Genomic DNA, 144,179 nt, shown 5'->3' on the forward strand with positions numbered 1-144,179 from the left:
GTGTATGTATTTTGTGATTCTGTCTATGACACACCTGGAGACCCCTTCCCCCTTTCATATCAACACATACACACACACACGCGCATGGGGGCGATCAGTCTGAAATAACAGAACAGACAAGGGAGCCATAACATACCGTGCACTGCTCACATGCTTACTACTCTGTGGACTCTGTTTTTCCCCTGCGTGCATGTTGCTAGAAGGTTCAAGGTAAAAAGAGAAGAAGAAAAAAACTACGATAAAGGTGTCAATCGTAGGCGTGGCATTCCAGCTGGAATTACCTGCTTTCACACACACAGAATCCAAGAGCCTTGCCAATATCCTCACACATGTCTCATGCACACAAGTATGCACACACACACATACACACCAACACACACAAAAACACACAAACATATGTGAGTGCACATGCCCACAGACACACATGCACATGCAGACACACACTCCCCAGCAGGTGACTAGTTCATAGTCTTCGAAAACAAGTAACAGAGGCACCTATCCAACCTACCAGATCAGGAATGTCACATCAGATCAGACCCATAGGTCGGCACACAATTGGCCCAGCTTTGTCCGGGTTAGAGGAGGGTTTGGCCGGGATAGGCCGTCATTGTAAATAAGAATTTGTTCTTAAAACTTCTACAGGATTGGTAGGTCCCCTGCGGGACAGTTGAGCTAACGTAGGCTAATGCGATTAGCATGAGGTTGTAAGTAACAAGAACATATCCCAGGACATAGACATATCTGACATTGACAGAAAGCTTAAATTCTTGTTAATCTAACTGCACTGTCCAATTTACAGTAGCTATTACAGTGAAAGAATACCATATAATCCCCCCCCAAAAAAATTCATACAACATAGCTCAGTATTTGCATTATTTATTTCATACAGTCATTATTGCTCATCTTTATCAAGGTTGCCAATAATTATGTACCTGACTGCATGGTATTTAGATTATACACTCCCCTCCGTATGTATTTGGACAGTGAAGCTGAAACATTTCATTTGGATCTATACTCCAGCATTTGGGATTTCAGATCAAATGTTTCATATGATGCGACAGTACAGAATGTCACCTTTTATTTGAGGCTATTTTCAGACATATCTGTTTTACCGTTTAGAATCAAATCAAATCAAATGTTATTTGTCACATACACATGGTTAGCAGATGTTAATGCGAGGGTAGCGAAATGCTTGTGCTTCCAGTTCCGACAATGCAGTGATAACCAACAAGTAATCTAACTAACAATTCCAAAACTACTGTCTTATACACAGTGTAAGGGGATAAAGAATATGTACATAAGGATATATGAATGAGTGATGGTACAGGGCAGCATACAGTAGATGGTATCGAGTACAGTATATACATATGAGATGAGTATGTAGACAAAGTGGCATAGTTAAAGTGGCTAGTGATACATGTATTACATAAGGATGCAGTCGATGATATAGAGTACAGTATATACGTATGCATATGATATGAATAATGTAGGGTAAGTAACATTATATAAGGCAGCATTGTTTAAAGTGGCTAGTGATATATTTACATCATTTCCCATCAATTCCCATTATTAAAGTGGCTGGAGTTGGGTCAGTGTCAATGACAGTGTGTTGGCAGCAGCCACTCAATGTTAGTGGTGGCTGTTTAACAGTCTGATGGCCTTGAGATAGAAGCTGTTTTTCAGTCTCTCGGTCCCAGCTTTGATGCACCTGTACTGACCTCGCCTTCTGGATGATAGCGGGGTGAACAGGCAGTGGCTCGGGTGGTTGATGTCCTTGATGATCTTTATGGCCTTCCTGTAACATCGGGTGGTGTAGGTGTCCTGGAGGGCAGGTAGTTTGCCCCCGGTGATGCATTGTGCAGACCTCACTACCCTCTGGAGAGCCTTACGGTGAGGGCGGAGCAGTTGCCGTACCAGGCGGTGATACAGCCCGCCAGGATGCTCTCGATTGTGCATCTATAGAAGTTTGTGAGTGCTTTTGGTGACAAGCCGAATTTCTTCAGCCTCCTGAGGTTGAAGAGGCGCTGCTGCGCCTTCTTCACGACGCTGTCAGTGTGAGTGGACCAATTCAGTTTATCTGTGATGTGTATGCCGAGGAACTTAAAACTTGCTACCCTCTCCACTACTGTTCCATCGATGTGGATAGGGGGGTGTTCCCTCTGCTGTTTCCTGAAGTCCACAATCATCTCCTTAGTTTTGTTGACGTTGAGTGTGAGGTTATTTTCCTGACACCACACTCCGAGTGCCCTCACCTCCTCCCTGTAGGCCGTCTCGTCGTTGTTGGTAATCAAGCCTACCACTGTTGTGTCATCCGCAAACTTGATGATTGAGTTGGAGGCGTGCGTGGCCACGCAGTCGTGGGTGAACAGGGAGTACAGGAGAGGGCTCAGAACGCACCCTTGTGGGGCCCCCGTGTTGAGGATCAGCGGGGAGGAGATGTTGTTGCCTACCCTCACCACCTGGGGGCGGCCCGTCAGGAAGTCCAGTACCCAGTTGCACAGGGCGGGGTCGAGACCCAGGGTATCGAGCTTGATGACGAGCTTGGAGGGTACTATGGTGTTGAATGCCGAGCTGTAGCCGATGAACAGCATTCTCACATAGGTATTCCTCTTGTCCAGGTGGGTTAGGGCAGTGTGCAGTGTGGTTGAGATTGCGTCGTCTGTGGACCTATTTGGGCGGTAAGCAAATTGGAGTGGGTCTAGGGTGTCAGGTAGGGTGGAGGTGATATGGTCCTTGACTAGTCTCTCAAAGCACTTCATGATGACGGAAGTGAGTGCTACGGGGCGGTAGAAATGTTTAGAAATGTTAAGGTGGTTATGTAACTCTAATTGTGTTTAATGACCAGACGACCCTACCGGGGAAACAAACACAGGCGTGGGCGTTTAGATTCCTACATCCGTCTGCCTCACAGTGTTGAGTGGTGTGTGTGTGTGTGTGTGTGTGTGTGTGTGTGTGTGTGTGTGTGTGTGTGTGTGTGTGTGTGTGTGTGTGTGTGTGTGTGTGTGTGTGTGTGTGTGTGTGTGTGTGTGTGTGTGTGTGTGTGTGTGTGTGTGTGTGTGTGTGTGTGTGTGTGTGTGTGTGTGTGTATTTTGTGATTCTGTCTATGACACACCTGGAGACCCCTTCCCCCTTTCATATCAACACATACACACACACGCGCATGGGGGCGATCAGTCTGAAAAAACAGAACAGACAAGGGAGCCATAACATACCGTGCACTGCTCACATGCTTACTACTCTGTGGACTCTGTTTTTCCCCTGCGTGCATGTTGCTAGAAGGTTCAAGGTAAAAAGAGAAGAAGAAAAAGACTATGATAAAGGTGTCAATCGTAGGCGTGGCATTCCAGCTGGAATTACCTGCTTTCACACACACAGAATCCAAGAGCCTTGCCAATATCCTCACACATGTCTCATGCACACAAGTATGCACACACACACTTACACACCAACACACACAAACACACACAAACATATGTGAGTGCACATGCCCACAGACACACATGCACATGCAGACACACACTCCCCAGCAGGTGACTAGTTCATAGTCTTTGAAAACAAGTAACAGAGGCACCTATCCAACCTACCAGATCAGGAATGTCACATCAGATCAGACCCATAGGTCGGCACACAATTGGCCCAGCTTTGTCCGGGTTAGAGGAGGGTTTGGCCGGGATAGGCCGTCATTGTAAATAAGAATTTGTTCTTAAAACTTCTTCAGGATTGGTAGGTCCCCTGCGGGACAGTTGAGCTAACGTAGGCTAATGCGATTAGCATGAGGTTGTAAGTAACAACAACATATCCCAGGACATAGACATATCTGACATTGGCAGAAAGCTTAAATTCTTGTTAATCTAACTGCACTGTCCAATTTACAGTAGCTATTACAGTGAAAGAATACCATATAATTCCCCCCCCCAAAAAAATTCATACAACATAGCTCAGTATTTGCATTATTTATTTCATACAGTCATTATTGCTCATCTTTATCAAGGTTGCCAATAATTATGTACCTGACTGCATGGTATTTAGATTATACACTCCCCTCCGTATGTATTTGGACAGTGAAGCTGAAACATTTCATTTGGATCTATACTCCAGCATTTGGGATTTCAGATCAAATGTTTCATATGAGGCGACAGTACAGAATGTCACCTTTTATTTGAGGCTATTTTCATACATATCTGTTTTACCGTTTAGAAATGAAAGCACTTTATGTATCTAGTTCCCCCATTTTAAGATCTCATAAGTATTTGAACAAATTCACTTATAGTGTATTATTAAAGTAGTTCAAAGTTGAGTATTTGATACCACATTCCTAGCTAGCGATGACTACATCAAGCTTGTGACTCTACAAACTTCTTGGATGCATTTGCAGTTTGTTTTGGTTGTGTTTTGGGTTATGGTGTGAAATTAATGGTTTTTATTGTACAAAAGAATAGAATATTTGCCTAAACGCTTGTACAGTCATGTGGATACTACCATGACTACAGACAATCATGAATTCATGCTAACCAGTCACCATTACCATTAACAGGGGAAGTTAGCATAATTCTTTGGGGGGTGTATGATATTTATGCCTCTGTGTGCGGATGTGTGTGACTCTTTATACAACGGGTGGTTTGGAATTTCCATTGTTGGAGTCTATCCTGCCCATGAAATACTAGACCATATACACATGACCACATTCATAAAAAGTGCCATCGTTTACATCGTTACCGAGCAACGCACTATTACTACTACTACAACTACTTTTACAGATCCACTGTCTCATCTTTTTTAATGCTGGTAACCCGTTGTATAGAAACAATAATACACTCTGCTTCCCCTCGTGGCAATGACCACATCATAGCCATGATAAAAATGCCATAACACATGGCCTCTCATGTATCATTGCTTGAGTAACTTTTCCAATCATCATCATTATTCATGAGGATCCACTCAAGATGATCTGTTATCATGGTAGTATCCACACTAAATGTAGAAGTGTTCAGAAACAAGTTATATTCTTATTTACAATAAAAGTGACTCCAAAATGACACAATACATTATTAACCATTCATTTCTAAATGGTGAAATATATGTATGAAATGACCCTCAAATGAAAAATGACATTCTGTACTGTCGACTCATATAAAGGATCTCAAATCCAAAATGCTGGAGTATATAGCCAAATGAAAGGTTTTAGCTTCACTGTCCAAATAAATACTTAGGGGAGTGCAGCTTATAGTGACTGTTGTTGGGCATAGTACTACGAGAATGCATTAGAATAAATATGACTTGTTACACAAAACTTTGCGGAGAGCCATTTGAACGTAAACTTTTTTTTAAATCAAAATGCATTTTGGCAGAAATGCCTTCTGGAAATTATGAACTTTCATGTGCCTTCATAACAAACTTGTATGCCATCTGTAAATACGAATAAAAGTGTTAAGTTATGAGCCTAGTTGGTTTAGCCACGGAAAAAGTCAGAAACCTTCCCGCTAGCCATGAATGGCTGAAATAATGAGTGGGCTGGACATTCCGATAGATGAGTTCGGATTGGTCTGCCATAAAGCACACTTCTGTCTATAACATTAGCTGATCAGTAGGTATAAGTAATCCTTTCCAACTTGGATTTTTTGAAAGAAATCACGTAGAAGAACTGCATGTGTTGCTCTCCACTTTCTGCAGGACCAAGTTTTGAAATCAGTGAAATTAGAGTATGATAGCTAAGGAGATGGAGAAGATTCTGGCTGGTGATTACAAATATGCAGATGGAGTCGAAAAGAAAACACACAGGCCCCCCCTTGGGTAGTGCCGTGGCGGAGATCTTTGTGGGCTATACTCGGCCTTGTCTCGGGATGGTAAGTTGGTGGTTGAAGATATCCCTCTAGTGGTGTGGGGGCTGTGCTTTGGCAAAGTGGGTGGGGTTATATCCTTCCTGTTTGGCCCTGTCCGGGGGTGTTCTCGGATGGGGCCACAGTGTCTCCTGACCCCTCCTGTCTCAGCCTCCAGTATTTATGCTGCAGTAGTTTATGTGTCGGGGGCTAGGGTCAGTTTGTTATATCTGGAGTACTTCTCCTGTCCTATTCGGTGTCCTGTGTGAATTTAAGTGTGCTCTCTCTAATTCTCTCTTTCTCTCTTTCTTTCTCTCTCTCGGAGGACCTGTGCCCTAGGACCATGCCTCAGGACTACCTGACATGATGACTCCTTGCTGTCCCCAGTCCACCTGGCCGTGCTGCTGCTCCAGTTTCAACTGTTCTGCCTTATTATTATTTGACCATGCTGGTCATTTATGAACATTTGAACATCTTGGCCATGTTCTGTTATAATCTCCACCCGGGCACAGCCAGATGAGGACTGGCCACCCCACATAGCCTGGTTCTAGGTTTCTTCCTAGGTTTTGGCCTTTCTAGGGAGTTTTTCCTAGCCATTGTGCTTCTACACCTGCATTGCTTGCTGTTTGGGGTTTTAGGCTGGGTTTCTGTACAGCACTTTGAGATATTAGCTGATGTACGAAGGGCTATATAAATACATTTTATTTTATTTGATTTAGAAGGCAGTTGTTTAAAACACCTGTCTCTGGATTACATATTCAAACTAAGTCAACCATGGCATCCAGGACAGAGGGTGAAGCGTCCATCCATGTACATGGAGAAGATGGTCTAGCTAGCTACAATTTCAAATATTACACGTTTCTAATTTTGTCAGAAAGTCGTTTTCATTTCAAGTTAAAGTGTACTGTTAGCTGGCACTCAAAAGCTGCAGAGTTAAGATCCCAACAAACAAGAGTTGGGTCCCAGCTTTTATAACCTTTGTCTATGGGTGTGTGAGATCATGATGGGAACATAGTGTACAAACAAGTGATAACGCCATTTTTGTTACTGCTTTCTGCTGATAGAATTGTTGCTGCTGCTCAAGCTAGCCTCGGTTCTCTTCATCATCTCCACACAGCTGTGCTCTTGAAAGATCGGAAAAGAACAGGATGGACTCAAAAACTGTGGTCACTCTCAGAGGCTCTTTGTCTTTGGCCACGTGACCAAGTTACTCAAAAACAACAGAGGAAAAATACTGGCTTCTTCTTACATGAGAGAAACAGACCGGGGAAACGTACAAGTTTAAGGCTCATACAGCGCATGTGCATAACAAAGTTTGCCATTTTTTACCACCATAGCTGTTCTCTCATTGGGGCGGCAGCGTAGCCTAGTGGTTAGAGCGTTGGACTAGTAACCGGAAGGTTGCGAGTTCAAACCCCCCCTGAACAGGCAGTTAACCCACTGTTCCCAGGCCGTCATTGAAAATAAGAATATGTTCTTAACTGACTTGCCTGGTTAAATAAAGGTAAAATAAAAAATGGGTGTCTGGAAGCAGCTGCAAGCAAGTCAACATTAGCCAGTTAGCTTGGGTGCTTGACTGCTGTTGTTAGAACAGTCGAATCAACCCTTCTACTTGGCTTGAGCATCCAGTGTGTGCTCTGAAAGCACCGAGAGCGAAACGCTCTGAATTTACAAACGGACAATCTGACAACGCCCTGAGTTTACGAATGCCCAGAAAACACTCTGACACTCCAGACTGAATTTACGAAGACACCCGTAGTAAAACCAGCCTTTGAAATCTTTGGTTGTTTTGTACATGGCATCACATGTGAATCCTTACAGAGATGGGTGGGGCTAAAGCTTAAGAGGGTGTGAGCGATGCTGAATGGGTGTAGACAAAGAAGAACTCTCCAGTATGTGTACCAAAACATTCAAGGGTCATTTTCTCAGAAGTGATTTTACAAGTTTATCAACTTTCAAAGCAGAATGACTTTCCCGTTGTTCCTTAACTGTAGTATATGATATACCATTTTCTATCTCTGAGTCTCTACTTTAATCCATTGTAAAAAACACAATTTCAAATTTCGCTACATAAGACAAAATCGAGTTGGTCTGTCACAGATGTTAGGGGCGGCAGGTAGTCTGGCGGGAGGCCTGGCGGACTGGAGCGTTGGACCAGTAACCGAAAGGTTGCTGGATTGAATCCCTGAGCTGACAAGGTAAACATATGTTGTTCTGAGTAAGGCAGTTAACCCTCTGTTTAGAGGGGTTGAGTTAAATTCAGAGGAAACATTTCAGTTTAAGGCATTCAGTTGTACAACTGACTGTGTATCCACCTTTCCTAATAGTTGCAGAGATTTAAATAGTTGAAGGGATGGGAATTCCTTTGAACAAACTCAGAGGAGGGTGTGAGTGAAGTTGCAGTTCACTTTGGTGCAATTTTCACATGTATGTGGTACATTTTCACAACCCTAAGCACAAAAATCTAAACAGATCATCAAAATGGCTCATGTTTCAGAACTCTAAACACATTTTCAATTGACTGAGTACAAAGTCACTTGTTCACTGCACCAAGTTACTCTTTCAATGTGGATGCATTTTCAATCTAAGTATCTAATGCAATATTCACTTGACTTTTTATATGATTTTCTTGTAATGTGTTAACAATAAAATGATGTAGTGCCTAGTTAATGTATAGAGCTACATAACTGCTGAACACTGTCAATTTCTATATTTTTACCTCATAAATGTATACATTTGACATACCTTTATGTTGGTTAAACAAAATGCTATATGGATGTGGCTTCAAATACTACATCATCATTCTACATCAACCAGTGTTCTTCAATAGAACAAAGTGGAAAGTGTCACTCTACCATTTGGAATAGTGTAGTGTAAAATGCACTGCTGAAATACCTGGGTTCTGTATAACAATATTCCACTCATTATCTGAATATCATTGATACACCGTTAGTTGATGCATTTCAAGGAGAAGGGTAATAGTGACAGTTGGCAAGTCACATAAAATAGGTGATCTTAATCAATGTTTCATGCAAAGGTTCATGAAATTGTAAGAGTGACACATTTTTCTACATGCTCACAATCTGCCATTGGATTTTTTTTAAATGAATTGTGCACTTCAAGTTTTATTGAAACACTGTATGGAAAATGATAAAACTCTCTCTATAGGGTAAATCTCTCACAGGTCAAAAGTCATGATGCTAACAGTTGTGTGGCTGGCTATTGGACAGGACCTGCTGATAGAACACCCATAGGTCAAGGCCATCTCTCTCTTACACACACACACATTCCATATCAAAGTGAAGTTGCGCGTGGTTGAGCGTTATCGCTCTTGTTCATGGAGAAGGAGAGTAGGAATGTTGTGCAAGGTATAAAAACAGTGGTGGGAGCCCTGCAACAGCACAGCTTCACAGCAGCTGCCACACACAGCACCCTGCCCTACTGGAAACATATATGCCTGGACTACATCGCACAAAGGTAGGACACACACTGCACTACTCATCCTTCTCATCTTCCTTTCTGTCTAAATGGAGGCAACATTTTCTGTCGTGCAGAAGGGCACAGATCTGTGTAAAAAAAAAAGGAAAGTTGGACATGCTAATACTTCATCCTACGTAGATAGTGTTATATAAGGATAATGTTAAATAGTAACGTTATAAAGAAATAAACAATGGCCACTCTTTAAGGTGAGGTACTGATGACAGAACAGAACAAAATGTTGGTTATAATATAAATCTCACTGCAAATGAGAAGACTGTGTGACTTTCATTCATGCCTCTGAGCCTTTGATTACATCATTTATTTCAAGTAGAATATTAATATGATAAAAGAAATGGAAAGCTTCAGAGCAAATGCACTGAAGCATGCGTGTTTTGGTCCTTAGAACTTCCTCAGAATGCATTCGAAGAGCAGTGTGAATGCAACGTTTTATTGGTTGCCCACGTTGTCAAGGGACACCTGTGTTTGACTCAATGTGTGCATTCAAGAAGAAGTTGCATTCTTCACACTGCTCTTCACACTGCTCTTCACACTGCTCTTCACACTGCTCTTCACACTGCTCTTCACACTGCTCTTCACACTGCTCTTCACACTGCTCTTCACACTGCTCTTCAACTGCTCTTCAGCAGTAGAGTTGCACCTCTTTCTTCTGTTTAGTTCACTGAGATTTATTCTTCTAAAGGGCACACTGTAAAAAGTGTTTTCAGCCAACTTTTTAAAAATCAAGGCAACCACCTACAATACAATTTCTAGTTCACTTAACTTTGGGGGACAGAAAAGTTCTGCCAACATGCATTCTTAAGTTGTCTCAACAGTTGAGTAAACTGGAAATCATATTGCAGCTGGTTAACTTGATCTTTTTACAACGTTTTATTTCAAGTCCTCACAATTTAAAACTATTTTATTTAAAAACTATTTTAACTCCATGAACTCAAACCCAGGTCCAGCGACTGTCCCCTCAGTCATTACGCCAAGAGATACGAAGTTGGATTACCTATAAAATAGCTGTTTGCTCAATTATGGAAATAATTATGTTTTTGACAGATGGCTGTTAAAAATAATTGGTTGAAAGCAGACAGTGGGTTCTTACACATTTGCTCTGACTAACCACACACCAGATAAACAGGTAAAACAAACTCACTAATGGTTTGAACAAATCCACTTCACTTTTTGATATATCTGGGTTAATGCATCATATTTCAGCCTCTAAAATAAATGTTTAAGTTGTAAACTGGTTCCTGACATGTAAATTGATAAAAAAAAAGTTAAATACATCATGCAGAAAAGCACACATGGTAATATATTAATGAGGCACGTATTTAAGCCGACACAGTATTTTACGTTGCTGATCTCAGCAAACTGAACTCTCTTGTGTGATCAACTCAGCTATTTGTGTTGTTGTGGCAAACTTTCAGTTCAGTTTCACTATTTCAGTTCACTCAACATTGTTTTATTCATTAGGTTTGTGGAGTATTCCACACCAGCTCAACAACTTCCCATTTTGAAGTACAGACAACTTAGATATTTAAGCTGAATTGACTTTTTACATGTTGAATTTGTTTTAGAGTGCAGCACCTACACCAATTAGTGGTGTACACTAGTATTATATAATAATATTTTTTAACATGACTTATCTTCTGTAGGATATTCCCAAGAATATCTCCAGTTTCTATAGTGCCTTTACGCAAGAACTTGCATCCGCATTCCAGTCAAAGGTAAGCCAGGCCATAGACGGGTCTTTGTGTGTCATAATCATGATGATAACATCAATCGAGAGTTCAAGATCCACTGTGTCCACCTCAGGACATATCATGGTCCAACCACACCAACACATGAAGAGTGTACGAAAACACCTCTTCCCCCTCTGGAGGCTGAACAGATTTGGCCTGGGCCCTCAGATCCTCAAAAAGTTCTACAGCTGCACCATTGAGAGCATCTTGACTGGCTGCATCACCGTGTGGTATGAAAACTGCTCAGCATCCGACTGCAAGGCGATAGAGAGGGTAGTGCGTACGGCCCAGTACATCACTGGGGCCGAACTCCTACCTGTATACCAGGCGGAGTAAGGCCTTAAAAAATGTCAAAGACTCCAACCACCCAAGTCATAGACTCTCTCTGCTATCGCACAGCAAATGGTCATGGAGTGCCAAGTCTGTGACCAAAAAGCACCTGAACAGCTTCTACCCCCAAGCCATAAGTGTGCTGAATGGTTAATCAGATGGCTACGCAGACTATTTTCTTGATCTTAACTGTATTACACTGACTCCCTTGCACTGGCTCTATGCACACACACTAGACTATATGCACACACTCACACATACTACACTTTACCTATGCTACTACTCTGTTCATTATATCCTGATTGCCTCGTCACTTTACCCCAACCCACATGCAATGTTCCCTATAAGCTGTATGTGTGTGAGGGTTCGCAGTAGCCTGAGACTGCCGAGCAGCTCCCAAGGACTGCCATGCAGAGCGTAGAGAATTATCAGCCTACTGAGAGAAGCACAGGATTGATCTTCTTCTTTTTTCTTGTTAGTTAACACTATCAACATTTCCCTTTACTGTGGCAATTGTGAGAGAATCAAGGCAATATTAGCCACTTTCAATACATGCAAGATATTTATTTGTAGAGATAGATAGAGATCCGAGACAGGATTGTGTCGATGCACAGATCTGGGGAAGGGTACCAAAAACATTTCTGCAGCGTTGAAGGTCCCCAAGAATACAGTGGCTTCCGTCATTCTTAAATGAATGAAGTTTGGAATGTCCAAACTCTGACGGCAAACTGAGCAATCGGGAGAGAAGGGCCTTGGTCAGGGAGGTGACCAAGAACCCTATGGTCACTTTGACAGAGCTCCAGAATTCCTCTGTGGAGATGGGAGAACTTTCCAGAAGGACAACCATCTCTGCAGCACTCCACCAATAAGACCTTTATGGTAGACTGGCCAGACGGAGCCACTCCTCAGTAAAAGGCACATGAAAGCCTGCTTGGAGGTTGCCAAAAGGCCCCTAAAGGATTCTGAGCAACACGATTCTCTGGTCTGATAAAACCAAGATTGAACTCTTTGGCCTGAATGCCAAGTCTGGAGGAAACCTGGCATCATCCCTATGGTGAAGCACGGTGATGGCAGCATCATGCTGTGGGGATGATTTTCAGTGGCAGGGACTGGGAGACTAGTCGGGATTGAGGGAAAGATGAACGGGGCAAAGTACAGAGAGATCCTTGACGAAAACCTGCTCCAGAGCGCTCAGGACCTGAGTAGGGTGAAGGTTTCCCTTCCAACAGGACAACAACCCTAAGCACACAATCGAACATGTCTGGAAAAACCTGAAAGTAGCTGTGCTGTGACGCTCCCCATCAAACATGACAGAGCTTGAGAGGATCTGCAGAGAAGAGTGGGATAAACTCCCCAAATACAGGTGTGCCAAGTTTGTAGCAACATGACTTGAGTCTGTAATCGCTGCCAAAGGTGCTTCAACAAAGTACTGAGTATAAGTTCTGAAAACTTATGTAAATGTGATATTTCCGTTTTTTATTGTTAATACATTTGCAAAAATGTCTAAAAACCTGACATTTACATACACTTAAAATCAAATCAAATCAAACAAGACATTTGTGGAGTGGTTGAAAAACGAGTTTAAATGACTCCAATCTAAGTGTAAATCAAATCAAATCAAAATTTGATTTACACTTAGGTTGGAGTCATTTAAACTCGTTTTTTAACCACTCCACAAATGTCTTGTTAACAAACTATAGTTTTGTCAAGTCGGTTAGGACATCTACTTTGTGCATGTAGTAATATTTCCAACAATTGTTTATAGACAGATTATTTCACCTATAATTCACTGTATCACAATTCCTGTGGTTCAGAAGTTTACATACACCTAAGTTGACTGTGCCCTTAAACAGCTTGGAAAATTCCAGAAAAACATGTAATGGCTTTAGAAGATTCTGCTAATTGACATCATTTGAGTCAATTGGAGGTGTACCTGTGGATGTATTTCACGGCCTACCTTTGATTGACATCATGGGAAAATCAAAAGAAATCAGCCAAGACCTCAGAAAAAATGACCTCCACAAGTCTGGTTCATCCTTGGGAGCAATTTCCAAATGCCTGAAGGTACTGCGTTCATCTGTACAAACAATAGTAAGCAAGTATAAATACCATGGGACCCCGCAGCCGTCATACCACTCAGGAAGGAGAAGCATTCTGTCTCCTAGAGATGAACGTACTTTTGTGCAAAAAGTGCAAATCAATCCCAGAACAACAGAAAAGGACCTTGTGAAGATGCTGGAGGAAACAGGTACAAAAGTATCTATATCCACAGTTAAACGAGTCCTATATCGACATTACCTGAAAGTCCGTCCAGCAAGGAAGAAGCCACTGCTCCTTGCTGGACAGCATCTCAAGACATCAGTCAGGAAGTTAAAGCTTGGTCGCAAATGGATCTTCCAAATGGACAATGAAGCATACTTCCAAAGTTGTGGCAAAATGGCTTAAGGACAACAAAGTCAAGGTATTGGAGTGGCCATCACAAAGCCCTGACCTCACTCTCATAGACAATTTGTGGCCAGAACTGAAAAGGCGTGCGAGCAAGGAGGCCTACAAACCTGACTCAGTTTGCACCAGCTCTGTCAGGAGGAATGGGCCAAAATTCACCCAACTTATTGTGGGAAGCTTGTGGAAGGCTACCCAAAATATTTGACCCAAGTTCATTAGTATTTGGTAGCATTGCCTTTAAATTGTTTGAGTGTATGTGAACTTCTGATCCACTGGGAATATGATGAAAGAAATAAAAGATGAAGTAAATCATTCTCTCTACTATTATTCTGACATTTCACGTTCTTAAAATAAAGTGGTTATCCTAACTGACCTAAGACAGGGAATTTTTGATAGAATTAAATGTCAGGAATTGTAAAAAACTAAGGTTAAATGTTTTTGGCTCAGGTGTATGTAAACATCTGACTTCAACTGTAGATAGATGAGGAACAAAAACAATTTAATCCATTTTAGAATAAGGCTGTAACGTAACAAAATGTATAAAAAGTAAAGGGGTCTGAATACGTTCCGAATGCTCTGTATATGACCATTGCCATGTATGGATGATCTGTGCCATTTAATTCAATCTGGACTGTGTTTACAGCTGTGGTCCTGAGTAGATGTGTTTGTTTTGGGATCAAAGCAAGAGCTGAATGTAGCCACTTATGCACATTTTGTTCATATCCTTTGCTAGTTGGTGAGTTATTAGCCCAGTTATAGATCATTTGTAGTCAGCAATAGGGGAGTGATTGCTTCCTACAAAAGTATAGCATGTGTACCTTTCTAGACATCTTTTTTTTAAAGCAATTCGGCTAAAGAGCTTTTTTTTGTCTTAAAGGGGCAGTGTTGTATTTTGAGACAGGCTTGAATAAGCTAAGTAGCCAATAGGCAGAGGGTAGCATAATTTGTCTGATTCTCTGTAACAATGGTATGGGAAGAATAATACTTTTTTTGCATCAAACAACACAATAACATTTTCAGTCACCTCCTTGTCTGAGTGAAAAGATGATAAACAGGTTAATATCAAGCCCTGCATGTGTTGTTTCAAATGTCTCATTTAATGTAGCCATACATTTAACACCACACATTGGCTGCTACTGTAGGCTGAATGATAGAACAGCTATTTTCATGTTTCTCCATTTGTTTTCATGGTAGGCCCCTTTGGTTGGCCTACATTATGATAAAATAGAAATTTGCTCATTGTGGAAAATAAATGAGAGAGAACATGTACAGCCAGTTTGCTGTTCTGTGAAGGGAGAAGTACACAGCGTTGTACAAGATCTTCAGTTTCCTGGCAATTTCTCGCATGGAATAGCCTTCATTTCTCAGAAGAAGAATAGACTAACGAGTTTCAGAAGAAAGTTCTTTGTTTTTGGCCATTTTGAGCCTGTAATCGAACCCACAAATGCTGATGCTCCAGATACTCAACTAGTCTAAAGAAGTACAGTTTTATTGCTTCTTTAAATCAGCACAACAGTTTTCAGCTGTGCTAACATAATTGCAAAAGGGTTTTCTAATGATCAATTATCTTTATAAAATGATAAACTTGGATTAGCTAACACAACGTGCCATTGGAACACAGGAGTGATGGTTGCTGATAATGAGCCTATGTAGATATTCCATTAAAAATCATCCGTTTCCACCTGCAATAGTCATTTACAACATTAACAATGTCTACACTGATCTGATCAATTTGACGTTATTTTAATGGACAAAAAAATGTGCTTTTCTTTCATAACAAGGACATTCCTAAGGGACCTCAAACTATTGAACGGTAGTGTACATACTGTATTACCTGTATTACCTCAAGTACTTGGTATCCCGGCACATTGACTCAGTACTGGTACTTTTTGTATACTGCCTCCTTATTGTTTTACTATTTCCTTTTTTTATTCAGCAAATATTTGTCTTCCTTTTATCTCTGCACTGTTGAGAATGGGCTCATGAGTATGTATATCACTGTAGTATTTTTCCATTATTTCACTAGGCAAGTCAGTCAAGAACTAATTCTTATTTTCAGTGACGGCCTAGGAACAGTGGGTTAACTGCCTTGTTCAGTGGCAGAACGACAGACTTTGTACCTTATCAGCTCTGTATTCGATCTTGCAACCTTTGCGGTTACTAGGTCAACCATTGCGGTTACTAGGTCATCCTTTGCGGTTACTAGGTCAACCTTTGCGGTTACTAGGTCAACCTTTGCGGTTACTAGGTCAACCTTTTCGGTTACTAGGTCAACGCCCTAACCACTAGGCTACACCGCCGACCTGTAAAGTCTGTAAAGTCTGTAAAGTGTTGTTATTAGGTGCAAATACAATTTGATTTGATTCGATTTGATTCACTTTGTGTGTGGTTTTTTAAGACATCACCATGCTGCTCAGAGGGTTGTTTTTAAGAGATTATGCACAAAGCACTAACTAAAACAAAATAATAGTAGCTATACCTACTAAAATGTTGATGAAGGAAAGGAATGACAGAACAAGATAAAATAACAGGGTACACCATTATCAATAGAAATAACTGTACATACACTGAACAAAAATGTAAACGCAACTTGTAAAGTGTTGGTCCCATGCTTCAAGAGCTGAAATAAAAGATCTCAGAAATGTTCGGTACGCACAAGAAGCTTATTTATCAAAAATGTTGTGCACAAATGTGTTTACATTTGTAGGGGGAAACTCATTCTGATTGGCTGAGCCTGGCTCCCCAGCGGGAGCCAGGCTGCACCCCTACCCAGTCATGTGGAATCCATAGATTAGGGCCTAATTAGTTTATTTCAATTGACTGATTTCCTTTTATGAATTGTAACTCAGCAAAATCTTTGAAATTGTTGCATGTTGCGTTTATATGTATTGTTCAGTATAATATTTGTACAATTTAACAATGTTGAACGTTTTCTCTGTTGTGTCGAAGTAGTTGACACATGTATAGACTTGGCTCTTTGTCTGGGTCCAGCTTTACAGCAAGTATAACTCTCTGTTCTTCTCCTCCACGCAGCAAGTGCAGCAGCCACTGATGGCCAACCCAGATCCAGAGATGTCAGGGGGCGGGGAGCAGAAGGCGGCTCAGGGGGAAAACACTGAGGCTGGGAAGTCTGCAGTCCACACCTGCCAACAGAAGGCCAAGGCCTGGCTGCTACTGTTACTGTCCTACATCTCAGGAGACATGGAGGTGTTTGCAGAGTGGATGAAAAGTAACTATGGATTATATTTTAACATAGCACTTCTCCAAATAGGCTAAGTTTATCTTATATACAGTCAGTCAAAAACATTGACAAATCATTGAATAAAAACTTAATATATACCTTGAGGTAGTGAATTCAACAGAATGCCTCTCCAGCAAAGAAAATACACACTATGTCCAATGGCAATGTCCATGAGCAGAGAAAACATGTCCAGACCGTCCCAAGCCCAGGATGGTCCCAAAAAGGACTGTGACAACATCGAAAAAGAAAGACATTCATCATAATCTTTAGACAATGCAGCAAAGTATACAATTACAGCTCTGTTGAAATCTCTCTACAAATTGACAGCCTGTATAGGACCTGTGTTGGGGACTGTATGTACATGTATGTGTGTGATAATACAGAAACCTGCATACAATGACCAGATTATCTATAGCTTTGTGTGCAAAGAAACATATACCATATTTTTTTTATGAACATGACTCTCTCTTTCTCCCTCACCCGCTGCCCATCTCCATTCTCCCCCTCCAGAACAGTTCTTCCTACTCCAGCTGCTAGACTGGGTTCTCCGTGGTGCTGCCCAGGTCATGTTTGTCAACAATCCTCTGAGTGGCCTAGTGATCTTTGCTGGGCTGATCCTGCAGAACCGCTGGTGGGCTCTCAACGGCTTCGTGGGCACACTCTTCGCCACCATCTCTGCCCTCATACTGCAACAGAGCAGGTGTGTGTGTGTGTGTGTGTGTGTGTGTGTGTGTGTGTGTGTGTGTGTGTGTGTGTGTGTGTGTGTGTGTGTGTGTGTGTGTGTGTGTGTGTGTGTGTGTGTGTGTGTGTGTGTGTGTGTGTGTGTGTGTGTGTGTGTGTGTGTGTGTGTGTGTGTGTCTGAGCGTGCGTGCACGTGAGTGATGTAATCTCTGACTGTGTGTGTGTCTGTCTCTCTTTTAGGGGTGCGATTGCAGCGGGGCTGTATGGTTACAATGGGATCTTGGTGGGACTGCTGATGGCCGTGTTCTCTAACGCTGGAGACTGGTACTGGTGGCTCCTGCTGCCCAACATCGTCATGTCTATGACCTGGTGAGTTAGATTGTGCCACCAGATACCCATCAGATGAGCTGATAACCACCATCTCATGGGGTTTTGCACGTGAATCAAACATGTGAATAATGTCATCTTTTCAGTACCAGGAAAAGATGGATATCTGGCCCATTAAGATCGGAATCACATCATGACGTCAAACTGACCCACTTTTTTGCCTCTATTATTTCTAGCTTTATTCATGTCTGCCTCTATCACATCATCGGGTCAAAAGGACATTCCTGACTTTCTTTCTACCTTGTCTAACCCACTTTCACTAATGTCAGTTATTATGGTCCTGTCTTACTGGCACATATCGAGCCAGTATCTGCAGTGCAGTAATAGACTTGTGACAATCACCATTTCTCAGAACGGACAGGGAAATAACTTTCCCCTACATGGTAAAAACCAGATTTGACCTCAACTGTGACTTGTGACTACTGGAGAGATTAGAGGTTATTATGTATCATTGTGGTTGAGCAGCATACATGAACCTCCTCTCCTCCAGCCCTATAGTGTCCAGTGCGTTGGCGTCCATTAACAGTCGTTGGGACCTGCCAGTGTTCACTCTTCCCTTCAACATCCTGGTATGTCTCCACATGGTGGCTACTGGCCACTACAACCACCACTTCCCCCAAGTCCTCATCCAGCCGCGCACAGAACTAGCCAACATCACCTGGGCTGAGGTCAACGTAGCTAAGGTAATAAAAAAAGCAGGATGTTGTGTGTGAATAAACAAAGCATGTATGTGTTTCTGCGTGTTGTGTGGTTCAGGTGTATTCTAGAAACTTCCAGGCTGAGTCATTCAGTAGCTCTAGGAATCCCATCTATCTGGAATGGCCACATGCAAGAAATAGTTCACATACATACTGAGAATTTTATTTGACTTCATTAGGCAAGTCAGTTAAGGTCAGATTCTTCTTTTCAATGACAGCCTAGGAACAGTGGGTTAACTGCCTTGTTCAGGGGCAGAACAACAGATTTGTATCTTGTCAGCTCAGGGATTTGAACTTGCAACCTTTCGGTTCCTAGTCCAACGCTCTAACCACTAGGCTACGCTGCTGATGTAGGTGAGAGGTTTTGTCCGACTCTGAGAACTTTTCAAAATTACAAAAAATATGGATACATTCTTGTGCGTGGGTTGAGGGTTTCAACCATCATACTATTTTTGTCCATTTCTGATTTATATGTGAGTCAGGTGTGTTTGTGTCACTCAGATCATCTGTGGTATGGTGCCTGTGGGTTTTGATGACGTGATTGCCCCTGGCCACACACGCATGCACACACACACGCGCGAGTCTGATCACCTCTCTGTCTCTCTCCTCAGCTGTTCACAGCAGTGCCAGTAGGTATAGGCCAGGTGTATGGGTGTGATAACCCCTGGACAGGAGGAATCTTCATGGTCGCTCTCTTCATTTCCTCTCCCATCACCTGTGCTCACGCTACCATTGGATCCGCAGTCGGCATGGTCTCAGGTAGACACACACACGTACATAACCACCAGACTACACACAACACGAGTGTTCCAGATTAGGTAGTTGAAGTGGACAGTATCGTACAGCTGAGTGAATTCCAGTGTGGGCTCTTTTCCTGAAGGTCTGGCCCTGGCAGCTCCATTTGAGGCGATCTACTTTGGTCTGTGGGGGTATAACTGTGTTCTAGCTTGCATCGCTATTGGAGGGATGTTCTACGCTCTCACCTGGCAGGTACACCTGCTGGCAATCACCTGTGGTGAGTTCACACTGTAATGCCAACTGGGGACCTCTTTTCTCTGTGTCACATGACTGGTTAAAGGCCTTAACGGTTTGGATGGGTGGTACTGTAGCAATATGACTGAATTTGACTGCCTTTTCTTCACCAGCTTTCTTCTGTGCATATCTGGGCTCAGCCATCGCTAATGTCATGTCCACAGTAAGTACAATGTTATGAGAATATGACAGTCATGCTGTTATCTATACAGTAGCCTAATTTCATTCACACAATGTGGGGCACATAAACACATTTCGAAAACACACTAAGACCGCATTCAACTAACTATATAAGGCTAAGAGCAAACAAGAAAATGCTCATTCAGTGGTGGCGCTCTAAGTGGCCAGGGATTGTAATGCAGGAAAACATAAATCTGTTTTACCTCATTTCTACCAGCATGTAACATGTGCAACCAGATGGAAAAAAAACTCTACACCACCTTTACTTCTACACAGAGACTCATACAAAGCTCTCCCTCGCCCTCCATTTGACAAATCTGACCATAATCTGAAATGACTACCAACCTGTGGCACTCACATCTGTAGCAATGAAATGCTTTGAAAGGCTTGTCATGGCTCACATCAACACCATCATCCCAGAATCCCACTCCAATTCACATACCACCCAATAGATCCACAGATGACGCAATCTCTATTGCACTCCACACTGCCCTTTCCCACCTGGACAAATGGAACACCTACGTGAAAATGCTATTCATTGACTACAGCTCAGCATTCAACACCATAGTGCCCTTGAAACTCATTACTAAGCTAAGGACCCTGGGACTAAACACCTCCGTCTGCAACTGGATCCTGGACTTCCTGACGGGCCGCCCCCATGTGGTAAAGGTAGGCAACAATACATCTGCCACGCTAATCCTCAACACGGGGGCCCCTCAGGGGTGCGTGCTTAGTCTCCTCCTATACTCCCTGTTCACCCACAACTGTGTAGCCAAGCAAAGCTCCAACACCATCAGTAAGGTTGCCGACGACACAACTGTGGTAGGTCTGATCATCAACTACGATGAGACAGCCTATAGGGAGGAGGTCAGAGACCTGACAGTGTGGTGCCAGGACAACAAACTCTCCCTCAACATGATCAAGACAAAGGAGATGATTTTGGACTACAGGAAAAGGAAGGCCATTCACATCAACAGGGCTGTAGTGGAGCAGGTCGAGAGCTTCAAGTTCTTTGGTGTCCACATAACCAACATGGTCCAACACACTAAGACAGGTGTGAAGAGGGCACGACAATGTCTATTCCCCCTCAGGAGACAGAAAATATTTGGCATGGGTCCTCAGATCTTCAAAAAGTTCTACAGCTGCACCATCGAGAGCATCGTGACTGGTTGAATAGCCATCTGGTATGGCAACTGCTCGATATCCAACTGTAAGGCACTACAGAGGGTCGTACATTTGGCCCAATAATTTGGCCCAATAATGTATTAACTCTTGTAAGTAAGCGGTTCACGGCAAGGTCTACACCAGTTGTATTCAGCGCATGTGACAAATAAAAATTGAAATCTCTGAAATCTGACTCTCTCTCGCTCCCTCTCTCTCTTTGTTCAGTTTGGCCTGCCAGCCTGCACCTGGCCCTTCTGTCTCTCCGCCCTCACCTTCCTTCTGTTTACCACGGAAACCAACACCATATTCAAGCTGCCGCTGGCTAACGTGGCCTACCCAGAGAGGAACCTGCGCTTCTTCTGGAAGCTCCGAAAGAAGGAGAAGCTGGAGAGAGAGGAGAAGGAAAGAGATGAGGAAAAGTGGAGGGAAAAGGAGCAGGAGCTGCTAGGTAACGATAAAGAGGTGCTGAGGATGGAGAGAATGGATGGCAAAGGGAAGGGCGATGGGATGGAAGGCAAGGAGATTAATAAAATGATGATTCAGGAGGAAGAGATGATGGAGGTGGCCTTGGGTGAAGTGAGCAGCATGGCAGAAAATGTCTGAGCTCATCAACAGACTCCAGATGTTTTACTATGTACTATGATGAAGGACAGATGGGTGTGTGTGTTGGTAGACGGTATCTGAAGTGTTCGTTTTAGCGTTATACATACTGTATGTAACTTATCTTATTGTTTATTACTTCTGAAAAATGCCCAAAGCTCAGGTAACTAGCCCTCAGGTAACTAGCCCTCAGGTAACTAGCCCTCAGGTAACTAGCCCTCAGGTAACTAGCACTCAGGTAGGGCTACAGTAGGTCATTCCGGTGTATGGTATTATATCTAACTTTGCTATACAGTGGATATTACCACAGTTATGTACTTTCATACTTACTTGGTTTGAGTTCGAATAAAATTATATTTTTCTAACAAAAGCTCAGGGTAGTTGCTCTTTGAAAATGCCACCATCATATGTATCTTCGAGTAGTCACGGGACACACACACATACCAATCCTCATACACACAGTGACACAAACCACCCTCAGACATACACTACCCATATAGTGGTATGCACTGTAAGAATGTATGAAGCCCATTGGCACACATACAAATGGCTTGACCTCACAGACCCTTATAATGGTATCAGGTAGCACATTCTCAACATGCCATTACATAATGCATAATTACTGTAGTTAATGTACTAGAAGATTATTATTGAATGGTCAATTGGATAAGAGCTAGGGTGCAGCAGGGAAGTTGCAGTTCACCAAATACTCTTAATTTAATAATAGGCCCCTTTTTTCTCAATTTCGGCCTGAATTACGTTCCCAAAGTAAACTGCCTGTTGTTGCTCAGGCCCTGAAGCCAGGATATGCATATAATTGGTACCATTGGAAAGAAAACACTTTGCAATTTGAAGAAATTCCGAAGAAAAACCAACCAGAATTGTTTTTTTTGAGAGCCCATGCTCTTACAATGGAAAATAATAGGGGCATCTGAATTCTAACTCCCAGGGTGTAATTCCTATGGCTTCCACAGGGTGTCAGCAGTCTATGTTCAAGGTTTCAGGCTTGTAACTTCCAAAACGAATAAGAAATAGTACAGGGACACAGTCTTGGAAATTTGTGTATGCGTGAACACGATGAATACAGAATGCACCTGCTAAGATCGGTTTCCTATTGAACATACTTCTTTCTGTAAGACATATTATAGTTTGTTTACATTTGAGTGTATCTGAGGAGTAAATAGAAACATATTTTGACTTGTTGAAACAAAGTTTAGGGGTAGATTTTCAGATTCCTTTCTCTGCATGTTGAACGAGTGGATTACTCAAATCGATGGCGCCAACTAAACTGACTTTTTGGGATATAAAGAAGGATTTTATCTAAAAAAACGACACCACATGTTATAGCTGGGACCCTTTGGATGACAAGATATTTCAGAGGAAGATTTTCAAAAAGTAAGTGAATATTTCATCGCTATTCTGAATTTATTAAACCTGTGCCGGTGGTAAAATATTTTGATGTGGGGCGCCGTCCTCAAACAATCACATGGCATGCTTTTGCTGTAATGGCTACTGTAAATCGGACAGTGCAGTTATATTAACAAAAATGTAAGCTTTCAACCAATATAAGACACTTGTATGTACCTAAATGTTTAATATCCATAATACATTTTTATGATTATTTATTTGAATTGCATGCCCTCCAGTTTCACTGGAAGTTGTCGCGCTAGCTGGACGCCTAGCCCTAAGAAGTTGGGTACATAACATGTAGGGCTAAGGTAGCCTAGCAGATAAGAGCGTTGAGCCAGTAACCAAAAGGCCACTGGTTTGAATTCCGAGCCTGCAAGGTGGAAAAATCTTCCTTTCTGCTCGAGCAAGATATCAATTAAGGCAGTCCCCCGCAGCTCTCTGATTGAAAGGGGTTGGGTTGAGACACATTTCGGTTGAATGCATTCAGTTGTGTATGAAAATGTCATGTTTTAAAATTTGGTGACCCAACACTGGTGGAAAATTCCTGACCTGTAAGCATTCTTCCAGTGCTATCAAGGGTGGCTGATCATCTGACTGATCATCTCAATCAGGGCGACTCCATATATCAAATGCAATTTGGATTCAGAACTAACCATTCTACCGAAACAGCCAATTGCCATTTTCTGGAGTGTATTAAATCTAAACTGGATATAAGTGGTGAAGTCGGCGATGTCTTTTTGGATGGCATTTGATACTGTGAATCACGAGGTCCTGTTATCCAAACTATCCTCCCTTCATGTGTCCACGGAAGCCATTCGTTGGATGTATTCCTATCTGAATAATAGAAGCCAAAGGCTTTGTCTGGGGGACACTCAGTCAGACTCTATTTACTATAACATTGGGGTCCCACAAGGGTCAATATTAGGCCCCCTTCTGTTTACTATCTATATAAACAATTTCCCACTTGCTTGCCCACATACACTCAAAAAACAAACAAGCAAACAAGTTAACTGAAGCTATGATACAGGTTTCTAAATGGATGACTGATTCTTGCCTGCATTTAAATATTGACAAGACTGTTTGTATGTACTTCTTAAGAAAACCATTCATTCTTCCCAAAGAGCTGTTCTAGTCATTAGGGAGAATCTGAAACTTGTCTATCTTCTGGTATCTCTGCGTCATTTTGGACTCCATGTCACGTTCTGACCTTGGTTCTTTTGTTATGTCTTTGTTTTAGTATGGTCAGGGCGTGAGTTGGGTGGGTTGTCTATGTTTGTTTTTCTATGAGTTGGTATTTCTGTGATTGGCCTGGTATGGTTCTCAATCAGAGGCAGCTGTCAATCGTTGTCCCTGATTGAGAACCATACTTAGGCAGCCTGTTTTCACCCTTGATTTGTGGGTGATGATATTTTCTGTTCAGTGTGGATTGCACCTGACGGAACTGTTTCGGTTGTGCTTTTTGTTTGATAGTGTTCAGTTGAAATAAATAACATGAACAAGAACCACGCTGCTCTTTGGTCCTCACCTTCTTCCACCGACAGCCGTTACACTCCAACTTGACATTTAAGAAACGAGTAAAGAAGGCGGTTATTAACAGGTTCAAGTTCAGATTATCCAACTTGAGGTTTATAAGACCTTATCTTCCCCTGCAGGCCGCCAAACTATATATGCATGCTAGATCTCACATCTGAGATATTGCCTCACATGCTGGTCACAAGCAAGAGCTACTATTCTGAAACCAATTGAATAAAACTCTACAAACACTTACGATTTCTGATAATAAATCAAACCATTACCACCATTGTCATATCTTTCACAAACATAATTTATTCAATCTGGACAGCTTTAAGCAGTATGTAGATGCACGTCTTTTCTTTCAGATCCTGCATGGCCTTGCCCCTCCACCTCTACAATATTTTGACATATCATGCTCAAGGAAAGCACCTCCAGGATAACAACGGCAGTAACTGCTTTGTCCATTTGACACAGTAAACTCGGTCAATCGGCCTTCTCAAATCAAATCAAATCACATTTATTTGTCACATACACATGGTTAGCCGATGTTAATGCGAGTGTAGCGAAATGCTTGTGCTTCTAGTTCCGACATTGCAGTAATAACCAACGAGTAATCTAAACTAACAATTCCAAAACTACTACCTTATACACACAAGTGTAAAGGGATAAAGAATATGTACATAAAGATATATGAATGAGTGACGGTACAGAACGGCATAGGCAAGATGCAGTAGATGGTATCGAGTACAGTATATACATATGAGATGAGTAATGTAGGCTATGTAAACAAAGTGACATAATTTAAAGTGGCTAGTGATACATGTATTACATAAAGATGCAGTAGATGATATAGGGTACAGTATATACATATACATATGAGATGTGTAATGTAGGGTATGTAAACATTATATTAAGTAGCATTGTTTAAAGTGGCTATTCCCATTATTAAAGTGGCTGGAGTTGAGTCAGTGTGTTGGCAGCAGCCACTCAATGTTAGTGGTGGCTGTTTAACAGTCTGATGGCCTTCAGATAGAAGCTGTTTTTCAGTCTCTCGGTCCCTGATTTGATGCACCTGTACTGACCTCGCCTTCTGGATGATAGCGGGGTGAACAGGCAGTGGCTCGGGTGGTTGTTGTCCTTGATGATCTTTATGGCCTTCCTGTGACATCGGGTGGTGTAGGTGTCCTGGAGGGCAGGTAGTTTGCACCCTGTGATGCGTTGTGCAGACCTCACTACCCTCTGGAGAGCCTTACGGTTGTGGGCGGAGCAGTTTCCGTACCAGGTTGGTGATACAGCTCGACAGGATGCTCTCGATTGTGCATCTGTAGAAGTTTGTGAATGCTTTTGGTGACAAGCCAAATTTCTTCAGCCTCCTGAGGTAGAAGAGGCGCTGCTGCTGCGCCTTCTTCACGATGCTGTCTGTGTGGGTGGACCAATTAAGTTTGTCCGTGATGTGTACGCCGAGGAACTTAAAACTTACTACTCTCTCCACTACTGTCCCATCGATGTGGACAGGGGGGTGCTCCCTCTGCTGTTTCCTGAAGTCCACAATCATTTCCTTTGTTTTGTTGACGTTGAGTGTGAGGTTATTTTCCTGACACCACACTCCAAGGGCCCTCACCTCCTCACTGTAGGCCGTCTCGTCGTTGTTGGTAATCAAGCCTACTACTGTGGTGTCGTCCGCAAACTTGATGATTGAGTTGGGGGCATGCATGGCCACGCAGTCATGGGTGAACAGGGAGTACAGGAGAGGGCTCAGAACGCACCCTTGTGGGGCTCCAGTGTTGAGGATCAGTGGGGTCGGGTCAGCGGGGTGCAAATGAGCTTTTGGCTATCCCAGGCACATTTACACATTTACATTTACATGGATGTTGCATTATTGTAATATTGATGTTGATTAATGTTCACTCTTCCTATAAATAAATACAGTATCTTCGGACGGTATTCAGACCCCTTGACCTTTTCCACTTTTGTTGTGCTACAGCCTTATTCTAAAATTGATTAAATAAAAATCCTCAGCAATCTACACACAATACCACATAATGACAAAGCGAAAAACAGGTTTTTAGAAATGTTTAAAAGAAAAAGCAGAAATATTCAGAACCTTTGCAATGAGATGTTTCTACAACTTAATTGGAGTACACCTGTGGTAAATTCCTTTGATTGGACATGATTTGGAAAGGCACACACCTGTCTATATAGAGGATATATAAGGTCCCACAGTTGACAGTGCATGTCAGAGCAAAAACCAAAGCCTGAGGTTCAAGGAATTGTCCGTAGCGCTCGGAGACAGGATTGTGTCGAGGCATAGATCTGGGGACTGGTACAAAAATATTTCTGCAGCATTGAAGGTCCCCAAGAACACAGTGACCTCCATCATTCTTAAATGGAAGAAGTTTGAAACCACCAAGAATCCTCCTAGAGCTGGCCTGCCCGGCCAAACTGACCAATCGGGGGAGAAGGGCATTGGTCAGAGAGTTGACCAAGAACCCAATGGTCACTCCGACAGAGCTCTAGAGTTTCTCTGTGGAGATGGGAGAACCTTCCAGAAGGACAACCATCTCTGCAGCACTCCACCAATCAGGCCTTTATGGTAGAGTGGCCAGAAGGAAGCCACTCTTCAGTAAAAGGCACATGACAGCTCGCTTGGAGTTTGCCAGAAGGTACCTAAAGACTCTCAGACCATGAGAAACAAGATTATCTGGTCTGATGAAACCAAGATGAAACTCTTTGGCCTGAATGCCAAGCATCACATCTGGAGGAAACCTGGCACCAACCCTACGGTGAAGCATGGTGGTGGTAGCATCATACTGTGGGGGTGTTTTTCAGCGGCAGGGACTGGGAGACTAGTCAGGATCGAGGCAAAGATGAACGGAGCAAAGTAGAGAGAGATCCTTGATGAAAACCTGCTCCAGAGTGCTCAGGACCTCAGACTGTGGCGAAGGTTCACCTTCTAACAGGATAACGACCCTAAGCACACAGCCAAGACAATGCAGGTGTGACTTCGGGACAAATCTCTCTGGCCCAGCCAGAGCTTGGATTTGAACCCGATTTAAGCATCTTTGGAGAGACCTGAAAATAGCTGTGCAGCAACGCTCCCAAACCTGACAGATCTTGAGAGGATCTGCAGAGAAGAATGGTAGAACCTACCCATATACAGGTGTGCCAAGCTAGTAGCGTCATACCAAAAATACACAAGGATGTAATCGCTGCTAAAGGTGCATCAACAAAGTACTGAGTAAAGGATCTGAATACTTATGTAAATGTGATGTTTTTACATTTTTGCTAATTTATTACAAATAACATGTTTCTAGATGTGTATAGATTGAGGGGGAAAAATACTATTTAAATACATTTGAGTATGGCTGTAACCTAATTAAATGTGGAAAAACTCAAGGGGTCTGAATAACTTCCAAAGGCACTGTAAACACAAATGTCTGTCGTTACATGTAACTAATTCAATGAAATCTAAATGCCACCCATTTATATCATTACAAATACAATTATGTAGTTACCATGTACAGCCGAGTAATGCTACTTTGGGGCCAACTTTAAGTAGTGTTTTACTTCCTGTGGATATACACAGAACCCCCTTTGTCCCCAGAACGACCTGAATTATTTGGGGCATGGAAACGTTATTCAACTGGTATTAGGGGGCCTAACGTGTGCCAGGAAAACAATCCCCACACTGTTGACACCAGGCAGGATGGGGCCATAGACTCATACTGCTTATGTCAAATGCTGACTCTGCCATCAGCATGACGCAAAAGGAACCGGGATTCGTTGGACCAGGCAATGTTTTTCCACTTAATTGCCTAGTGTTGGCGATCGTGTGCCAACTGGAGCTGCTTGTTCTTAGCTGATGGGAGTGGAACCCGCCGCGGTGTCCTCCTGCAATAGCCCATCCGTGACAAGGATCGATGAGTTGTGCGTTCCGAGATGCCGTTTTGCGCAGTTATTTTCCTGTTTGTGGCCTGCCTGTTAGCTTCCACAATTCTTGCCATTCTCCTTCGACCTCTTATCGAGCCGTTTTCACCCACAACTGCCGCTGACTGGATGTTTTGTTTTTGTCGCACCATTCTCAGAAAACCCTAGACACTATCGTGTGTGAAAAGGAGGCTGGCCGTTTCTGTGACACCAATGATAATACCACGCTCAAAGCCGCGTAGACTGGGCAAAACGAATAGCATAACGCTCAAATGAGCAGTAACAATGCCTCAGTGCCTCAATGCCTGCTTTATATAGCAACCCACTGCTCTGTAGGAGCGAACCATTTTCGTGATACGGGGTGGTGAATTATTTTCTACACAGCCCCATGTCCAGTGTATGACAGGAACTGATTGAGTTTCAGTACATGTGCCGGTTTTAGCTACCCAGCTCATTTTCAACTGCAGCCCCTGGGAAGGTTATTAAAAACAATGAGTAGTGAGCACACGCAGAGCAACATAGGACAAGCAACACGTGTCATGCTGACAGCAATAGCACAAAACCAACAGTGTTTCCACATCTCACAAACTACACACAAAATTGAAATACACAGCTAGGGATTATGTTCAAGTCGGATTGGCCTTTAGCCATGTCTTCATGCATTTTGTGAAGGTACGATAGGTGGTGCAGTTGTGTATGTCTGGAGTACAAAACATGACAGAAATTATCTTAAAGATTGTGTTTTCGTGGTGGGGAAAAGGAATGATAAGAGACATGATCTATGGTGTATTAAAATGGGCCCTCCACCACACAAATATGACGAGCAAGACTGAAGACAGTGAGACGTCACTGGGAGAGGGGTGAAAGAGCAGCCTCTGGTGGTCTAGTTGTGTAATTAAGCATACAGTCCTAACAACTCTGTAGTCTACATTACATTCCTAACTGTATCACATTTGGATAAATCCCAAGCTAACACTTGACCCGCTGAACACAAAATACAGAGCAATGAAAGTCCAGAAAACAATTTTATTCATGTATATATATTTTTTCATGGCATGAAGAGCCTTACATTTTTCACCATCATTCAACCCCAGTGCAAAAAAAGTTTTAAATGATGAGCAACAACCTCAAGGTGAGCTTGGCATAGGAATACACTAACATAGCATCATGCCACCTCCATCTGGGTCTTCATACACTTCACCTAAACCGTCTGTCATAAGGCATTATAACACTGTCGTAAGACTGACATAGAAAACAAGCAGTCATTATGTAGGCTTTGGCTAATTAACTTGATATAAAATCTAACAAACCTAAATAATAGTTTGAGTTATGGTAGTGGAAAAGGCCATTTTCATGAGATTGCATCAGCTGTAATGATGACTGGTTATATAACATGCCATCTTTGTGGCAGTGTTAGGTAGGCTTTATGCCAGTAGGTTGAGTGAAGAGTTAACAGTTACTAACACATCTCCCTGAGCTCTGAGGTACAGTACAGGCTGTTTTCTGGTGAGTGAGTGAATGATTAACATCTAAAAATCAACAATATCATTCACAATTCTGTACCAAAGCTACCATATTTGATTTCATAGTGCTATCAATTGGCTCATTCATCCCCCCTCTCCCCTGTAACTATTCCTCAGGTCCCTGCTGTAAATGAGAACGTGTTCTCAGTCAACTTACCTGGTGAAATATGGGTTAAATAAAAAATAAATATCATAACCACCAATATGACCTGGTTTTTCCAATGTTTTCAACATGACATAATATTCAGAGTGAGACAGGGAAGTGAATCCTCCTTCAGAAATGAGCCAGTACCAACAAGAGACATACAGACATCTGAGGCTTTAGATTAGAAGAGGAGCTAGCTAGACACTCAGTCATTGGTCATGCTGTTTTGTAATAGAAGAGTTCCTTCGGGACATTCAGTGGTTGACCAGTGCTGCTGTAGCAGAGAGGAGGTAGCATGAAGATGCCCCTAAACACAGATCCAGGGTCTTCATTGGCTTTGGTGGTGGTAACTGGCCCTAGATCTGTTCCTACAGGGAACTCTAACAGAGCCAGCCGGGAGGCTGAAACAATTACGTCAACAACAAGGCTACCATACAGAACTGAATACCATAAACCTCACACACAGCGAGACAACGTAACCTAGCCCTGACTGAGCCAGGCTAACCAATCACAGAACTTAAACTGGTGAAATTACTTTCTGATTATCCACACTTTGTTGGACTACAGACACGGCATAGAAAACGACTCTATCCAGCTCTACAGACAACACTGTCGGGTCCCTCACTGTCAAGTCCTTTAATGGAAAAGACAGAGACATAATCAGGCGACCCTGTATATTAACCACAACATTCACCCTGCCATTTTCCAACATGAGGCATTGAAGTGAGCCAACATTATAAATCAGTATACGTCATTGTTTAGTAAAAACAAAACCATTTGATCGGGACTCTTATGTCTACGTGGTATCACACTGTACACACTATATACACACACACACACACACAACAGAAACCAAACTTAAAACAACATGTGAGAGATCTGCTCACACAAAATAGGACAAGCAAAAAGCAAGGTAGAGATAGGAGTAATAATAATAATTACATCTTTACAAGCATTGTGAGTGAAATATTCTGTACACAGATCGCCTCATATGCAAAGGAAAAGTAGAAAAGCGGTTTTGGGACCAGATCAACAATGGACTAATGAAATAAATACCAAAAGATCAATCTTGGGTGGAGTTTTCCTTTAACTGTCAAAATGTAACAAATAGAGTTACATCAACAGAAGAAGTGCTCACAGGGAGTGCTGGGGGGGGAGATGCTTCAAGATTCATCAAACAACGTTTCAGCAACGTTCCCACTATCCAACCAATACTTCTTGAGGTCTAAATAAAACACCTAGTGGTGGAAATGTGGCACAGTAGAACTTTGGGAGCATCTAAACAGTGAGAAGGTATTTTCATGTTCCTTCACCATGTTACTGGTAGCCGTACATGTTCTGGCTGAAGCCTGGGTAGTATTGTGTATCAGCTCTGTAGCCCAACTCTGGCCTTCAGACATTCTCCCATCTCCCCCACTGTTCACAGTCAGTAGGACAGTCATGAGGAGGTTGGTGTCAGGGCAAGGGCCTGAGAGAGCAGTTAGTCACTGCACCATGAGTTTCACAGGTGACCCATACTGATGACACGTGGCCAGCGTTGATGACACACAGCATGTTCTCTTCCTGTATTCCCTTTCCTTATTTCTCAGGTGGCTGCTACACATACACTATGTGGTGGCGGAAGGGGCGAGTTACCTCCATACAATGTGAAGTACGTCGAGTTTGAAAGAGAGACGGGCTGCTGTATCCAGGCATGGTGTCGTGGTGAAAGCTGTAGGGGAAGTTTGCTCGACAGCATAGAGAGGAATTTGAGTTCACCCTGAGCTAAATAAACTCAAAGGACAAGCCTAAAAATAACACCATGTTCCCTATACAGTAAAGTGCACTACTTCTGATCATTGCGAAAAGTAGGGATGGGCCTTTTAAATTACTTTACTATTCAAGTAATATATCATGATACTTTTTCGGATATCCGGATATTGACTGCCGACCAATCAGAATGAGGAAAATGCACATGGCAGAGGTAAACAGCAGACATGCTGCTTTCCTCCAGGAGGTTGGCTAACAGCAAGTCTGATTTTCACCAAGATGGAACCGATTCTGTCACAAAAAGGTTTTCTGGCGAGTGTTTTTCAATGATCTGTCAGGTATTGTGAAAACTCAGTAAGATGAGTCCCTGTAAATCGCTATTTGAAATGGGAAAATTAGCATGCCGATGTCAGGGCAGCCTGGAGGCCTAAAATGTGCAGCAGTAGCGCAACACACCGTTATAAAAACTAGCTACTTTCAAAATGTTGTTTTATTAAATTAAGAATTTCATATGTCATGGTATAGGTAACTGCCAACACAAAGGAAACACTTGAGTAAATGAGGGATTCAAAGTATATTAAAAAGCAGGTGTGGTTCCTGGGTTAATTAAGCATTTAACATCCCATCATGCTTAGGGTCATGTATAAAAATGCCCAGTTGCACATTATTTTGGCTACCATGGCTAAAAGAGATCTGTTACTGTGAAAGAGGGGTGTCAAAGGAGCATAGGGGGTTTAAAGAGTGTGGGTGGGTGGATCAGTCACCCGTTCTTGAACACTTATGGGAGATTCTGGAGCGTTGCATGAGGAGTGTTTTCCACCACCATCAACAAAACCCCAAATTATAGAATTTCTCACAGACGAATGGTGTCGCTTCCCTCCAATAGAGTTCCAGACACTTGTATAATCTACGCCAAAGCGCATTGAAGCCGTTCTGGCGTCCCAACGCCCTATTAAGACACTATGTTGGTGTGTACTTTATTTTGGCAGTTATTTATCCTTGTAGGTAAAAATGTATAAAAAAAAAGTATAATTGTCCTCCCCGATCTGTCTTTACACCCAATATTTCAGATAGCACTGGTCCGATTGATGAAACTTGGGTGAATAATGCGTATTGCCATAGAGATACGGCATTTACAAAATTACAGTTATGGCCAGTTGGTGGCGCTATAACAAGATTGAAAATGCAAACTATGAAAGGTCACGCCCCTCACCCGTTTGACCTAATGTCATGACATTCGGTACAGAGGTTCCTCTCCTCACAAAGACAATAAGACCCGCCATGATGGATTTTCTGCCATTTAGATTTCTGCATAATTTGTGGGGGACAACATGTTTACTGTTGCCTTGCTTAGTTTAGACAAAGCTTTTTCCATTGAAAAAAAAAAAAAAGCTTCTAATTTTGATTCTTCCAAAAATGAACACTCAAGTCTGTCCGTATATATCCGGATATTCGATTAACTGTGCCCACCCCTAGCAAAAAGTAGTTTTAAAAAGTAGGAACAATAAGGGGAATATGAGGTCCCCAGAGCGGGTTGTCGGGGTCTACAGTTGCCCAGCGGCCATGTTAGAGCCAGTCTCTAAGTGTTGCGAGGTTCCTGTCCATCCAGTGCTGGTTCAGTCTGATGGTCTCTAAAGCCTCCTGGACGCTACGCATCCGAGAGCCCCTTTCCTTCAGACTGGAGAAGAAACCCTGGACCTACACAGACAAGAGTTGACATGAGAGAAGAGGACTCTACGCATCTGATACACAGACATGATATAGTCAGCATGGTTCTGAGGTGTCAGCTCACTTCCTCCAGGTGTGTCTGAGTAGAGAACTGGGAGGTGGTGGACTTGACGATGCTCTGGATGGAATAGGACCCCACTGGAAACCTACAAACACACACACACACACACACAGCCAATTAAAAACAGGCCATATTTTCACATCATGCAATCAAAACAGGGCCATAGATTCTAATTGGGAAACTGTATTGTTTATGTGTCCATTTCTGTATGTTGACGGTGTTAGTATGTAAATGTATAATTGATCTTCTTCTTTAGGGGCACTCACTTATCTATGATCCTGTCCCAGCTCTCTTTGACAAAGTCCCAGACGAACAAGTGGCCAGCGAAGCCGTCGCTCACAGTGCTGATGACCAGTGGCAGCTCCTGGGTGTGGATAATCCCTCCCTCGAGCACCGTACTCAGAATCCTGAAGGAGGATGTGTTTAGAGTGTTGCAGAGACACACACCACAGGCCGCTACAAAACATATCTGGGAACAGCTTAATTACAACTGTGACTCTCCGCACAACCTCTGGGTAGAGGTTAAGTTGGCCAGTTAATTGTCTGTATATTGATTGATTAAGTACCATGGACTAGAAGGCCTTCACTGGTCCAAAAAGCTGGACCCGTTCTGAAATGGACCTGGGGAATTCCAGTCCAGACCCAATATATATGTATATATGAATATATTTTTTTAAATATACAGACCCGTTCCCGAACGGACCAGAGGACAACTAGATCGGTTCCGTTTAGACCTCGTCGGATCATGACCCAACCCGAGTGAGGGAAGCAGCAGAAAAATCCAATTTTAAGCTACTTTACTAACCCAGAGCTGATTAAGCACATTGGCGAGGAGGGAGAGAGAGGTGACGATCTAGCAGGGGCCGTGCTGTGCGGGTGACACAGGGTACAGGGAGGGAGAGAGAGGTGACGATCTAGCAGGGGCCGTGCTGTGCGGGTGACACAGGGTACAGGGAGGGAGAGAGAGGTGACGATCTAGCAGGGGCCGTGCTGTGCGGGTGACACAGGGTACAGGGAGGGAGAGAGAGGTGATGATCTAGCAGGGGCCGTGCTGTGACACAGGGTGACACAGGGGGCCGTACAGGGAGGGAGGGAGGGAGAGGTGACGATCTAGCAGGGGCCGTGCTGTGCGGGTGACACAGGGTACAGGGAGGGAGAGAGAGGTGACGATCTAGCAGGGGCCGTGCTGTGCGGGTGACACAGGGTACAGGGAGGGAGAGAGAGGTGACGATCTAGCAGGGGCCGTGCTGTGCGGGTGACACAGGGTACAGGGAGGGAGAGAGAGGTGACGATCTAGCAGGGGCCGTGCTGTGCGGGTGACACAGGGTACAGGGAGGGAGAGAGAGGTGACGATCTAGCAGGGGCCGTGCTGTGCGGGTGACACAGGGTACAGGGAGGGAGAGAGAGGTGACGATCTAGCAGGGGCCGTGCTGTGCGGGTGACACAGGGTACAGGGAGGGAGAGAGAGGTGACGATCTAGCAGGGGCCGTGCTGTGCGGGTGACACAGGGTACAGGGAGGGAGAGAGAGACCGCAACCAAACAAGCCGACTCGCACTATAGTAGACTAAAAGCTGCCATACTGTAGCTAAGTTATTTATCATCCAATATGATTACATAGTACCCGTCTTGACTGCATCAAACCAGGAGAACCTGGTTATAACTACCCATCTAGGCTAATTGAAGCTACATGCGCTTTCTCATCCTACAGTTACAAACAACTCCATTCAGAATATAAAGTAGCAGCCTACCTGTTGGCTCTTGATTGTTGTAGCTCATCCTTCTCCTTTAACTTTCCATTCCATCATTGATAAGATATCTCCTAACCTTTTCCCCATACGGAGACTATGACTGTAGCCTATTGATCCGTGAAGACCTCTACCATGTACCCCCCACCCACCCACCCACCCACCCGCGGTCTCCCTCACCATACGATGCGTCGTGGGTCCTGTGTGGAAGCGAGGGCCTGCAGTATCTTGCGTTTCTCCGAGTCGTAAGTGGTGAGTCTGTAGGTGTCCAGCAGAGACAGCCAACCAGAGTCAGACTGGGCTGCTACAGAAAACACCACTCGCTGAAGATCACCTGGGATGCTGGAAGAGACAACACATCACTACATTACCACAAGATCACTATAGAACAGGTCACTATAGAACACATCACTAGCTTTACTCATTTCTGATGAAGACAATGGCAGCCAAAATATCTAATAGTACATTTTTTTTAACAAGCAAGCCTGTCTTCATTGTTTATATCCATAAAGGGGCAATATACGATAAATACATATGTTTTGGACCTTTTACATTCATGATATATAGCCATTGATTCTTGAAGAATATTATAAATGCCTCATGAGCTTAGTTCAACTGTTGCACCCCATCAGAACCCAAAATATAATCTTGTTTTACTACATCGTTTGAACAATTTTCATTCAGTCCATGTATGTACCGATCGGTTTGGTTGGAGTTGGTCCACTGTTCGTAGAGGGCCGTGGCCTGGTCAGTACAGTTCTGCCGTCCAAGACTACATGCCACCTCTAGAAGGGCTGACCTCCGCTCCTGACTGGAGACGCTCTCCTCCACTCCCCAGTCCTGACTGTCCATCAGAGGGCCAAAATGACCCAAGATGTACGCCTTACACACATTACAAAGAGAACGTTAGCACAGTCAGTTTGTCCCAAATGGTGGGACTAGGCCCCCGAACAAGGTACCTGACAATCTAGTGTGTACCTTCATGCGGGCCACCAGTCTTAGCTCCGGTCTCTTGTCCAGTAGTCTGTAGACAGAGCTGAGCTGTGATAGGGCCTCTGTCAGAGGAGCAGTCTCAGTCTCATTGGTAGTATAGTCCAACAGGCTGAGAACCTGACGGAAGGACACACGACCCAGCCTGATGAGCGGGAGAGAAAGAAATGAATAGATATGAATCAATTTAGTCTATTTGTGTCCATTGTCTGTTCAGTTGAGCATCCAAAACATCTACCATATAGACTTGTTCAGGTACAAGTCCAGGCAGAGTATAAAGAAAGGCCTCCAATTCATCCATTTCTTAACTATTTACCAGGTAGGTTGACTGAGAACACATTTCTTTTTTTACAGCAACGACCACAAGTCTGAAAAAAATGAAATCCAATCCTTCTGAGAGATAACATCTAGCGAGTATTTCCCTCCATTGAGTGGACCATGCCACAGTAGAAACACACACCAATACCCTACTCAACAAATTGGATGCAGTCTATCACAGTGCAATCCCGTTTTGTCACCAAAGCCCCATATACTACCCACCATTGCGACCTGTACGCTCTCGTTGGCTGGCCCTCGCTTCATACTCGTCGCCAAACCCACTGGCTCCATGTCATCTACAAGACCCTGCTAGGTAAAGTCCCCCCTTATCTCAGCTCGCTGGTCACCATAGCATCTCCCACCTGTAGCACACAATCCAGCAGGTATATATCTCTAGTCACCCCCAAAACCAATTCTTTCTTTGGCCGCCTCTCCTTCCAGTTCTCTGCTGCCAATGACTGGAACGAACTACAAAAATCTCTCAAACTGGAAACACTTATCTCCCTCACTAGCTTTAAGCACCAACTGTCAGAGCATCTTACAGATTACTGCACCTGTACATAGCCCACCTATAATTTAGCCCAAACAACTACCTCTTTCCCAACTGTATTTAATTCATTTATTTATTTTGCTCCTTTGCACCCCATTATTTTTATTTCTACTTTGCACATTCTTCCATTGCAAAACTACCATTCCAGTGTTTTACTTGCTATATTGTATTTACTTTGCCACCATGGCCTTTTTGCCTTTACCTCCCTTCTCACCTCATTTGCTCACATTGTATATAGACTTGTTTATACTGTATTATTGACTGTATGTTTGTTTTACTCCATGTGTAACTCTGTCGTTGTATCTGTCGAACTGCTTTGCTTGATCTTGGCCAGGTCGCAATTGTAAATGAGAACTTGTTCTCAACTTGCCTACCTGGTTAAATAAAGGTTGAAAAAAAAAAAACACACTGACCTGGACAGGGAGAAGATGTTGTGTATGAGCGAAGCGCGGTCGTGGGGTGTGAGTGTGCTGACGTCAGTCTTTAGAGCGTCTATGAGAGCTGCCCAGCCCTCGTCTCCATAGTGAACTATATAGAAGCCCGTGTTCATGTAGTTCAACTTCAGCCACTTAACACTCTCTGACACCTTCAGAGTCGCTAAGAGGAAAAGACAGAACAATGCACTCAGACACATGAACATGCTCTTACCTCAGAGCATACAACCAGCAGGCCAAACATCACTAAGTACTATACAAGCCTGACACATGAACTAGACAATGCGTAACATTAAGTCAAACTAAATGACAGCTACCCAGCTCAATGTACAGAAGTTGAATGTGTTATACCTGTCTTATTCCTCAGAGTGAACATCTGTCTGCAGGAAGGGGCGGAGCTACAGCTGTCATTCACGTATGTCACAGGGATGTGCCACAGGCTGAGGAAAAAAACAACAAAAAACAGGTCGGTTGGTTGGTTGGTTGGTTGTGTGTGTGTGTGTGTGAGAGCATATGTGTGTGCATGCATCTCACCTGGAGGTGTGTGTGGTGTTGTCTGTGGAGAGCAGGAAGTGTTCCTGTGTGAGGGTCACCTCACCACCCTTGCGGCTGACGGTAACCAATGGGAAGCCTTTCTGCAGTGTCCATGTTCTCATCATGTCTGACACACTCTCCTGCTGAGGAAGCACTTGGACCTGGCACATCCAGAAACAATAATCAATGATATATGTCCACTAATTAGGGCTAACACAATTTAATCAACTGGTCGATTGTTTGATCGATAGGCTGTTGGTTGAAGAACATTTTTTAGTCAAGCAGTGGCAAATACAGTATACATACAAGAGTATGTGGACACCACTTCAAATGAGTGGATTTGGCCATTTCAGCCAAACCCATTGATGACAGGTTTATAAAATTGAGCACACGGCCATGCAATCTCCATAGCAAAACATTGGCAGTAGAATGGCCTTACTGAAGAGTTTGGTGACTTTCAATGTGGCACCGTCACAGGATGCCACCTTTCCAACAAGTCAATTCATCAAATGTCTGCCCTGCTAGAGCTGCAACAGTCAACTGTAGTGCTACTGGTCTGTAGTCATTTATGCAGGTTACCTTGGTGTTCTTGGCACAGGGACTATTGCCAGTTGGTCAGCGCATGCTCTGAGTACACGTCCTGGTAATCTGTCTGGCCCTGCGGCCTTGTGAATGTGGACCAGTTTAAAGGTTTTACATCGGCTACGGAGAGCGTGATCACACAGTCATCCAGAACAGCTGGTGCGCTCCTGCATGCTTCAGTTTTGCTTGCCTCGAAGTGTGCATAGAAGTAATTTAGCTAGTCTGGAGGTTTGTCACTGGGCAGCTCACAGCTGTGCTTCCCTTTGTAGTCCGTAATAGTTTGCAAGCCCTGCCACATTCGACAAGCATCAGAGCCGGTGTAGTGGGATTGAGTCTTAGTCCTGTATTGACACTTTGCCAGTTTGATGGTTCGTCGGCAGGTATAGCGGGAATACTTATAAGCGTCTGGGTTAGAGTCCCGCTCCTTGAAAGCGGCAGCTCTAACCTTTAGCTCAGTGCGGATGTTGCCTGTATTCAATGGCTTCTGGTTGGGGTATGTACGTACGGTCACTGTGGACACGACATCATCGATGCACTTATTGATAAAGCCAGTGACTGATGTGGTGTACTCCTCAATGCCATCGGAAGAATCCTGGAACATATTGCAGCCTGTGCTAGCAACACAGTCCTGTAGCTTAGTATTTATACATCTGTATAGTATACATCTGACCACTTCCGCATTGAGTGAGTCACGACTACTTCCTGCTTTAGTTTTTGCTTGTAAGCAGGAATCAGGAGGATATGGTCAGATTTTATACAGTGTCGGAAGTTTGCTAGCACGAGCATCGGGGCCAGACCAAGTTAATAGCTGACAATGTTTCAAGTTACTTGTAGACAGGCCATACGTAGCCAATGTGATTCTTAGATACTTATCAGGATATTTTCTACCTGCGGGCTGCAATGTTTTTATTTGTTGGTTTTATGTTGGGTATTTTTATATATTGGCAATGGCAATAGATGTTACTTTTACATTATATGAAAATTATAACTGGCACGCAGATCAGTAGAAATGGTACGATAACTTAGCACTCCAAACGGAAAAGGTTGCCGACGGCTGGTGTAGCCTATTACCGGCAACTTCAGGAGCGTAACGGTGATTTGTGTCTCTTCATTTTTAAATCACAGTGTTTAAAGCATCAGACAAGCTCAGTAGCCTAGATGCAGTAGATTGTATTCAAACATATGGAAAAATACACGTTTCATCTTTTCCTCGGGTCGACCAATCTTTTGTTGTTGTTGTAAGGGGCAGCCCTACTACTTATATTACTAGTTGTCACATTGAGCCAGAGAGAGCTGGAGAATCATCCCCATCAGTAGTACTAACACAATAGACAAGACATCTCCACACACAATACGCATGCAGGGTGATGGTGTGAAAGGGGGAAGGGTACTACACCAGATTTTGCAGACACAAAATAAGGAACCTGTGAAAATAACTAAAAATCAGGAAACATAGACAGGGTTTCACAGACAGACCACTGCTACCCGTGTGATGCAGTTCCAGAGGTCGTCAGTAACAGTGTTAGATCCTCTGTATTGACGCAGGTACTCGAGGAGACCCTTCCTGAACTGGCCGTCTGGCAGGGTGGAGTTCAACATCAGCAGGAGGGACGCACCCTAGAAACAAACAAACACACACATCACTGCTGTGACCATAGGACTCGATATCATTCACTATACTAATCAATTAAGTTGTAAGTAAAGGCGAATAATGTAATTGAAGTACCTTCTCATAGGTGACCGAGTCAAACATCTCAGACACCTGTTCAGGTGTGTTCACCTGGGCCGACACTGAGACTGGGTGGGAGGAGTTCAGAGAATCTTTGGCCATCGCCTTGAACCGCTCCTCCAGGAACACATTGCCCTGGAGACGGAAGAGAGGTCATTCTACCGCAGCCATCTTAATCTACATTGACCCCTTGCACAGCACTTACACGCACGCGTGACGTGGTACTACTTACTAGGTACAGCTGTGGGAACTCTGTCATTAGAGATGCGTACTGCCAGTAGGTGGCGAAGCCCTCGCTGAGCCACAGGTCATTCCACCAGCGCATCGTCACCAGGTTCCCAAACCACTGACACATGGCGGCATTAGAAGAGTGTTACGGCAGCTTTATAACAGTATCATAAGAGCATTAGACACTGATAAAGCAACTGCATAATAACAGCAGCGCTTCTTAACCAAACGTCAACACAGCAATAAGACTGCCGACGTACACACACACACACGCGTTCCCCATCGCCGCGTAATCGTCTACACACCTGGTGAGCGAGTTCGTGGGCTACGACGTTAGCGATTAGTTGTTTGTCGAGAAGAGAGGACTGGTTTTGTACCAAAAGGCTGGTCTCTCTAAAGGTGATCAGACCCCAGTTCTCCATCGCTCCCGCCAGGAAGTCTGGGATAGCAACCAGGTCTGGGAAGAAAGAAAGGAGCGGAGAGAAGAGAGCGAGATACAGAAACATGGAGGGGTCAATACCAATGTGTATTTTGTATCACATTATTCAAGACACTTTCCCCTCACATTGTTTTTATTCATCTTTTGGCCTTCATTTTTATTGAACCTTTATTTAACTACTACATGTAAAAGGTGTTCATCAGTTGAGCTAATTGTGTGAGGGCAGAGTGTGTGTGTGTGTGTGTGTTTTCTGTCTCTCCTCTCACCCAGTTTCCTCAGAGGGTAGTCGATGTCAAATACGGTATTGTAGAACTGCAGCAACCTGGACGCGGTGTCCAGAGCATATTTTGTGTGTTCCTTCTTCTCTGGCACAGAGTACACAGACACCTGCAACACACACACCATACACATGGAATAAACACAATAGAACCAAAGTTGTGTAGGGGTAGGCACAGAGTAGACAGAGTTGCATTCTAGTGTGTTGCAGGCCATAGGACAGGGACTCTGTACGTACCAGTGTATTGGACACATTTCTAGTGATGCTGGTGAAGTTGGCTACAATGAAGGCCACCAGGTAGGTGCTCATATTAACACTAGTCTGCTCAAACTCATCCTCCAGCATGCCGCTGGGTAACGTAGTCGTCTTAGCCTGGGAAACACAACACAGTTAGATTACATCTATATTTTAGCAAACGCTCTTATCCAGATTGACTTACAGTAGTTAGTGCATAGTTTCATTAACAGATGGTTTACACACTGGCATTCTTCATGTGAAGCGTCTCCAATAATCATTTGATGTAAATATACATTACAAAATGTGTTGACAACTTAAAAATACACAGGTGCACGCAAACTCACACACACACACACACACACACACACACACACACACACACACACACACACACACACACACACACACACACACACACACAGTGTACCTTGGGCATGTTGGACAGAGCGATGTATTCAGGTTCTCTGGTGATCCTGACGAGGAAAGTGGCTTTAAAGGCCGGCTCGTCAAAACAGGGGAAGGCCTTTCTGGCTGCCTGGGGCTCAAACTGGGTGGCAGCTAGGACCCTGAGGGTTGAATAGAATCACTCAGTCACAGAGAGCAAGGACTAGGCTTGAAGTTTACTAAAGGTCAACATACACTCAAGTTTTCACACTTAAAGAATGTATCTCACTGCATTCACACCGAGTTATGTTGTTATTTTTAGGACAAACTTGAGTAAATAGTCTTTAGAGTGTTTTGCATACCTCTTGGCTCCAGTCTTGTCATTGTAGGAGCTGTTATAGAAGCCGTCGTAGGTGTGTGAAAGGATGGCTGTGTAGTCCAATGTTAACACACACACCTGGCCTTCCTTCAGATCCCCTGGGAAGCTGACAGCTATCTGCTGCCATGGTTTATACTCCAACACCTTCACCTCAAAACTCTTACCCTCTCCAACCTGGAAGGGTTACAGTAAAAACAGTATTTAACAAGGTGAAACAATCTAACTAGGTAAAAACATTTAGCTTAATGATGTTTCCCTTGCTAAGTAATACATCATTTATCTCCACAGGGAAAGCAACTCTTACTCTTTTCACATTGCAAGTAAGGAAGTTACATAAGAACAATAACAGTTACGTTTTCAAATAATATTACCATTTCCGATTAAATAGTCAATGTTCGTAGCATTGTTACCTGAAAGGTTGCCTTGATGATATTGATCTCGGAGCTGTGCAAAACGACACGCTTGGTGTTGTGTTGTATAATCATGTTGATGATGGTGCGGCCGGTGAAGGTCATGGAAGTCAGGTTAGGGGTCAGGGAGAGGTCGTAGTTTACAGGTCGTACACTGGCTGGGAGGCGGAGCTCATTCCAAGGAAACAGCTCCCCATTGGTGCTTTTTGGATAGACCAGCTCCATAGGAGTGGAGGAGTTTGCCTTAGGACAGCCAGTCTGGGGAGAGAGGATCAACACGGTGAACACACACACCACCCCGTAGCTGTGGAGGCCGATGCAGTAACCACAAACGCAAGCACGCACACATAAACGCAAGGGGGCACACACAAACGCAAGGAGGCACACACAAACGCAAGGGGGCACACACAAACGCAAGGGGCACACACAAACGCAAGGGGCACACACAAACGCAGGCACACACAAACGCAAGGAGGCACACACAAACGCAAGGAGGCACACACAAACGCAAGGAGGCACACACAAACGCAAGGAGGCACACACAAACGCAAGGAGGCACACACAAACGCAAGGAGGCACACACAAACGCAGGCACGCACACACAAACGCAAGGGGGCACACACAAACGCAAGGGGGCACACACAAACGCAAGGGGGCACACACAAACGCAAGGGGGCACACACAAACGCAAGGGGGCACACATACCTTAGTGAAGGTACAGCCAGGCAGGAAATAGAGAACCATCACCATGGACGTGACCAGTACCAAGATGAACACGCCCACCACCAGCATACGGGCAGAGGGGCGGGAACATGACCTGGCCAAAAAACAACAAATAAAACGATTTAATAATCTATAAATATAATATCCATCTTTAGTATTGCTTCTTTCATTGTTTCTATTTTACTGTAAAGTGCCTGTCATATTTAAATGCACTTTAAACCAAGTTTATTTCGACTTGAAAAGTAACCTGGGTGGAGCCTGTCTGATGTAAGGGGAGGCGCTAGGACTGCGGGTGGAGCTTCTGTTCATGAAGGACATGCCCAGTAGACGGGCTGACGACTCATAGTCCTCCTCCTCATCGTCCAGGTCGTTCTCTCCCAGACCTCGCACCAGCAGACGGGAGCTACGGGGCTCGTACACCACCTCATCTGGGTCCAACGCCGGGAACTCCTGGAGGAGGAGAAAGAAGAGAGAGAAAATAAAAAGGCAAGATATAAAAATCAAACAGTTGGAAGAAAAAAAGGGAATAGTGATGAGGGGAGGGGTTAATGTCAGTGTTGTATAGTATATAATTACCGGGAAGGCTGTAGAGTCTTTGGCCAGGTCCACTACGTCAGGTTCCTCCTCAAACATACTGTTCTCTATCATGTTCCTGGGCAGGGACGCTCGCTCTGGTTACACATACAAGCAAACAAAAGGTTAATATATATATATATATACATATACACATACATACACACACACACACACACACACACACACACAATAAAATGTGCATGTGTGCGTGGAGCTCCCTTTCATTTGATTCTCCCCAGTATCTTCTCAGGAAAACAGAGAAATGGTCAACTATTTCATTCAATAACAACAATTACAACAGTAGTCGAACTGTAAAAAAATGTCCCGTTGTGCCTCTTTGTAAAGGGTCCCATTTTTCTCCTGTAATAAAACCGTGCAGAGGGACTGAGCCCCTATGTGTGTTCTGATTCAGTGGTGGGTGAATGCAGGGTAGGGTGCAAACAAAGCTCTCACACACACCCTGAAGTCCCAGTGCGTGTCAGTGAATAGTGGGTGTTGCGTGTAAGTGAACAGAGAGCCAGTATCATCATAACCGATGACACTATAAAAAAAGCCATCTCATACACCTAGTACGTTCTATTGCGCGTGTTCCATTGTGTGAGAACATGCACGCGTGTTGGTAGGGCCCAGCTGCCTAGACTGAGTGACTAGGAGAAGGCTAACTGAAGCCATCAGAGTTCATCCTATCCCTCCGTGCAGCAGATCTAGTCCTGATTCAGAAGTCCTGTGGTCTGCAGAGTATTCTGCTTCTATTAATAGGCCTTGATATGGAGCTGAATATTTATTTATTTTACCAGGTAAGTTGACTGAAAACACTTACTCATATACAGCAACAACCTGGGAAATAGTTACAGGTGGGAAGGGATCAATGAGCCAATTGGAAACTGGGAATGATTAGGTGGCCACAATGGTTTGAGGGCCAGATTGGGAATTTAGCCAGGACACCGGGGTGAAAACTCCTACGATAAGTGCCATGGGATCTTTAGTGACCACAGAGAGTCAGGACACCCGTTTAACGTCCCATCCGAAAAACAGAACCCTACACAGGGCAAATGTCCCCAATCACTGCCCTGGGGCATTGGGATATTGTTTTTAGACCAGAGGAAAGAGTGCCTCCTACCGGCCCTCCAACACCACTTCCAGCAGCATCTAGTCTCCCATCCAGGACCAACCCTGCTTAGCTTCAGAGGCTAGCCAGCAGTGGGATGCAGGGTGGTGTGCTGCTGGCACATATTTAATAATACCCCGATCAAAATAAGAACCATAGCAAAATTTTAGTCCATGTTAGAACTAGTATTGTGTGTCAAATGAGGCCCATTCTAAAAATGAGTGCAAAATGAGTGCACCTCAAATTGACACAGAAAGGTCTAATGTTATAGCTGAAGCAGCAACGAAACTGAAAGTGTCAGCAGCATCTCACCAGACTCTTCCTGTTTTCAAACAAACAGACACAGATCCACAGACAGTCTACAGACTTATACGTTTACCATATATGACTTAGCTAGGGCCACACAGACCTGAAGTTCAAGGCCATAGTGGTGCTGGGACTAGACTCACCCCAAGCAGAGCCCAGACCAGGTATACTTGGTGCCTCAGGGCAGATAAGGCCAGGCAAGAGGCCTTTCCTCTGGGCTGTGTTAGTGAAAACAACCTGTGTCAGCTGAACAAGGAATAATCTCCTGGCATTTCATTTCCATACTACTGCAGTCTGTGTCCAGGACAAGATTCACCCATCAGTTAGGCTTTCCATGTAGGCCTTTGGCATTCTGAATTGAAGTAGGCTAATGAAATAACATACAGTTGAAGTCAGAAGTTTACATTCACTTAGGTTGGAGTCATTAAAACTTGTTTTCAACCACTCCACAAATGTCTTAACAAACTATAGTTTTGGCAAGTTGGTTGGGACATCTACTTTGTGCATGACACAAGTCATTTTTCCAACAATTGTTTACAGACAGATTATTTAATTTATAATTCACTGTATCACAATTCCAGTGGGTCAGAAGTTCACATACACTAAGTTGACTGTGCCTTTAAACATTTTCTGGAAAATTCCAGATATGATGTCATGGCTTTAGAAGCTTCTGATAGGCTAATTGACATCATTTGGGTCAATTGAAGGTGTACCTGTGGATGTATTTCAAGGCCTACCTTAAAACTCAGTGTCTATGCTTGACATCATGGGAAAATCAAAAGAAATCAGCCAAGACCTCAGATAAAAATTGTAGACCTCAAGTCTGGTTCATCCTTGGGAGCAATTTACAAACGCCTAAAGGTACCACGTTCATCTTTACAAACAATAGTACGCAAGTATAAACTCCATGGGACCACGCAGCCGTCATGCCTCTCAGGAAGGAGACACGTTCTGTCTCCTAGAGATTAACGTACTTTGGTGCAAAAAGTGCAAATCAATCCCAGAAAGACAGAAAAGGACCTTGAAGATGCTGGAGGAAACAGGTACAAAAGTATCTATATCCACAGTAAAATGAGTCCTATATCAACATAACCTGAAAGGCCGCTCAGCAAGGAAGAAGCCACTGCTCCAAATCCACCATAAAAAAAAGCCAGACTACGGTTTGCAACTGCACATGAGAACAAAGATAGTACTTTTTTGGAGAAATGTCCTCTGGTCTGATGAAAAAAATATATAACTGTTTGGTTATAATGACCATTGTTATGTTTGGAGGAAAAAGGGGGAGGCTTGCAAGCCAAAGAACACCATCCCAACCATGAACCACAGGGGTGGCAGTATCATGTTGTGGGGGTGCTTTGCTGCAGGAGGGATTGGTGCACTTCACAAAATAGATGGCTTCATGAGGAGGGAAAATTACATGGATATATTGAAGCAACACCTCAAAACATCAGTCAGGAAGATAAAGCTTGGTCACAAATGGGTCTTCCAAATGGACAATGACCCCAAGCATACTTCCAAAGTTGTGGCAAAATGGCTTAACATTAACAAAGTTAAGGTATTGGAGTGGCCATCACAAAGCCCTGACCTCAATCCTATAGAGAATTTGTGGGCAGAACTGAAAACGTGTGCGAGCAAGGAGGCCTACAAACCTGACTCCGTTACACCAGCTCTGTCAGGAGGAATGGGCCAAAATTCACCCAACTTATTGTGGGAAGCTTGTGGAAGGCTCCCTGAAACATTTGACCCAAGTGAAACAATTTATAGGCAATGCTACCAAATACTAATTGAGTGTATGTAAACTAATGACCCACTGGGAATGTGATTAAATAATTCTCTCTATTATTCTGACATTTCACATTCTTAAAATAAAGTGGTGATCCTAACTGACCTAAGACATGGAATTTTTACTCCGATTAATTGTCAGTTATTGTGAAAAACTGAGTTTAAATGTATATGGCTAAGGTGTATGTAAACTTCGACTTCAACTGTACATGGAACACGTTTCAATTAGGCAAAAGCACTCAGAGAAATATAGCAGTGTCTGTCTATTGAGTAGCAGTGTTTCCATTGACTATTATGGATTGTATTGACCACCAGTATACGTGTCTGTGTGTTCCAATCTGAACAACCAGAAGCCCTTTATTTATTATTTGCGGTAATAAAGCTGTAGAGCCATAAAGCAGACAGCTTCGGCAGAAGGGGTAGTGCTACTGAACCTACAGCAAGAATCTGTGGGTCCTTATCAGATTGAGCACACACCCCACATAAGGAGCCCTATCAAAAGCAAAAGGCTTGACCAAGCAAACAGTTGAGTTAAAAGGACATTTTATGAGTCTTTAGAACATAAACAAACTACTGAACTAATGCAGCCTCCAGTTAAGACTGTAAATAACACTAACACAGCTTGGTCTAGCCTCTAAAACAAGAGGATTTAGCATATTCGAGCAGCAGAAAATGTAAACCAATCCGAGTTGGATTTCCTCACCTTCCTTGGTAGGGCAAAGTGTAGGCCAAGGCTGAACAATAAGAATAATGTCCCAATAAGCACAAAGAGAAGATGGGGTGTCAGTGCAATTGAGTTTTTCAATCCAACAGGTTTGCTCAGATTTTCCCCTCAGATAACAGTAGGAACTTGGCTGCCATAAGATGTACATTCCCTGCTCTTTAGATGGCTAATATGGAGCTAGCTAGCTAGCCTTTAAATGGGTTAGCTAAATAAATCCCTCTGGTGACAAGAGTCAAAAGTCAACCCTGACCTCAGCCCGAATGGAGAATGTGTTTGTGTCCCCAAGTGAATGTCACACTGACATATTGAGAACATAAGACACATTAGCTAAGAGACTCCCGGTTTATTCAGCCGAACCCGAATGTAGTTACAGTACGTACTCAAGGCCAGGCGTCTATCAGATAACACACCCATCATTATAAGTGCATATATTGCTGATTCGTCCGTTAGCCAGGGAGCAGTTTTGGCAATCAAGAGCCTGACATTTGTTGACTTGAAACATTCGGCTATCTAGCGAACCTTACTACAAGCTCAACTGATAGTTACTACAGAGAATGTGTCTGACTAGAAAGTCTAGGTAGCAGTTCGCTGGATACGCAAGCGTCGTCATTCCTTACCACTGTCAAATGGGTCCTCCATGACAAGATATCTGGACGAGCCGAACTGTCCTCACTTCACCAATAACAACACCCCGCTGGAGGACGAGGGAACCACTGCGGACCAAACTCCGCTACCAAAAAGACTGATGCTATCAGTAGCTTGTCAGATCAGGTGACTGTACAGCCGGGCTAAGTGGGCTAGCTAGCTTGGCTGCTAGCTAACTTCTGACACTAGAGAGCGGCCACAACTTTCCTCTCCATGCTTTAACGTTTTTGAATTATAGATACGAGTCACAATCGATGAAGTTAGTAGCTTACGGAATAAAATAATGAATATGGTCAATCGTCCAAACGATGGTCCAAACTGTTCGCCATGCATTTCAATGATAGCGTTCCATTCCCTTTCTCTCCGGGCAGTTATTGACAGATTTCTGTCATGTATTTACCGGAATTCTATTGGTCGGGGCTAAGAGTGGTGGCTCGAAGGTGAAAAAACCAATCCCTACCGCTTGCTGTGAAAACAAACTAGAATTTGGGAAATTCGTGTCAACGATATTTTATTGAACTGGATTTTCCATGTACTTTTTTTGTGATTCCATTATTAAATGTTGTGAACATCCTCTCATCATACACATATCGTTGTTAATTCTCAGGAAAAATCAAAAGTGTGGCTGGAATGGAGTACATGGAATGGTATCAAGCACATGGAAACCATGTGTTTGATGTGTTAAATACCATTCAAATTCCATTCCAGTCATTACTTTTGGCTCTCGAGTTGGTCTAAGCCTTAGACTCTAAGGGATGGCATCTCAGTGCTAGTGGTGTCACTACAGACCCTGGTTCGATCCCGGGCTGTATCACAACCGGCGGTGATCGGGAGTCCCATAGGGCGGAGCACAATTGGCCCAGCATCGGGGTAGGCCGTCAGTAGTTTGTTTATCTGTTCTAAAGGCTCTGTGCAATATTCACACTAGCAACTGCAGGGGACACTCCAGTTGGCCTACATTATGTGAGTCAGTTGAGATTATCCCACAACTCAACCCTATGTGCCTCTTTTTTTATTTTTTTACATTTCGTTTTAACTCACTCAACTGTTTGCTTGGTCAAGCCTGTGCTTGATAGGGCTCCTTATGTGGGGTGTGTGCTCAATCTGATAAGGACCAGCAGGTTCTTGCTGTAGGTTCAGTAGCACTACCCCTTCTGCTGAAGCTGTCTGCTTTATGGCCCTACAGCTTTATTACCGCAAATAAAGGGCTTCTGTCTGTTCAGATTGAAACACACACACTCTGGTGGATAATGCAAAACAATATGAGCCTGTCCTCCCCAATTAAGGTGCCGCCTGTGATTAAAAGACAGTTAGACCTCTGTGTTTGACCCTCCCTGTGGGTCGTCACCCCGCCTATTTCTACAATTTATCTTCTTAAAATGTGATTTTGAACCTAACCCTAACCACACTGCTAACGTTATGCCTAACCCTAACCTTAAATGAAGACCAAAAAGCTCATTTTAGTTTTCATTAATTTTACAATATAGCCCAGCATTTCCCAAACTCGGTCCTCGGGACCCTAAGGGGTGCTCTTTTTGGTTTTTGCAGTAACAGTACACAGCTGATTCAAATGATCAAAGCTTGATAATTTGTTGATTCTTTGAATTAGCTGTGTAGTGCTAGGGGCAAAAAGCTCAATTCTGCACCCCTTGGGGTCCCGAGGACAGAGTTTGGGGGGAGTTATTACACTGGCCTGTCTATCTCTCTCTCTTTCTCTCTCAATCACATGCACCCACACACACACACGCACACACACACTGTTCAGGAGGTCAGGAGTCACATGCAGTAAAATGATGTCCCCATGGCCCACAATCAGCATGTGACTGAGCTTTGGCTACTTATGTCCCTGTCTTTATCAATAGACAGTCAGTCGCCACAGACAGCTATTCAATATAGAGATGGATTCTTGACAGCACTTCAGAAACATTACATGGGTGTGCATCTGTATATGTGCAATAGCTAAGTAGTTCATTATGGGACAAAGGAGCCAAGGGAACAGAATCGTTGTTTGTGTGTGTGTGTGTGTGTGTGTGTGTGTGTGTGTGTGTGTGTGTGTGTGTGTGTGTGTGTGTGTGTGTGTGTGTGTGTGTGTGTGTGTGTGTGTGTGTGTGTGTGTGTGTGTGTGTGTGTGTGTGTGTGTGTGTGTGTGTGTTTTCAGGAAGTGGTTGTTTCAGTACTGTGAGAAAGTTGTACATTGCCATCAAAAAGTTCTCACACCCCATGACGAATAGATTAAAATGAGATTTTGTGTCACTCACCTACACACAATAGCCCATCACATCAAAGTGGAATTATGTTTTTAGAATTTTTTACAAGTTAATAAAAAATTAAAAGCTCAAATGTCTTGAGTATTCAACCCCTTTGTTATGGCAAGCCTAAATACGTTCAGGAGTAAAAACACATTATAAGTCATATTATAAATTGAACTGACTCACTCTGTGTGCAATAGTATTGTTTAACATTAGTTTTTGATGACTACCTCATTTCTGTACCCCACACACACCCCTTTGAGCATGTTGAAGTTATCAATTACACTTTGGATGGTGTATCAATACACCCAGTCACTACATACAGTTGGGCTCCCAAATGGCGCAGCGGTCTAAGGCACTGCATCTCAGTGCTAGAGGCATAACTACAGACCCTGGTTTGATTCCAGGCTGTATCACAGCCGTGATTGGGAGTCCCATAAGGTGGCGCCAGCGTCTTCCAATTGTTCCAGCGTCATCCAGGTTAGGGTTTGGCCAGGGTGGCTGTTATTGTAAATAGAATTTGTTCTTAACTGACTTGCCTAGTTGAATAAAGGTTACAATTTAATTTTATTATTATTAATTCAGTTGACAAAGAGGAAGGAAACCGCTCAGGGATTTCACCATGAGGCCAATGGTGACTTTAAAACAATTACAGAGTTTAATGGCTGTGATAGAAGAAAATTAAAAATGGATCAACATTGTAGTGACTCCATAATACTAACCTAAATGACAGAGTGAAAAGAAGGAAGCTTATACAGAACACAAATATTCCAAAACATGCATCCTGTTTGCAATAAGGCACAAAAGTAAAATTCCCCCAAATTTGGAAAATAAATGTACTTTATGTCCTGAATACAAAGTGTTATGTTTGGGGCCAATCCAACACATCACTGAGTACCACTCTTCATATTTTCAAGAATGGTGGTGGCTGCATCATGTTATAGGCATGCTTGTCATTGGCAAGGACTAGGGAGTTTTTTAAAAATAAAAATTATGGAATAGAGCCAAGCACAGGAAAAATCCTACAGGAAAACCGGGTTCAGTCTGCTTCCACCAGACACTGGGAAACAAAATCACCTTTCAGCAGGACAATAACCTAAAACACAAAGTCAAATATACACTGGAGAAGCTTACCAAGACAACATTGAATGTTCCTGAGTGGCCTAGTTACAGTTTTGACATAAATCATCTTGAAAATCTATGGCAAAACTGGAAAATGTCTGTCTAGCAATGATCAACAACCAACTTGACAGAGCTTGAAGAATAAAAAAAGAATAATGTGCAAATAGCACTGCTGGGTGACTTCAAAAGTCATAGCCAGTCAATCAATAATATAATAGTACTTTTAGTGAAGGTGTTCATCTTTAATTTAGAATCTGTGGAAACTATGAGAATAGAAAAGTTCAGAACTTTTGTGGAACATCACAGCACAGGAAAATATTTGTCAAGTAGAAGTCAAGACTGGATGGTGTTTAGAGACAGATGGGAGGGGTTGACGGTAGCTGAAGGGTAAAATCAAAAATACAAATAGATAACTAATGTAAAATGTACCGTGTCCGTATACCATTTCTGTAAAATGTATATAGTATGTTAAACTGGAAGTAGAAGCCAGAGTATTGTTGTCCCTTAGTTTACTCCAATTAGGGGATGGGAGTTAGGGTTAGGGGAAAATAACAGAAAATATATCAAATAAATAAGCAAAAAATACATGGGGAATAGGAAATTATGCAAATAATTACATTGATAGAACATACAATCTGCAGTATTAAAGCTGATCTACCCCCTAAACATAAAAAATATACAAAAAATGTACAAAGATTTCTAAAAACATGTTTTTACTTTGTCATTATGGGGTATTGTGTGTATTCTGAAAAAACAAACATGTATTTAATCCATTTTTAATTTAGGCTGCAACATAAAATGTGGAATATGTCAAGGGGTATGAATACTATCTGAAGGCACTGTACTTCTCCAACAGCTTTTTCTGTTTATTTCCAGAACAAGTATCAGGTCAGCACCATCCACTTGTTTCCAGGCTATTGCCAAGACAACAGAGGAGAGATTCTGAGGTTCTCATTGCCTCTCTATCCATCCCTCCATCCATGATTCAAGCAATGTGCACGATAGGTCTGTTTTTTGAGTAAACCAACACTCAGAAATTCAGTAAAATGAAAAACATAGATATGTGTACAACATGTTTACACACATACAGTTGAAGTCAGAAGTTTACATACACCTTAGCCAGATACATTTAAACTAAGTTTTTCACAATTCCTGACAGCTAATCCTAGTAAAAAGTCACTGTCTTAGGTCAGTTAGGATCACCACTTTATTTTAAGATTGTGAAATATCAGAATAATAGTAGAGAGAATGATTTATTTAAGCTTTTATTTCTTTCATCACATTCCCACTGGGTCAGAAGTTTACATACACTCAATTAGTATTTTGTAGCATTGCCTTTAAATTGTTGAACTTGGGTCCAACGTTTCGGGTTGCCTTCCACAAGCTTCCAGCAATAAGTTGGGTGAAATTTGGTCCATTCCTCCTGACAGAGCTGGTGTAACGGAGTCAGGTTTGTAGGTCTCCTTGCTCGCACAAGCTTTTTCAGTTCTGCCCACAAATGTTCTATAGGATTGAGGTCAGGGCTTTGTGATGGCCACTCCTATACCTTGACTTTGTTGTCCTTAAGCCATTTTGCCACAACTTTGGAAGTATGCTTGGGGTCATTGTCCATTTGGAAGACCCATTTGTGACCAAGCTTCCTGACTGATGTCTTGAGATGTGTTTCACGGTTGGGATGGTGTTCTTTGGCTTACAAGCCTCCCCCTTTTTACTCCAAACATAACGATGGTCATTATTGCCAAACAGTTATATTTTTGTTTGACCAGACCAGAGGACATTTATCCAAAAAGTACGATCTTTGTCCCCATGTGCAGTTGCAAACCGTAACCTGGCTTTTTTATGGCGGTTTTGGAGCAGTGGCTTCTTCCTTGCTGAGCGGCCTTTCAGGTAATGTCGATATAGGACACATTTTACTATGGATATAGATACTTTTATACCTATTTCCTCCAGCACCTTCACAAGGTCCTTTTCTGTTTTTCTGGGATTGATTTGCACTTTTCGCAAACCAAATTACTCTAATCTCTAGGAGACAGAACGTGTCTCCTTCCTGAGCGGTATGACGGCTGCGTGGTCCCATGGTGTTTATACTTGTGTACTATTGTTTGTACAGATGAACGTAGTACCTTCAGGTGTTTGTAAATTGCTCCCAAGGATGAACCAGACTTGTGGAGGTCTACAATTCATTTTCCGAGGTCTTGGCTGATTTCTTTTGATTTTCCCATGATGTCAAGCAAAGAGACACTGAGTTTGAAGGTAGGCCTTGAAATACATCCACAGGTACACCTCCAATTGACTCAAATTATGTCAATTAGCCTATCAGAAGCTTCTAAAGTCATGACATCATTTTCTGGAATTTTCCAAGCTGTTTAAAGGCACAGTCAACTTAGTCTATGTAAACTTCTGACCCACTGGAATTGTGATACAGTGAATTATAAATTAAATAATCTGTCTGTAAACAATTGTTGGAAAAATTACTTGTGTCATGGGCGAAGTAGATGTCCTAACCGACTTGCCAACACTATAGTTTGTTAACAAGAAATTTGTGAAGTGGTTGAAAAATGAATTTGAATGACTCCAACCTAAGTGTATGTAAACTTCCGACTGCAACTGTATGTTTCCTACTGAATCTTCAGCAGTCCCCTCCCTCTAGTGGCTGTGAGGTTGTAGTGTGTGAGACCAAGCTTCATTCTGTCTCACATACAGAGACTGCTGTTTTTGCCTTTTCAGGCTTCTCCTACATTCACTGTTGACACCTACAAATTGGTTTTCTGTTCGTATTTCATTGGCTCTTACTCTGTGTAATTCCACATGATCTTGGTCTTCTTACTGCTCGTACTCTGTGTAATTCCACATGATCTTGGTCTTCTTACTGCTCTTACTCTGTGTAATTCCACATGATCTTGGTCTTCTTACTGCTCTTACTCTGTGTAATTCCACATGATCTTGGTCTTCTTACTGCTCTTACTCTGTGTAATTCCACATGATCTTGGTCTTCTTACTGCTCTTACTCTGTGTAATTCCACATGATCTTGGTCTTCTTACTGCTCTTACTCTGTGTAATTCCACATGATCTTGGTCTTCTTACTGCTCTTACTCTGTGTAATTCCACATGATCTTGGTCTTCTTACTGCTCTTACTCTGTGTAATTCCACAATTCCACATGATCTTGGTCTTCTTACTGCTCTTCAAAGACTATGACAACACTTCATTATTAAAATATTTCATCAAATTCAACAAAACCAATTCCAAGTCCCTGATGTAAACTGAAAATCATGACCAAATTATATACACACAACTATCCATAAAATAAATGAAATAAAAACAAAGCTCTAATCAAGCATGTTCTACCGCTGTCTCTCTCTCCCTATCCCCATCCCTCTGTCTCTCTCTCTCCCTATCCCCATCCCTCTGTCTCTCTCTCTCCCTATCCCCATCCCTCTGTCTCTCTCTCTCCCTATCCCCCATCCCTCTGTCTCTCTCTCTCTCCCTATCCCCCATCCCTCTGTCTCTCTCTCTCCCTATCCCCCATCCCTCTGTCTCTCTCTCTCTCCCTATCCCCCATCCCTCTGTTTCTCTCTCTCCCTATCCCCCTCCCTCTCTCTCTCCCTATCCCCCATCCCTCTGTCTCTCTCACTCTCTATCCCCCATCCCTCTGTCTCTCTCTCTCTCTCTCTCTCCCTATCCCCCATCCCTCTGTCTCTCTCTCTCCCTATCCCCATCCCTTTGTCTCTCTCTCTCTCCCTATCCCCCATCCCTCTGTCTCTCTCTCTCCCTATCCCCTTCCCTCTCTCTCTCCCTATCCCCCATCCCTCTGTCTCTCTCACTCTCTATCCCCCATCCCTCTGTCTCTCTCTCTCTCCCTATCCCCCATCCCTCTGTCTCTCTCTCTCCCTATACCCATCCCTTTGTCTCTCTCTCTCTCTCCCTATCCACCATCCCTCTGTCTCTCTCTCTCTCCCTATCCCCCATCCCTCTGTCTCTCTCTCTCCCTATCCCCCATCCATCTGTCTCTCTCTCTCCCTATCCCCATCCCTCTGTCTCTCTCTCTCCCTATCCCCCATCCCTCTGTCTCTCTCTCTCCCTATCCCCCATCCCTCTGTCTCTCTCTCTCCCTATCCCCCATCCCCCTCTCTCTCTCTCCCTATCCCCCATCCCTCTGTCTCTCTCTCTCTCCCCCTATCCCCATCCCTCTGTCTCTCTCTCTCTCTCTCTCTCTCTCCCTATCCCCCATCCCCCTGTCTCTCTCTCTCTCCCTATCCCCCATCCCTCTGTCTCTCTCTCTCTCTCCTCTCTCTATCCCCCATCCCTCTGTCTCTCTCTCTCTCCCTATCCCCCATCCCTCTGTCTCTCTCTCTCCCCTATCCCCCATCCCTCTGTCTCTCTCTCTCTCCCCCATATCCCCCATCCCTCTGTCTCTCTCTCTCCCTATCCCCCATCCCTCTGTCTCTCTCTCTCCCTATCCCCCTCCCTCTTTCTCTCCCCATCCCTTTGCCTCTCTCTCTCCCTATCCCCTTCCCTCTCTCTCTCTCCCTATCCCCCATCCCTCTGTCTCTCTCTCTCCCTATCCCCCATCCCTCTGTCTCTCTCTCTCTCCCTATCCCCCATCCCTCTGTCTCTCTCTCTCCCTATCCCCCATCCCTCTGTCTCTCTCTCTCTCTCTCTCTCTCTCTCTCTCTCTCTCTCTCTCTCTCTCTCTCTCTCTCTCTCTCCCCATCCCTTTGTCTCTCTCCCTATCCCCCATCCCTCTGTCTCTCTCTCTCCCTATCCCCCATCCCTCTGTCTCTCTCTCTCTCCCTATCCCCCATCCCTCTGTCTCTCTCTCTCTCCCTATCCCCCATCCCTTTGTCTCTCTCTCTCTCCCTATCCCCATCCCTCTGTCTCTCTCTCTCCCTATCCCCATCCCTCTGTCTCTCTCTCTCTCCCTATCCCCATCCCTCTGTCTCTCTCTCTCCCTATCCCCCATTCCTCTGTCTCTCTCTCTCTCTCTCTCCCTATCCCCCATCCCTCTGTCTCTCTCTCTCCCTATCCCCATCCCTCTGTCTCTCTCTCTCTCTCCCTATCCCCATCCCTCTGTCTCTCTCTCTCTCTCCCTATCCCCCATCCCTTTGTCTCTCTCCCTATCCCCCATCCCTCTGTCTCTCTCTCTCTCCCTATCCCCCATCCCTTTGTCTCTCTCTCTCTCCCTATCCCCATCCCTCTGTCTCTCTCTCTCCCTATCCCCATCCCTCTGTCTCTCTCTCTCTCTCCCTATCCCCATCCCTCTGTCTCTCTCTCTCCCTATCCCCCATTCCTCTGTCTCTCTCTCTCTCTCCATATCCCCCATCCCTCTGTCTCTCTCTCTCTCTCTCCCTATCCCCCATCCCTCTGTCTCTCTCTCTCTCTCCCTATCCCCCATCCCTTTGTCTCTCTCTCTCTCCCTATCCCCATCCCTCTGTCTCTCTCTCTCTCCCTATCCCCCATCCCTTTGTCTCTCTCCCTATCCCCCATCCCTCTGTCTCTCTCTCTCTCCCTATCCCCCATCCCTTTGTCTCTCTCTCTCTCCCTATCCCCATCCCTCTGTCTCTCTCTCTCCCTATCCCCATCCCTCTGTCTCTCTCTCTCTCTCCCTATCCCCATCCCTCTGTCTCTCTCTCTCCCTATCCCCCATTCCTCTGTCTCTCTCTCTCTCTCCATATCCCCCATCCCTCTGTCTCTCTCTCTCTCTCTCCCTATCCCCCATCCCTCTGTCTCTCTCTCTCTCTCCCTATCCCCCATCCCTTTGTCTCTCTCTCTCTCCCTATCCCCATTCCTCTGTCTCTCTCTCTCCCCATCCCCCATTTCTCTGTCTCTCTCTCTCTCCCTATCCCCCATCCCTCTGTCTCTGTCTCTCTCTCTCTCTCTCTCTCTCTCTCTCTCTCTCTCTCTCTCTCTCTCTCTCTCTCTCTCTCTCTCTCCCTATCCCCCATCCCTCTGTCTCTCTCTCTCTCCCTATCCCCCATCCCTCTGTCTCTCTCTCTCTCCCTATCCCCCATCCCTCTGTCTCTCTCTCTCTCCTATCCCCCATCCCTCTGTCTCTCTCTCTCTCCCTATCCCCCATCCCTTTGTCTCTCTCTCTCTCCCTATCCCCATCCCTCTGTCTCTCTCTCTCCCTATCCCCATCCCTCTGTCTCTCTCTCTCTCTCTCTCTCTCTCCCTATCCCCATCCCTCTGTCTCTCTCTCTCCCTATCCCCCATCCCTCTGTCTCTCTCTCTCTCCCTATCCCCATCCCTCTGTCTCTCTCTCTCCCTATCCCCCATCCCTCTCTCTCTCTCTCTCTCTCTCTCTCTCTCTCTCTCTCTCTTCTCTCTCTCTCTCTCTCTCTCTCTCTCTCTCTCTCTCTCTCTCTATCCCCCATCCCTTTGTCTCTCTCTCTCTCTCCCTATCCCCCATCCCTTTGTCTCTCTCTCTCTCTCCCTATCCCCATCCCTCTGTCTCTCTCTCTCACTATCCCCATCCCTCTGTCTCTCTCTCTCTCTCCCTATCCCCATCCCTCTGTCTCTCTCTCTCCCTATCCCCCATCCCTCTGTCTCTCTCTGTCTCTCTCTCTCCCTATCCCCCATCCCTCTGTCTCTCTCTCTCTCTCTCTCCCTATCCCCCCTCCCTCTGCCTCTCTCTTTCTCTTCAGTCTATCTGTTGGTCCAGCCAGCTCCTCAGAGTTCCCAGGTTCCTTTGCAGCCAGAGGATGTTCTTCTGGATGTTATCCATGGCAACCTCAGTCACTCTCAGCTGAGATGCCTGCTCATGGATCGACTCAAAGAATACACGCACCTGGGGAACACACCCACCTGGTAAGCATGGCCGTGGGTTATGGGACACACCCTCTCCCTCGCTCAAACAGAACTTTGCTTCTGACAACAAATGATATTGCCATGGAAAGATCAGTAATCTCACCTCAGTGAGTTCCTCTGTGGAGGAGAACTGGGCTGTGGCACCAATGATGATGTTTCTAATAGAGAACGATCCCAACTGGAACCTGCAGGGTAAAAACAAGAGCAAAACACCACAGGTTGGCAAAAGCCCCCAGGCTATGGGATTGCTGGCCTACTTCTACCTACTTTGTCATCAGTATAAGTCTCTCAGTTAATCCTTCTCCCTTTCCCTCTCTCATTCTCCACCTATTTATCCTCAGTGTTAGTCTCCTTCTCTACCTCTCTCCTCCCTCCATCTATCCTCTCCCTCTCGACCACCTACTTGTCCACCAGGGTGCTCCAGTATTTCTGGACGTAGCTCCAGGCCAGATGATGTCCCCTTGGGTTCCTGGCTACCATGGCGATGAGGGAGTCCAGGTCCTTGGTACGGATCACCTCTCCCTCTAGACCCAGCTCCAACAACCTGGGGTAGAAACACACACACTGAATGTAATGTCAAATATTCAATTGACCGAGTATAGAAGACTGTACACACCTGGTTAGTTTGTTAGTGTCTCGGCTGCTGGCCAGGGCAGAGAGGATCTTGCGTTTGTGCGTCTCTGAGAGGGAGTGGGTGTATGTCTGGAGGAGAGACGCCCAGCCCGCGTCCTCCTGGGCCCCTACTGAATACACTGTCTCTGCCACGTCTGCAGGCAGGCTGGTGGATGGAGAGGCACAGACAGGACATGGTTTACTTCTGCAGTCAGGCAAAGTTTGCACCTTTGATTGGTCATGGATTTCAGGAGGTATATTACTGTCAAAGGGATGTAACCACACTCTCAAATAGCTGACATACAGACAGATAGGCAGGCAGAGAGACATACTTAAGCATGCTGTTGGAGTCCAGCCAGTGTGTGAAGCTGCGCTGGGCCTGCTTCAAACAGGGGAGGTCTCCTAGATGGCAGGCCAGGGAAAGGAGCTCCGACCTCAGTCGCCTCTCAGACACAGAGCCCTTGTCGCTCCACGTCTGACGGTCAATCACATCACGGAAATACCACAGGATGTACGTCTGCGGAAAACACACACAGAGAGGACATCAGACCCGACACAGAGAGGACATCAGACCCGACACAGAGAGGACTGGGTTTAGGCTGGGTTTCTGTACAGCACTTTGAGATATCAGCTGATGTACGAAGGGCTATATAAATACATTTGATTTGGTTTGATTTGATCAGACCACACACAGAGAGGACATCAGACCACACACAGAGTGGACATCAGACCACACACGGAGAGGACATCAGACCACACACGGAGAGGACATCAGACCCCACACATAGAGGACATCAGACCCCACACATAGAGGACATCAGACCACACACATAGAGGACATCAGACCACACACATAGAGGACATCAGACCACACACATAGAGGACATCAGACCACACACACAGAGGACATCTGACCTGACACAGAGAGGACATCCGACCTGACACAGCGAGGACATCAGACCACACACACAGAGAGGACATCAGACCACACACACAGAGGACATCTGACCTGACACAGAGAGGACATCCGACCTGACACAGCGAGGACATCAGACCACACACACAGAGAGGACATCAGACCGCACACAGAGAGGACATCAGACCACACACACAGAGAGGACATCAGACCTGACACAGCGAGGACATCAGACCACACACACAGAGAGGACATCAGACCGCACACAGCGAGGACATCAGACCACACACACAGAGAGGACATCAGACCGCACACAGAGAGGACATCAGACCACACACACAGAGAGGACATCAGACCGCACACGGAGAGGACATCAGACCACACACATAGAGGACATCAGATCGCACAGACAGAGAGGACATCAGACCACACACGGAGAGAACATCAGACCACACACATAGAGGACATCAGACCACACACATAGAGGACATCAGACCACACACAGAGAGGACATCTGACCCGACACATAGAGGACATCCGACCCGACACAGAGAGGACATCAGACCACACACACAGAGAGGACATCAGACCACATACGGAGAGGACATCAGACCACACACAGAGAGGACATCAGACCACACACGGAGAGGACATCAGACCACACACATAGAGGACATCAGACCACACACATAGAGGACATCAGACCACACACAGAGAGGACATCTGACCACACACGGAGAGGACATCAGACCACACACAGAGAGGACATCAGACCACACACGGAGAGGACATCAGACCACACACATAGAGGACATCAGACCACACACAAAGAGGACATCCGACCACACACATAGACGACATCAGACAACACACATAGAGGACATCAGACCACACACGGAGAGGACATCAGACCACACACATAGAGGACATCAGACCACACACGGAGAGGACATCACACCACACACATAGAGGACATCAGACCACACACAGAGAGGACATCAGACCACACACATAAAGGACATCAGACCACACACAGAGGACATCAGACCACACGCATAGAGGACATCAGACCACACACATAGAGGACATCAGACCACACACATAGAGGACATCAGACCACACACATAGAGGACATCAGACCACACACATAGAGGACATCAGACCACACACATAGAGGACATCAGACCACACACATAGAGGACATCAGACCACACACACAGAGGACATCAGACCACACACAGAGGACATCAGACCACTCACAGAGAGGACATCAGACCACACACAGAGGACATCAGATCACACACACAGAGCACATCAGACCACACACACAGAGGACATCAGACCACACACACAGAGGACATCAGACCACACACACAGAGGACATTAGACCACACACATAGAGGACATCAGACCACACACAGAGAGGACATCAGACCACACACATAGAGGACATCAGACCACACACATAGAGGACATCAGACCACACACATAGAGGACATCAGACCACACACATAGAGGACATCAGACCACACACATAGAGGACATCAGACCACACACATAGAGGACATCAGACCACACACACAGAGGACATCAGACCACACACATAGAGGACATCAGACCACACACACAGAGGACATCTGACCTGACACAGAGAGGACATCCGACCTGACACAGCGAGGACATCAGACCACACACACAGAGAGGACATCAGACCACACACACAGAGGACATCTGACCTGACACAGAGAGGACATCCGACCTGACACAGCGAGGACATCAGACCACACACACAGAGAGGACATCAGACCGCACACAGAGAGGACATCAGACCACACACGGAGAGGACATCAGACCACACACATAGAGGACATCAGACCACACATAGAGGACATCAGACCACACACAGAGAGGACATCTGACCACACACGGAGAGGACATCAGACCACACACAGAGAGGACATCAGACCACACACGGAGAGGACATCAGACCACACACATAGAGGACATCAGACCACACATAGAGGACATCAGACCACATACGGAGAGGACATCAGACCACACACAGAGAGGACATCAGACCACACACGGAGAGGACATCAGACCACACACATAGAGGACATCAGACCACACATAGAGGACATCAGACCACACACAGAGAGGACATCTGACCACACACGGAGAGGACATCAGACCACACACAGAGAGGACATCAGACCACACACGGAGAGGACATCAGACCACACACATAGAGGACATCAGACCACACACAAAGAGGACATCCGACCACACACATAGACGACATCAGACAACACACATAGAGGACATCAGACCACACACGGAGAGGACATCAGACCACACACATAGAGGACATCAGACCACACACGGAGAGGACATCAGACCACACACATAGAGGACATCAGACCACACACGGAGAGGACATCACACCACACACATAGAGGACATCAGACCACACACAGAGGACATCAGACCACACACAGAGGACATCAGACCACACACAGAGAGGACATCAGACCACACACATAACAGAGGACATCAGACCACACACAGAGGACATCAGACCACACGAGGACATTAGACCACACACAGGACATCAGACCACACACATAGAGGACATCAGACCACACACATAGAGGACATCAGACCACACACATAGAGGACATCAGACATCAGACCACACACATCAGAGGACATCAGACCACACACATAGAGGACATCAGACCACACACATAGAGGACATCAGACCACACACATAGAGGACATCAGACCACACACACAGAGGACATCCGACCTGACACAGCGAGGACATCAGACCACACACACAGAGAGGACATCAGACCACACACACAGAGGACATCTGACCTGACACAGAGAGGACATCCGACCTGACACAGCGAGGACATCAGACCACACACACAGAGAGGACATCAGACCGCACACAGAGAGGACATCAGACCACACACGGAGAGGACATCAGACCACACACATAGAGGACATCAGACCACACATAGAGGACATCAGACCACACACAGAGAGGACATCTGACCACACACGGAGAGGACATCAGACCACACACAGAGAGGACATCAGACCACACACGGAGAGGACATCAGACCACACACATAGAGGACATCAGACCACACATAGAGGACATCAGACCACACACAAAGAGGACATCCGACCACACACATAGACGACATCAGACAACACACATAGAGGACATCAGACCACACACGGAGAGGACATCAGACCACACACATAGAGGACATCAGACCACACACGGAGAGGACATCAGACCACACACATAGAGGACATCAGACCACACACGCACTCAAACTCTGCAACTGAACCAGAATGTTTTTAGAATTGTTTTATGTGTGTGTGTGTGTGTGTGTGTGTGTGTGTGTGTGTGTGTGTGTGTGTGTGTGTGTGTGTGTGTGTGTGTGTGTGTGTGTGTGTGTGTGTGTGTGTGTGTGTGTGTGTGTGTGTGTGTGCACATGTACAGTGCCTTGCGAAAGTATTCGGCCCCCTTGAACTTTGCGACCGTTTTCCACATTTCAGGCTTCAAACATAAAGATATAAAACTGTATTTTTTGTGAAGAATCAACAACAAGTGGGACACAATCATGAAGTGGAACGACATTTATTGGATATTTCAAACTTTTTTAACAAATCAAAAACTGAAAAATTGGGCGTGAAAAATTATTCAGCCCCTTTACTTTCAGTGCAGCAAACTCTCTCCAGAAGTTCAGTGAGGATCTCTGAATGATCCAATGTTGACCTAAATGACTAATGATGATAATTACAATCCACCTGTGTGTAATCAAGTCTCCATATAAATGCACCTGCACTGTGATAGTCTCAGAGGTCCGTTAAAAGAGCAGAGAGCATCATGAAGAACAAGGAACACACCAGGCAGGTCCGAGATACTGTTGTTTAATTTTTTTATTTTTTATTTTACCTTTATTTAACCAGGCAAGTCAGTTAAGAACATATTCTTATTTTCAATGACAGCCTGGGAACAGTGGGTTAACTGCCTGTTCAGGGGCAGAATGACAGATTTGTACCTTGTCAGCTCAGGGGTTTGAACTCGCAACCTTCCGGTTACTAGTCCAACGCTCTAACCACTAGGCTACGCTGCCGCAATGGAAGGATTATCAGACTACTGCAAATCTACCAAGACCTGGCCGTCCCTCTAAACTTTCAGCTCATACAAGGAGAAGACTGATCAGAGATGCAGCCAAGAGGCCCATGATCACTCTGGATGAACTGCAGAGATCTACAGCTGAGGTGGGAGACTCTGTCCATAGGACAACAATCAGACGTATATTGCACAAATCTGGCCTTTATGGAAGAGTGGCAAGAAGAAAGCCATTTCTTAAAGATATCCATAAAAAGTGGTGTTTAAAGTTTGCCACAAGCCACCTGGGAGACACACCAAACATGTGGAAGAAGGTGCTCTGGTCAGATGAAACCAAATTTGAACTTTTTGGCAACAATGCAAAACGTTATGTTTGGCGTAAAAACAACACAGCTCATCACCCTGAACACACCATCCCCACTGTCAAACTTGGTGGTGGCAGCTTCATGGTTTGGGCCTGCTTTTCTTCAGCAGGGACAGGGAAGATGGTTAAAATTGATGGGAAGATGGATGGAGTCAAATACAGGACCATTCTGGAAGAAAACCTGATGGAGTCTGCAAAAGACCTGAGACTGGGACGGAGATTTGTCTTCCAACAAGACAATGATCCAAAACATAAAGCAAAATCTACAATGGAATGGTTCAAAAATAAACATATCCAGGTGTTAGAATGGCCAAGTCAAAGTCCAGACCTGAATCCAATCGAGAATCTGTGGAAAGAACTGAAAACTGCTGTTCACAAATGCTCTCCATCCAACCTCACTGAGCTCGTGCTGTTTTGCATGGAGGAATGGGAAAAGATTTCAGTCTCTCGATGTGCAAAACTGATAGAGACATACTCCAAGCGACTTACAGCTGTAATCGCAGCAAAAGGTGGCGCTACAAAGTATTAACTTAAGGGGGCTGAATAATTTTGCACACCCAATTTTTCCGTTTTTGATTTGTTAAAAAAGTTTGAAATATCCAGTAAATGTCGTTCCACTTCATGATTGTGTCCCACTTGTTGTTGATTCTTCACAAAAAAATACAGTTTTATATCTTTTGTTTGAAGCCTGAAATGCGGCAAAAGTTTCAAGGGGGCCGAATACTTTCGCAAGGCACTGTATGTGTATGTGTCCTACCCTGAGGTTTTGTGTGACATCAGATATGTCTCTCCTCTCCACTATCCTGTAGAAAGCTTCCAGGTAGCCCAACCCTTCGAGTAAGGGAACGGTGTGACTTTCTGATCGCAGGTAGCCAATAAGGTCCAAGGCTTTATCGAGTGACAACCGACCTGCCCTATCGAAGTAGTATAGAGAGATGACGTCAGAAATAAAAGTCTGTTTGTGTTGTCTATTCACATATATACATATATATATTTTTACCCCCTTTTTCTCCCCAATTTCGTGGTATCCAATTGTTACTGTCTTGTCTCATTGCTACAACTCCCGTACGGGCTCAGGAGAGACGAAGGTCGAAAGCCATGCGTCCTCCGAAACACAACCCAACCAAGCCGCACTGCTTCTTTAACACAGCGCGCATCCAACCCGGAAGCCAGCCGCACCAATGTGCCGGAGGAAACACCGTGCACCTGGCGACCCGTTTAGCGTGCACTGCGCCTGGCCCACCACAGGAGTCGCTGGTGCGCGATGAGACAAACCCTCCCTAACTCGGACGACGCTAGGCCAATTGTGCGTCGCCCCACGGACCTCCCGGTCGCGGCTGGCTGCGACAGAGCCTGGGTGCGAACCCAAAGTCTCTGGTGGCACAGCCCTAGACCACTGCACCACCCGGGAGGCCGTCTATTCATATATTAACACACACGGGTAGGTTTCTTACGTGGTGAGTTGGAAGGCGTTGTGTATTAGGTGTGTTCTGTCCATGAAGGTGAGAGCTGTGTGGTTGTCCTTCAGTAGTTGTATCAAGTCGTCCCAGCCTGAACCATCATAGTGGACCAGGTAATAACCAGCCATGTCCACATTCACCTTCACCCAGCCCACCTCCTCCCCCACCTCCACACTGTCTGAGGAGAGAAGAGACTAGACAATCAATGAATTAGTGAAACCTCACGAGCGAGACCACAACTATCTTCCCTGTGAGTGTGGTCATTAGGTGTCTTACCTGTGAGTGTGGTCATTAGGTGTCTTACCTGTGAGTGTGGTCATTAGGTGTCTTACCTGTGAGTGTGGTCATTAGGTGTCTTACCTGTGAGTGTGGTCATTAGGTGTCTTACCTGTGAGTGTGGTCATTCGGTGTCTTACCTGTGAGTGTGGTCATTAGGTGTCTGTGGATACTTGTTGAGGTGTCAGTCCTGTATGTCAGAGGGATGTGCCACAGGAACCTAACACAGAGAGATCAGCGAGGGGAGGGATGAGGCGCAGGAAGATGACCTCACTGCACATGACAATCACAGAGAATGTGTGTGTGTTTGTGTGTGTGGTGTGTGTGTTTACCCCTGCTGCAGGCTGGGCCATGCTGGATCAGAAGGATGTGCGGTCCTCAGGAACCTCTCCTGTTTCAGCAGGAGATGAGACCCCTGCCTAGTAACCGTTACCAAGGGCACACCTATCTGCAGCGTCCAGGTGTTCATCATGGATGTCAGGTCCAGGTGCTCCCCAGTGTACAGGTACTGACACACACACACACACACACACACACACACACACACACACACACACACACACACACACACACACACACACACACACACACACACACACACACACACACACACACACACACACACACACACACACACACACACACACACACACACACACACACACACACACACACACACACACACACACACGTAAACATCACACACTTAAATCAATGGTGAGACTTGACTGTTGGTATTGTAATGTAATGTACTGCTGTGTAAAGAGAGGTGTGTTTACTGCGTTCTTTGCTGCCTGCCTGCTGCTGTAACAGTGTTCTCCAGAGCTGAACTCCTCCTCTGAACACGTCTGAGAACAACAACACAGCACCTTACATTTATACACTAAATCATCCTACACAGAGGGATCAATTAAGCAATAAGGCACGGGGGGGTGGTTTATCACCAATATACCACGGCCAAGGGCTGTTCTTATGCACGACGCAACGCGGAGTGCCTGGATACAGCCTTTAGCCATGGTATATTGGCCATATATCACAAACCCCCGAGGAGCCTTATTGCTATTATAAACTGGTTATCAACGTAATTAGAGCAGTAAAAATACATGTTTTGTCAAACCCGTGGTATACGGTCTGATATACCACAGCTGTCAGCCAATCAGCATTCAGGGCTGGAACCACCCAGTTTATAATAAAATATATATAATTTGAACGATCTACGCACATTGGCCAGGCTGTCCCACAGGTCCTGGTTGTGAGCGTTGCTGTAGCTGTACCTGCGAAGGTAGCGCACGATTCCACTCTGGAACACTTGGTCAGTCAGGTAGTGTCTGAGCATGTGCAGGACACATGCACCCTGGTGGATAAACACATAAACAGTACAGTACATTAACACTGTGGCCCTGATCCAATACTTTAGACACTCATCCTTACTCCCTCCCTTGAAGCAAAGACAGGGTTGATAAAAGCAATGTGATGGAAAAAAGATGTGCGTGTTTGCATGTGTGCGTTTTTGTCTACCTTGTCGTAGGATACTGTGTCGAACATCTCTTCAATCTGTGTGGGGCTCTCAGCTGCACTGGAGATGGGACGGGAGGAGTTAAGAGAGTCTCGACCAATCGCAGCAAAGCAGGTGTCCACCAGATAATCCTCCTGAGAGATAAAAAGGGCACCTTTTCAACAGGAATATCCCTCAGGGTCATGTGAAACATTCATACTAATCAATAATAATACTGTGAAGTTGGAGTAGGGATGTGTACAACATATGAGTAACAGGATCCTACCACTTTGAGTTTGGGGTATGTGGCGTTGACTGAGATGTACTCCATGTATCTGGCGAAGCCCTCGTTCAGCCAGATGTCATTCCACCACTGCATGGTCACCAGGTTGCCAAACCACTGATAGACAGACAAATGGGCAGGCAGGAGAGGACAGACAATGAGAGATGTCAGAAGAGGAGGACAGACAATGAGAGATGTCAGAAGAGGAGGACAGACAATGAGAGATGTCAGAAGAGGACAGACAATGAGAGATGTCAGAAGAGGAGGACAGACAATGAGAGATGTCAGAAGAGGAGGACAGACAATGAGAGATGTCAGAAGAGGAGGACAGACAATGAGAGATGTCAGAAGAGGAGGACAGACAATGAGAGATGTCAGAAGAGGAGGACAGGCAATGAGAGATGTCAGAGGAAGAGGAGGACAGACAATGAGAGATGTCAGAAGAGGAGGACAGACAATGAGAGATGTCAGAAGAGGAGGACAGACAATGAGAGATGTCAGAAGAGGAGGACAGACAATGAGAGATGTCAGAAGAGGAGGACAGACAATGAGAGATGTCAGAAGAGGAGGACAGGCAATGAGAGATGTCAGAGGAAGAGGAGGACAGACAATGAGAGATGTCAGAAGAGGAGGACAGACAATGAGAGATGTCAGAAGAGGAGGACAGACATCTATCTGTTCCAGTCATTTCATTCAGGTCCATTCACTGTGAGGAGATCTATTTGTCTCCCAGTGAGGATACACTTCCCGAAGAATGCAGAGGGTTATGACATGAAAGTCTAATCCCTCTTCACACTACCAAGGTTCACTTCCTGCCATGACCTGCTACTTCCTGTTCAACACCCTGAACAACTTTCTGTCCGGCTCTCACCTGGTGGGCGAGCTCGTGGGCGATCACCATGGTAACCCAGACCCTATCGGAGCCTGAGGAGGTGGCGGGGTCGTAGAGCAGGCTGGTCTCTCTGAAGGTGATCAGACCCCAGTTCTCCATCGCTCCGGCCTGAAAGTCTGGGATAGCAACCAGGTCTGGAGGGGGGGGGGTAGCAACTTCAATGATTACCTTACTTGTTTCAACAACTGCTATTGAACCCTGGTCATCAGAACCGTTGAGTTACCTTGTTTAGTTAGTGGGTATTTGATATTGATATATTTAGTTACCTTGTTTAGGTAGTAGGTATTTGATGTTGATATATTTAGTTACCTTGTTTAGGTAGTAGGTATTTGATGTTGATATATTTAGTTACCTTGTTTAGGTAGTAGGTATTTGATGTTGATATATTTAGTTACCTTGTTTAGGTAGTAGGTATTTGATGTTGATATATTTAGTTACCTTGTTTAGGTAGTAGGTATTTGATGTTGATATATTTAGTTACCTTGTTTAGGTAGTAGGTATTTGATGTTGATATATTTAGTTACCTTGTTTAGGTAGTGGGATATTTGATTGTTTAGATGGGTATTTGATGTTGATTACCTTGTTTAGGTAGTGGGTATTTGATGTTGATATATTTAGTTACCTTGTTTAGGTAGTGGGTATTTGATGTTGATATATTTAGTTACCTTGTTTAGGTAGTGGGTATTTGATGTTGAAGTATTTAGTTACCTTGTTTAGGTAGTGGGTATTTGATATTGATATATTTAGTTACCTTGTTTAGGTAGTGGGTATTTGATGTTGAAGTATTTAGTTACCTTGTTTAGGTAGTGGGTATTTGATGTTGATATATTTAGTTACCTTGTTTAGGTAGTGGGTATTTGATGTTGAAGTATTTAGTTACCTTGTTTAGGTAGTGGGTATTTGATGTTGAAGTATTTAGTTACCTTGTTTAGGTAGTGGGTATTTGATGTTGATATATTTAGTTACCTTGTTTAGGTAGTGGGTATTTGATGTTGATATATTTAGTTACCTTGTTTAGGTAGTGGGTATTTGATGTTGATATATTTAGTTACCTTGTTTAGGTAGTGGGTATTTGATGTTGATATATTTAGTTACCTTGTTTAGGTAGTGGGTATTTGATGTTGAAGTATTTAGTTACCTTGTTTAGGTAGTGGGTATTTGATATTGATATATTTAGTTACATTGTTTAAGTAGTGGGTATTTGATGTTGAAGTATTTAGTTACCTTGTTTAGGTAGTGGGTATTTGATGTTGATATATTTAGTTACCTTGTTTAGGTAGTGGGTATTTGATATTGATATATTTAGTTACCTTGTTTAGGTAGTGGGTATTTGATGTTGATATATTTAGTTACCTTGTTTAGTTAGTGGGTATTTGATGTTGATATATTTAGTTACCTTGTTTAGGTAGTGGGTATTTGATGTTGATATATTTAGTTACCTTGTTTAGGTAGTGGGTATTTGATGTTGATATATTTAGTTACCTTGTTTAGGTAGTGGGTATTTGATGTTGAAGTATTTAGTTACCTTGTTTAGGTAGTGGGTATTTGATGTTGAAGTATTTCTCATAGAACTCCAGTAGTTTGACTGCAGCCTTCAGAGCATAATGGGTCTGCTGCCATTTCTCAGGAGCAGCATAGACAGATACCTGAAACATGTGACAGTGATGAAATCACACATACCGCCTGTACACACACACGTACACACATTCACACTCACCCCTGTCCCACCTACCTTGACCCCTGAGGCCGTTGTTGCGCTGACAGATCTGAAGTCACACACGATGAAGGCCACCAGGTAGGAGCTCATCCTCACACTCACAGCAAAACGGTCCTCCATTAGACCATCATCCAGGACCACTGTCTGCTCCTAAAGGGGAAACACACACACACATTGTAATGCACACTCACATACTATGATCCACCTGCCACCTGTGTTGCTTTTGTGTGTTAACTCACTACAGGCATGTTGGACAGGGCGGTGTGTGGCCGGCTCCTCCTGATACTGATAGAGTAATTGGCCTTGAAGCTCGGCTCATCAAAACAAGGAAACGCCATCCGTGCACTGGTGGGCTCAAAATGAGTGGAGGCCAGGTTCCTGGAGAGATAGATAGAGGGTGGGCAGAGAGAGAGAGAGTGGAGAGCAGCGAGAAAGAGAGAGAGAGAGAGAGACATTACAAGTTGTTTATCATGTGATGTCTCACAAAAAAACATTTGTTTAGGGAGTGATGCACAACACAGACTTTCTCCCTCCCATGGAGAGAGAGAGGGAGATACACTCACACACGCTCCGTACCGTGTCTCTCCACTGCTGGTTCTGTAGGTGCTCCTGTAGAAGCCATAGAAGCCTTCTCCTAGCTCCGCCCCAAACTCCAGAAATAGGAAGTACTTCTGCCCACCACTGAGCACTCTGGGAGAGAAGATGGCAGTCTGCTCATGGGTAGGATTGTGGAGCACAGGGAGCACCTGAAGACACACATTCAGTAGTAATTAGGCGGACATGTCAGAGAAGACAAAAGTGGGACATTGATACAAACTGAGCATGACGGTTTAGTTCTGAGGGAGTAGCCTACCTTGTCTGACAGGTGAGCCAGGTTCTGGTCCAACATGGTTGCTGTAGTGATACGGAGCCCCTTGCTGTGCAGCACCACCCAGTTGGTATTGTTCTGAACCTGGAGCTCTATCCGGACAGTACCGCTGTAGCTGAGCATGGTGAGGTTAGGGTGGAGCAGGAGATGGTAGTGGAGTGGAACAATGTACCCCGGAAGACGGAGGTGGCTCCAAGGGAATGAGAGGCTTGCTGTACCTAAGGGAGGCTGCTCCTCAGTGGGGTTAGGGGGCTCAGAGGCCTGGGTCGGGCCAGCGGAGGTCTGGGTCACACCAGCCAGAGACAGGAGGGCCAGAACCAAGAACCTGACCATTATGGTGGAAATGTTGTTGGAGGACTACTGTAAGGATAAGGATCCCTCTTGAGAGCATCAAACAGTCTGCAGGCACTCAGTTGGTTTTCAGAATGTAGAGAAACATCAGGGAGGATAGCTGTTAATAATTACACTTCAGGAGGAACGTAGTCTCTCTTTGGTTAGACGGAAATGTATACCCTTACAGCAACAGGCTAGGAGAAATGTCCAGAAGTTATTTCTTGAACCTGAAGACAGAAGAAGGAGCTATGTTATTTTTTCTTACAGTGAATCTATTTCATCTAGGATCTCACACAGTAGTGAAGTGGTAATGTGTTGAATTAATTAGGTCTGATTTTATATAGCCAAGAAGCTGAACAATTTCAATTCCGGTCTGGTCGAGAAAGGCTGCTATCTATTCTATGCAATGATACACACGCTTACAGCCAGGCAGCAAGCCAGTGTGTTACATGTCAAAAAACAACATGGTGAGTGGAAGAGATAGCTGGTTGTAAGTTACCCTAGCTGTCCAGGCAGGCTACAATAGAGAAGGACTGGTTGTTAGTTACCCTAGCTGTCCAGGCAGGCTACAATAGAGAAGGACTGGTTGTAAGTTACCCTAGCTGTCCAGGCAGGCTACAATAGAGAAGGACTGGTTGTAAGTTACGCTAGCTGTCCAGGCAGGCTACAATAGAGAAGGACTGGTTGTTAGTTACCCTAGCTGTCCAGGCAGGCTACAATAGAGAAGGACTGGTTGTAAGTTACCCTAGCTGTCCAGGCAGGCTACAATAGAGAAGGACTGGTTGTTAGTTACCCTAGCTGTCCAGGCAGGCTGCAATAGAGAAGGACTGGTTGTAAGTTACGCTAGCTGTCCAGGCAGGCTACAATAGAGAAGGACTGGTTGTTAGTTACCCTAGCTGTCCAGGCAGGCTACAATAGAGAAGGACTGGTTGTTAGTTACCCTAGCTGTCCAGGCAGGCTACAATAGAGAAGGACTGGTTGTAAGTTACCCTAGCTGTCCAGGCAGGCTACAATAGAGAAGGACTGGTTGTTAGTTACCCTAGCTGTCCAGGCAGGCTACAATAGAGAAGGACTGGTTGTAAGTTACCCTAGCTGTCCAGGCAGGCTACAATAGAGAAGGACTGGTTGTTAGTTACCCTAGCTGTCCAGGCAGGCTACAATAGAGAAGGACTGGTTGTAAGTTACCCTAGCTGTCCAGGCAGGCTACAATAGAGAAGGACTGGTTGTAAGTTACCCTAGCTGTCCAGGCAGGCTACAATAGAGAAGGACTGGTTGTTAGTTACCCTAGCTGTCCAGGCAGGCTACAATAGAGAAGGACTGGTTGTAAGTTACCCTAGCTATCCAGGCAGGCTACAATAGAGAAGGACTGGTTGTTAGTTATCCTAGCTGTCCAGGCAGGCTACAATAGAGAAGGACTGGTTGTAAGTTACCCTAGCTGTGCAGGCAGGCTACAATAGAGAAGGACTGGTTGTTAGTTACCCTAGCTGTCCAGGCAGGCTACAATAGAGAAGGACTGGTTGTAAGTTACCCTAGCTATCCAGGCAGGCTACAATAGAGAAGGACTGGTTGTTAGTTATCCTAGCTGTCCAGGCAGGCTACAATAGAGAAGGGCTGGTTGTAAGTTACCCTAGCTGTGCAGGCAGGCTACAATAGAGAAGGACTGGTTGTAAGTTACCCTAGCTGTCCAGGCAGGCTACAATAAAGAAGGACTGGTTGTAAGTTACCCTAGCTGTCCAGGCAGGCTACAATAGAGAAGGACTGGTTGTAAGTTACCCTAGCTGTGCAGGCAGGCTACAATAGAGAAGGACTGGTTGTAAGTTACCCTAGCTGTCCAGGCAGGCTACAATAGAGAAGGACTGGTTGTAAGTTACCCTAGCTGTCCAGGCAGGCTACAATAGAGAAGGACTGGTTGTTAGTTACCCTAGCTGTCCAGGCAGGCTACAATAGAGAAGGACTGGTTGTTAGTTACCCTAGCTGTCCAGGCAGGCTACAATAGAGAAGGACTGGTTGTAAGTTACCCTAGCTATCCAGGCAGGCTACAATAGAGAAGGACTGGTTGTTAGTTACCCTAGCTGTCCAGGCAGGCTACAATAGAGAAGGACTGGTTGTAAGTTACCCTAGCTGTGCAGGCAGGCTACAATAGAGAGGGACTGGTTGTAAGTTACCCTAGCTGTCCAGGCAGGCTACAATAGAGAAGGACTGGTTGTAAGTTACCCTAGCTGTGCAGGCAGGCTACAATAGAGAAGGACTGGTTGTAATTTACCCTAGCTGTCCAGGCAGGCTACAATAGAGAAGGACTGGTTGTAAGTTACCCTAGCTGTCCAGGCAGGCTACAATAAAGAAGGACAGGACTGTAATTGTAATCTGATACTGGGATAGACAGACACAAATGCACATTCACCCCCTAAACAGATGAATACCTTTGTTTTGATGTTAACAAGTCCAACACTATCACCATAGAACAGAAATCATGTTGCCCTGGCACCCCAGATGTTCCCTGAGTTGGATGGAGGTGTAGACGGAGGTTCCTTCCATGTTTTTATTCATTTACCTCATTTGAGATGCATCATCCTTCACTCGCTCTCTGTCTGCTGACAGCTTTCATTTTCTCTTTCATTCTCCCGCCCCCTTTCCTATCCCCACGAGTACAGCAGCTGTGTGTGTGTGACCTTCCCTTTTCGTCAACTTTTCCTTTCTTCACCAGTCCAGCCCTCATATAGGATGGTTTAGATTGTCCATGCATTACTGACTGCAGTGATATTATTAGAGTGTTTCTTCATGTTTTCCAGGCTGATGTTAGGACTGTATATATGTATATATAGCTGTGTCTGTATTTAACCTGTCAGCTGGTGAGGCGGCTGAAACCAGGTGGTTAATCCACACTACCCCCACAACAACACCACCCATTTCATACTGGAGGTCAACATACTATATCCAACACACTGTCTCTCCTGTATACACACACTGCAAGAACACATACTTTCCATGTGTCTCGTCCATAGTGCATAACTAGCATTCTGACAGTACCAGGAGGTTCCTGAAGTGATGCTCTTGGTAGGAATTGGTGTGTGTGTGTGTGTGTGTGTGTGTGTGTGTGTGTGTGTGTGTGTGTGTGTGTGTGTGTGTGTGTGTGTGTGTGTGTGTGTGTGTGTGTGTGTGTGTGTGTGTGTGTGTGTGTGTGTGTGTGTGTGTGTGTGTGTGTGTGTGTGTGTGTGTGTGTGTGTCAGGGTTCGGCTCAATTCAGAATTGAATTGTGAATGCCTCATAAACTCCAATTAAATTCTAGAATTTTAATTCAAGTAGTAAACAGAATACAGAATTGCAATTCACTTTTTTATTAAAGGAAGTCAATTCAGTCAAATTCAATTAAATTCAAATCCCTCTTCTATTCTATATTAGGTGTAGTCTACAAATATACACATAAAACATCATTATATACTTAAGCAATAAGGCTCGAGGGGGTGTGGTATATGGCCAATATACCACGGCTAAGGGCTGTTTTTATGCATGACGCAATGTGGAGTGCTTTGATATAGCCCTTAGTCGTGGTATATTGGCTGTGAGGACAGACGCTGGGAGACGAGAAGCAAATACAGGGAGTGAACATTGAATAAATAAAGGGCTTGAACAACCCAGTTTATAAATGAATATGAAATATTGTTGAAACAGTTGATTTGAATTATCAAGTAAAAAATCAACATGCCAATTGTCTAAGTTATTATATTTAATTAACCACTTAAATCTTGTTAAATATGTGGAAAATACTACATTTCCCAGAATGCACTAGCTGACACCGATGCCTTCAAAAAGAAGCCAAACAAATTAAATGTTTGGGCGAAATATAATTGGGTATTGGAAGCACTAAGGTTAAAAGAGAATAGAAATATTGAAAAGTGATATATTATTTGACCTGTGGAAGTGTGACCTGTCAAATTCAATGAAAATCTTGTGTTATATGACAGAGTGTAATTTATTTGAATTGCACTGAATTCAATTCTACTTCCTGTTATTCAGACTCAAATTCAAATTTTACATCCTGTGGGGTGTGGCCAATTTGAATTTCAACTCATTAGTAGAGTGTCAATTCCAAAATCCTGAATTGAGACCAAACCTTGGTTTGTGTGTGTGTGCATGTGTGTGTGTGCGTGTGTGCGTGTGTGTGTTTGTGTATGCAGGTGTACTTTGGGGATGATTATTATGATCAGCCTCTCACCTCATATCTAACAGCCCAGAGCTGCAGGTGTCCTCTGTGGTTACCTGTTTACTACTGATCTACTGCTGGCAGACTACTGATTTACTCACACAGTAGAGGACACAACCAGAGATCTCCCTATTGTAGACTACAGTAGGATTCTATGGACCTCGGAACTATAGACACAACACTTTGTAAACACGACTGTGAAAGAACAGAGGTGAAATAGCTTTTCTGTCTTCTCTCTCTCTTTCTCTTTCAATCTGTGGGGAGATTGTGGCGGGTGTGAGGTCACATGACTAGGGGCTGGTAATCCCCCACAATGCACTGCTGCCCAGCTCAGTGACATGTCACCACCCTGTGGAATACTACTGACAAACTCACTCACTCACTCACTCACTCACTCACTCACTCACTCACTCACTCACTCACTCACTCACTCACTCACTCACTCACTCACTCACTCACTCAAACAAACACTCTCACAACTCATGTACTAACTCACACAGATGCATAACAGTGCCATAGAGGAGGATGCTCATCAGCCCCACAGACATGACAGAACAACATAGGATTCTCCTCTGCCTCCCCATTCTCTACATTTGGACTGGTGAGTAACAACTTGTGAGGTAATCAAAACAAATCAAATTGTATTCATCACGCATACAGTTTACAGCAGGTATAAAAGGTGCAGCGAAATGCTTTTGTGCCAGTTCCATCAACATTGCAGTACAATAATCAATATCAATAATACGAGTCAAATACAAAATAACAAGTAATAGAAGAGGTAGTATCGTAATAATAGCCTTTTATGTACACAGTATGAAATACAGTATAGATACAATAGGATAATAGATACTGAATGTGCTGTGTCAATTAGAACTGTATTTACAACTATAAAGTGGGCAGTATCTTGGTCGCGCAGTTGAATACATAGTATATAATAGAACAGCAGAGTTGCGTGTGTGTGTGTGTGTGTGTGTGTGTGTGTGTGTGTGTGTGTGTGTGTGTGTGTGTGTGTGTGTGTGTGTGTGTGTGTGTGTGTGTGTGTGTGTGTGTGTGTGTGTGTGTGTGTGTGTGTGTGTGTGTGTGTGTGTGTGTGTGTGTGTGTGTATTAGGTTAGGTTAGGTTAGGTGTGAGACTAGGTTAGGTGTGAGGCTAAGGTTACAATTAGGGTTCGGGTTAGAATTTAGTCCGTGCAAATAGTCTCTGAGGGGAAAATAATTGAATAAGGTGCAGGTGCAGGTAGATAGCTAGGGTTCGCTGTTCAGCAGTCTGATGGCCTGGTGGTAAAAGTTGTCCCGGAGCCTATTGGTCCAAGACCCAATGCTTCGATCCCGCTTGCCAGATGGTGACAGAGTGAACAGTCTGTGGCTAACTAAAGAACTGACTAACTAACTAACTCACTTAAACATATATCTTCACACACTTTATTTTGTTCTCTATAGTTTTTTGTTGGTTTGTTCTTTTTTAGTTTGTGAACATACTGAGTAAAAACAAAAGGACTGACTGGTTGAGTCTGAGACTATTACAGACTGTCTTTCTCTTTCCCCCTCTTCCATCCCCTCTCCACCTTACCACAGCGCCAGTACATGGTGATGTGTTGGCCTCCCTGGCAGGTGAGAGGGTGGGCTGGACGCTGCTGGTGTGTGTCACCTCTGACCTGAGTAGGGGTCACCTGGAGGTTAACTGGATGTCACCTGGGGAGGGAAGGTAGGACTACACACACAACACACAGACAGACACACACAACCTGATGTTACTTGGGGATGGAGGGTAGGCCTACACACACAACACACAGACAGACAGACACACACACACGACCTGATGTCACCTGGGGAGGGAAGGTAGGCCTACACACACAACACACACAACACACAGACACACAGACACACACACAACCTAATGTTACTTGGGGATGGAAGGTAGGCCTACACACACAACACACAGACAGACAGACACACACACACAACCTGATGTTACTTGGGGATGGAAGATAGGCCTACACACACAACACACACACACACAGACACACAACCTGATGTTACTTGGGGAGGGAAGGTAGGCCTACACACACAACACACACACAACACACACACAGACACACAACCTGATGTTACTTTGGGATGGAAGGTAGGCCTGCACACACAACCTGATGTTACTTGGGGAGGGAAGGTAGGCCTACACACACAACACACACACACACAGACACACAACCTGATGTTACTTTGGGATGGAAGGTAGGCCTACACACACAACACACACACAACACACACACAGACACACAACCTGATGTTACTTTGGGATGGAAGGTAGGCCTGCACACACAACCTGATGTTACTTGGGGAGGGAAGGTAGGCCTACACACACAACACACACACACACAGACACACAACCTGATGTTACTTGGGGAGGGAAGGTAGGCCTACACACACAACACACACACACACAGACACACAACCTGATGTTACTTGGGGAGGGAAGGTAGGCCTACACACACAACACACACACACACAGACACACAACCTGATGTTACTTGGGGAGGGAAGGTAGGCCTACACACACAACACACACACACACAGACACACAACCTGATGTTACTTGGGGAGGGAAGGTAGGCCTACACACACAACACACACACACACAGACACACGACCTGATGTTACTTGGGGAGGGAAGGTAGGCCTACACACACAACACACACACACACAGACACACAACCTGATGTTACTTGGGGAGGGAAGGTAGGCCTACACACACGACCTGATGTTACTTGGGGAGGGAAGGTAGGCCTACACACACGACCTGATGTTACTTGGGGAGGGAAGGTAGGCCTACACACACGACCTGATGTTACTTGGGGAGGGAAGGTAGGCCTACACACACGACCTGATGTTACTTGGGGAGGGAAGGTAGGCCTACACACACGACCTGATGTTACTTGCTCAACATTTATGACAATATTGTTATCTCTGTCCTTTCCAACATGACGGTCTAATGACTTGACACCTCTGTTCTCTCTGACATGTTCATCTAGTGAGTCCTGTGAGTGCTCTCTACAGTGTTGCCAGGGAGGAACAGAACAGTGGCCGTAGTGCCGTGGAGATAGTAACGGTGGCGACCAGTGAGTCCTGTGAGTGCTCTCTACAGTGTTGCCAGGGAGGAACAGAACAGTGGCCGTAGTGCCGTGGAGATAGTAACTGTGGCGACCAGTGAGTCCTGTGAGTGCTCTCTACAGTGTTGCCAGGGAGGAACAGAACAGTGGCCGTAGTGCCGTGGAGATAGTAACGGTGGCGACCAGTGAGTCCTGTGAGTGCTCTCTACAGTGTTGCCAGGGAGGAACAGAACAGTGGCCGTAGTGCCGTGGAGATAGTAACGGTGGCGACCAGTGAGTCCTGCCAGTGCTCTCTACAGTGTTGCCAGGGAGGAACAGAACAGTGGCCGTAGTGCCGTGGAGATAGTAACGGTGGCGACCAGTGAGTCCTGCCAGTGCTCTCTACAGTGTTGCCAGGGAGGAACAGAACAGTGGCCGTAGTGCCGTGGAGATAGTAACGGTGGCGACCAGTGAGTCCTGCCAGTGCTCTCTACAGTGTTGCCAGGGAGGAACAGAACAGTGGCCGTAGTGCCGTGGAGATAGTAACTGTGGCGACCAGTGAGTCCTGCCAGTGCTCTCTACAGTGTTGCCAGGGAGGAACAGAACAGTGGCCGTAGTGCCGTGGGGATAGTAACGGTGGCGACCACTACGTCATACAGCTGTTTAGTCAGTCACCGCTGCCAAGCCAGAGTCATCAGGAATAATAATAATATATGCCATTTAGCAGACGCTTTTATCCAAAGCGACTTACAGTCATGTGTGCATACATTCTACGTATGGGTGGTCCCAGGGATCGAACCCACTGCCCTGGCGTTACAAGCGCCATGCTCTACCAACTGAGCCTCAGAAGGACCACCCTACAGAAGGATCAGGACACACCATGCCACCTTCACAGGTAGGGCTCGGTGTGTGTGTGTGTGTGTGTGTGTGTGTGTGTGTGTGTGTGTGTGTGTGTGTGTGTGTGTGTGTGTGTGTGTGTGTGTGTGTGTGTGTGTGTGTGTGTGTGTGTGTGTGTGGATGTCTTTTAAATCTTGACTATGATGATGACCATAGAAGAGAGGATGTCCAGTATTGGCTGGGTCTGCAGAGGACGTCTCCTAGAGTAGCTGTGTGTTCATGAGTTTAGGCGCGCTTCTCAGAAACTTGGAGATTGTTGGAGATCCCAGGTGTCCCTGTGAATGTTAGGGTGACAGTTACAGAGTGTGTGTGTGTGTGTGTGTGTGTGTGTGTGTGTGTGTGTGTGTGTGTGTGTGTGTGTGTGTGTGTGTGTGTGTGTGTGTGTGTGTGTGTGTGTGTGTGTGTGTATGAACCTGTGGTATGTGATCATCCCAGACAGATGCACATAGAGACAGCTGGCTTCCACTCTGACCTAATTCTCTGTCAGTTAGAAACACTAAGGGCTCGATTCAATCCGCTTGAAATGTAAAGGTCATTTCCAATGGAGCCGATATATGCAGCATTAACCGTGAATGCAGTCTCCACGAATGCTTGAACACTGCCTTTACATTTTAATCGCGCCACAGCGCTGAACTTCGACAATACAGATTGAATCGAGCTCTAAGACCAGAGACAATGTGAGATAACGTAAGATATGTCAATAAAATGCAAATCAGTTGTAGAACAATATTATTTGGTCTGTAGAAGTATTTCTTGTAAACAACGACACAAGGCAAATCAAAGACAAAATACATCAGAAAAAGACACATTGGGTCCGTTTTTCATTTATTGTTTTTTAAATAAAACACTTGCACAAATGAACATTTTTTCCCCCAAGTTTTCATTAGTGCCTCCATAAGAGTAAAACACTGACATAGCAATGGAGCGCCACTAGGTGGCAGTACAATCACATCTGAAACAGCCAGAATATGGAGCGTACCTTCCTCTAACAGACACTACGTTTATACATAAGTTACGTATTTCAACAGTGAGCAGTCACTCTTCACCACACGGACACTCACACACAAGTTAAGAGTTCACAATGCCAGAGGCAGACTGAGCATACATTTCCCACCAGACACTGCTTTGTCATTTGATATGAGGGCATATATATCCCATCAGAGCGTGTGACTTTGTCTCGGCCTGTGGAAGTCCCAGTGCCCTGCCTATAGCAGGTAGTTATGTAGGTCTGCAGTATATGCAGGCTTCTGTTCCACCCCAATAACTTGCCTGGTTCAACTAATCAACCAATCATCGAGATCTTGATTAGCTGAATCAGGTGTGTTAGTGCTGGGCTGGAACTAAAACCTGCGTATACTACTTCCCTCCAGGACTGGAGTTGTGCAACCCTGGTCTACAGTTTACTAAAGCCTAGTCCGTGTATCCCAATCCGGGAGCAGCCCGTCAGCTCTGGCAGGAGTAGCAAAACAGAGTCCATCTACAGTAGCAAGTTTCCTAAGAGTTAGAGGTGGGTAGGGAGGAAGGGGGTTAGGGGGTAGAGAGGTTACGGTTTGGGTTCGGAGGGGGTGTGTGGTCATCATGTTCGTATATGGAAACAGGCGAGCTTCGATGGTGAATCACCGTATGTGGTTGTCTTTGGTTGCAACAGCAAGCAAACTGAACACTCATAGAGAAACACACAACATAGAAAAGCTGATAGTCAAAGCTGTTTGGTAAATGGATTGAACTGTTACCACCAACTGAAATGTAGCGCCAGTCAGAAAACTCAGGAAGAGCAGGTCATCGTCAATACAGCAGTGAACAGTGAACACGTTCATAACACGAGGACTGTCTCTTCAGTCCTTAAGACAATAAGCCAGGTAAAACACGCTAACTTGCGCACACACACACACACACACACACACAGTATTTGCAGATATACTGTAAATGATAATCAAACATTGAACGGCAATGGTGGGTCTGAAACTGTTCTGAACAGCTGCTATGGTACCATACAGAATACATTCAACAGAAAATAGCTCACATTAAGTTATTATAGAACAGAGGCTAAATCAACTCAACTGCCTTTGGAATCTCTGCTTTAAAACAGAGGTTCCACCTCACTGTGTTAGTGAGCTGGTTAACTGTCTCAAATGGCTCCCTATCTCCTATATAGTTCACTGTTTAGTTCACTACATGCCCTATCTCCCTATGGTGAAAAGTAGCATACTGCAGGGAATCAGGTGTCATTTGAGATTTGCACTGTGAGTGACAAAACTGCAGATGAAATCCACAGCTTGGGCTGTTGGAGGATGGTAGGGGGCAGTGGAGAGAGGGGTCATTGATATGACCCCTTAGACTCTAAAGAAGGGCCATGTAGGGGGAGAGTTTGAGGGGTTGGGGAGGGGGAAATGGTGAGGGGTGGGGTGGAAGGGGAAGAGAGTGGGGGGTGGGGTGGAATGGGAAAAGAGTGGGGGGTGGGGTGGATGGGGAAGAGAGTGGGGGGTGGAATGGGAAGAGAGTGGGGGTGGGGTTGAAAGGGGAAGAGAGTGGGGGGGTGGAAAGGGGAAGGAGTGGAAGGGGTAATATATTGTAATATATGCCAGAGCAGGGCTGGAAGGGGAAGAGAGTGGTCCCGGGGTGGGGTGGAAGGGGAAGAGAGTGGGGTGGAAGGGGAAGAGAGTGGGGTGGAAGGGGAAGAGAGTGGGGGGAAGGGGAAGAGAGTGGGGTGGAAGGGGAAGAGAGTGGGGGGTGGGGAAGAGAGTGGGGGGTGGTGTGGAAGGGGAAGAGAGTGGGGGTGGGTTGGAAGGGGAAGAGAGTGGGGGGTGAAAGGGGAAGAGAGTGGGGGGTGGGGTGGAAGGGGAAGAGAGTGGGGGTGGGGTGAAAGGGGAAGAGAGTGGGGGGTGGGGTTGAAAGGGGAAGAGAGTGAGGGGGTGGGGTGGAAGGGGAAGAGAGGGGGTGGTGTGGAAGGGGAAGAGAGTGAGGGGGTGGGGTTGAAAGGGGAGAAGGGGAAGAGAGTGGGGGGTGGTGTGGAAGGGGAAGAGAGTAGGGGTGGGGTGGAAGGGGAAGAGAGTGGGGGGTGGTGTGGAAGGGGAAGAGTGAGGGGTGGGGTTGAAAGGGGAGAAGGGGAAGAGAGTGGGGGTGGTGTGGAAGGGGAAGAGAGTGGGGGGTGGTGTGGAAGGGGAAGAGAGTGGGAGGTGGTGTGGAAGGGGAAGAGAGTGAGGGGGTGGGGTTGAAAGGGGAAGAGAGTGAGGGGGTGGGGTTGAAAGGGGAGAGGGGGAACACTGGTGTGGATTTAGCAAAAACATCTAAATAAAGTGCTTCTCTTAAAACAACTTCCTCTGTCTATGAGGTATAAAAAAAACTATCACAACAAAATCACGCAAAAATAAAAACCAAAACAACGCCATCCAGCGTTCCAGGATACGTCACACTATTTACAGTCTGGAGTGTGTTTCTACAATATACACACACAGGTTGGAGTGTTGGTTGGTAATCCTCACATATAGACAGGTCATCATCTCCAGGAAGCCTGCTAGGTCCCATCCCGCAGAGATGGGAAGAACACAGGAGTGTCGTGGAATCTGCTCAGATGCCAGCTGTGGACTCCTTTATGGCAGTAATATGCCTTAGAGTGTTCAGTCCACTATTCTCTTTTCACCAAGAAGAAGAAAAAGTGAAATCTCCAGAGGGGCTCTGGTTAGACGTTTCTCTTAGACACAGATCCAGGATCAGCTTAGTTTACCCTCCTCATTCATAACCGTTAGGGGAAAACACAAAACTGACCTTAGATCTGCATAGAGGGAACTTTATCCTACAGCTCAGCTAGGGGCTCTATATGAACACACACACACACACACACACACACACACACACACACACACACACACACACACACACACACACACACACACACACACACACACACACACACACACACACACACACACACACACACACACACACACACACACACACACACACACAAACGCTATACCAGTGCAGAGCGGAGCGCAAAGAGAGTGAGCAGTAGGAGCCATGTGATAGGCTGGGAGGTGTCGGCGGAGCTTTGCGGGAAGATCCTCCAGCGTTCCCGGTGGGGGTGGAGACTCTCCATGTCAGTCAGAGCACTGAACGCTGCTGCCGTGAAGTTAGCGTCCCCGGTGGTCATGAGGTCAAACACACATGAGTGGAAATAAATATCCTGTAACTCCAGCTGCTCCCTGCAGCGTGCCCGTGCACCCTCCACACTGAACCTCTGGGGGGCGCTGTAGGGAGCCATGTGGGAGGGCTGGCCCTTGCCCTGGCCGTGTGGCTGCTGGAGATGTAAGCCCAGGGCTGGAGGGGGTAGAGGGAGAGGCAGTGGCAGGTGACCTCCCCGGTCGATGCGTTCCGAGGTGGGACATCCGTTGAGGCAGAGCTGCAGGTCCTGCGTAGCGTCGTAGGCATGGGCCATCTCCTCCGGGATGCGCACCGCCAGGGTCAGGTAGCGCCCCAGCTGCCGTACGATAACCGTCACGCCGATGTAGCCGGCGTGCAGCTCCACGTGGTGACCGGGGCTACGCTCCGAGATCCACAGCGCCCGTACCTTACCGGTAGAGTCACCGTTATTCCCGTTAACGTTGTGGTTGGGGGCCCCACTGCTCACGGTACCGTCTACGAAGGCAGCGGGCAGGTCATCTGTTACTGCCTGGTAAACACGCTGGTCTGTACACTCCTCAAAGGGCTTGAATATGATGGTGATCTGTGGGCACACAAAAAGGTCATCGTATGACCAGGCACACAAGAACTTTGATCTTTGTGTAAAACAGGTTAAAAACAGGTTTTCCAGACACTTTATAATATCTTACATTACAAACATGACAAGGATATTGACCTTCACTTGTTTTGTTCAAACCCCAATTCTTTGCAGCAAAGAGGACACTGACTGCACACTGACAACTAATATACAACACTACAATGTAAACTATAAATGGTTTTTAATGTGTTATTTATTGGTTACACACACTCACACACACACACACACACACACACACACACACACACACACACACACACACACACACACACACACACACACACACACACACACACACACACACACACACACACACACACACACACACACACACACACACACACACACACACACACGTGCCCTGAATACAAGCTGAAATCATATTTGTCAGAGGGCTCAGCCCAACTCTGTCTTACACAAACACACACACACCTACACACACCTACACACACACACAAACACTCATGCCATTAACTCGCCACAGAATCCATTTTAGCAATGACCCAATTACTTTTTAACAAGCCGTGATTAGCAGGCACAGCTAAGCAAACACACCCAGGCTAACGGCTAGCAGTGGCATGGTGTTAGCCGGGTCCTCCAACTGTATCCGCAAGGCTGTGGTCCATAGCCACACAGTTTTAGGGTTAGCATTAGTGATAGCATGAATGACTGCTTTGTCCAGTTGTCAGCGATGAGGGATGAGGCCTGAGCAGCCATTAGGCCAGGAGCTGCAGGCGCAGTCATGGGTGTGTGTGTGCTAATAATTAGAACGAATAGCGAGCCCCACCCCTGACACAGGGTCAGAGCACCAGTCGTACAACTACCCCCTGGGTGGGGGGCAACATGGCCGCTTGGCCACCACAGAACTGACTTAGTGACGTCTAAAGACCTTCTCAGCCTGTGTCTGTGTCTGTGTTGTGTGTCTGTGTCTGTGTTGTGTGTCTGTATCTGTGTCTGTGTCTGTGTTGTGTGTTCATTTGTCCATGTGTGTGTGTTTGTGTCTGTGTTGTGTGTCTGTGTTGTGTGTCCATGTGTCCATGTGTGTGTGTGTCTGTGTCTGTGTCTGTGTTGTGTTGTGTGTCCATGTGTCCATGTGTGTGTGTCTGTGTTGTGTCTGTGTCTGTGTTGTCTGTGTCCATGTGTCCATGTGTGTGTGTCTGTGTCCATGTGTCCATGTGTGTGTGTCTTTGTCTGTGTTGTGTGTCCATGTGTCCATGTGTGTGTGTCTGTGTCCATGTGTCCATGTGTGTGTGTCTGTGTCCATGTGTCCATGTGTGTGTGTCTGTGTCCATGTGTCCATGTGTGTGTGTCTGTGTCCATGTGTCCATGTGTCCATGTGTGTGTGTGTCCATGTGTCCATGTGTGTGTGTCTGTGTCCATGTGTCCATGTGTGTGTGTCTGTGTCCATGTGTCCATGTGTCCATGTGTGTGTGTCTGTGTCCATGTGTGTGTGTCTGTGTCCATGTGTCCATGTGTGTGTGTCTGTGTCCATGTGTCCATGTGTGTGTGTCTTTGTCTGTGTTGTGTGTCCATGTGTCCATGTGTGTGTGTCTGTGTCCATGTGTCCATGTGTCCATGTGTGTGTGTCTGTGTCCATGTGTCCATGTGTGTGTGTCTTTGTCTGTGTTGTGTGTCCATGTGTGTGTGTCTGTGTCTGTGTTGTGTGTCCATGTGTCTGTGTCTGTGTCTGTTTTGTGTGTCCATGTGTCCATGTGTGTCTGTGTCTGTGTCTGTGTTGTGTTATGTGTCCATGTATGTGTCTGTGTCTGTGTCTGTGTCTGTGTTGTGTGTCTGTGTTGTGTGTCCATGTGTGTGTGTCTGTGTCTGTGTTGTGTGTCCATGTGTCCATGTGTGTGTGTCTTTGTCTGTGTTGTGTGTCCATGTGTCCATGTGTGTGTGTCTGTGTTGTGTGTCCATGTGTCCATGTGTCCATGTGTGTCTGTGTCTGTGTTGTGTGTCCATGTGTCCATGTGTGTGTGTCTGTGTCTGTGTTGTGTGTCCATGTGTCCATGTGTGTGTGTGTGTTGTGTGTCTGTGTCTGTGTTATGTGTCTGTGTTGTGTGTCCATGTGTCTGTGTCTGTGTCGTGTGTCCATGTGTCCATGTGTGTGTGTCTGTGTTGTGTGTCTGTGTCTGTGTTATGTGTCTGTGTTGTGTGTCCATGTGTCTGTGTCTGTGTCGTGTGTCCATGTGTGTGTGCGTTTTTTGTATTTTTATGGTATGGCGCCCCTCGTTCTCGACCGTAACCTGCTTAAAGCCATATGTGTGTGAAAGGTCTCGGCCCCTCTGCTGACACACACATAGTGGCTCCTTTCACGCGCCACTCATTTCAGGGTATTAGGGGTCATGCTGTAAGCAGCCATTAACTAAGTTAGGATTCCAACACCACGTTAGTCACAAGTGTTAGTCACAAGACTCAACTGTTCACTCTGCTCTCCTCGCACCTGTGTGTGTGTGTGTTCTCGACGAAAAGAGCTCTTTCTCTGAGACACAGCAGCTCAGAGGTGAATATAGACACACACACCAGCCATTCAGTAAACTCAAACTAGAACACAAAAAAAGACGAACACAGTCTGCAAAGTGAAAACGCAACACGTAAAAAGAGGTTTGAAAAAGAGAGAGAAGGGAGTTGCTATAAAACCTATCTGGGCCAGGCTGCAGCTGCAAAGCTCGACAGCTTATTTATTCTGTGCGTCACTCTCAACCTCTTTTCTCCCATCCCAGAATGTACTGTTTACTGCATCTTTACAACACTGCTGCTTCAGTGGAGAGCTGGGTAAGAACCTCCATTTATCAGATGTCTTATCGAGGGAGTACCTCAGGGCTCTATACTGGGGCCTGTTCTCTTCTCGATATACTAATTCGCTACAAGATGGAACATGCTCCAAATAAAGGTTTTTCTTTTATATTGAAACAAAACAGTCTTCCTGTATTTATTAGTGTATAAATTTCTACTTTGTGGACTTGCACCTGTTCTGAACCATGTAGGAAGGAGTTATTATTATTTATTTTTTTAACTAGTTAAGTGCCGATGCTTTCATTTCAATACACAGTAATATACTGTACGGATTTCCCTCACCTTATTGGTCGCTGTGGCGCTGGATCCCGTTACCACAGGAACGTTGGTCACCTGCACAGACAAGAAGTCGTTATCAATCAGCGGCCACGCCCCTTCCACCTTGCAGGTCTGGAAGCTGTCCTTAAACGTCCGCAGATGGGGATCCCCAAACAGCCCGCAGAACAGGTAACCCGGCCGCGTGGGAGTGTGCGTGTGAGAGTGAGGGTGTGGGTGAGTGTGCTGGGTGCGGCTGTGGTAGTTGCAGGGCTCTGATTGTATCTCGGGGTGTGTGGAGGAGGTGGGCCCGTCACGGGAGCAGTTTCTCTGGGTCATGAGGTCTGAGATGCCCAGGACGGCAGAGTGGAAGACCAGGTTGCCCCTGCAGGATTTGGCTGTCCTCTGGGTGCAGGCGCTGTAGGACCTCAGAGCCTTACAGAACTCTACGTCAAAGCCCTCCAGCGCTGGGGTCAGGTGAGACGTCAGGGACACAAAGTCTGTGGTGCACTTCTGGATACGACACTGAGGGGTGGCCACCTGGCAATGACCTGGAGAAACACACACATACTAACAGTCAGTACTATGGTACAACTACAATAGTATTACAGTTCTATTATTACAGCACTAATACAGTACCAGTGGCCCTGGCGGGGCCGCAATACATGTAGAACATCAATGTTCCTTCATGGTACCAAAGACCGATAGAGAACACGTGGTGCAGATGGTATTGTGTGCCAGACCAAGGCTGTCATAGAAACTCATAGTCATGGGGTTTTGGCTTGACATACATCTTTAGGAAAGCTCTCGCATTCATTTATATACACACACACACACACACACACACACACACACACACACACACACACACACACACACACACACACACACACACACACACACACACACACACACACACACACACACACACACACACACACACACACACACACACACACACACACACACACACACAGAGTCAGGTCGTTTAGGAGCTTTGATCTCTATGGCCCAAATGAACACAACGCTACTGGCCTGTTTATATTAAACCAGTAAAGCTGAGAAAGAACAGGCTGGCGTGTGTGTGTGTGTGTGTGTGTGTGTGTGTGTGTGTGTGTGTGTGTGTGTGTGTGTGTGTGTGTGTGTGTGTGTGTGTGTGTGTGTGTGTGTGTGTGTGTGTGTGTGTGTGTGTGTGTGTGTGTGTGTGTGTGTGTGTGTGTGTGTGTGTGTGTGTACAGTAACACTGCTTTATGACTTTTAGAAACCAGAACAAAGAGCAGTGCTGAGAGACTCAAATAGAGACTTGCAGACTTTCCCACAGAGCCAGAGATAAGGCTGAGACACAGAGTGGAAGAATAACAGATCACACACATCCACACTGTTAGATCCTCTATGCTGTCTGATGAAGCTTGTCCTTCTCCAGACTCTCATGGCCCCGTGTTCATGGTATGGTCTCATCGTTTGTTGTTGTTGAAAGAAGTTTGATATCTTGGTCAGGGGTGATACGACAGCCACCCACTGCTTTGAACCGTTGGTTGTCCTGGTGTGTCTGAGCTATAAAAGAGGAAAGATCTAAAAGTTCTTCAGAGGTCTCAGTGTCAGCCTGACCGAGAGAAGAGGAGGAGAAGAAGAGAGAACTGGAGGAGAGAAGGGGAAGAGTGACGAGAAGGAGAGGAGAGAGAAGAGGAGGAGCAAAGAGGAGGAGAGGATGAGAGAGAGGAGAGGAGGAGAGAAGAGAGAGAAGAGGAGGAGAGAAGAGGAAGAGAGAAGAGGATGAGAGAAGAGAATGAGAGGAGGAGCAAAGAGGAGGAGAGAGAGAGAAGAGGAGGAGAGAGAGAGAGAAGAGGAGGAGAGAAGAGGAAGAGAGGAGGGGAGAGGAGGAGAGAAGAGGTAGAGAGAAGAGGAGAGAAGAGAGAGAGAAGAGGAGGAGAGGAGAGAGAGAGAGAGGAGGAGAGGAGAGGAGGAGAGAGAGAGAAGAGGAGGAGAGAGAGAGAAGAGGAGAGAAGGGGAAGAGAGGAGGAGAGAAGAGGAGAGAAGAGAGAGAGAAGAGGAGGAGAGGAGAGAGAGAGAGAGAGAGGAGGAGAGAAGAGGAGGAGAGAAGGAGAGGAGGAGCGAAGAGGAGGAGAGGAGGAGAGAGAGAGAAGAGGAGGAGAGAAGGGGAAGAGAGGAGGAGAGAAGAGGAGAGAAGAGAGAGAGAAGAGGAGGAGAGGCCAGGCCTAATGTATCAGCCACAGTGAGCTCCTATTAGATTAGACCAGAAGCTCTCTAATGCAGAAACAAACACACAAACACAAACACACACACACACACTAATAACTATCTCTGAAAGGATCCTGGATATGCTTCCACTGCCAACAACACGCACTGTCAAAGCTCATCTGATTATGGCATGATTTACTAACAGACACCAGCACACACACAATCACATGAACACACACACAGCCACATGAACACACACACAGCATAGGTCTATTCACACATAGAACTAATGCTAACAATAGGCCTAGTTCCCCTGGTGTATACAGAGATAAAGCAAACACGTCCATAGTTTTCTTGGTGTGAATGCACTGAACCATATGATAAAGGGATAAGAAAGGAGAAGAGGAATGTTTGCAGAAAGCCAACCCTCTCTCACTATCGCTCTCAGGGCTGGTGTGGTGAGAGGGTTGTGTGTGTGTCAGTACCTGATCCTACCAGGTGGGGGCAGTATTGTGGTGGGTATTAGAGGGATGGTACACAATATATCACACCACTCACACTCTGGGTTAGAATGTCCCTTCGGTGTGTTAAATACTGACACTACTCCTCAGCTAACACACAGCCACAAACACCTCTAAAAGACCCAGAGCCTTAGAACTAATCCAAATCCTCATCATGAATCCAACTCTATTTTTACAGTATGACTGATGATTCAATTAGTTCTCCAGGTGGAGTGTGTCTGCGTACAGTTGGTATCTCTGTGTCGATCAATCTCCACCTTCCCCATCCCAAACAGATTTTTACTGAAATAAGGAAATCAAATAACAGCTGGATGCCACACACACACACACACACACACACACACACACACACACACACACACACACACACACACACACACACACACACACACACACACACACACACACACACACACACACACACACACACACACACACACACACACACACACACACACACACACACACATCCACGCAATGCTAACATTATCGTCTGACCCTTCCAGGCTTCCCTTAATGGACAAATGAGTTTTCTACATCCCAGTGTTTACAGAATGACACATTCAAACTGGACTCCTGGTGAGAGATCCCGACTCAGTCTCACTCAGCCGTGTGTGGGCATAGGCCAGACATAGCCCACCCCTCTCCCTGTCCAGGAGTCACTTCTCCTCCCAGCCACTGATCCGTGTTGTATATATTTTTTCGAACAATACAAAACATACACATACAAATGACAGCATACAAACACAAACAAACATTAAGGACATGACCCTGCCCAGACCCACCTGCTCATACCCCCATCTCCAGCACCCACATCATTCTCTGTCTCATGGTCACATACACCATGTCGTCTCTCTTCGTCGCTCACACACTTTCAACATTTAGATAATAAAGCACTTGGCCTTTCCATTGTGTTACCGATGGAGGATTGGTTGATTTCCAGTTTTAAGGTAAACATTTTCCTTTTATCAGTGTTGTATTTACTTAAACACCAAGGATCCAGAGCTCACTGCGCTCTCTCTCTCTCTCACTCACTCACATTCACTCACTCACTCACTCACTCACTCACTCACTCACTCACTCACTCACTCACTCACTCACTCACTCACTCACTCACTCACTCACTCACTCACTCACTCACTCACTCACTCACTCACACAGAGAGTTACTCACAGATACAATGAGTGAACGACTACACACATTCTCATTCTCAGGCTGAATCTTGAGAGTAAAACTCCACAGCAAACGCGTGCGTCACCAGGTCTTTCTGATCACACTGGTCTTTGTGCAGTGAGTCTAGTATGAACGTACTGATAACTGTGACTGACTGTGGGACAATACACAGCTGCTCTGGCCTCCGCTTCAGACAACACTCACTTCTGTTTCAGTCCACACACACATACACACACACACACACACACACACACACAGGGCTGAATAACGGTAAATTGTGGGGATGGCTGGCGGTAATGACACTGCAATATAATATCAGGAGTGATAGCTGATGACTCCCCAGCTGGTCTGATGCGTCCGGTGGTGATGAGCACTATGAGAAGACAGCTGTGGAGCCTTGTTACCAGCTAGCTACACACACCACACCCTCAACACAATAACACACAGACCAGCTAGCTACACACACCACACCCTCAACACAATAACACACAGACCAGCTAGCTACACACACCACACACTCAACACAATAACACACAGACCAGCTAGCTACACACACCACACCCTCAACACAATAACACACAGACCAGCTAGCTACACACACCACACCCTCAACACAATAACACACAGACCAGCTAGCTACACACACCACACCCTCAACACAGTAACACACAGACCAGCTAGCTACACAGACACACACACACTATAACACACACACCAAGTCTTGTTACTAGCTAGCCACACACACAGACACCAAGTCATCTAAATAGTGTGTTGTGTATATCTCCTCGTTGCAACATCTGACATTCACAATGAGACAGGACATGCTGATAAATTAATAGTGTCAATCAATTAAATGCAATTACAATGTAAAATGTGTTATATGATGTCCTGAACTAACTTAGAAAAGTGAAATAGGACCAACTTCTAAATATATCATTTGAAATGTAACTGATTTAAAATGTACATTCTTATTGGCAGGGAGCGTCAACGTGCTTTTCATGCTTCTCGAACCGTCCTCCTTCCCCCTACTGAACAGAACTATGCACAGACAGTGTCATGTCCAGCTGCCTGGGACTGTGTTAAATGAATTACCAGAGGTGTGACTGCTGCACACACACACACACAAATACACGCAAGAGTCAATGAGAGCGGGCTGGATGACAGGGCCTGGGGTCTGGGTTATGGCTGGGGGACATCCAGAGAGGGGTGGTGGGCTGTCACAGTGCCAGTCCAGAACAGGCCTCTCTGTGTAGGCACAGCAGTCAGCTAGCTCTGGGTCACAAGGGCAAACCCAGCCTCTATAGGGTGACTTCAAGTAGCCTACTACCACCCTCTGGTATTCTAGCCTATTCTATTTACCAATCCTAGAGTTTCTGTATGATTTGATTCCCTTCTAATATATTACAGATTATATGGTTCTATTCTATTCTGTTTTGTTTTCTATTTAACCTTTATTGATACATATGAATTCAATTACGAACAGATTATTGATGACACTGTTTCCATATGGTTATGTTCCTTTCTGGTTTATTACATTTCATTCTATTCTATTGTCTCCATTTGGTCCTATTACATTTGTGACATAATTATACCAAATTATAATTTACATTCCCATTATTATTGTAAGCCTACATTATTTTAAAACTGTGTCAACAAGCCTTTGTTAGTCTGGCTGGATGTAAAGGACCTGACACCAAGATATCAGCAGAGCCACACTTCCCTTTCTCTATCAGTCATAGCGACCCACGGCAGAGCCACCCTTCCCTTTCTCTATCAGCCATAGCGACCCACGGCAGAGCCACCCTTCCCTTTCTCTATCAGCCATAGCGACCCACGGCAGAGCCACCCTTCCCTTTCTCTATCAGCCATAGCGACCCACGGCAGAGCCACACTTCCCTTTCTCTATCAGCCATAGCGACCCACGGCAGAGCCACCATTCCCTTTCTCTATCGGCCATAGCGACCCACGGCAGAGCCACCCTTCCCTTTCTCTATCGGCCATAGCGACCCACGGCAGAGCCACCCTTCCCTTTCTCTATCAGCCATAGCGACCCACGGCAGAGCCACCCTTCCCTTTCTCTATCAGCCATAGCGACCCACGGAAGAGCCACCCTTCCCTTTCTCTATCAGCCATAGCGACCCACGGCAGAGCCATAGCGACCCACGGCAGAGCCACCCTTCCCTTTCTCTATCAGTCATAGCGACCCACGGCAGAGCCACCCTTCCCTTTCTCTATCAGTCATAGCGACCCACGGCAGAGCCACCCTTCCCTTTCTCTATCAGCCATAGCGACCCACGGCAGAGCCACCCTTCCCTTTCTCTATCAGCCATAGCGACCCACGGCAGAGCCACCCTTCCCTTTCTCTATCAGTCATAGCGACCCACGGCAGAGCCACCCTTCCCTTTCTCTATCAGCCATAGCGACCCACGGCAGAGCCACCCTTCCCTTTCTCTATCAGCCATAGCGACCCACGGCAGAGCCACCCTTCCCTTTCTCTATCAGTCATAGCGACCCACGGCAGAGCCACACTTCCCTTCTCTATCAGCCATAGCGACCCACGGCAGAGCCACCCTTCCCTTTCTCTATCAGCCATAGCGACCCACGGCAGAGCCACCCTTCCCTTTCTCTATCAGCCATAGCGACCCACGGCAGAGCCACCCTTCCCTTTCTCTATCAGCCATAGCGACCCACGGCAGAGCCACCCTTCCCTTTCTCTATCAGCCATAGCGACCCACGGCAGAGCCACCCTTCCCTTTCTCTATCAGCCATAGCGACCCACGGCAGAGCCACCCTTCCCTTCTCTATCAGCCATAGCGACCCACGGCAGAGCCACCCTTCCCTTCTCTATCAGTCATAGCGACCCACGGCAGAGCCACACTTCCCTTTCTCTATCAGCCATAGCGACCCACGGCAGAGCCACCCTTCCCTTTCTCTATCAGTCATAGCGACCCACGGCAGAGCCACACTTCCCTTTCTCTATCAGCCATAGCGACCCACGGCAGAGCCACCCTTCCCTTTCTCTATCAGTCATAGCGACCCACGGCAGAGCCACCCTTCCCTTTCTCTATCAGCCATTCCCTTTCTCTATCAGCCATAGACCCACGGCAGAGCCACCCTTCCCTTTCTCTATCAGCCATAGCGACCCACCCTTTCAGAGCCACCCTTCCCTTTCTCTATCAGCCATAGCGACCCACGGCAGAGCCACCCTTCCCTTTCTCTATCAGCCATAGCGACCCACGGCAGAGCCACCCTTCCCTTTCTCTATCAGCCATAGCGACCCACGGCAGAGCCACCCTTCCCTTTCTCTATCAGCCATAGCGACCCACGGCAGAGCCACCACTGGAGAAACTCCGGAGAAACAAGAGAGCGATGGGGGAGGAAACACTTTCCCTTCTGACTGCTGCGCTACCGCGGTCCGCGGGAGAGAGAAAGAGACCAGCAATATCAGACAATAACACAACGATAAGTGGAGGTTCAGGTTCGAATACACTCCAATAGGCTAAAACACACAGGCCTATAAAATGCACTATAGACTAATCTTAACCAAATGCTAGGCCAATCCGAAATACCTAGTTTTGGCATTATTAACTGGTTATTAACTCACCATTAGCCTCTAACTGTTAACTCACATTCACAGCGCTCGATCTGAAGTTTTTCGCGGACAAGGAACTAGGTCCCGATGAGGCTACTGAGGAAAATTAACAACATTTGAAGTTATCTAGTTAGCCTACCTCTGTGCGCCCCGTAATAGAGAGCGACGATCAGCAGCAGCAGCGGTCGCAGGGAAGGCGAGGATGCGAGGCGCTCAGCCCCGCGGTAACAACATCCGGCTCTCCCCATCCCCGTCCATACAGGGCCAGGAGGGGAGAGGGGACAGGCAGCCACGGGGGAGAGGGGTGAGGTGCGGCGGCGGGGTTTCCGTTAAAGTCAGTCCTCTGCTCTCCTTCTCCCTCGCTCTCTTCTTCCTCGCTCTTCTCTCCTTCCACTCCTCGAGTGCGCAGGGGCATTAAAGTGCAGATTCTACGCGGAATGCGATCGGCCAGGGAGGAGGAATGGAAAGAAAAGGAGAGGAGGAGGAAAGGGGAAAAACAGTAGCGATTGAAAAATAGCAGCCCTTCCACCAAACACTTTCACTCCTTCTTCGCTCCCTGCATCAGATTTCCTGTCTCTAGCAGCGCTATTCCGTCCTGGTTGAGTTTAGTCTTGTTGTAGCAGTAAATCTCGGCTCCGCTCTCTCTCTTTCTCTCTCTCTCTCTCTCGCCCCCTCTCCCTCTCTCTTTCTCTCCAGGCCTCACCTAAGAATCCTCCCCTCTCCTCTCTTCCTCAGATCGATAGCAAATCAGACAACCCTTTTGCAGAAAACCCGCCTCTGAGAGAGCAGGACCCGCCCGCACTGTCAGCCTTGGGCTTCGCGGGGGAGAGAGAGAGAGCGAGGAAGAGAGAGAGAATACAAATTCCACCTAGACACGTTGCTCTAGGCCACTGGTTCTCAATCCTGGTCCTGGGAACCCAAAGGGGTGCACATTTTAGTTTTTGCCCTAGCAGTACACAGCTGATTCAAATGATCAACTCATCGAAAGGCTTTGATGATTTGAATCAGGTGTGTACTGCTAGGGCAAAAACTAAAATGTGCACCCCTTTGGGTTCCCAGGACCAGGATTGAGAACCAGTGGCCTAGAGCACATAAAGAACTACACATACCTCGGCCTAAACATCAGGTAAACTTCCACACTGTGAATGATCTGAGAGACAAGGCTGCGACAGTCTTTCTATGCCATCAAAAGGAACATACATTTTGACATAGCAATAAGGATCTGGATAAAAAATACTAGAATCAATAATAGAACAAATGGCCCTTTATGATTCTGGGATTCGCTCTCCAACCAATAACTCACAAAATAGGACAAACACCTAATTGAGACTCCGCTGTGTACAATGTAAAACACCAAATAATGCATGCAGAATAGAATTAGGACGATACCTGCGAATGATCAAAATCCAGAGAAGAGAAGTTCAATTCTACAACCACCTCAAATTAAGCAATTCCCAAACGTTCCATAACAAAGCCATCATCCGAAAAATATACCTGGAGAAGAGCCCCCTAAGCAAGTTGGTCCTGGCAACAACACAATTAGACCCAACCAAATCATGAGAAAACAAAAAGATAATTACTTGACACATTGGAAAGAATTGACAAAAAAACAGAGCAAACTAGAATGCTATTTCGCCCTAAATGGGGCAGAATACCTAACCACTGTGACTGACCCAAAATTAAGAAAATATTTGACTATGTACATAATATGACATTTGAAATGTCTTTATTCTTTTGGAAATTTTGTGAGTGTAATGTTTACTGCTATTTTTTTATTGTTTATTTCACTTTTGTTTATGATCTATTTCACTTCCTTTGGCAATGTAAACATATGTTTCCCATGCCAATAAAGTCCCTTAAATTGAGAGAGAGAGAGAGAGAGAGAGAGAGAGGAACCGTGTTCAGTTATTAAAAGTAATAATGATAATGTATAGATGCAGTAAGGCATTTCAAGTCATTGTGGATCATCTTATGGCTATATGTAGGTCTAGCTGATACTAGCCTGAAAAAAACTATTTCCAGAAGCCAGACAAAGACTTAGACAATGTGAAGTTGTACTAGCCCTAACTCATTATTATGATGACACTCTATCATGGCGAAACGTCTTCAAACCGACACTCTCTCTGCCTCATCATATGCTTCCTGTGAGTCTATCTCAGGTTTCTCTGCTTCACATCAACACACTGTGTGTGTGTGTGTGTGTGTGTGTGTGTGTGTGTGTGTGTGTGTGTGTGTGTGTGTGTGTGTGTGTGTGTGTGTGTGTGTGTGTGTGTGTGTGTGTGTGTGTGTGTGTGTGTGTGTGTGTGTGTGTGTGTGTGTGTGTGTGTGTGTGTGTGTGTGTGTGTGTGTTAATCCTCTCCTTTAGTCCAGCTGGAATGTGCCAGGTGTTGGGAACACTTAGACACCAGTAGGAATCTCTGTTCACATTAACATCACTTCTACTCAGTGTGGTCACGATGTGTGTGTGTGTGTTCTGTAGGCTTGCCGGAGTATGGAACAGAGTGGCTCTGTGGATGGTGTGGTACAGGTAACGGCCAAAATAAAGGAAACACTAGCATAAAGTGTCTGAATTGGGCGTTGGGCCACTGCAAGCCGCCAGCGCCGCCAGGTGCTTCAATGTACCTTGGCATAGATTCTACAAGTGTCTGGAACTCTATTGGTGGGATGCGACACCATTCTTCCACGAGACATTCCATGATTTGGTGGTTTGTTGATGGTGGTGGAAAACGCTGTCTCAGGCGCCACTCCAGAATCTTCCATAAGTGTTCAGTTGGGTTGAGATCGTGTGACTGAGACACACACAAACACACGCACCCTAAAACCCATATGCTCCTTTGAGAACCCTCCTTCAATGAGATCTCTTCTTCTTGCCATGGTAGCCCAGGCAATGAGCAACTGGGTATTTTATACAGGACTCTAAGCTTGATGGAATGTTTTATGTGTTTAATAATCAAATCAAGAACCACACCTGTGTGGAAGGACCTGCTTTCAATATACTTTGTATCTCTCATTTGCTCAAGTTATCCTCTATTTTGGCAGTTACCTGTATGTTTGGTGTGTGTTATAGGTTGGTCAAATCAAAGCACATTTTACTTTGTCACATGCTTCGGAAACAACAGGTGTCGACTAACAGTGAAATGCTCACTTATGGGTCATTTTCCAACAACACAGAGTTAAGATACAAACATTGTAAAATGCATAGTGACATGAAGAATAAATTCTCAGTGAATAACCGATGACAATAAAGGGTCAAAGTAACATGGCTATCTATATACAGGGAAGACTAGTACTGAGTTGATGTGCAGGGGTACAAGGTATTTGAGGTAGCTATGTACGGATACACGTGCAGGGCTAAATTGACTAGGCAACATGATAGATAATAGACAGTAGCAGCAGCGTATGTGGTGAGTGTGAGTGTGTGTGTCGTCAGTATGCATGTGTCCGTGTGCTATGCCGTGTGTGTGTTGGGATGTCAGTGTAAGTATGTGTGAGTGTGTGGGTAGAGTCCAGTGAGTGTGCATAGAGTCAGTGCAATAAAAGGCAAATGCAGGGAGACCGATCATGTAATAACTACAGCTATGACTCATATGTACACCCCCCCATAATCACAGCACACACAGCACATACGCCCCACTGTCCTTCAGCACACACGCACGCACGCACGCGCGCACACACACACACGCACGCACGCACGCACGCACGCACGCACACACACACACAACTAAACTCGTCGGACATGGCCAGAGGAAATTATCCTCGTTAACCAGACACTGATATTAGATTACATCTGCTGTTTCCTGTTAGCTCCTCTCTGCTCTGGGGACTCTTCACATCTTCTGGGATTGAGTCACATAGCTGGCTCTACACAACATGACGTGATGTGGATAATTATCTCAACATTAGTCTATTTCAGAGGGGAGAAAACACAAATGTTATTTTGGAGCGACCAGGTAAACGCTCTTTACCTGGTCTGTCATTTCAGCAACAGGTACAAATGTTGCTTGGTTCAATTACAGCTCTCATCTGCTATTAATTAAGACTAATGTAACATCTCTTACTAAACACAGATACACACACACACACATTCTAACCACACACACAAATACACACTCGAACTGTGCACATACTTGACTCTATTCATCAAGCTAAATTCATATTTCCATACTAATCCATTTAATTACATCCACAGCTGAGGCTGGAGAGCAGTGGAGGCTGAAACTGACACACACACACACACACCCTTTCTTCACCTCCACACCTCCATCCCTCCCTCCTTCCATCTAACCGTCTTTCCCTCCCTCTCTCCATTCCCTCAAACAGCCCTCTGTCACTACATGACTCACACCTCTGTTAGCCAGGGAACACCTGCATATATGTATGTGTATATGAGTGTGTATGTGAGTGTTTGTGTGTGTCTGTGTATGTATGTATGTATGTATGTATGTATGTATGTATGTATGTATGTATGTATGTATGTATGTATGTATGTATGTATGTATGTATGTATGTATGTATGTATGTATGTATGTATGTATGTATGTATGTATGTATGTATGTATGTATGTATGTATGTATGTATGTATGTATGTATGTATGTATGTATGTATGTATGTATGTATGTATGTATGTATGTATGTATGTATGTATGTATGTATGTATGTATGTGCATATGTACTCATTCAAGGGTTTTTCTTTATTTGTACTATTTTCCACAGTGTAGAATAATAGTGAAGACATCAAAACTATGAAATAACACATTTGGAATCATGTAGTAACCAAAAAAAGTGTTCAACAAATCAAAATAGATTTTAGATTCTTCAAAGTAGCCATCCTTTGCCTTGATGACAGCTTTGCACCCTCAAATCAAAATCGAATCAAACTTTATTTGTGTAACAATGTGCGCTGTGAGTTGGGAAGCAAGTTCAGGGAGTGAGTGCTTTTATAAATAAACGCAACACAATACAAAACAAGAAACACGAACATTGCACAGACGTGACACAGGAACAGAAACAATAACGCCTGGGGAAGGAACCAAAGGGAGTGACATATATAGGGCAGGTAATCAGGGAAGTGATGGAGTCCAGCTGAGTCTGATGACGCGCAGGTGTGCCTAACGATAGTGACAGGTGTGTGCCATAATGAGCAGCCTGGTGACCTAGAGGCCGGAGAGGGAGCACACATGACAGTACCCCCTCCCCGACGCGCGGCTCCGGCTGCAGGACGCCGACCAAGGTGACGATCCCGGGGATCAGGAGCAGACCGGATACCTCTGCAGAGGCGCGGGAAACCTGTCAATCCAGCTGAGATGCAGGAGCATGGTGACTTAGAGCACCGGAGATAGAGCATACCTGACGGTACCCCCTCCTCAGCACATTCGGCTCCAGCCAAATAGTCCGATGGCCATTTGATTAATTGTTCAGCAGTCTTATGGCTTGGGCGTAGAAGCTGTTAAGGAGCCTTTTGGTCCTAGACTTGGCACTCCGGTACTGCTTGCCATGTGGTAGCAGAGAAAACAGTCTATGACTTGGGTGACTGGAGTCTCTGACAATGTTTGGGGCTTTCCTCTGACACTGCCTATTATAAAAGTCCTGGATGGCAGGAAGCTTGGCTCCAGTGATGTACTGGGCCGTACGCACTACCTTCTGTAGTGCGTCAAGTTCAAATGTCAAACAGTTGCCATACCAGGCGGCGATGCAACCGGTCAGGATGCTCTTGATGGTGCAGCTGTAGAATTTTTTGAGGATCTAGGGACCCATCCCAAATCTTTTCAGTCTCCTGAGGGGGAAAAGATTTTGTCGTACCCTCTTCACAACTGTCTTGGTGTGTTTGGACCATGAAAAGTTTGTTGGTGATGTGGACACCAAGGAACTTGAAACTCTCGGCCCGCTTCACTACAGCCCTGTTGATGTTAATGGGGGCCTGTTGGTCCACCTTTTCCTGTAGTCCACGATCAGCTCCTTTGTCTTGCTCACATTTAGGGAGAGGTTGTTGTCCTGGCACCACACTGCTAGGTTTCTGACCTCTCCAGTAGGCTGTCTCATCGTTGTCGGTGATCAGGCCAACCACTGTTGTGTCGTCAGCAAACTTAATGACGTTGTTGGAGTTGTGTTTGGCCACTCAGTCGTGGGTGAATGGGGAGTACAGGAGGGGACTAAGTACACACCCCTGAGAGTCCCCAGTGTTGAGGATAAGCATGGTAGAAGTGTTGTTGCCTACCCTTACCACCTGGGGGTGGACCATCAGGAAGTACAGGATCCAGTTGCAGAGGGAGGTGTTTGTCCCAGGGTCATTAGCTTAGTGATGAGCTTCTGGGGCACTATGGTGTTGAATGCTGAGCTGTCGTCAATGAACAGCATTCTTACATAGGTGTTCCTTTTGTCCAGGTGAGAAAGGGCAGAGTGGAGTGCGATTGAGATTGCGTCATCTGTGGATCTGTTGGGTCGGTAGGCGAATTGGAGGGGATCTCGGGTTTCCGGGAGGATGCTGTTGATGTGAGCGATGACCAGCCTTTCAAAGCACTTCATGGCTACCGACGTAAGTGCTATGGGGCAGTAATAATTTAGGCAGGTTACCTTCACTTCCTAGGACACAGGGACTATGGCGGTCTGCTTGAAACATGTAGTAATACATGTAAACATGTAAACATGTATTACAGACTCAATATGGAGACACTTGCCAGTTGGTCCGCGCATACTTTGAGTAACGTCCTGGTAATCCGTCTGGCCCCGCGGCTCTGTCAATGTTGTCCAGAACAGCTGGTTCTCTCGTGCATGCTTCAGTGTTGCTTGCCTCGAAGTGAGCATAAAAGGTATTTAGCTCATCTGGTTGGCTTGCGTCACTGGGCAGCTCACGTCTGGGTTTCTATTTGTAGTCCATAATAGTTTGCAAGCCCACATCCAATGAATTGCAAAAATCGCTGAAGTTGGAGACTTTTATCTCCCTCACCAACTTCAAACATCTGCTATCTGAGCAGCTAACCGATCGCTGCAGCTGTACATAGTCTATCGGTAAATAGCCCACCCATTTTTACCTACCTCATCCCCATACTGTTTTTATTTATTTACTTTTCTGCTCTTTTGCACACCAATATCTCTACCTGTACATGACCATCTGATCATTTATCACTCCAGTGTTAATCTGCAAAATTGTAATTATTCGCCTACCTCATGCCTTTTGCACACAATGTATATAGACTCCCCTTTTTTTATACTGTGTTATTGACTTGTTAATTGTTTACTCCATGTGTAACTCTGTGTTGTCTGTTCACACTGCTATGCTTTATCTTGGCCAGGTCGCAGTTGCAAATGAGAACTTGTTCTCAACTAGCCTACCTGGTTAAATAAAGGTTAAATAAAAAATAAATAAAAAGGTAGAATTCAATCATAATCCTGTATTGACGCTTTGCTTGTTTAATGGTTCGTCTGAGGGCATAGCGAGATTTCGGATAAGCTTCCATATTACTGTCCTGCTCCTTGAAAGTGGCAGCTCTAGCCTTTAGCTTGATGCGGATGTTGCCTGTAATCCATGGCTTCTGGTTGGAATATGTATGTACGGTCACTGTGGGGAAGACGTCGTCGATGCACTTATTGATGATGCCGATGACTGAGGTGGTATACTCCTCAATGCCATTGGATGAATCCTGGAACATATTCCAGTCCGGCCACTAGGAGCGCCGCTTCTGGAAAAGCATTTTATTGTTTGCTTATAGCCTTTTTGGAGTTGGTGTAGTGCAGTCTTAGTGCCAGCATCGGTTTGTGGTGGTAAATAGAAGGCTATGACTAGATGAAAACTAGATGAAAACTCTCTAGGTAGATAGTGAGGTCTACAGCTTATCATAAGATACTCTACCTTATCTAAATTAGACTTTAAATTAGACATCGCGCACCAGCTGTTATTGACAAATAGACCCCCCCCCATAACCCTCATCTTACCAGACGTGGCTTCGCTGTTCTGCCGGTGCATGGAAAATCCCACCAGCCCTATATTATCAGTGTCGTGGTTCAGCCACGACTCAGTGAAACATATGATTTTACAGTTTTTAATGTCCCGTTGGTAGGGTAATCGTAGGTCATCAATTTTTATTTCCCAATGATTGCACGTTGGCCAATAGAACGGATGGCAGTGGGAGTTTACTCACTCGCCTACGAATTCTCAGAAGGCCCGACCTCCGCTCCCTTATCTCCGTCTTTTCTTCACGCAAATGATGTGGATTTGGGCCTGTTCCCGGGAAAGCAGTATATCTTTCTCGTTGGACTCGTCAAAAGAAAAAGCTAATTCCAGTTCCAGGTGAATAATCGCTGTTCTGATGTCCAGAAGTTATTTTCGGTCATAAGAGACGGTAGCAGCAACATTATGTACAAAATAAGTTTAAAAAATAAATTACAAACAGTGCAAAAAAACTCACAAAATAACACAGTTGGTTAGGAGCATGTAAAACGTCAGCCATCCTCTTCGGCACCATTTCATACTCTTGGCATTCTCTCGACCAGCTTCATGAGGAATGCTTTTCCAACAGTCTTGAAGGAGTTCCCACATATGCTGAGCACATGTTTGCTGCTTTTCCTTCACTCTGTGGTCGAACTCATCCCAAACCATCTCAATTGGGTTGAGGTCAGGTGATTGTGGATGTAAGGTCATCTGATGCAGCACTCCATCACTCTCCTTCTTGTGTGTTTTGGGTCATTGCCCTGTAGCTGCAGAATGCTGTGGTATCCATGCTGGTTAAGTGTGCCTTGAATTCTAAATAAATCACTGACAGTGTCACCAGCAAAGCACCCCCACACCATCACACCTCCTCTTCCATGCTTCACGGTGGGAACCACACATGCCGAGATCATCCATTCACCTACTCTGCATCTCACAAAGACATGACGGTTGTAATCAAAATTCTCAAATTTGGACTCATCAGATCAAACGAAAGATTTCCACCAGTCTAATGACCATTGCACATGTTTCTTGGCCCAAGCAAGTCTCTTCTTATTATTGGTGTCCTTTAGTAGTGGTTTCTTAGTAGCAATTCAACCATGAAAGCCTGATTCCCACAGTCTCCTTGGAACAGATGATGTTGAGATATGTCTGTTACTTGAACTCGTTGAAGCATTTATTTGGGCTACAAGCTGAGGTGCAATTAACTCTAAAGAACGTATCCTCTGCAGCAGAAGTAACTCTGGGTCTTCCTTTCCTGTGGTGGTCCTCGCGAGAGCCAGTTTCATCATAGCGCTTGATGTTTTTTGCAACTGCACTTGAAGAAACTTTTAAAGTACTTGGCATTTTCCGGATTGACTGACATTCATGTCTTAAAGTAATGATGGGCTGTCGTTTCTCTTTGCTTATTTGAGCTGTTCTTGCCATAATATGGACTTGGCCTTTTACCAAATAGGGCTATCTTCTGTATACCACCCCTATCTTTTCACAACACAACTGATTGGCTCAAATGCATTAAGGAAAGAAATGGAAATGAACCTTTAACAAGGCAAACCTGTTAATTGAAATGCATTCCAGGTGACTACCTCATGAAGCTGGTTGAGAGAATGCCAAGAGTGTGCAAAGCTGTCATCAAGGCAAAGGGTGGCTACTTTGAAGAATGCCAAATATTAAATATATTTGGATTTGTTTAAGACTTCTATGGTTACTACATGATTCCATATCTGTTATTACAATGTAGAAAATAGTACAAATAAAGAAAAACCCTTGAATAATTAGGTGTGTACAAACTTTTGACTGATACTGTACAGTTGAACTCGGAAGTTTACATACACCTTAGCCAAATACATTTAAAGTCAGTTTTGTACAATTCCTGACATTTAATCAGAGTAAGAATTCCCTGTCTTAGGTCAGTTAGGATCACCACTTTAATTTAAGAATGTGAAATGTTAGAATAATAGTAGAGAGAATGATTTATTTCATTTGCCAAAACTATAGTTTGTTAACAAGAAATGTGTGGAGTGGTTGAAAAACAAGTTTTAATAACTCCAACCTAGTGTATGTAAACTTCCAACTTCAACTGTATGTCTCAGTTTTTAAAACCAGGTCAGGGAACACCTGTGACCTGTGTAAGTAGCTATTGTTGCTCCAGTCTGACCCCAAAATCTATCCAGAGCAGGGGTCACGGAGACACAGTGAGCCAGCCATTAGCCAGGCCCTTCCTGAGTAAATACAGCCTCACAGACATATTCTTTTGTCTACTGGTACATGGATGATAAGAGATACAAACAGTTTAAATGTCATTTTCATTTACCTGGCCGAGTAGGATTGGAACAGAATAAGACCACAGTCTCGGGACTCCTAGCCCTGGGACTCACCTGGGAACTGACAGCAGCTATTATTGTGCTAAATAGCAAAGAACCCCACACAACCCCCCCTCCCCCCACCACACACACACATACACACACACAAGGGGCCATTACCAGGCCTGGGTTTGTGTTTGGGTGTGAGGGGTCATAAAATCACAGGACAGCAGAACGCTGAGCTACACACACACACACACAAACACACACAGGGGTGGTCAGAGTACGATAGTCACAGGTATCTGATGTGACCTGATGAGAGTCAATGATAAAGCTCCCTATGACAACATGTGTCTCTGTGTTGTGAGGTTAGTAGGTAACTCAACCCTATAATGGTGTGTTTCACTTGGATATCTCTGTCTCTTACAGTACATCTTACTTTACCACCTATCTTACCTTACATACTCACCGTACCTCACATGTGCCTACCGCTCAGTACCTTAGGTTACACTCAGCTATCAGACTGGACTGTGTGTCTAGATAACACTCATCAGGTGAGACAGAAAGAGAAAGAAAGTGTAAGAGGAACTGGAGGTAGAGAAAAAAGAGAGATAGATGAGATAGATATGTAAATCACATTGTTGAGGAATGTGTAAGATGGTTGGGGAGGATGTGACACACATATCTTGTCTCTGATTGGTTCCTACATTATTCTGGACCAATAGCAGAGCAGAGCAGAGCTGTGCCTCTCCCAGCCATACAAAGAGCTTCCTTAATCGCTGGTCCCGGCCCCCTGGCAGGGAAGACAACACAGCTCCTATTCCACATTACTCTCCTTCTCCATCCCTAATTATCCTATTCCACCTCCCTTTCACTCTCTGGAGCAATCTTGTCCTCACCTCACCCTCCTCAATGTCTTCTTTTCCTCTTCTCCTCCTCTCTTTTTCCTCTCCTCCTCTTCTTTTCCTCTCATTTAGGCCTTGCATCTACAACACCTGAAACAGGCAGCCGATAGACAAACAGGGTGGGGGAGTAACTGATTACATGTAATCTGATTACAAAAAAATGCAACTGTAATCATTTATGTTACAAGCAAAAATATTGTAATCCGATTACAGATACTTAAAAAAAAACTAGATGATTACTTGGATTACTTTTACATTCAGAAAGAATGTTTACGAAAAAACATTGACACCTTTCTGTTTTCTCAATTAAGTTCAATTCAGCATTGAAAAAAGGCACTACCTGAGTGAGTTCATCTCTGGTCCCGGCCCCCTGGCCGCATCCTCAGAGTGTGTGATGATGGGTGTCTTCTGTGACATCTTAAACCTACCCCTGTCCCAGGCTGCCCAGCTGCATTAATAAGGACACCACCATCGTCCCAGTGCCCAAGAAAAACAAGGTGACATGCCCAAATGACTATTGCCCGTCATGCTGACCTCTGTCATCATGAAGTGCTTCGAGAGTCTGGTCATAGCCCACATAAAGGGCAGTATCCCAGGCACACTGGACCCACTCCAATTTGCCTACCGCTCCAGCAGATCCACTTAAGATTCTATTTCCATTGCTATTCACACAGCCGCAACAAATTTGGACAAGAAGAACACCTATGTGAGAATGCTGTTAATTGACTACAGTTAAGCATTCAACACTATTGTTCCTTCCAAGCTTGACCCCAAAAGCTGTGGGTCTGGACACCCCTCTCTGCAACTGGATCTGAGACTTCTTGATCGGCAGACTACAGGCCATAGTCTGTGAGGGTTGGCAACAACACCTCCTCCACACTTACTCTTAATAATATATAATATATGCCATTTAGCAGACACTTTTATCCAAAGCGACTTACAGTCATATTACTCTTAACACAGGGGAACCCTAGGAAGGAGGTCTGTGAACTGGCATTGTTGTGTCATGACAAGAACCTCTCTGTCAAGGTCAACAAAACAAAGGAGTTTGTCACACCATGACCTGTTTCATCTGTCTTTGACACACCTTCAGGTGTCACCCATCTGCCTCATTATCCCCTGTGTATTTATACCTGTGTTCTCTGTTGGTTTGTTGCCAGTTCTTCTTGTCTTGCCAGGTCTTACCTGCGTGTTTTCCTGTCTCTCTGCTTTCTCAAGTTCTGTTTCCTAGTTTCCCCAGTTCTGACCATTCTGCCTGCCCTGACCCCGAGCCTGCCGGCCGTTCTGTACCTGCCTGACTCTGACACGTTTACGAACCTCTGCCTGTCCTGACCCCGAGCCTGTCTGCTGTTCTGTACCTTATTGACTCTGCCCTGGATTACGTACCTCTGCCTGCCTTTGACCTGTCTTTTGCCTGCCCCTTGTTCGGGTCAGTATTAATATGTGACTAGCTGTCTGCATCTGGGTCTTATCCTCAGTTCTGATAGAGTTGATTTTTGACTTTGGGAAGTGGAGGGAACATGCACCAATCCACATCAATGGGACTGTAGTAGAGAGTCACAAGTTGTACGTGCCTTGGCATCCACATCACTGAGGGCTTGTCATGGACCAATAACACCAACACTTTAAAAAATATTTTTAAATATATTTTCCCCTAACCCTACCACCCCTCCCCTAATTCAACTAAACTAATGGACAACAAAATCAGGTTTCCATTCCAACTTATACATACAGACACAGTATATTTGACAATAGATATCTTTTATCTGTTTTTAGTCCCATCCTTCAGTGACCCTCAACCCCTCCCATCTACCTCTGAAAACCATCCAGTTTAGATTTGTATTTGCCATATATTTTTCAACTTGTGCTGTTTCACAAAAGTTCTGAACCGATATACATTTTGTGGACACAGTATATTTGGACACAGTATATTTTACAAACTACACGGTAATGTAAAAGTTGTATTTTTTTGTGATCCAATACATAACAGTACACTTAGATAAATGATCTGGATCCTCTATGATGCTGGAGGGATCTAAATTGTGGATTTAAAAGAAAATGTGAATCATAAGCATAAAATGACACCTTTGATTTTAAGCCCTGGACTTCTAGACCCTTGATATTATTGTTCAATGTAATTTTAATAGCCAACATTTCGATGGCCTTAATAAATAGATAAGCTGATCATGGACAACCTTGTTTTTCTCCACTTGACAATGTAATACTCTGAGATGTAGCCATATTTACTATTTTACACCTAGAGTTACAATACATAACTTTAACCCATTGTTTTAGAGATTCTCCACTCTTGTCATAAAGGCGCAACAGCATCAGTGCAGCCTTTGATATTATTGACCATAACCTGTTGTTGAGAAAACATATTGTCACGTTCTTTCAAAATCGAACCCAGAAGCAGACCAGGACAAGGAGAGTAGGAAGAAGGTGAGTATTTATTTACAAGTGAATGTGAATGGGTAGATATATCCAGGTGGCGTAGCGGGCAGCGGTGGTGAGTTGATGGGAGTAAATAGGTGAATCCAATGGGGTAGCGGAATCATCCGACGACCAGGCGGGAATGGGGTAAATGATCCGGGTGAGTAACTGAAGACAGAACAAACAGAGGTAAGTTTAAGGCAAGCAATACGTAAAAAACACCAAAACAAATACTATCCAACTTGAGGCTGATGCTATGGCACAACATACTGTTCATGGCTAACGATCCGGCAGGGAATGGATGTCAGGTCCGGGCTTATGAAGAGGAGAGATGATGAACAGGACCAGGTGTGCAGATAGCTGATGGGATACAGGTGCGGGTAATCAGAACTCCCAACTGGCTACATTGCCCGGCAACCAGACAGGGTGCGTTCCAGGACGCCGGAAAAAACACTCCAGGACAGAACACAGGCAAAAAACAGACTCAGGAAACGGGATTCGTGACACATATGTGTTATGGCTTTTCAACATCTGCCATATAGTGGATTCAGAGCTATCTATCTAATATATTTTCTTTAATGGAAGTTTCGCTAATATCAAACAAGTGTGGTGTACCGCAGGCCCTCTACTCTTTCCTATTTTTACCAATGACCTGCCACTGGCATTAAATAAAGCATATGTGTCCATGTATGCTGATGATTCAACCATATACATATCAGCAACCACAGCTAATGATGCCACTTAAACGTTTGGCTAAGAGTTGAGGAAAGACTGACCTTATAAGAAACAATGTGTTGGAAAATCCAAACTGTTTGCATACTGACATGTATGTGTAACTAATTGATGTACACACACACACTGGCTACATGTTAATGTTTTTAAATGTATGTACAGTGGCTTGCGAACATATTCACCCCCTTGGCATTTTTCCTATTTTGCTACCTTACACCCTGAAATTAAAATAGATTTTGGGGGGTGATTTGTATCATTTGATTTACACAACATGCCTACCCCTTTGAAGATGCAAAATATTTTTTATTGGGAAACAAACAAGAAATAAGACAAAAAAACTGAAAACTTGAGTGTGTTTTTCCATCGGCAGGGACTGGGAAACTGGTCAGAATTAAATGAATGGTGTTGCGCCAGTGGAATGTTTAAAGTTTCAGATATTTTCATATAACCCAACCTTGATCTGTACTTCCCCACAACTTTGTCCCTGACCTGTTTGGAGAGCTCCTTGGTCTTCATGGTGCCGCTTGCTTGGTGGTGCCCCTTTGCTTAGTGGTGTTGGAGACTCTGGGGCCTTTCAGAACAGGTGTATATATACTGACATCATGTGACAGATCATGTGACACTTAGATTGCACACATGTGGAATTTATTTAACTAATTATGTGACTTCTGAAGGTAATTGGTTGCACCAGATCGTATTTAGGGGCTTTATAGCAAAGGGGGTGAATACATATGCACGCACCACTTTTCTGTTTTTTATTATTATAATTGTTTTGAAAAAAGTTCTTTTTTTCATCTCACTTCACCAATTTGGACTATTATGTGTATGTGCATTACATGAAATCCATATCAAATACATTTAAATTAAAGGTTGTAGTGCAAAAAAATAGGAAAATATGCCAAGGGGATTAATAATTTTGCAATGCACTGTAAAATGTAGAGTCTTCTGTCTGTAATGTCTTTTTCGTTATATGTCGGACCGGACCCCAGAAAGACTAGCTGTCGGCTAATGGGGATACTAATAAATCAAATCAAATCTGCTTCCTAAGGAGACTCCGGGTCCTCTCCAAATACTACCTGTCATGTTTTGTCTTATATCATCTTGTCATTTTGCTTTTCCTTCTGTTCGTTTCCCCCTGCTGGTCTTATTAGGTTCGTTCCCTTTTTCTATCCCTCTCTCTCCCCCTCCCTCTCTCTCCTCTCTCTATCGTTCCGTTCCTGCTCCCAGCTGTTCCTATTCCCCTAATCATCATTTAGTCTTCCCACACCTGTTCCCGATCCTTTCCCCTGATTAGAGTCCCTATTTATTCCTTTGTGTTCCGTTCCTGTCCCGTCGGTTCCTTGTTTTGTATTCACCATGCTGTGATTGTGTTTCGCCCTGTCCTGTCGTGTTTTTTGCCTTCATCAGATGCTGCGTGTGAGCAGGTGTCTCTGTCTACTACGGCCTGCGCCTACCCGAAGCGACCTGCAGTCTGTGGCCGCTTCTCTTGTCATTCCCCTCTACAGACTAGAGGATTTCTGTTATTCCCTGTTTGGACTTGAATAAACTCTGTTTCTGTTAAGTCGCTTTTGGGTCCTCTATCACCTGCATGACAGAAGGAACCGACCAAGGAATGGACCCAGCGACTTCAGACGCTCGTTACACTGCCGTCAAGATCCAAGGAGCTATGCTCGGCAGACACGAGCAGGAATTGTCTGCTGCTCGCCATGCCGTGGAGAACCTGGCCGCTCAGGTTTCCGACCTCACTGGACAGTTCCAGAGTCTACGTCTCGTGCCACCTGTTACTTCCTGGCCTGCCGAGTCTCCAGAACCTAGGGTTAATAACCCACCTTGCTACTCCGGGCAGCCCACTGAGTGCCGCTCCTTTCTCACGCAGTGTGAGATTGTGTTCTCTCTCCAACCCAACACATACTCTAGAGAGAGAGCTCGGGTTGCTTACGTCATTTCACTCCTTACTGGCCGGGCTCGAGAATGGGGCACAGCTATCTGGGAGGCAAGGGCTGATTGCTCTAACAAGTTCCAGAACTTTAAAGAGGAGATGATTCGGGTTTTTGACCGTTCAGTTTTTGGTAGGGAGGCTTCTAGGGCCCTGGCTTCATTATGCCAAGGTGAACGGTCCATAACGGATTATTCTATTGAGTTTCGCACTCTTGCTGCCTCTAGTGAGTGGAACGAGCCGGCGCTGCTCGCTCGTTTTCTGGAGGGACTCCACGCAGTGGTTAAGGATGAGATTCTCTCCCGGGAGGTTCCTTCAGATGTGGACTCTTTGATTGCTCTCGCCATCCGCATAGAACGACGGGTAGATCTTCGTCACCGGGCTCGTGGAAGAGAGCTCGCATCAACGGTGTTTCCCTGCTCCGCATCACAACCATCTCCCTCCTCTGGCTTTGAGACTGAGCCCATGCAGCTGGGAGGGATTCGCATCTCGACTAAGGAGAGGGAACGGAGGATCACCAACCGCCTGTGCCTCTATTGCGGAGTTGCTGGACATTTTGTTAATTCATGTCCAGTAAGAGGCCAGAGCCCATCAGTAAGCGGAGGGCTACTGGTGAGCGCTACTACTCAGGTCTCTTCATCTAGATCTTGTACTACTATGTCGGTCCATCTATGCTGGACCGGTTCGGGTGCTACATGCAGTGCCTTGATTGACTCTGGGGCTGAGGGTTGTTTCATGGACGAAGCATGGGTTCGGAAACATAACATTCCTTTCAGACCGTTAGACAAGCCTACGCCCATGTTTGCCTTAGATGGTAGTCATCTTCCCAGTATCAAATTTGAGACACTACCTTTAACCCTCACAGTATCTGGTAACCACAGTGAGACTATTTCTTTTTGATTTTCCGTTCACCGTTTACACCTGTTGTTTTGGGTCATCCCTGGCTAGTATGTCATAATCCTTCTATTAATTGGTCTAGTAATTCTATCCTATCCTGGAACGTTTCTTGTCATGTGAAGTGTTTAATGTCTGCCATCCCTCCCGTTTCTTCTGTCCCTACTTCTCAGGAGGAACCTGGCGATTTGACAGGAGTGCCGGAGGAATATCATGATCTGCGCACGGTCTTCAGTCGGTCCCGAGCCAACTCCCTTCCTCCTCACCGGTCGTATGATTGTAGTATTGATCTCCTTCCGGGGACCACTCCTCCTCGAGGTAGACTATACTCTCTGTCGGCTCCCGAACGTAAGGCTCTCGAGGATTATTTGTCTGTGTCTCTTGACGCCGGTACCATAGTGCCTTCTTCTTCTCCGGCCGGGGCGGGGTTCTTTTTGTTAAGAAGAAGGACGGTACTCTGCGCCCCTGCGTGGATTATCGAGGGCTGAATGACATAACGGTTAAGAATCGTTATCCGCTTCCCCTTATGTCATCAGCCTTCGAGATTCTGCAGGGAGCCAGGTGCTTTACTAAGTTGGACCTTCGTAACGCTTACCATCTCGTGCGCATCAGAGAGGGGGACGAGTGGAAAACGGCGTTTAACACTCCGTTAGGGCATTTTGAGTACCGGGTTCTGCCGTTCGGTCTCGCCAATGCGCCAGCTGTTTTTCAGGCATTAGTTAATGATGTTCTGAGAGACATGCTGAACATTTTTGTTTTTGTCTATCTTGACGATATCCTGATTTTTTCTCCGTCACTCGAGATTCATGTTCAGCACGTTCGACGTGTTCTACAGCGCCTTTTAGAGAATTGTCTCTACGTAAAGGCTGAGAAGTGCTCTTTTCATGTCTCCTCCGTTACTTTTCTCGGTTCCGTTATTTCCGCTGAAGGCATTCAGATGGATTCCGCTAAGGTCCAAGCTGTCAGTGATTGGCCCGTTCCAAGGTCACGTGTCGAGTTGCAGCGCTTTTTAGGTTTCGCTAATTTCTATCGGCGTTTCATTCGTAATTTCGGTCAAGTTGCTGCCCCTCTCACAGCTCTTACTTCTGTCAAGACGTGTTTTAAGTGGTCCGGTTCCGCCCAGGGAGCTTTTGATCTTCTAAAAGAACGTTTTACGTCCGCTCCTATCCTCGTTACTCCTGACGTCACTAGACAATTCATTGTCGAGGTTGACGCTTCAGAGGTAGGCGTGGGAGCCATTCTATCCCAGCGCTTCCAGTCTGACGATAAGGTTCATCCTTGCGCTTATTTTTCTCATCGCCTGTCGCCATCTGAGCGCAACTATGATGTGGGTAACCGTGAACTGCTCGCCATCCGCTTAGCCCTAGGCGAATGGCGACAGTGGTTGGAGGGGGCGACCGTTCCTTTTGTCGTTTGGACAGACCATAAGAACCTTGAGTACATCCGTTCTGCCAAACGACTTAATGCCCGTCAAGCTCGTTGGGCGTTGTTTTTCGCTCGTTTCGAGTTTGTGATTTCTTACCGTCCGGGTAGCAAGAACACCAAGCCTGATGCCTTATCCCGTCTGTTTAGTTCTTCTGTGGCTTCTACTGATCTCGAGGGGATTCTTCCTTATGGGCGTGTTGTCGGGTTGACAGTCTGGGGAATTGAAAGACAGGTTAAGCAAGCACTCACGCACACTGCGTCGCCGCGCTTGTCCTAGTAACCTCCTTTTCGTTCCTGTTTCCACTCGTCTGGCTGTTCTTCAGTGGGCTCACTCTGCCAAGTTAGCTGGTCATCCCGGTGTTCGAGGCACTCTTGCGTCTATTCGCCAGCGCTTTTGGTGGCCGACTCAGGAGCGTGACACGCGCCGTTTCGTGGCTGCGTGTTCAGACTGCGCGCAGAAGAAGTCTGGTAATTTTTTTCTGCTTCTGCTCCTGGTCTTGCTGGGTCTCAGTCTGTTCCCTGCCATCGCATCTCTCCTGTTCTTGTCCCTGCCCTTGCTGTGTCTCAGTCTGTCCCTAGTTCTCGTTTTTTTTTTTTTTAGAGTAGTACCCTAGTTTCCCTTTTTATCGTTTTTCGTTACGGTCCTGAGGAGAGGAGTTGGGTTCTTTCTCGGGACGTGCTGGACCGTTTGATCTATGATTTCCTCCGTTGCCGCCAGTGTTCCTCCTCGAGAGCGCCAGGAGGCGCTCGGTGAGTGGGGGTACTGTCATGTTTTGTCTTATATCATCTTGTCATTTTGCTTTTCCTTCTGTTCGTTTCCCCTGCTGGTCTTATTAGGTTCGTTCCCTTTTTCTATCCCTCTCTCTCCCCCTCCCTCTCTCTCTCTCTCTCTATCGTTCCGTTCCTGCTCCCAGCTGTTCCTATTCCCCTAATCATCATTTAGTCTTCCCACACCTGTTCCCGATCCTTTCCCCTGATTAGAGTCCCTATTTATTCCTTTGTGTTCCGTTCCTGTCCCGTCGGTTCCTTGTTTTGTATTCACCATGCTGTGATTGTGTTTCGCCCTGTCCTGTCGTGTTTTTTGCCTTCATCAGATGCTGCGTGTGAGCAGGTGTCTCTGTCTACTACGGCCTGCGCCTACCCGAAGCGACCTGCAGTCTGTGGCCGCTTCTCTTGTCATTCCCCTCTACAGACTAGAGGATTTCTGTTATTCCCTGTTTGGACTTGAATAAACTCTGTTTCTGTTAAGTCGCTTTTGGGTCCTCTATCACCTGCATGACACTACCGCTGCACCATTCTGAGCGTCCTGACCGGTTGCATCATGGCCTGGTACGGGAATTGCATCATCCAAGACCGCAAGGCCCTCTAGCAGGTGGCGAAGATGGCCCAGCACATCACTGTGACCGTGCTTTCACCCATCCAGGACATCTACTCGAAATGGTGCCTGAGGAGGGCACGCAGCATCATCAAGGTCCCCACACAATCCAGCCACGAGCTGTTCTCTCTCTTACAATCGGGCAGGCAGTATCGGAGCATGAGTTTCTATCTACAAGCCATCAGGCTGCTGAACACTTGAAATGGACTGACCACCTGCTCTGATTCTCTGCATCTTAGCACACATCACAACTGTTGCTACCAGACTCACACTTGTCCCCCATCCCCACCCCTTCCTCAATACACATGTAAATATTGTACTATAAATAGTTCCTTCCTATATTATATTTATGCTACAATATATATATATATATATATATATATATATATATATATATATATATATATATATATATATATATATATATATATATATATATATATATATATATGTATATGTTCACATTGTGTTCGTATTCTTATTTTTTTAAAGATTTCATAATGTTGTTGCCTTGTCGAGAAGGAACCTGCAAGTAAGCATTTCGTTGAACGATGTATACCATGAGTATACTGTACATATTACTAATAAAAGCAGCACTGTGCCACTTGAAAACAACAAAACCTGTGTCCTCATCCAGACCATACTCACACACTGAGTGGAACAGCTGAGGAATGTAATAAGGCAGAGGAGGATCATGCAGTTAGTGGTCGGATTAGATGAATGTTTGTGTGTCTGTTTGTCAGGGCAGCTGTGTGTCTGTCTCACACATCCTTAAGTACAGATAAAGGATATCAAGGATCTGGAAGGATTCTGTATGGAGGAATGGTCTAAGACACCTACCAATATGTTCTCCAACTCATAAAACATTTTAGAAAAAGGCTCAGTGCCGTTATCCTTGCAAGGTGAGGTATTGAAAGGTATTGAAAAAAGGGGTGTCAATAACGAAATCTCTTTCTCTGAGCAATTGTATAAGTATAACATTATATAATTTCCCAATTTCTTTCAGTATACAATATACACTGAACAAAAAACTCATTCTGATTGGCTGGGCCTGACTCCCCAGTTGGTCGGCCATATGGCTGCGCCCCTGCCAAGCCGTGAAATCCATAGATTAGGGCCTAATGAATTTATTTAAATTGATTGACTTCCTTATATGAACTGTAACTCAGCAAAATCCTTGAAATTGTTGCATGTTGCGTTTATATTTTGTTCAGTATAGTTCAGTATTTGAATTATTTATAAAACAGTAATTTTTCCTCATCTTTATCAAGGGTGTCAATCATTTCAGACCCCACTGTATACACACACCAGCCAAGTTGCTCCAGGTAGCCAGGACGTCGGGAGATGATTTCAAAACCAGCCTCTAGGGGCAATGGTGAGTGAATCACAGAGGTGCTGGGGGCTGCCTTAATCGACATCAGATGTATCAGCCCCAGTTATTGTGGGGGTTAACTGCCTTGCCGGCTCATGATTCGAACAATCAACCTTCAAGTTAATGTCCCAACGCTCTAACTCTTAAGCTACCTGCCGCTTGGAAGTAGATAAAGGGCTTCATTGACAAAATCATTAAGTATACCTTTAACCCTTACGTAACAGTTGCGTTGTTTTTGGTTGAAACCTATCCCAAACCTTAACCCTTACCTTAAACATTTGGAAATAATGCTAAACTTAACTTTCTAAATTTGACGTTTATGGACAAACGTCGGATTCTGAAGTGAGACTGTGAGAGCTTGTTGCAGACTTATAAAAAATAAGTCAGAGGCAGGGTTGTTACACAGGTGTAGGTTAGGCAACACACCTGATGGAGGTGTGGGTTGAGTTGATTCTTGCAAGGATGCAACACAGCATCTCATGACAGTCATCATGGTTCTGAGACAATGAGACAGGCTCATTCACAGACGTCTCCCTCTCCTCCCTCTCGCTCTCTTCCAGATGGAGGGATCAGATCAGAGGTATAGTGAGGTTCCAGGCTGCAGATGGTCTGGTCTCCAGGCAGCTTCCTGATCCCCCGGAGAACGGAACACAGACATACATACAGACAGACAAAGCAGGTGTATGTGTAATGTAGGAATATGAGCAGAGAGGAACACACAGAGAGAGAGAGAGAGAGAGAGAGAGAGAGAGAGAGGGAGAGAGAGAGAGAGAGAGAGAGAGAGAGAGAGAGAGAGAGAGAGAGAGAGAGAGAGAGAGAGAGAGAGAGAGAGAGAGAGAGAGAGAAAGAAAGAAAGAAAGAAAGGGAGGGGGGAGGGAGAGAGAGAGAGCTAGAGAGAGACAGAGGGAGAGGAGAGAGAGAGAGAGAAAGAGTGTGCGAGAGAGAGCTAGAGAGAGAGAAAGAGATGGTGGTATGTGTGTGTATAAATCACTCATAGAGCAGACACATAGTGTATTTCTCTGGGTGTTTGTTAATGAGGCCCAAACACAGGTGAAGGCCTCACATTCCACCAGCCAGACTCCTGACAGATATACAGAGGAAGAGAGGGGGGAGATGGAGAGTAAGAGAAAGGGGAGGATTGGGGAGAGAGAGAGGTGCGGGGGGTTAAGAGAGAGGAGGAGAGGCCGTTTAGAGAAAGAGGGCTGAGAAAGGAGGAGAGATGGGGAATAGAGAGAGGGAAAGTGACTGGGTTTGGGGGAGAAAGAGAGTTCTAAATACAGATGTAGTATTTTAATTTGATCACTCCTTTATTAATGATAATTTCCTGCAAAGGCTTCTAAAGTTTGTAATTCATTCTTTTAAGCTTTAGACTTGATTTGCCCTAATGAAAAATGTATCATCCCCTACAAAAACATCCATTAATTATAATCCACTTAACACTTCCCATTTCCTGTTGCTGCAGGACTATTTTCCAACTTGAGCAAACTGGCTCAAATTAAGGTCATACATCTGTAGGATCATGCTAAACCTTCCCTCCTTTTTCCAGCTGTTAAAAACAGATGAAGGGAGCCCCTCTCTTCTCCCTCTCCTCCTCTGCCCCCTATGGGATTGAGAGCTCTGAGTGGCAGATGGGTGGAATGTATAATGCATAGACTTAACAGGGTGTGTGTGTGTGTGTGTGTGTGTGTGTGTGTGTGTGTGTGTGTGTGTGTGTGTGTGTGTGTGTGTGTGTGTGTGTGTGTGTGTGTGTGTGTGTGTGTGTGTGTGTGTGTGTGTGTGTGTGTGTGTGTGTGTGTGTGTATGCGTGGGTATGTGTGTGTAGTTCCATAGGGAGTAGGCAGGAGAGTCATTATAGATCTAATAGTTGTGTTTTAGACCCAGTGCCGTGCAGCTTTTTTTGAAGAGCAGAAGCCAAACGAGCTGTGAAGCATTTCATTACCCACAGCGTGTGTGTGTGGGGGTCTTCGCAATAGGCAACAGATCAGAGTACTGTATGCCAGTCTCCAACCAACAGCACTACAGTCTGCAGATGCAAAAATAGACCGCTTCTATTGCTAGAATATCACGAATTAATATTACACATTGGATTATGTACATTTTATATATCATGTGGATGTTAAATATTTTCTAATCAGTGTAATTACGTGTCATTATGCGTTATAATTGGAATCTGAGCTATGATGTGTGTATGTTTAACAAAGCATATCTAATGGAAAACAAACATACAGACTGGATCTAGCTCAGACAGAACTCCATAGTACAGATAGACAGAATGGGTGTACACACATATTCTCAGCTATGAGACAGGGACATAGACAACACACAGAGAGGGGGATAGTAGCAGTCCACACATCCCACCTGAATGAGAAAACAATCCTGAGAAGGGAAGCATTGAGAGGAGAGGAGAAAGTCAGGTCCCAGAGGAATTAATTAACATACACTGAGTGTACAAACATTCCATGACATAGACTGACCTGGTGAATCCAGGTGAACGCTATGATTCCTTATTGATGTCACCTGTTAACTCCACTTCAAATCAGTGTAGATGAAGGGGAGGAAATTGTTTGTTGTTGTTGCCATGAGACAATTGAGACATGGATTGTGTATGTGTGCCATTCAGAGGGTGAATGGGCAAGACAAAATATTTAAGTGCCTTTGAACGGGGTATGGTAGTAGGTGCCAGACACACCGGTTTGTGTCAAGAACTGCAATGCCGCTGGATTTAATTGCACTATAACAGTAACAAACGGTTCCCACAAACTGTTGGGGCCTACATAAAGCTGTCCCAACAGCAGTCCCAACATTTCACCTTTATTTAACCAGGTAGGCAAGTTGAGAACAAGTTCTCATTTACAATTGCGACCTGGCCAAGATAAAGCAAAGCAGTTCGACACATACAACGACACAGTTACACATGGAGTAAAACAAACATACAGTCCAGTCAATAATACAGTATAAACAAGTCTATATACGATGTGAGCAAATGAGGTGAGATAAGGGAGGTAAAGGCAAAAAAAGGCCATGGTGGCAAAGTAAATACAAAATAGCAAGTAAAACACTGGAATGGTAGATTTGCAATGGAAGAATGTGCAAAGTAGAAATAAAAATAATGGGGTGCAAAGGAGCAAAATAAATAAATGAATTAAATACAGTTGGGAAAGAGGTAGTTGTTTGGGCTAAATTATAGGTGGGCTATGTACAGGTGCAGTAATCTGTGAGCTGCTCTGACAGATGGTGCTTAAAGCTAGTGAGGGAGATAAGTGTTTCCAGTTGACAAATGAGATGAACAAACTATTGAATAAAGGGGATGTCAAGCAGATAAGAGGCAATCCGTAATTTTGATTAAGACATTCATGAGCGAGCTAGGACAGACGTAGTCAATATAAATATTTGTTTAGCACTTTTGAAATGTACAGCAACAGAATTCAGAACATGGGCCGTTCTTACAGTGGTCTCCCTGTACACCAAGTCAGAACCGTAGGATAAATAAACTTATAAACTTATAAATAAACTTCGGCAAGACGGAGCTGCTCTTCCTCCCGGGGAAGGACTGCCCGTTCCATGATCTCGCCATCACGGTTGACAACTCCATTGTGTCCTCCTCCCAGAGCGCTAAGAACCTTGGCGTGATCCTGGACAACACCCTGTCGTTCTCAACTAACATCAAGGCGGTGGCCCGTTCCTGTAGGTTCATGCTCTACAACATCCGCAGAGTACGACCTTGCCTCACACAGGAAGCGGCGCAGGTCCTAATCCAGGCACTTGTCATCTCCCGTCTGGATTACTGCAACTCGCTGTTGGCTGGGCTCCCTGCCTGTGCCATTAAACCCCTACAACTCATCCAGAACGCCGCAGCCCGTCTAGTGTTCAACCTTCCCAAGTTCTCTCACGTCACCCCGCTCCTCCGCTCTCTCCACTGGCTTCCAGTTGAAGCTCGCATCCGCTACAAGACCATGGTGCTTGCCTACGGAGCTGTGAGGGGAACGGCACCTCAGTACCTCCAGGCTCTGATCAGGCCCTACACCCAAATAAGGGCACTGCGTTCATCCACCTCTGGCCTGCTCGTCTCCCTACCACTGAGGAAGTACAGTTCCCGCTCAGCCCAGTCAAAACTGTTCGCTGCTCTGGCTCCCCAATGGTGGAACAAACTCCCTCACGACGCCAGGACAGCGGAGTCAATCACCACCTTCCGGAGACACCTGAAACCCCACCTCTTTAAGGAATACTTAGGATAGGATAAAGTAATCCTTCTCACCCCCTCCCCCCTTAAAATATTTAGATGCACTATTGTAAAGTGGCTGTTCCACTGGATGTCATAAGGTGAATGCACCAATTTGTAAGTCGCTCTGGATAAGAGCGTCTGCTAAATGACTTAAATGTAAATGTATAAATAAAGGGGGCATATAAGTAGACGATGAAAGCACTTACAATATTCAATGATTACATTTCTCTAAAACAAGTGCACCACCAAGTCAGAACAAAAGGTCAAATTGAGAGGGGCAAATATAGCAAATTATTAGGGTGAGAGACATGGACTACTAACATCTTACTACACAACATACACTTTGTATTACTTTCTTAGCTACAGTATACATATCTCCCTGGCATATTGCATAATTTATGCAGCACCATACAATACATTTTTGGAAGGTGGTGCGGCGGTCCTTCATGGGACAATTTCGTCATTAAAGTCTTGCATCTATGGATTCATGGTGCTTTCAAAACAACTAGAAACTCTGAAAAAAATAAGGTTAAATCATGATGATGTCATAGAAAGTGGCCGGATTTAGAATTCCGAGTTGGATGACCGTTCAAAACATATTTTCCCAGTTGGAGGGCGTTTATTCCCGACTTCCCAGTTGTCTTGAACTCACTGAAGTCAAATTTTCACAGTTCCGAGTTAACAGTTGTTTTGAGCGTGGCACAAATCATGCTTCACTGACAGCATGGCCAATGTTGAATGTTTATCATTTTAAACTTGGAAATTAGCCACTTCATCCCAGATTTGGGACCACACAGCCACTCCACTGAATAGCAGGCTAGTGATTGCTTTGCAATGCTTGTAGTTAGCCACTTTCACTGATTCGTTCCAACCACTCATTGTTGAATTTGCGATTTCCAACTTGTTGTGTAATGTTTATGGCCGATGAGCACCGATACATTTGATCTATAATTTATTTACATTATTAATCTCCATGTGACAAAGATTAAAAAGGATTTGCTAGTAGATTGTCGACTTGATTCATGATGATGACTGCTAGCTAAACAAATTTAAAGTATGATGTTGACATGATCAGTCCAATCAAAGCTATTGTACATATAATGTGATTTGATGTAATTGTATCTGTGGTCAATGGCCTTGAGCCTTCTTGGATGGGCACTTCTAATGTAACTCTACGGCAGCACCCAAGGGGCTAGAATGTTCTAGCTCTACCCTTAGACTTGGTGGTGACATGGTGTCCAAATTGAGTGACAGAACACTGAGCCAATCATGGTGCAACGCTCCGTATTTTCTGCTGGCTTGCCCCACCACAATAGAAAGCACTGAGCTAGGCTGAAACACCTGTATTTTGGAGATGCCTTACTCAAGAAAACAAAAAAGAGACCATGTTTGTATGCAGCTTTATTAACTCAATGTTATATATTTTTTACCTTGTTTGCAAACTGATATGTGACATGTATTAATGTCAAAATAACATGCAAAACAGGCAAGTCCCCCCAAAAATATATTTGCTCCACCTGCCCTGAATGACGGGTCGCCACTTTATAGTTTCCCATGTGTATCCAGAATGGTCCACAACCCAAAGGACATCCAGCCAACTTGACACAACTGTGTGAAGCATTGGAGTCAACATTGGCCAGCAACCCTCTGGAACTCTTTCGACACCTTGTGGATTCCATGCATGAGAAATTGAAGGGGTGTAAACGAATAATTAGGAAGGTGTTTTTAATGTTTAGTGCACTCAGTGTATAGGGCAAGATGAAGAAAAGAGTATAAATCAGCACACACAGCATACTGTAGCTCCAGTGTGTGTCCCACAGAAGAGCAGTGTGTTATAGCATGTCTTTCATCTCCTGACATGTGAGACAGATTGAGGCATCGTGGGTGTTGGAGTCCCACTGAGATGCAAACAGCTTTGTTATGGAGACTAGTTCCGAGGAGAATATTACACCACAACTCTTATTGTTAGACCCCTTGTCACACACCTTCACAGCATCACAGATCCATTGCTGATGTCTGATGCGGATCCTGCATATGAAACATGTTTTACAAATAAAATCGGATTCCCCTCAACTCTATTGTCTCCTTAATGAGTCCCCCCCCCGTCTGTGTGTGTGTCTCTCTCTCTCTCTCTCTCTCTCTCTCTCTCTCTCTCTCTCTCTCTCTCTCTCTCTCTCTCTCTCTCTCTCTCTCTCTCTCTCTCTCTCTCTCTCTCCGAGAAGCAAATTTTCTTTGTGTCGCATTAGTGAAGAAAACATCCTCAGCACTGCTGCTGATGAAATAATGTGAAATACACACTAAAGTGTGTGTGTGTGTGTGTGTGTGTGTGTGTGTGTGTGTGTGTGTGTGTGTGTGTGTGTGTGTGTGTGTGTGTGTGTGTGTGTGTGTGTGTGTGTGTGTGTGTGTGTGTGTGTGTGTGTGTGTGTGTGTGTGTGTGTGTGTGTGTGTGTGAGTGAGTGTGTGTGTGTGTGAGTGGAAAAACCATGTCTCAGTTCCCAGATCTCCCCACAGCTGTTCTTCCAGACTCTACTGTACTGCTCCCTGGACACCAAACACAACAACAAACAGCCTGGTCTCAGTGAGATGCTTTAGTCAGACATGGAATGTTGTGCTTCTCATCGGCTACAGACAGACAGACAGTCAGGTTGAGCTACTCATTAAAAGACGTGCATTACAGTATACGTTATCATAGCTCCAATGTGAATGTTTCTGTGTGCATCTCAGTCTCCCCCCTCTATAACTCCCCTCTCTCTCTCTGTTTCTCCCTTTCTCTCCCTCAGAGGGACTCAGCTGTGGAGTCATTATTATTCAAGTAGATTTCTGTGACAACCAGACTTCAGTGAATCCCTTGACCTCCAAATACACACGTACACACACTTACTCACGCACATACACACGCACATACACACGCACACACAAGCGCACACACATGCTGACACTAAAATAACATGCTGAATAATTCAGACAGATATATTTTTAATCAATGTGTCAATTCACATCAATGCTGCCACATTGAGACACAGACACACAGCGAGGGAATCATGTGGAAATAGGGTCATAAGACTAATAGGCTTTCTATTCATTTCTATATATCAATCATTAAAAAAAACATTAAACAATGCCAGTCATACAATCTCAGTCAACAAGATCACCACATGTCTGTAATAATTGTGATGTTGACTATCTCTGCAGCGGACCAAAGAATCAAATGAGCATCAAAGGCCTGCCAGTTTAAAGCCTTCAAATGAGTACACAAATGCACTCTTCAGGAGAAAGACCAGAGAATTGGGACTGGGGTGAAAAAAAAGCTCAGAGAGAAAGCGAGACAGAGAGTGTAGAATGATCATCTCATTAAATCATGTCACACATTAAATGCTCGTTTGGCCTGAAACCTTAACGAACTCTCAGTGGAACTGTGCTAATAAGAGCATTCATATTTCACAGCTTCACTCTCCCTCTGGCTGTGCCTTAAATCACATAACACCCTGTAACCATATACAGTCCCTTCGGAAAGTATTCAGACCCCAAGACTTTTTCAAGTTAAGTTACAGCCTTATTCTAAAATTGGTTAAATGGCTTTTTTTCCCTCATCAATCTAAACACAATATCCCATAATTACAAAGCAAAAACAGTTTTTAGAATATTTTGCTAATTGAATAAACATAAAAACTGAAATATCACATTTACATAAGTATTCAGACCCTTTACTCAGTGCTTTGTTGTAGCACCTTTGGCAGCGATTACAGCCTTGAGTCTTCTTGGGTATGATGCTACAAGCTTGGCACACCTGTGTTTGGGGATTCTTCTCTGCAAATCCTCTCAAGCTCTGTCAGGTTTGAGAGGTCGATCAGGTTCAATTTCGGGCTCTGGTTGGGCCACTCAAGGTCAGAGACTTGTCCCGAAGCCACTCCTTCATTGTCTTGGCTGTGTGCTTAGGGTCGTTGTCCTGAGGTCTTGAGCGCTCTGGAGCAGGTTTTCATCAAGGAGCTCTCTGTACTTTGCTCCGTTCATCTTTGCCTTGATCCTGACTAGTCTCCCAGTCCCTCTCGCTGAAAAATATATCCACAGCATGATGCTGCCAACATCATGCTTCACCATAGGGATGGTGCCAGGTTTCCACCAGACATGATGCTTGGCATTCAGGCCAAAGAGTTCAATCTTGGTTTCATCAGACCAGAGAATCTTGTTTCTCATGGTCTAAGAATCTTTAGGAGCCTTTTGGAAAACTCCAAGCGTGCTGTCATGTGCCTTTTACTGACGAGTGGCTTCCATCTGGACACTCTACCATTAAGGCCTGATTGGTGAAGTGTTGTAGAGCCATCTGAAAGGTTAACCCATCTCTACAGAGGAACTCTAGAGCTTGGTCACCTCCCTGACCAAGACCCGTTTCCCCCGACTTCTCAGTTTGGCCGGGCGGCCAGCTCTAGGAAGGGTCTTGGTGGTTCCAAACTTCTTCCATTTAAGAATGATGGTATGATGGTACCCTTCCCCAGGGCTCCTGAGTGGTGTAGTGGTCTAAGACACTGCATCTCAGTGCAAGAGGCATCACTGCAGTACCTGGCTTGAATCCAGGCTGCATCACATCCGGCCTTTATTGGGAGTCCCATAGGGCGGCACACAATTGGCCCAGCCAATTCGGGTTTGGCCAGGGTAGGCCGTCATTGTAAATAAGAATTTGTTCTTAACTGACTTTCATAGTTAAATAAAGGTTCAATAAAAAAGTAAAAATGTCAATCTTTTGACCTCATGGCTTGGTTTTTGCACTGTCAACTGTGGGACCTTACATAGAAAGGTGTGTGCCTTTCCAAATCATGTCCAATCAATTGAATTTACCACATGTGGACTCCAATCAAGTTGTAGAAACATCTCAAGGATGATCAATTGAAACAGGATGCACCTGGGCTCAATTTCGAGGCTCATAGCAAAGGGTCTGAATACTTGTAAATAAGTCATTTCTGTTTTTTATTTTTAATACATTTTCCCCAAAATATTGTAATCAGTTTTTGCTTTGTCATTATGGGGTAGTGTGTACCGAGGATTTTTTTAGTTGTTTCATCCTGTAACGTAGACGCTGGGAGTCGAGAAGAAGATGCAGGTGGTAAGTTTAATATAACAACAAACATGGAACGATACGATGTAGGAGTAGCATCTAGACATGAACAAACAGAAACAGAAACAATACTGCCAAATAAAGGGTAGGTAATGAGTGAGATAATGGAGAACAGGTGTGCGTAATGATGATTCCCAGGACCAGTGGTTAATAAACCGGCGACGTCGAACGCCGGAGGGGAGGAGCGGGAGTAGACATGACTGTACCCCCTTCCCCCCCACCCCCCGACGCGTGGCTCCAGCCGCAAGACGCCGCCGGCCAGAGGAACAGCCCAGAGGATGAGGAGTGGGTCGGTCCTTGCGGCGAAGATGGAAATCACGGATGATGTTGGGATCCAGAATGTCCTTCACTGGAATCAAACACTGCTCCTTTGGGCCGTACCCCTCCCAGGGCACCGGGTACTGGAGCCGACCTCCACGATGTCGGGAGTCCAGTAGGGATATGACGGCATAGGCGGGACCTCCCTCGACGTCCAGGGGGGGCAGAGGGGTGTTGTGATGGACAGCATCAGCCAGGGGACCAGGGACCACCGGCCTGAGAAGGGAGACATGAAAAGAAGGTGAGATACGGTAATCACTGGGAAGCTGTAACCTATAAGTCACCTCGTTGACACTCTGGGGAATATTGAACAGCCACACAAACCGGGGGCTCAGCTTCTTGCAGGGCAAGCGGAGTGGGAGGTTCCTGGTAGATAGCCAGATGCAATCCCCAGGATGGAACACTGTAGTCTCACTGCGGTGGCGGTCTGCCTGCTCCTTCTGACGGTGGACGGCACGCTGGAGTCTCACTGGGGTGGCGGTCTGCCTGCTCCTTCTGACGGTGGACGGCACGCTGGAGTCTCACTGCGGTGGCGGTCTGCCTGCTCCTTCTGACGGTGGACGGCACGCTGGAGTCTCACTGCGGTGGCGGTCTGCCTGCTCCTTCTGACGGTGGACGGCAAGCTGGAGTCTCACTGCGGTGGCCGTCTGCCTGCTCCTTCTGACGGTGGACGGCGCGCTGGAGTCTGACGTGAGCCTCGCTCCACACTTCTTCTGTGCACCTGAACCACCCATCAACCGCAGGAGCATCGGTCTGGCCCGGGATCCACGGAACCAGAGCCGGCTCGACACCCAGAACACACTGGAAGGGAGTAATCCCGGTGGAGGAGTGACGTAACGAATTCTGGGTGTACTCTGCCCATGGAAGGAATTGGGCCCCCTCTCCCTGCAGGTCCTGGCATTGACTCCTCGGGAACCTCCCCAGCTCCTGGCTTATTCTCTCCACCTGCCCGTTGGACTGAGGCCTATACCCGGAAGTGAGGCTGACTGTGATCCCGAGCATCTCCATAAAGGCTCTCCATACCTGTGATGTGAATTGGGGCACATGGTCGGAGACAATGTCCTCCGGAAGGCCATAATGTCAGAAGACCTGCTGGAATAGTGCCTCAGCGACCTGGAGAGCTGTGAGGAGACCAGAGAGAAGAATAAAACGACAGGATTTAGAAAATCTATCTACAACCACCAGAATGGTGGTGAAACCTTCAGAGGAGGGGAGATCGGTAACAAAGTCAATGGACTGACGGGAAGGGGAAGGAGTTTCTCTGCTGGAGCGTGCCAGGGGGACTTAGTTTGAGCACAGACAGAACAGGAGTTGACGTAACGAGTTACATCCGGCGCCAAGGTGGGCCACCAATACTTCTCGGAGAGTGATTGTATAGTATGGGTGATCCCAGGATGTCCAACGATGACAGCTGTGTGTGCCCAGGCACTCCCTTATCCCTGTGGGAATGTAGATCCGCTCAGGAGGACAGGTAGTGGGAGCGGGTTCCCTCTGTCTAGCCTGTCGAATGTCCACATCTACGTCCCAGACTACAGGGGCAACAGCATGAGAGGGAACAGGAAAACAGGTCCTCCGGCATTCGGGTGACCAGTCCGTGATTCTCATCCTCAACCATTCTCATCCTCGACCATAACCAACCGGTTATGGCGTTGGAGCCATGGGAGGCCGAGGATGATCTTGTGAACTGGTGCACTGGTGATGAAGAAGGGGATATTGGTGTGAGGGTGAGTTGTGTGGTGATGTGGTGTCGAGAAGCAGGTGCAGGTGGTAAGTTTATGTAGAATTCAGTTTGTGTGTGTGTGTGTGTAGCTCAGTGTTGATTTCCTCTCCTATAATTTTACGACCCCCACACACCCAAACACAAACCCAGGCCCCAACTGGTAACCCTCCTCTCTCTCGCTCTCTCTCTCTTCCCTTTTCCTCTCCCCCATTTCTCCATTCCCCCTCCAGCCATGCACCTGGGTACAGCTCATCCTGTCTATCACACACACAACATAGTAACTGTCAGTAGGTGACCACAGCTGTGTGAGTGTACAGCGTTTAGCTTCCTAGCATACAGACACACAGAGGCATGAGCCGAGACACCCAGGAAGACGAATATATGCTGTTCAATGATACTCCACTCAGATTGCAGCTGGGTCTGCCTGTGTGTGTGTGTGTGTGTGTGTGTGTGTGTGTGTGTGTGTGTGTGTGTGTGTGTGTGTGTGTGTGTGTGTGTGTGTGTGTGTGTGTGTGTGTGTGTGCGTGCGTGCGTGCGCGTGTGCGCGTGTGCGCGTGTGCGCGTGTGCGCGTGTGCGCGTGTGTGCGTGTGTGCGTGTGTGCGTGTGTGCGTGTGTGTGTGCGTGTGCGTGTGCGTGTGCGTGTGTGTGTGTGAACCCCGCACAGAGCTCTCTCAACCACTCCACTGTGAAAAACTTGCCTGACTTACTGTGTTTGTCTAAGTATGTGCTTCCACTCACACACACCCCTGATCCACAAACACCCAAACTACAACATATACGGGACAGAGAGATAGACAAGAGAGAGAGAGAGAGAGAGAGAGAGAGAGAGAGAGAGAGAGAGAGAGAGAGAGAGAGAGAGAGAGAGAGAGAGAGAGAGAGGGGTTTCTTGTAGAGAGATAGAAAGAGGAGCTTCCTTCCTTTTTTTGTGGTGGGGGTAGATCAGCTTTAATATTGCAGATAGGTTGTGGCTTCCATCAATGTAATTGTCGGCATTATTTCTATTCCTCCATATACATTTTTTGTAAATACATATATCATATATATTTTTACATGTATTTCCATGTATTATTTTCATCTAACCCTACCACCCCTAATTGGAGTAAACTAATGGACAACAACACTTAGGCTTCTACTTCCAGCTTATACATACTAAACACATTTTACGGACACAGTATGTTTGACATAGTTATCCTTTGTTTGTTTTCAGTCCCGTCCTTCAGCTCCACTCGGGAGCTTCATTTGTTTGATGCTCTTTCTTCAGGGTTTCTGTGACAGTTGAAGTCACCCGTTCGAGAGAAAGAGAAACATGACAACGACAGTTCTCTCTCTGTCACAGATAGCTAGGAGTGGTGGGTGTGGAGTCAGGCGCAGAGAGCAATGCTTCCAATGCATACGTTTATTAAGCTGGATCTAGCCAACAAACAGGCAAAATGACCAATAAGCAGGTATGTCCCCAAAACCAGGGAAAATAACAGACAGCAAAATACGTATAAGCAAAACAATTTCACCACCGACAGTGAGAATAAGCCGGCACAAAAGCATGCGGGCCCTGGATGTTTAAATAGGCCATAATTAACAACAAATAAGTAACAAGGTTGAAAACAATCAAGACAAAACTAACAGAATTGTCTTCCTGTCTTTCTCTCACTCTCTGTCATATCTCTCACTCTCTGTCTTTCTCTCACTCTGTCTTTCTCTCACTCGCTGTCTTTCTCTCACTCTCTGTCTTTCTCCAACTCTCTGTCATATCTCTCACTCTCTGTCTTTCTCTCACTCGCTGTCTTTCTCTCACTCTCTGTCTTTTTCTCACTCTCTGTCTTTCTCTCACTCTCTGTCATATCTTCAGACCTGTGTTGAGAGAAGAGAGGGTTCTGCTGGAGGAAGATAGGTGTCCTGAGTTGAGCTTGATCTAAAGGAACACTGGGGCAGAGGTCAATGCCCCAGACAGCACTCATCACACACACACACAACACATACACACACACACGCACACACAATCACTACAGAAACAATGGGAAAAAACCCATTTCCTTCATATCAGTGGACCTTCATCATATTACTGTCTGGCTGTTTTATGTCAATGCTAAATAATACTGTGATCAAATATTGAGTGGTGTACTTAAGTACAAAGTAAAAATACTTTAGAGTACTACTAAAGTCGTTTGTGGGGGTATCTGTACTTTATTTTACTATTTATATTTTTTAGAACATTTACTTTTACTTTAATACATTCCTCAAGACAATAATGTACTTTTTACTCCATACATTTTCCCTGACACCCAAAAGTACTTACATTTTGAATGCTTAGCAGGACAGAAAAGGGGCCAATTCACACACATCTCTGGTCATCCCTACTGCCTCTGATCTGGCATACTCACTAAACACAAATGCTTTGTTTGTAAATGATGTCTGAGTGTTGGAGTGTGCCCCTGGCTATCTGTAAATGATGTCTGAGTGTTGGAGTGTGCCCCTGGCTATCTGTAAATGATGTCTGAGTGTTGGAGTGTGCCCCTGGCTATCTGTAAATGATGTCTGAGTGTTGGAGTGTGCCCCTGGCTATCTGTAAATGATGTCTGAGTGTTGGAGTGTGCCCCTGGCTATCTGTAAATGATGTCTGAGTGTTGGAGTGTGCCCTGGCTATCTGTAAATGATGTCTGAGTGTTGGAGTGTGCCCTGGCTATCTGTAAATGATGTCTGAGTGTTGGAGTGTGCCCCTGGCTATCTGTAAATGATGTCTGAGTGTTGGAGTGTGCCCCTGGCTATCTGTAAATGATGTCTGAGTGTTGGAGTGTGCCCCTGGCTATCTGTAAATGATGTCTGAGTGTTGGAGTGTGCCCCTGGCTATCTGTACATTTTAAAAACAAGAAAATTGTGCCATCTCGTTTTCTTAATATAAGGATTTTTTTAATTATTCATACTTTTACATTTACTTTTGATACTTAAGTGTATTTAAAACCAAATACTTTTACTGAAGTAGTATTTTACTGCGTGACTTTCACCTTTACTTGAGTCATTTTCTATGAAGGTAACTTTACTTTTGACAATTGGATACTTTTTCCACCACTGGAGAGGAGTACAATGTGAGCTGGTAAAATATTGTTATTATTACTATTCCACTTGCTTATTGTATTTCGTCCAGATTGTCAAAACCAAGCAGCATCTCTGTACTAACAGTAGCATAATAAGAGTGTACTGGCTGGAGTTATGAAACACAGAATATATTGCAAATATTCAGCTTGCCAGTCTGCAGGACATGCTGTTTTTGTGTTTGCGTGTTTGTGTGTGATAATGCAGTGTGTTGTGTGTGAGGGGTGAACAAACTGCTGACTGCTTCAGCCTCTGTGTCATCTATCCTATTTATGACATCAACATCACCATAAGCACAGTATTGTGTAGAATAGTGTACATCCCTGACACGCCTGTGTCGGGAGTCATGTTCAGGGGTCAGAGGTTATAATGTCAATACAAGTCAGTAGAGATTCTGTCTATGAAGCATCATGCGCTTTTAGTTATACTTGTCTCCAATGTAGAGGTCGATCTCTTACAGCTCCTGATTTAAAGGGGACATGGTGGATGCTACTGTATGGTATATACTGTAGATGTAGTGGAGTTCAAGGTAGAGCCAGCGATGTATGAGGGAAACAGCGATACTAAGAGCCCTGAAGAGCGAGGCTAAACTTCTTCGCTGTTTTGGTTCCCATGAGGGTGTGTATCTGGGTCAGAACTACACCACTGGTTCAGACAGAAGTCTGCTCAATCCATTTCCCCCTGGCAGAGAGCCGAGTGTGTGCTGGGGTCACCGTTAGGGGAGCTTTGCGTGCTGCCCCACCTTGTCCTCTGGTTCACCCTCTCTCTCTCCCTCTCTCTCTCTCACTATCTATCTCCCTCTCTCTCTCACACACACGCACACGCCACACACACTTGAGGTCTTGAGGGTCTCTGAGAGTTCATAGTGTAGTGAATAATAAAAGCGTCCACTCAGGAAAGGGCTGTCTGCTGTAAAAATGGAAGGTCTGTGACACGAATATCATTTACCTGTCTCTCTCTCTCTCTCTCTCTCTCTCTCTCTCTCTCTCTCTCTCTCTCTCTCTCTCTCTCTCTCTCTCTCTCTCTCTCTCTCTCTCTCTCTCTCTCTCTCTCTCTCTGTATGTGTATATATATATATATAAATATATATATGAATTATTCACTGTTTACTGATGAGGAAGCATTTACGCTCCCAGGAGTGGTCTCAACTCTCTCTCGCTCTTTTACGACACCCACTCCATCTCTTTATCTCTCCTCCGTTTCTCTCTCTTCCCCTCTTTCTCTCTTTCTCTCGCTCTCTCTCTCTCTCTTGTGCACCAATATTGAATTTTAAAAGCCTGTTATATTAAATTAAGTGCCATTTAATATAGACTGCATGGAGAATTCAATAAATCTGTTTTTTTATATGAATAAAGACTTGCTGAAGTGCCCAAATTCTGCATTTAGACATGTCCCTCTGATTTCTATGAAGATTGTAGCTCACTAATTGTCAAATCATAGCGTAAAAGCAGGTGAGCTGGTTCTACTCATTTTGGAAATTTCTCTGATGTTTTCCGGTGGAAAACTGAGCTGGTCGAGCATAACGCGTCAACCCTGTTACACATAGATAGACTGGCTAGAAAGGTTTTCACAATTTAACAAACTTCCATTCCCCCTGGCACAAGGGGATTCATGGCTGATTTAATCGTCAACCCTGTTACGGTCCACCCTGTTACTTTATGAGGCACTTAAAGGCACGTACTATAGTGATTTTTATATGTGCTGCTTATGACAGAATGTTAAAATTAGGTGAAATCAAACTTTCTTTTTACACTTCTCGAAGTGTCCAAAAAGACAATCATTCATAAAGGTGAAATGGGATTATAATTTTGACCCACATAACCATTCTTATGCACGTCCAGCCATCTTTCTACTTACCTATATGTTATCATGTAATTGACATGTGGTATATATATATATACTGTATACACATATATATAGAGAGAGAACTAGAGAGAGAGAGAACTAGAGAGAGAGAGAGAAAGAAAGAGACAAATAGGAACAAAGAGAGAGAGAGAAAGAGAGAGAGAGAGAGAGAGAGAGAGAGAGAGAGAGAGAGAGAGAGAGAGAGAGAGAGAGAGAGAGAGAGAGAGAGAGAGACATGGAGACAGAGAAAGGGGCTAGCAGCTGCAGGGGCCTCATACAAATGCACATGTATTAACCTCTCCTGAACATCAAACAGCACCTCACACACACATGCGTGGACTCAGCAGTACACACCCACACATAACAAACACACAGACAGACACACTAGGGTTCTCATGATGAGCGTACGTGTGTGTAGCCGGCTGTTTCTAGCTGAATGAACACTAACCTAACCTGAACTAACCTCAGAATACTGTGATGATCAGACATACAGCCATGGTCAATTGTCAGCTCACAGTGATCTAGAAGCTGAAGTGGTAACTCCACTTCTTCAACACAGATCCACACAGCTGTCACTGAGCAATGTTCTCAGACAACCACTGAATATCTAGAATATGCATTTCTTTGGTCTGGTGTTTAAAGAATACATCTGAAGGTATAATCCAAGTTTCAAATTCATATTCTCTGCTAAATTAGTAGAACATTGAGTAAAACACACACTGCACACGCACACACCAATCTAAACACACACACACACCAATCTAAACACACACACCAATCTAAACACACACACACCAATCTAAACCCTATTACCATGAGGAGTGGTCCACACCTGGGTCCACACTCCTACATCTAATTGATCCACAGAGAGAGGGCTAAGCTGTTCACACACACACACACACCACGCATTGAGTTTGCCAATCAGAGTGGCTCTCCTCCAGGCGATGTGCAGCACTCCATTCCTCTCTTTCCTCTCTTTATCTGTCCCTTCATCATTCACTTTATCCCTTGCTTTCTGCTCCATCGGCCCCAATTACCACAGCCAGGGAGCCCTAACCCACACACTCCACCCTAACACACGCACTCCACACTAAAACTACCCAAACTCACAGATGTAGTTAACAGCAGAGATGATTCCATCATTGTGTGTGTGTGTATCTGTGTGTATCTGTGTGTGTGTGCATGTGCGTGTATCTGTGTGTGGGTGCATGTGCGTGTCTGTGTACATGTGCATGTGTGTGTGTGTGTGTGTGTGTGTGTGTGTGTGTGTGTGTGTGTGTGTGTGTGTGTGTGTGTGTGTGTGTGTGTGTGTGTGTGTGTGTGTGTGTGTGTGTGTGTGTGTGTGTGTGTGTGTGTGTGTGTGTGTGTGTGTGTGTGTGTGTGTGTGTGTGTGTGTGTGTGTGTGTGTGTGTGTGTGTGTGTGTGTGTGTGTGTGTGTGTGTGTGTGTGTGTGTGTTGGGTGGTTTCCATCCGGAGCAGGCATAGCGCTGCTTATTATACAAAGCCTAACTAAAGCTGCCTAATCCTTTCCCACAGCCATCCCAGACCATTCACACACACAAATACACACACAAACCGCATGTTTAGTGAAGCTTTGGGCACATCAGTAAATTCTGGCTGCAGTCTTGTGCCTGGCAGCACTCAGACAGAGCTAAGCCATGGAGAGGGGAGGTAAGGAAAGATGGCACAGAGACTAGGGGGGATGGCATGGTAGAGTCAGCCAGGGATGGTAGAGTCAACCAGGGATGGTAGAGTCAGCCACGGATGGTAGAGTCAGCCAGGGATGGTAGAGTCAACCAGGGATGGTAGAGTCAGCCAGGGATGGTAGAGTCAACTAGGGATGGTAGAGTCAGCCAGGGATGGTAGAGTCAGCCAGGGATGGTAGAGTCAGCCAGAGATGGTAGAGTCAGCCAGGGATGGTAGAGTCAGCCAGGGATGGGAGAGTCAACTAGGGATGGTAGAGTCAACCAGGGATGGTAGAGTCAGCCAGGGATGGTAGAGTCAGCCAGGGATGGTACGTCAGCCAGGGATGATAGAGTCAGCCAGGGATGGTGAGTCAGCCAGGGATGGTAAGTCAGCCAGGGATGATAGAGTCAACCAGGGATGGTAGAGTCAACCAGGGATGGTAGAGTCAGCCAGGGATGGTGAGTCAGCCAGGGATGGTAGAGTCAGCCAGGGATGGTAGAGTCAGGCAGGGATGGTAGAGTCAGGCAGGGATGGTAGAGTCAGCCAGGGATGATAGAGTCAGGCAGGGATGGTAGAGTCAGGCAGGGATGGTAGAGTCAGGCAGGGATGGTAAGTCAGCCAGGGATGATTGAGTCAGGCAGGGATGGTAGAGTCAGGCAGGGATGATAGAGTCAGGCAGGGATGGTAGAGTCAGGCAGGGATGGTAGAGGGTTAGAGGCAGATGCTTGGAATTTAGAGTGGTAGAAAGTGGCTTTAGCAGCAGAGACAGAGGAGGAAAATGTAGAGAGGAGGGAGTGAAAGGATGCCAGGTCCGCAGGGAGGCGAGTTTTCCTCCATTTCCGCTCGGCTGCCCGGAGCCCTGTTCTGTGAGCTCGCAATGAGTCATCGAGCCACGGAGCGGGAGGGGAGGACCGAGCCGGCCTGGAGGATAGGGGACATAGAGAGTCAAAGGATGCAGAGAGGGAGGAGAGGAGGGTTGAGGAGGCAGAATCAGGAGATAGGTTGGAGAAGGTTTGAGCAGAGGGAAGAGATGATAGGATGGAAGAGGAGAGAGTAGCGGGGAGAGAGAGCGAAGGTTGGGACGGCGCGATACCATCCGAGTAGGGGCAGTGTGGGAGGTGTTGGATGAGAGCGAGAGGGAAAAGGATACAAGGTAGTGGTCGGAGACTTGGTGGGGAGTTGCAATGAGGTTAGTGGAAGAACAGCATCTAGTAAAGATGAGGTCGAGCATATTGCCTGCCTTGTGAGTAGGGGGGGGAAGGTGAGAGGGTGAGGTCAAAAGAGGAGAGGAGTGGAAAGAAGGAGGCAGAGAGGAATGAGTCAAAGGTAGACGTGGGGAGGTTAAAGTCGCCCAGAACTGTGAGAGGTGAGCCGTCCTCAGGAAAGGAGCTTATCAAGGCATCAAGCTCATTGATGAACTCTCCGAGGGAACCTGGAGGGCGATAAATGATAAGGATGTTAAGCTTGAAAGGGCTGGTAACTGTGACAGCATGGAATTCAAAGGAGGCGATAGACAGATGGGTAAGGGGAGAAAGAGAGAATGACCACTTGGGAGAGATGAGGATCCCGGTGCCACCACCCCGCTGACCAGAAGCTCTCGGGGTGTGCGAGAACACGTGGGCGGACGAAGAGAGAGCAGTAGGAGTAGCAGTGTTGTCTGTGGTGATCCATGTTTCCGTCAGTGCCAAGAAGTCGAGGGACTGGAGGGAGGCATAGGCTGAGATGAACTCTGCCTTGTTGGCCGCAGATCGGCAGTTCCAGAGGCTACCGGAGACCTGGAACTCCACGTGGGTCGTGCGCGCTGGGACCACCAGATTAGGGTGGCCGCGGCCACGCGGTGTGGAGCGTTTGTATGGTCTGTGCAGAGAGGAGAGAACAGGGATAGACAGACACATAGTTGACAGGCTACAGATGAGGCTACGCTAATGCAAAGGAGATTGGAATGACAAGTGGACTACACGTCTCGAATGTTCAGAAAGTTAAGCTTACATAGCAAGAATCTTATTGACTAAAATGATTAAAATGATACAGTACTGCTGAAGTAGGCTAGCTGGCAGTGGCTGCGTTGTTGACTTTGTAGGCTAGCTGGCAGTGGGTGCGTTGTTGACACTACACTAATCAAGTCGTTCCGTTGAGTGTAATAGTTTCGACAGTGCTGCTATTCGGGGGCTAGCTGGCTAGATAGCAGTGTTGTTTACATTACGTTGCGTCAAAGGAACGACAATAGCTGGCTAGCTAACCTAGAAAGTCGCTCTAGACTACACAATTATCTTTGATACAAAGACGGCTATGTAGCTAGCTATGTAGCTAGCAACGATCAAACAAATCAAACCGTTGTACTGTAATGAAATGAAATGAAAATGTGATACTACCTGTGAATGCGACCGGGTTGTTGAGTTCTATTCAGAAGACGTTGGCTAGCTGTTGGCTAGCTGTTGGCTAGCCAGCAGAGTCTCCTACGTTAAGGACGACAAATAGCTGGCTAGCTAATCTCGGTAAATTAAGATAATCACTCTAAGACTACACACTCTAAACTACACAATTATCTTGGATACGAAGACAGCAAAGACAGCTATGTAGCTAGCTAACACTACACTAATCAAGTCGTTCAGTTGAGTGTAATAGTTCTACAGTGCAGCTAATCGGGATGGTAGATTCAACCAGGGATGGTAAAGTCAGCCAGGGATGGTAAAGACAGCCAGGGATGGTGAGTCAGCCAGGGATGGTAGTCAGCCAGGGATGGTAGAGTCAGGCAGGGATGGGAGAGTCAGGCAGGGATGGTAGAGTCAGCCAGGGATGGTGAGTCAGGCAGGGATGGTAGAGTCAGGCAGGGATGGTAGAGTCAGGCAGGGATGGTAGAGTCAGGGAGGGATGGTAGAGTCAGGCAGGGATGGTAAGTCAGCCAGGGATGATTGAGTCAGGCAGGGATGGTAGAGTCAGGCAGGGGTGATAGAGTAAGGCAGGGATGGTAGAGTCAGGCAGGGATGGTAGAGGCAGGCAGGGATGGTAGAGTCAGGCAGGGATGGTAAGTCAGCCAGGGATGATTGAGTCAGGCAGGGATGGTAGAGTCAGGCAGGGATGGTAGAGTCAGGCAGGGATGGTATAGTCAGCCAGGGATGGTAGAGTCAGCCAGGGATGGTAAAGTCAGCCAGGGATGGTAAAGTCAGCCAGGGATGGTAAAGTCAGCCAGGGATGGTAAAGTCAGCCAGGGATGGTAAAGTCAGCCAGGGATGGTAGAGTCAGCCAGGGATGATAGAGTCAGCCAGGGATGGTAAAGTCAGCCAGGGATGATAGAGTCAGCCAGGGATGATAGAGTCAGCCAGGGATGGTAAAGTCAGCCAGGGATGGTAAAGTCAGCCAGGGATGGTAAAGTCAGCCAGGGATGGTAGAGTCAGCCAGTGATGGTAGAGTCAGCCAGGGATGGCAAAGTCAGCCAGGGATGGTAAAGTCAGCCAGGGATGGTGGATTCAATCAGGGATGGTAAAGTCAGCCAGGGATGGTAAAGTCAGCCAGGGATGGTAGAGTCAGCCAGTGATGGTAGAGTCAGCCAGGGATGGCAAAGTCAGCCAGGGATGGTAAAGTCAGCCAGGGATGGTAGATTCAATCAGGGATGGTAAAGTCAGCCAGGGATGGTAAAGTCAGCCAGGGATGGTAGAGTCAGCCAGGGATGGTAGAGTCAGCCAGGGATGGTGAGTCAGCCAGGGATGGTAGAGTCAGCCAGGGATGGTAAGTCAGCCAGGGATGATAAATTCAGCCAGGGATGGTGAGTCAGCCAGGGATGATAGAGTCAGCCAGGGATGGTGAGTCAGCCAGGGATGGTAGAGTCAGCCAGGGATGGTAGAGTCAGGCAGGGATGGTAGAGTCAGGCAGGGATGGTAGAGTCAGCCAGGGATGATAGAGTCAGCCAGGGATGGTAGAGTCAGGCAGGGATGGTAGAGTCAGGCAGGGATGGTAGAGTCAGGCAGGGATGGTAGAGTCAGCCAGGGATGGTAGAGTCAGCCACGGATGGTAGAGTCAGCCAGGGATGGTAGAGTCAACTAGGGATAGTAGAGTCAGCCAGGGATGGTAGAGTCAGGCAGGGATGGTAGAGTCAGCCAGGGATGGTAGAGTCAGCCACGGATGGTAGAGTCAGCCAGGGATGGTAGAGTCAACTAGGGATGGTAGAGTCAGCCAGGGATGGTAGAGTCAGCCAGGGATGGTAAGTCAGCCAGGAATGATAGAGTCAGCCAGGGATGGTAGAGTCAACCAGGGATGGTAGAGTCAGGCAGGGATGGTAAGTCAGCCAGGGATGATTGAGTCAGGCAGGGATGGTAGAGTCAGGCAGGGATGATAGAGTAAGGCAGGGATGGTAGAGTCAGGCAGGGATGGTAGTCAGGCAGGGATGGTAGAGTCAGGCAGGGATGGTAAGTCAGCCAGGGATGATTGAGTCAGGCAGGGATGGTAGAGTCAGGCAGGGATGATAGAGTAAGGCAGGGATGGTAGAGTCAGGCAGGGATGGTAGAGTCAGGCAGGGATGGTAGAGTCAGGCAGGGATGGTAAGTCAGCCAGGGATGATTTTGTCAGGCAGGGATGGTAGAGTCAGGCAGGGATGGTAGAGTCAGGCAGGGATGGTAGAGTCAGCCAGGGATGGTAGAGTCAGCCAGGGATGGTAGAGTCAGCCAGGGATGGTAAAGTCAGCCAGGGATGGTAAAGTCAGCCAGGGATGGTAAAGTCAGCCAGGGATGGTAGATTCAACCAGGGATGGTAAAGTCAGCCAGGGATGGTAAAGTCAGCCAGGGATGGTAGAGTCAGCCAGTGATGGTAGAGTCAGCCAGGGATGGTAAAGTCAGCCAGGGATGGTAAAGTCAGCCAGGGATGGTAGATTCAACCAGGGATGGTAAAGTCAGCCAGGGATGGTAAAGTCAGCCAGGGATGGTAAAGTCAGCCAGGGATGGTAGATTCAACCAGGGATAGTAAAGTCAGCCAGGGATGGTAAAGTCAGCCATGGATGGTAAAGTCAGCCAGGGATGGTGAGTCAGCCAGGGATGGTAGATTCAACCAGGGATGGTAAAGTCAGCCAGGGATGGTAAAGTCAGCCAGGGATGGTAAAGTCAGCCAGGGATGGTAGATTCAACCAGGGATGGTAAAGTCAGCCAGGGATGGTAAAGTCAGCCAGGGATGGTAAAGTCAGCCAGGGATGGCAGATTCAACCAGGGATGGTAAAGTCAGCCAGGGATGGTAAAGTCAGCCAGGGATGGTAGATTCAACCGGGGATGGTGGAGTCAGCCAGGGATGGTAAAGTCAGCCAGGGATGGTAGAGTCAGCCAGGGATGGTAGAGTCAGCCAGGGATGGTAAAGTCAGCCAGGGATGGTAGAGTCAGGCAGGGATGGTAAAGTCAGGCAGGGATGGTAGAGTCAGGGATGGTAAAGTCAGGCAGGGATGGTAGAGTCAGCCAGGGATGTTCAGTCAGCCAGGGATGGTAAAGTCAGCCAGGGATTGTAGAGTCAGGCAGGGATGGTAAAGTCAGTATTCACCCCCTCGGGGTGGGAAACTGGTCAGAATTGAAGGAATGATGGATGGCGCTAAATACAAGGAAATTCTTGAGGGAAACCTGATTTGAGACTGAGACAGCTGCCCTGGAACATCGTTTGCTGTCTCCATTCGGGATGCACTGTTTCAGTTTCAATGATTCAATATTCTGGACAAAAACTGACGAATGTAACTAAAGCTGGGAATGTCAATAAAATCAAACTTGCAAGGGCAATGATCACAAGTCAGTCATAATGTGACTAATAGGCTAGCGTATCTATTGATGTAGTTAGCTAGCTATGCTGAACTTGAACGACTGTTACCCAGTTAGCATATCACCTGCGTTTGCAAATTCTGAGTGCAGAATAGCTGATGAATAAACAAACGTGCAACACCCGATGAATATGACTGGTGTCAGTAAACTTAGGCAAAAAAAGTCAAAGTTAGTCACAAACATTCTAGATAACATGTAAACAGCCTAACCAGCTCTGCTAGGGCAAGTAAAATCACCAGAGTGAGGTGTTCTGTCATTTGTGTCTGGAAGTACTGTAACTAGCGACTAGGCTACAATTTCCCCATCGTTTAACAGAGCAATGTTGTCAGCCACCTAGCTGGAGAAGTTTCAGGATTTATCTCATGTTGTTTCATTAGATTATAGCTCATCTTGCTGTGGCTGGCATTAGTTGTTGATCTTGCTGTTGATGATGTTTATCACTGAAGGAGAGAGAGCCTACCTTTTCATGGATTTTTGATCAGTAGGAATGTAATGTTTTCAAATGTAAGAGGACTCCCATGGTATTTAAATATTTGCATAAATCCATTCAGGTGTATTTTTGTGGCTTTTGGCGAATGATTTAAAGTTGCGCTGTTGCAACTGCCTGTAAACACACAGTCCAGTTCAAAGTGAATGATGGCAGGTCATACTGCCTGTAAACACACAGTCCAGTTCAAAGTGAATGATGGCAGGTCATACTGCCTGTAAACACACAGTCCAGTTCAAAGTGAATGATGGCAGGTCATACTGCCTGTAAACACACAGTCCAGTTCAAAGTGAATGATGGCAGGTCATACTGCCTGTAAACACACAGTCCAGTTCAAAGTGAATGATTGCAGGTCATACTGCCTGTAAACACACAGTCCAGTTCAAAGTGAATGATGGCAGGTCATACTGCCTGTAAACACACAGTCCAGTTCAAAGTGAATGATGGCAGGTCATACTGCCTGTAAACACACAGTCCAGTTCAAAGTGAAGGATGGCAGGTCATACTGCCTGTAAACACACAGTCCAGTTCAAAGTGAAGGATGGCAGGTCATACTGCCTGTAAACACACAGTCCAGTTCAAAGTGAAGGATGGCAGGTCATACTGCCTGTAAACACACAGTCCAGTTCAAAGTGAAGGATGGTAGGTCATACTGCCTGTAAACACACAGTCCAGTTCAAAGTGAATGATGGCAGGCCTGTGTGGCAAATGGCTTGTTTGTATAAAGGCATAGTAGCTCTGATTGGCTATGGTGCACTGGTCTGCATAGACTCCAGTCCTGGATGAGAAATAGGTTTTTAGCTACAATCTATCTGCAATATTTACGCTGATCTACCCCCTAAAAAAATAATTATACTTTTTTTGTATATATACATGTATATAAATGTAAATAAATGAAACCTATTAAAAACATGTATATATATATATATATATATATATATATATATATACACATATGTTTTTATTTGGTTTCATTTATTGAAGTGTCTATTAATTGTCCAAACGCCAGGCCGTTTCCCCACTCTATATTGGTATACATTTTTCACAAATGCCTTGGTATACGTAATTCCAAAACATTCTAAGGATCTTTTTTTTTGGTGTGTAATATTCTTCCTGGGGGTGTACAGTATATGAACATATTTTAATAACATTTCATGTTGTTAAAATGCTATCAGTTCCACTTTAAGGTTTGGGATTAAAACAAAGGCTTTTAATCACAGAAACTTTCTATCACTGGATTCGAAGTTGCAGCCTTAGAAATCAGATGAGGATGTTTACGTTCCTCCATGTTTCTCAGACATTACATTTCAACGTTTTTACGAACGTCAAATTTGGAAGTGTTTAAGGCTACGTTTAACACGACAAAGATCTGTGTATTTTCCACACAGCATTTACATGAGGACAATGGAGTCCGATGAGTGTTAACTAAAACAGGCCAGTTGAGATAATTGCCTTAAAATGTGTCTGCTCTGTGAAGCCGTCACTTATGTAGATTATATCCCTTGAGTGTTCAAATGTATTAACACTCCCCGTCAAGCATGTATGCACACACACACACACACACACACACACACACACACACACACACACACACACACACACACACACACACACACACACACACACACACACACACACACACACACACACACACACACACACACACACACACACACACACACACACACACACACACACGCACACACACACACACACACACACACATGCACGCACACGCTCACACTCACACACACGCACAGAGACACACACCCCATACCATTTATCTGTGAAGGGTGTTCTGATGAGGGGGTTATGTGTGAATAGCAGTTTCAGACATGCATGCCCAACATTTTCATCACAATGAAGGACCCTCAGCATGTACACAGCTGTCACCCACACACCACACACAGCACAGACACACACGCAGCTTGTATACACACACACAACATGGACACACACATACACACATAGCATGGGCACAGTACGGATACAGCTGTCCCCTCAGCATCTAAGAGGCCCTCATTCACACACTCAGCACGACTGTGTGTATTCGTATACGTGTGTGTCTGTGTGTGTGCGTGCACATGTGCGTGACCTAGAGGAATATTGCCACAAGCACTGCTTTGTCTCAAGACAAAGAGGGGGTCGGGAACGTCGGTAGTCTCAGACTTCACAAAATAGTAACCCACACACACACACACACACACACACACACACACACACACACACACACACACACACACACACACACACACACACACACACACACACACACACACACACACACACACACACACACACACACACACACACACACACACACACACGCTCCTCCTAGCCTACTACAGATGTAAATACCAGTCAAGGGGTTGAATCCCAGTGACAGAGAGACTCATCTGGATGGGAGGAGCCTCATTAAAAAGACACAGACAAACACAAAAACGCTGCATGTGGATACAACATCACACTCACAGTTTCCCTACAGCCATGGAGAGAGAGAGAGAGAGTATGTCCAGCTATTTAACCATTCAAATAAAGCCCCTCTCTAACCATGTCCTCATACGTCAGGGTATAAAATCATCCTAAATCCTTTTAGCTCACACTTATAAACA

At 45.4% G+C, this 144,179-nt stretch overlaps 4 protein-coding genes across 8 annotated transcripts; 1 reads left to right on the plus strand and 3 right to left on the minus strand.

Moving 5' to 3' along the window:
- The first annotated feature begins 9,144 nt into the window (after positions 1 to 9,144).
- Positions 9,145 to 22,172, plus strand: slc14a2 (solute carrier family 14 member 2). Of its 2 annotated transcripts, XM_046345257.1 has the most exons (10): positions 9,176 to 9,293; positions 10,958 to 11,029; positions 16,853 to 17,048; positions 17,571 to 17,760; positions 17,982 to 18,110; positions 18,619 to 18,811; positions 19,438 to 19,585; positions 19,707 to 19,841; positions 19,972 to 20,021; positions 21,428 to 22,172. In XM_046345257.1, exons 1-10 carry the CDS (start codon positions 9,270 to 9,272, stop codon positions 21,803 to 21,805), a joined length of 1,515 nt encoding a protein of 504 aa, XP_046201213.1. In that variant the 5' UTR covers positions 9,176 to 9,269; the 3' UTR covers positions 21,806 to 22,172. The 2 variants fall into 2 exon arrangements, with proteins under 2 accessions (XP_046201214.1, XP_046201213.1); XM_046345258.1 differs by lacking the exon at positions 10,958 to 11,029 and having other exon boundaries at positions 9,145 to 9,293.
- Positions 22,173 to 29,660: 7,488 nt separating this feature from the next.
- On the minus strand, positions 29,661 to 49,366 carry LOC124034239 (leucyl/cystinyl aminopeptidase). 3 transcript variants are annotated; one of them, XM_046347139.1, is made up of 22 exons: positions 49,234 to 49,366; positions 44,397 to 44,491; positions 44,068 to 44,270; positions 43,803 to 43,914; positions 43,098 to 43,355; positions 42,671 to 42,861; positions 42,352 to 42,490; positions 41,925 to 42,059; positions 41,677 to 41,797; positions 41,277 to 41,428; positions 40,976 to 41,089; positions 40,741 to 40,878; positions 40,500 to 40,631; positions 38,433 to 38,593; positions 38,250 to 38,338; positions 37,878 to 38,061; positions 36,585 to 36,741; positions 36,304 to 36,488; positions 35,787 to 35,948; positions 34,127 to 34,267; positions 33,864 to 33,945; positions 29,661 to 33,769 (listed from the first exon to the last, which is right to left on the minus strand). In XM_046347139.1, the coding sequence occupies exons 1-22, from the start codon at positions 49,292 to 49,294 to the stop codon at positions 33,638 to 33,640; spliced, it is 3,144 nt and encodes a 1,047-aa protein (XP_046203095.1). In that variant the 5' UTR covers positions 49,295 to 49,366; the 3' UTR covers positions 29,661 to 33,637. The 3 variants fall into 3 exon arrangements, with proteins under 3 accessions (XP_046203095.1, XP_046203094.1, XP_046203096.1); XM_046347138.1 differs by having other exon boundaries at positions 40,491 to 40,631; XM_046347140.1 differs by having other exon boundaries at positions 40,491 to 40,631; positions 48,934 to 49,356.
- A 9,552-nt stretch (positions 49,367 to 58,918) lies between these two features.
- erap2 (endoplasmic reticulum aminopeptidase 2) lies at positions 58,919 to 75,187 on the minus strand. Of its 2 annotated transcripts, none has more exons than XM_046345260.1 (20): positions 75,066 to 75,187; positions 72,167 to 72,741; positions 71,890 to 72,059; positions 71,553 to 71,691; positions 71,329 to 71,463; positions 71,122 to 71,242; positions 69,576 to 69,730; positions 68,708 to 68,821; positions 68,445 to 68,576; positions 68,149 to 68,280; positions 67,706 to 67,774; positions 67,259 to 67,434; positions 67,067 to 67,146; positions 66,645 to 66,828; positions 65,948 to 66,104; positions 60,084 to 60,268; positions 59,756 to 59,917; positions 59,543 to 59,683; positions 59,243 to 59,324; positions 58,919 to 59,119 (listed from the first exon to the last, which is right to left on the minus strand). In XM_046345260.1, the coding sequence occupies exons 2-20, from the start codon at positions 72,512 to 72,514 to the stop codon at positions 58,973 to 58,975; spliced, it is 2,829 nt and encodes a 942-aa protein (XP_046201216.1). In that variant the 5' UTR covers positions 72,515 to 72,741; positions 75,066 to 75,187; the 3' UTR covers positions 58,919 to 58,972. The 2 variants fall into 2 exon arrangements, with proteins under 2 accessions (XP_046201216.1, XP_046201215.1); XM_046345259.1 differs by having other exon boundaries at positions 74,935 to 75,067.
- An 8,657-nt stretch (positions 75,188 to 83,844) lies between these two features.
- rgmb (repulsive guidance molecule BMP co-receptor b) lies at positions 83,845 to 96,808 on the minus strand. The gene is made up of 3 exons (XM_046345261.1): positions 96,150 to 96,808; positions 88,553 to 89,076; positions 83,845 to 85,420 (listed from the first exon to the last, which is right to left on the minus strand). Exons 1-3 carry the CDS (start codon positions 96,256 to 96,258, stop codon positions 84,668 to 84,670), a joined length of 1,386 nt encoding a protein of 461 aa, XP_046201217.1. The 5' UTR covers positions 96,259 to 96,808; the 3' UTR covers positions 83,845 to 84,667.
- Between the last annotated feature and the right edge of the window lie 47,371 nt (positions 96,809 to 144,179).

The sequence above is a fragment of the Oncorhynchus gorbuscha genome, linkage group LG04 (assembly GCF_021184085.1).
Source record: "Oncorhynchus gorbuscha isolate QuinsamMale2020 ecotype Even-year linkage group LG04, OgorEven_v1.0, whole genome shotgun sequence".
Classification (NCBI taxonomy): Eukaryota; Metazoa; Chordata; class Actinopteri; order Salmoniformes; family Salmonidae; genus Oncorhynchus; species Oncorhynchus gorbuscha.

Coding starts and splice junctions, on each gene's coding strand:
- slc14a2 (XM_046345257.1), top strand. CDS start 9,270: ATGCCTGGACTACATCGCACAAAG. Junction 11,030..16,852: donor CATCCGCATTCCAGTCAAAG/GTAAGCCAGGCC, acceptor TCCTCCACGCAG/CAAGTGCAGCAGCCACTGAT. Junction 19,842..19,971: donor CCTGCTGGCAATCACCTGTG/GTGAGTTCACAC, acceptor TTTCTTCACCAG/CTTTCTTCTGTGCATATCTG.
- LOC124034239 (XM_046347138.1), bottom strand. CDS start 49,294: ATGCATGGCGAACAGTTTGGACCATCGTTTGGACGATTGACCATATTC. Junction 38,339..38,432: donor AACACCACACACACCTCCAG/GTGAGATGCATG, acceptor TTTTTTCCTCAG/CCTGTGGCACATCCCTGTGA. Junction 33,770..33,863: donor CTCAGACACACCTGGAGGAA/GTGAGCTGACAC, acceptor TTGTCTGTGTAG/GTCCAGGGTTTCTTCTCCAG.
- erap2 (XM_046345260.1), bottom strand. CDS start 72,514: ATGGTCAGGTTCTTGGTTCTGGCCCTCCTGTCTCTGGCTGGTGTGACC. Junction 71,692..71,889: donor ACCAGCAGTGGAGAGACACG/GTACGGAGCGTG, acceptor CTATCTCTCCAG/GAACCTGGCCTCCACTCATT. Junction 71,243..71,328: donor CAACGGCCTCAGGGGTCAAG/GTAGGTGGGACA, acceptor CACATGTTTCAG/GTATCTGTCTATGCTGCTCC.
- rgmb (XM_046345261.1), bottom strand. CDS start 96,258: ATGGGGAGAGCCGGATGTTGTTACCGCGGGGCTGAGCGCCTCGCATCC. Junction 89,077..96,149: donor CTATTACGGGGCGCACAGAG/GTAGGCTAACTA, acceptor GTGTTTCTCCAG/GTCATTGCCAGGTGGCCACC. Junction 85,421..88,552: donor GCGCCACAGCGACCAATAAG/GTGAGGGAAATC, acceptor GTGTGCCCACAG/ATCACCATCATATTCAAGCC.